This window comes from Nicotiana tabacum, chromosome 19 (assembly GCF_000715075.1).
Source record: "Nicotiana tabacum cultivar K326 chromosome 19, ASM71507v2, whole genome shotgun sequence".
Classification (NCBI taxonomy): domain Eukaryota; kingdom Viridiplantae; phylum Streptophyta; class Magnoliopsida; order Solanales; family Solanaceae; genus Nicotiana; species Nicotiana tabacum.
Window position 1 is genome coordinate 149,836,077 of NC_134098.1, and position 144,179 is coordinate 149,980,255.

Consider the following 144,179-nt stretch of genomic DNA (forward strand, 5'->3'; position numbering starts at 1 on the left):
TAGTTGATTTCGGTCAACTATTTTGGTAAATGGTCCCGGATCCATATTTTGACGGTCCCGGTGGGCCCGTATCGAATTATGGGGACCTGGGCGTATGCCCGGAATCGAATTCAGAGGTCCCTAGCTCAAGTTATGAATTTTTGATGAAAATTAAAAGTCTAAAAATTAATTATTTTTAAGAATTAATTGATGTTTGGAATTGTTAGTGTCAGGTCCGTATTCTGGTTCTGGAGCCCGGTACAGGTTCATTATGATATTTAAGACTTGTTTGTGAAGTTTGGTGAGAAACGGAGTTGATTTGACATGATTCGGACATCCAGTTGAGAAAATATAAATTTTAAAGTGTTTTTGAGAATTTCATTTGATTTGGTGCTAAAGTCGTAGTTCTAGGTATTATTTTGGAGATTTGATCATGCGAGCAAGTTCGTATGATGTTTTTAGACTTGTGTGCATGTTTGGTTTGGAGTCCCGAGGGCTCGGGTGAGTTTCGGATAGGCCACAGAATATTTTGGACTTTGGAAATCTGGTATTTTGCTGCAACAGGTGTTCTGGCATGTCCTTCTTCGCGTTCGCGAAGGTACTCTCGCGAACGCGAAGAGTAAACTGGGCAGCTGAAGAATTCTTCTTCGCGAACGCGAAGCGATGAGGGCGTTACCCTTCGCGAATGCGACAAGCCCATCACGAACGCGTAGTGTTAGGCATTGGGGAGGGGGAGTCAGCCGTTCCTTCATCGCGAACGCGGGCAATGCCTCGCGAACGCGAAGGCCAGGGGGAGTAACCATCGCGAATGCAAGCTGGGTCTCATGAACGTGTAGGCTTGGCAGCCAGTACCCTTCGCGAATGCGACACTGCTCTCGCGAACGCGATGAACACTGTCGCCCAGCACTTAACAGAATCCAAAAACGGGATTTTAGCCAAAAATTCATTTTCTCAAAAACCAAACGGTGAGAGGCGATTTTTCAAGAGCCATTTCTTCCCCAAATTGTTGGTAAGTGATTTTAAACCATTTTCTTTCAATTACCCATTACATTTCTTGAATTTTCAACCTAAAATCTAGAGTTTTAATGGTAGAATTAGGGGTTAGGGTAGAAACTAGGGATTTCGGGAATTTGGGGATTTAGACCTCTATTTGAGGTTGGATTCCAAAACCAATTATATATTCGGGCTCGGGGATGAATGGGTAAAAGGATTTTGGTCCGAACCTCGGGTTTTGACCAAGCGGGCCCGGCGTCGATTTTTTGACTTTTTGGAGGAAAAAATTGGGAAATTTAATTTATGAAATATAATTGATTCCTTTAGAAATATTTGATATTAATGAGTCATTTTTGAATAGATATGAGTGGTTTGGAGGTGAATTCCAAAGAAAAAGCTGTGATTGAGAATTAAGTGGCCTTCGGAGCAAGGTAAGTGTTGTGTCTAACTTTGGCTTGAGGAAATAGGTATTGTGTGAGTATTTGCTACATGTTTTGTTGTTGAATACAATGTATAGTTGAGGTGACGAGCATCTATACGTTGTGGTTGAATCATAGTATGCGAGTGAAATTCCATTTTTATAAATTTGTAATCTTAAATCTTGTTATCCATGCTTATTGTTATTATTGAAATGTTGGGAGACTTGTATCCGGTTCCACCAAGGTCGATAAAGTTGTGAATATTGATTCGAGCTTGAGATGTTAAATTGTGAAAGTAATCATTGATGAAATATTGATTTCTTTGTGAAACTTCTCTATATTCGTTGTTATTGATTCTGTGAATTGTGAGGAAGAGTGTAAAACACGAAGGGTGATGCCGTGCATGATTTATTTATATGGTGAGGAAGAGTGTAAAGCACGAAGGGTGATGCCGTGCATGATTTCTTTATATTGTGAGGAAGAGTGTAAAACACGAAGGGTGATGCCATGCATGATTTATTTATATGGTGAGGAAGAGTGTAAAGCACGAAGGTTGATGTCGTGCATGAATTATTTATATTGTGAGGAAGAGAGTAAAAGCACGAAGGGTGATGTCGTGCAGTCTTATTTATTATTTGGTGAGGTTGAGAGTAAAAGCACGAAGGGTGATGCCGTGCAGTTTTCCTTGCTGCCTTAATTGCTCAATTCGTTTAAGGATTTTCGGTTTAATTCTGTCTTTTCATTATTCTCACTCTTTATGTTGTATTCCCCCATTGTATGTTCCCCTCCTATTATTTCTGCGTTATTTCTTTATTTACTGTTGTTGCCACTAGCATGATTATACTGTTCAGGTTATATATGGGTGTCTTGTCCTAGTCTCGTCACTACTTCGCCGAGGTTAGGCTCGACACTTACCAGCATATGGGGTCGGTTGTTCTGATGATGCACTCTGCACTTTCTATGCAGATTTTGATACCGGCTCAGGTTGATCGAGATTTGCTATTGGTCGTATGTCCGGAGACTCAAGGTAGATCTGTCGGCGTTCACAGGCCTTGAAGTCCCCTTCTATCTTTTATGTCCTACTATTTTCTTTCATTCAGACAGTTGTATTTCTTTTAGGCTATTACTTGTAGTAAATTCTAGAATGCTCGTGAATTGTGACTCCAGATCCGGGTGGTAGTAATTAATACGATTTTATGATATTCTGCACTTATTATATTTCATCTTAATTAATTAATGTTATTTACTGAATGAAAATGAGGAATTGGTTTAACGATTTTTCTAACGTTGGCTTGCTAGCAAGTAAAATGTTAGGCGCCATCACGGTCCCGTCGGTGGGAAATTTCGGGTCGTGACATATAAGTACAAGTTAAATTACTAAATTTCTTAGTGGTCTTCCCTTTCTACTCAAATCTTTCCATTCCAAATCAATTGCCTTTCTAGACATGCAGTGCATTGCCGAATCACTCATGGCTATACGTGACATGCTAAAAGAGCAACATTGATTGCCACTTCAAGAGACAGTGAAAGGTCAAAGGGTATTCCAATAAAAATTAATATAACTTCTTTGGGATCTCACACAATGAAGAATCAGGTATTCATTCTTCCATTATCCCACTGGCCGATAGCACACGTGGCATGAAACACATGTTATGGTATTTTTACCTTATATTGGCGTATGTATCTTATTCTTTTAGGTATTTTCACCGTATATTGGAGCATGTATCTTATTCTTTTAATTATTCAACACTGTATAGATCTTGGTCTAGACATCTTCTAATGTCTAACACTTCAATAATCCTCAAATCCAACCTTTTGGAGACTCTCGCATCCGGCTTACAAAACAAGTCATAATCGAATGGTAAAATTCGTAAGTCTGACTAGTTGTCAAGACCAAACTTTACAAGTAAATTTAACCTTGCATTATCCAAGGTTCTATAAGGTCTCATCTCTTCACGATTCTTAACATAAGAGGCGATTACTCATGTGAGAGAACCAATCTCGCGACTTGTTCGACACACTTTAAAATCATCATCACATGCATACTAGATATAAGCATAAATTCAAGATTCAAATATTGATGAGCATATTATAATAATCAAGTCATTTTACAATACATAAATATGTTCATATCCTTTGCAAATCTAGAGCCATAATATGTTTCTCAAACAGGTCTCTAGATATCGCCTTTGTAAAAGGATCAGCTATCATGCTTCGCGTAAGAATATACTATAAATTTATCTTTCTACTTGCTACTATGTCTCTCACAAAGTTATACTTGATGTTAATGTATTTGGTCTTGCGATGATACTTTAGGATATTTGTGTATGCAATAGCCGCTTGACTATCACAATATAGAGTCATGGGACCCTCAGAGTTCTTTATAATATCCAAATGCTCAAAGAATCGCTTCAACCAAACAACTTCTTGTACTGCAGACGCACAAGCCACAAACTCAGCTTCCATCGTCGAAAGGGTTGTACAAGTTTGTTTCTTACTTTTCGATGAAATAGAACCACCATTAAGTAAGAAAGCATAACCGGATGTTGATTTTCTATCATTCCAGTCACCAGCCCAATCAGCATTTGTATATCCTCTCAAGTGTAAATTATTTCTACTATAATATAGTGAATAATCTGTAGTTCCTTTCAGGTATATGAAAATTCTCTTCACAGCTTTCCAATGATCTCTTCCAGGATTGGATTGATACCTGCTAACTAGAGCTACTGCATAACAGATGTCTGGGCGAGTACACATCATAGCGTACATCAAGCTCCCGACATCACTTGAATACGGAACTCGAGACATGTCTTTCTTTTTATTTTCAGTCTTTGGACACATTTCAAGGTTTAAAGTTTCACCTCTTGCTATATGAGTATCCATGGATTTGCGATATTCATGCGAAAATGCTCCAAAACTTTCTTTATAATTTCTTAAAATAGACTCAATAACTTTTTAGAATGATCTTGTTGGATCTTAACACCAAGAATATAGTCTGTCTATCCCGTATCAATCATGTCAAATGACTTTGAAAGACATGACTTGATAGTTTTTAAATACTCTAAATTATTTTCGGCCAATAAAATATCATCCACGTAAAGAGAAAGGATTACAAATATCTCATTGAACTTCTTCACATAAATGCCATGGTCTTCATTGATCATGCTCAAATCATGAGATCACTTCCTTATGAAATCTCAAATACCATTGCCTCGAAGACTGCTTCAGGCCATAAATATATCTTTTCAATTTACAAACCTTCTTTTCTTGGCGTTTAATGATGAAACCTACAGGTTATTCCATGTATATTTTCTTGTTTAGTTCTACATTGAGAAAAGCTGTCTTCACATCCATTTGGTGTAATTCCAAATCCAAACGTGTAACAATAGCCAAAAGTAAGCGAATTGAGGTAAACTTTAGAACTGGTGAAAATATTTCCTTATAATCTATTCCAACTTCTTGAGTAAAACCTTTTGCCACCAATCGTGCCTTTTATCTTTCTATTGACCCATCCGCTTTACATTTAACTATTAGTACCCATTTATTCCCAATGGCTCTACGCCCAGGCGGAAGGTCAACAAGATCCCAGACTTTGTTATTTTTCATGGACTCTAATTCTTCTTTCATTTCTTTTATTCACTCATTTTTCCCGGGGCTCGATAAAGCCTTAGTCACAAACTTTGGCTCATCTATTTCTATGTAAGATACCAAGAAAATGTAATCTTCAATCTCATAAGTACGTTTGGGTATATTTTTCCCGGTACTCTTTCGTAATTGAAATTCAGATTCGTCAAAAGGATTTCGGGATTGAGAACTCCCATTCCCACTTGGATCAAGAATAAGATCTTGATCGATATGATTATCAACTGTGACAGAAGACATTTGCTGACTATCTGAGTTCAACATTTCATAAAGAGGTTTTCCATTCTTTATCTTGCCCTTCTTTGTAAAATTATTTTCCAGAAATGTGATATCTCGTGATTCAGTCTCAGTAACACTTCCATCTTCTGTTTCACCAATGAACACAAACCCTTTGGAGTGTTCTGAATATTTTATAAAGATACATTTTTTGCCTTTTGGACCTAATTTACCAAACTTGATAAAAGAATCCTTTATATATGCAGCACAACCCTAAGGTCGTAAATCATTTAAGTTTGGTTTATGACCAGTCCAAAGCTCATAAGGAGTGTAAGAAACTGATTTAGAAAGCACTTTATTCAATATGTAGGCTGCAGTTAATAATGCATCTCCCCAAAAGGAGATAGGTAAATTTGTTTGCGCCATCATGGACCTTATCATACCCAATAATATTTTATTCCTCCTCTCTGCTACACCATTTTGCTAAGGTATGTAAGGAATAGTTAGTTGTCTGGTGATGCCCTTTTTGTTACATAATTTTTCAAATTCTTTTGATAAATGTTGACGTTCTCTATCGGTTCTTAAGGTCATAATCCTTTTGTCTAATTGATTCTCTACTTCATTCAAATATTTCTTAAAACATTCAAGTGATTCAAATTTATGAGAAATTAAATAGACATGACCAAAGTGCGTGAAGTCATCAATATACGTAATGAAATATAAAGCACCAGACCTAGCCCCCACATTCATTTGACCACATATATAATGTAAAGCTTGAAGTCAAAGGGATAAGCATTTACAGAATGGACATGTGTGGTGGCCGATCTTTGATATTGCATGGCGTCCTATATGTTCCAGAGATTCGATGAAACTTAGTCTCAATGTCTGTTCTTCTAGATTTAGATTTCAATTTGAACTTTAGTCGCAACGGTCTTAGAATTACTCTAAACAATATTTTTTTATCGTTTTGGACATTGTTATGATGGTTTTATTGTGTTAGATTGTAATCTTTCTACGTATAACTATTATGTTGACCGTTGTGTTATGGCATAGTTTTCTAGTAATAATGGTGTTGATGTTATTATATGGGCAAGATCGAATAAATAGATTGGCTAAGGAAGGATATTTAGGTTCTTTCTCTAAAATTGAAATGCCAATTTGTGAAAATTGTCTTGCCAGAAAGATTACACGTAAGCCATTTGCAAAGTGTAAGAGAGCTGATATTTCCCACATATACATGCTTTGATCCAGGTGGAACTCGACGAAACTCTATAAACGTTTCTCTATCACGGCTCACATGGTTGGTGATCCCTGAGTCTACAATCCACACAAGATAAGATTCAGTTAGTAAAACAATGCTAAAAAGCTATATAGCACTAAGAGATGCGTTTTGAAATGCTACCTTTTTCGGCTCAGTGCACTCACGAGCAAAATACCCTAGAACTTGGTAATTGTAGCACTTCATCTTGCTCTTCTCTTTTTTCTTGTAGAACCATTTTTCTTTCTTGGAATTTGGCTTGTTTCTTTTCTTGGAGGCCATCTCCGATCTCCTTAACCCTTCCGTCATTTTTTCAGTTTCTCTTACGCTTTAAGCTTGATCTCTTTGTACCACTTGATTCTGCCACAAAGGCACTAGGTACAACTTTAGCAGCACCAAGCTGCTCGTCTTCAAACTCTACATGACGGGCAACATCGGCAAAAGTTTTTATGCTGTCATTGTGGGTCAACTTAACCTTCAAATATTCCCAATCATTGGGAAGAGACCGGATCGCTGCCTGAACCTGCTGCTCATCAGAGAGAACATGACCATCATTTTTTTATTGAGCAATCATGATTGACATCACCCTTAAATGTTGCTTGACACTGTGATCATGACGCTTCTTGTACGTATCAAACTTAATTATCAGATGTCTAAGGCGAGTAACAGTTGTACCGCCATATGTCTCTCTTAAATGTGCCCACATAGTTTGAGCGGTAGGATATTTCTCACATTCATGGATGAGATCATCATCAACTGAACTTATAATAATTTCACGTGCAGTGGAATCTTTTTTTTTTCAAATATTGTAAGTTTCCAGATCCCTCCTGTGTTGGGCAGTGTTACCCTTCTTTGGGTAACTCATAACATGGTTAATACTTTCAACAGCATCTTGATCTTCGAGTACATACCACATCTTACGGCTCCAGATGTCATAATTTTCACCATTCAGTTTGTCACCCTTGTTCAAGTTAGCAATGATACTTTTCAATGCCATGTTTGTTATTAGAGACAATACTACAAGTTTAACTCATCAATATATACTTCAGTCAATTTATGTATGTGATTACACACTCAAGCAAATTAATTATAATATTAATTCTACATTTGGTATAGAATCAAAAGGTCACTACGTTTTCATTCATCATCTATATCTAAATATTTTAATTAATATTAAAATCACTTCTTAGTATGTACTTCATTTCAAGTATCAATCCATTATAAAATAAAATAATAAATAATATATGTAATTGGTGAGACAAATAATATAATTTAAATTTCTTTAAAATAAAACACATAATAACCATTTACATATTTGCAAGGACATACATATACCAACGGAATACTAACTCTTGAACGTATACGCTAAAAGGTGCATTAGGCCAAATATCATGATAAATATTAGTTAAAACTTCACCCCAAGGCTCTCGAAGAGAGTCCGCTAAAATAGCTAATGCTTTTCAATCACTAATCTCTATGTAATTAGACAATTCAACTCTTTTTAATTGAAAAATATGTACATGTTCAGGAATTAAAGCATCATGGCCCATTTTAAATTCCTTAAACTCTCTAAATTTATTATCTCCTTCCCTTCGTTCAGCCCTTCGATCCCTTAACTCATTTCGCCTCACTCTTGGGATATTCCTCGTGATTTCAGGCTCCGAGTCTGAATCATTACAGAAATATACATGCGATAACGCATCCTTCTGTGTTGTTCCCTTGCTCGACTTTGAAAACTCCCACTGGAAGTAATTCGAGCTTGTTCTCGTTCAGCCATATCTGAAATAGGAACATGAAAACAATAAGAATGGCTACTACCATTCAATATGACAACAAATGCCACAATCAACTCGTAGAAGAATATCAATCGAGGGATTATGACTAAATTAATTTTATATACTAAGAAGGCAGTGGAGTTCTTATTGTCATTACTTTAAATAAGTAACAATTCATATTCTGGTTTTCAATAACCATTCACTGTTTTAGAATCTTATCCTAAAATAAAATATTATGTATATTTTTACCTTGCCTTCATTGAGAACCAAACAACAAAAAAAATACTAAAAGGCAAGTATTTACAAAGATTCTGCCATTTTACTGTCTATATTGAACTAACTGATATTAGTTGATTATTATGTTTCTGCTTTGTCGTCAACGGACAAGAAAATATTTCAGAGTTTTGAAATATTACAATTTGGTGTTAGCCTTTTGGCATTCCTTTCATATTTCAGAAAACAACAATCAAAGAATACCGATAGAATCAAATAGACTTTATAGAAAATTATAATCAATCACTATTAGAAATTCGCTAAAAAACGACCAAAAATATCGACCAACGTTGGTCGGTTATGACAAATTACCGACCAAAATGCGACCTTTACGGTGTGGACGGTATTTTGATGGTCGGAACGGCTTACCGACCAAAGTTGGTCGGAAATTACCGACCAGCTTTGGTCGGTATATTAAAACGACCATCTGACAAGTTTAATTACTTACCGACCAACTTTGGTCGGAAACATATTTTATTAATTTAATTTTACCGACCAAAGTTGGTCGGATTATCTTTTTTTTTATTAATTATTAAAATTTAAAAAAACCGACCAACTTTGGTCGGTAATTGAAAAAATATATTTTTTAAAACTAATTAAAATTAAACATTACCGACCAACTATGGTCGGTAATCTCAACAATGCAAGTAAAATACCGACCAAAGTTGGACGGTAGTCTTGAATTCTGGGAATTCAACGTTCATTAACTGACCAACTTTGGTCGGTATTTTGGAATAATTTTTTTTTATTTATTAAAAACCGACCAACGTTGGTCGGTTTTTCTGGGATTAATTTTGGCATAAAATGCCTATTTTGGCAGCTAAACCACCTGCCAGCATACCAATACAACAATACAACAACACAAGAACAAGAACAACAACAAAAACACAACAACAATAGCACAACAACAACAACACAACAACAACAACAACAACACAACAACAACAACAACAACAACAACAACAACACAACAACAACAACAACACAACAACAACAACAACAACAACAACAACAACAACAATAACAACACAACAACAACAACCAAAACATTCAATAAATACTTTAAAACTAACAAATTAAAGTTCAATTGAACATAAAAATCCAAAACCAAGTTAAAACTAATTACAACTAGTTCAAAACTGGTTCTATTTGTCTAGTTCAAAGTATATAAAAGTCAAGGGGTATTTTGTACAACATCATCATCACCGTCTGATGAACTTTCATCTACAAGACGATATAGAGAACGGTCTTGTGGAAGACGGGAAGCACGATCACGGGGAGGACGGGAGGAACGATCACGAGCAGGGCGGGAGGAACGATCACGTGGAGGTCGACCCTCTGGAGATGACTCACGAGATCGGGGCAACGGAAAAGCTCCACTAGATAGGAGAGTTCTGATCTGAGCTTGCATGCCAAGGAATTGAGCATCTCTAAGCCTTTCTCTTTCCTTGGCCGCTTCTAGCTCTGATGTGAGCTTTGTCACTGTCTCTCCGCATAGCGGAGAGGCTCTCCCTATTAAGTTGCTCGCCTTGCGAGGAAGTCCCTATTCCTCGCATTCTACACTTATAGCGATGGAAGTTTTTAGTAGGAAGCCCGTATACCTTCCCCCATTTTGGACCGCCAACAGACTCCAACCATATTCTTTCAGCATCCTCGTCCGAAGGTTGGGTTGGCTTACCCGATTCACCAGCTGGATGACTACGGATGAATTCCTCCACGTTACTTTGGTAGCGACCCTATATTATTTTAAATTAAATCAGTATTTCAAGTTTTTTATAAAAGTAAATTATAATACTTAAATAAAATTGAAAGCTTACATATGCAGTCGAGGCCCGGTCCTCGACCCACCTATCTTGATCCCCCTCTTTCTTCTTCTTCACAACATGTGTCTCCTTGAATAGCTCATCATGACTCATTGGACGCCCATACTTCTTTTCCTGAAAATAAATTAATTTAGTTAATAAACAGAATAGATATACTTAGAAAAGTAAAATAATTTAAGCAATTACGTACCAATCTTCTTTTTATTGTCCCTAGGCTGATCGCACCTCCAGTGTGCAAGGAGCCTCCCTTCTCGGATGCGCGAGCTTTCTTTCCTTTTTTGCTCCTCTCTAAGAACTCTGCGGTAAGCCATTGCCTTTGCAAATCATTCCACAAATTCTCAAGTAACCAGCCAGGCCTTTTGTTCTTCTTTCTAGCATCCGAGAAAGCATCCGCCAATCTCTTGCGAGCTTTATGATGAAAATTTATAGCCACTTTCACGCTATAGCGGTCTTCCCATACACACTTGCTCTGTATTTCAAAAGTTAAATATTAGATGGAAACATCATAAATATAAATTATTAAACTGTTTAAAAGAACATTTATACCTTAAATTGATTGAAAATTTGCTCCTTCAGTGAGAATGGGCAATCAGTCCAAGTCGCATAAGGGCCATCATAAAGCTTTCTGATGGCATTAGTGATTATCCTCGTAGTTTTATTACCCGGCCTGAACCTGCAATTTAACAACAAAAACACATTAATATCTTAGTAAAAATGTTACAAATCAATAGACGCAAAAATAATGAATAACACTTACCCATCACCCTCAGGGACTATGATGATCCTGCCATATCGATCATAATGCACTACCTCGTCATCACCATCCGAAGCATGTGTATCAGATGCATGTGAAGACGGTGTAGGCGGGTCAGAGCTAAGGCCTCCCAGGCGAAGGCCTGCAATAGATGGAGTCAATGATGAAGATGGTTGCGATCCCTGTGACTGCGACATAGCTGGATGCGACCCAAGTGGATGTGATACCGATGGCTGTGACCCGAGTGGCTGTGACCCGAGTGGCTGTGACATGGGTGGATGCGATCCATGTGGCTGTGATATGTAGGGATGTGATCCATGTGGATGTGATGCAGATGGCTGTGAGGCAGCTGGACTGTATGTCGGACGTATAGTCCTGTGACCCTGTGATGGAAGACTGGGTGTCTGAATGAAGGTGTACGGCTCGTGATGCTGTGGCAGCTCAGTATAGCCGTGTGGTGGAGGATAAGACATAGGCATCTCTGAAAAAGGTGGACAAGAGGGAGTATTATTTTCTACCCTCCTCTTTCCCTTCCTACCCTTTTCTCGACCCCGAGAACTAGTAGGGTCATTGTTACCTTGACCCTTGCCTGCCATCTGCATAATATAATACACATTTAGATTGAAACATATAAGAAACTAGCTATAAAACGAGAGTGCTTTAAAAAACCAACTTTTTAATCCTCATCGACGTATTGTTCCTCGTCCGAGAATTCTTCGTCCTCACTTGTTTGAGCTTCATCAGTTGATTCCTCGTCCTCATTTTCTATAATTGTTACTTCATTTATATCAACTTCTTCCAATATGCGTTCAGGATGTTCCAAATCATTTTCTAACTGATCGTCCACTATTTGGTGAATATTGGAGATATCATTTTGATATGCAACATCTAACACATTCTCGACTTCCACCCTACCTACAGGCTTAGTTTTTATTACAACCCACCAATCGGACTTATTCCGCCGCAATGGATAAGGAGCATAATACACTTGCCTAACGTTATGTGCAATTATGAAAGGATCATAGCGATCATACCCCCTCGTATGATTAACCTCAATTATGTTGTATTGGTTGTGTACTCTTGTACCTCTTGTTGGATTTGGGTCAAACCACTTGCATCTAAAGAGTATCAATTTCTTATATGGCCAACCTGTATATTCTAGTTGTAATATTTCTTTGACCACACCATAATAATCAATATCTCCAACTTGGTTGCCATCACTACCTAGAACCCACACCCCGTTGTTGTTGCTATTTTTATTTTTAGAGCAATCCTCTGTATGAAACTTATAACCATTCACTACGTACTTAGACATTGTTGTGACCTGAAGCCCAGGTCCCCAAGATATATCTTTCAAAAATTGATTTACACCATTATTTGGATTATTTACCTACATAGAGTTAAAAAAAGTCATAAGTTAGCACAACTTATGAATCAATTTTTATACATTCACTACATATGTATATATATATATATATATATATATATATATATATATATATATATTTATACATTCACTACATATGTATATATATATATACACACTTACAAACTGTTTGAACCACGTATCAAATCTCGTATATACAGCATCATAGCCAAATTGACCCACGAAGTGACTGTGACATATCAAATATTTTCAGTAATTGCATCAATATGTAGTCACAGTAAATTTTACATTTTGATAACTAATAAATCAATACTTACTTGAGAAATGGTACAACTTCGGGACAATTTAGCAACACATGAAGTGTAGCTGACTTGTACTCCATATCACTCAAACTTCTCTTTCTAACATCCTTAGAACATCGGCCTGGTTGATTGAATATGGACATTGGTGGATATAATGGATCATTCACACATTCGACCGTGTGCCTATTGGGCCTATTCCTAGAACATGGCACGTTACTCTCAAAATAATAAGAACAAAAATGTGCAGTTTCCTTTGCAAGATAGGCTTCGCATATAGATCCTTCAATCTTATTCCTCTGCTTAACAAATTGTTTGCATTTGCCAATTGTCCTACATAATCTCATGTTAGCCAATAACATTCAAATAAAATAGAATAGTACATCAAACTTATAATATTACCTCTCAAAGGGATACATCCATCTGCATTGAACAGGCCCTCCAAGTCGTGCCTCGTGTACAAGGTGTATTGGAAGGTGTTCCATCATATCAAAGAAACCACATGGGAATATTTTTTCCATCTTACTAGAAATTACAGGGATGTTCTGGTCCATCCGAAGTAGGTTTTCTTCCCTTAATGTGGTAGAACAAAAGTCTTTGAAAAACAAACTAATCTCTGTGATGGGTTTCCATATTCTTTCAGGCAAACCACAAAATACAATAGGCACTAAGGTCTCCATGAAAACATGGCAGTCATGACTTTTCAAATGGCTCAACTTCCCTACCTCCATATCTACTTTTTTCCAAGATTCGACGCATAACCCTCAGGCATCTTTAATTTCGTAACCCAATCACAAATTTGTCGTCTTTCCTCCAAAGTGAATGTGTAACTTGCTTTGGGCTTGAACACCTTACCATTGTTTGCTGTCTGCAAGTATAATTCAGGCCGCCTGCAATATTCTTGTAAGTCCATTCTAGCCTTCGGGTTATCTTTTGTCTTACCTTTAACATCCATCACTGTGTTGAACAAATTATCAAAATAATTCTTCTCAATATGCATGACATCAAGGTTGTGTCGGAGAAGATTATCCTTCCAATAAGGCAACTCCCAAAATATACTCTGTTTCGTCTAATTATGATTAACACCATATCCGGGGAATCTATAAGGTGGAGCCTCAGTAACTTTACTGAAGTTCTGGACCCTCTCCCAAATTTCCTCACCTGAAAGTATCGGAGGTGGAGAATCATATTCCACTTTATTCTTTTTAAATGCATTTTTCATCCTTCTAAACTCATGATCATCAGGCAAGAATTGACGGTGACAATCAAACCATGATTGCTTTCGGCCATGTTTCAAAGTGAACGCTTTACTATTTTCCATGCAGTAAGGACAAGCTAGCTTCCCAGCAGTCATCCACCCAGACAACATTCCATACGCAGGAAAATCATTAATAGTCCACATTAAATTAGCACGCATATTAAAATTCTGCTTGGTTGATATGTCATATGTTTCAACACCATCATACCACAATTGTTTTAGCTCATCAATCAAAGGTTGCAAATATACATCAATCAAACTTTTCGGATTACGTGGATCGGGGATAATACAATTTAAGAATATATATGGACTAGTCATACACAACTCAGGTGGTAGATTATAAGGTGTAAGAAAGACAGGCCAACATGAATATGGTGTCGCAGATATAGAAAAAGGCGTGAAGCCATCGGCACACAGACCTAACCGAATGTTCCTTGGTTCACTAGCAAAATCTGGATATGTCCTATCAAAGTGCTTCCAAGCTTCTCCATCTAAAGGATGACACATAACACCAGGTGGTCTTCTATTTTCAAAATGCCATCTCATATGAGGAGCAGAACTCATCGACGCATATAACCTCTTTAACCTAGGTATAAGAGGTAAATAATGCATTGCCTTGACAGCGACCATATTCCCGCTGGAAAGCCTCTTGAAACGAGGCTTTTCGCAAAATTTACAACTGTTTAAAGTTGCATCATCTTTATAATATAACATGCAACCATCTTCACAACAATCAATTCTCATTGACGAAAGTCCTAACTTAGAAACCAATCTCTTCGCCTTATAGAAATCACCAGGTAAGTTGATATTAGGGTCAACTAGTTCACTCATAAGGTCAATGAAACAGTCCATGGCTGCTTGAGAAATATTCCAATTAGATTTGATACTTAGTAATCTAACTGCAACAGACAGCTCAGAGTGCGGACTTCCTTCACGTAGTGGACGACTAGCTTCATCTAACTGTTCATAAAAACGTTTTGCGTCATCATTAGGAGTTTGTTCAACATTTTCATTGGGCTCACCCCCAAAAGCATCCGCAACCATATCCTGAATTCTAGAATCAAGATTTGTATTCTCCACCGACCTACTACTTTCACCAACAACCATGTTATGAAATATCTCACGGCTACCATCGATCTCTCCATGATTAGTCCACACAAAGTAATTCTCTATAAACCTCTTCCTATAAAGATGAAGCTTAACTTCCTCCGATTTTTTAAACTTCATACAATCGCACCTGACACAAGGGCACCTAATTACTCCTTCACTTTGGTATGGTGGAAGTGACATTGCATGTCTAATAAAGTCATCAACCCCTTCTACAAAATCCTCCCGCAATCCCCGCCGATTAGGATAATTTCTATTGTACATCCAAGTATGATGTTCCATCTATACAAATAAAACAAGAATAAATTAATTTATTCTACAATTATAAATTAATTATATCTTTTTTAGTTAATTCAAGATAATTATTTTTTCCTAATTACACCAATTTATATCCTAAAAGTTCAATTCATATCCAAAAGGTCCAATTCATATCTTAAAAGTTCAAATCATATCCTAAAAGTTCAATTCACAAGAACAAATCCTAAAAACTAAAATTTCAATTCATATCCTACGAGTTTAAATATAAACTAACTAAACTAAAGAAATTCAACCCATACCCTAAAAGTTCGATTCACAAGAACAAATTAATTTATTCTACAATTATAAATTAATTATATCTTTTTTAGTTAATTCAAAATAATTATTTTTTTCTAATTACACCAATTTATATCCTAAAAGTTCAATTCATATCCAAAAGGTCCAATTCATATCTTAAAAGTTCAAATCATATCCTAAAAGTTCAATTCACAAGAACAAATCCTAAAAACTAAAATTTCAATTCATATCCTACGAGTTTAAACATAAACTAACTAAACTAAAGAAATTCAACCCATACCCTAAAAGTTCGATTCACAAGAACAAATTAATTTATTCTACAATTATAAATTAATTATATCTTTTTTAGTTAATTCAAGATAATTATTTTTTTCTAATTACACCAATTTATATCCTAAAAGTTCAATTCATATCCAAAAGGTCCAATTCATATCTTAAAAGTTCAAATCATATCCTAAAAGTTCAATTCACAAGAACAAATACTAAAAACTAAAATTTCAATTCATATCCTATGAGTTTAAACATAAACTAACTAAACTAAAGAAATTCAACCCATACCCTAAAAGTTCGATTCACAAGAACAAATTAATTTATTCTACAATTATAAATTAATTATATCTTTTTTAGTTAATTCAAGATAATTATTTTTTTCTAATTACACCAATTTATATCCTAAAAGTTCAATTCATATCCAAAAGGTCCAATTCATATCTTAAAAGTTCAAATCATATCCTAAAAGTTCAATTCACAAGAACAAATCCTAAAAACTAAAATTTCAATTCATATCCTACGAGTTTAAACATAAACTAACTAAACTAAAGAAATTCAACCCATACCCTAAACTAAACTAATTCATAAATAATTGACTAATTAACAAAACTAATTAGTTAATAAAATTAATTAACAAAACTAATTAAAACAAGACCTAAACCCTAATCCTCAATAAAATGTAATGTTCAAATAATTAAAACACTAATCAATTGAAACTAATTCATAACTAATTAACAAAACCTGAAAATAATAAATAAATGGGTTGTAATTCAAACCTAGAATTTGTAGGAGATGGAGAAGGAGATCGAGGGGCGGCAGTGGCAGTGGCAGAGGCGACGGCGACGGCGCGGCGACGGCTGGACGGCGAGGGGAGGCCTGGACGGTGAGGGGGAGGGGCTGGGAGAAGGAGAGAAGGGAAGGAAGAAGAGGGAAAAGTTTTAGAGAAATGGGGGTTTCCCCCGTTTTTCACTTCTCTGATTTTAGAATTACCAACCAAAGTTGGTCGGTAATTTTGGTCGGTACATTAAGTGCTGACCGTTTGACCAAAAATCGACCAACTTTGGTCGGTTTTTTTTTTAAAAAAATTAAAATCTTTAACCGACCAACGTTGGTCGGTAATTTTAAATATAAATTCTTAAATATTATAAAATATTTAAGAATAATAAAATAATTATTAAAATTTAAAAAATTGGATCCAAATTACCGACCAACGTTGATCGGTAATCCAAAATTTTCTTGTCTGACCAGCTATTGACCAATTTACCAACCAACGTTGGTCGGTATTTTGTTTAAAAAAAATGTAAATGTTTTTTTTCCCAGTTTGCGTCCAACCTGGACGGTTTTTGGTCGCATTTTTTGACCGACCAACGTTGGTCGGAAATAGTTGGTCGGTTTTTAGCAAATTTTTAGTAGTGAATGTGGGGGTCTAAACTTTAACCTACCAATATTCTCAAATTTAATGCTGAAAATTCCATCAAACCCAAGGAATTTCAGAACACCATCAAAGCAAGTTTTCTGTTGCCACTGCTATATTAGAATGGAATAAAGACAAAATCTAGTCTTGCTTTAAGGCTAAATGACGACACCTCCAATTCAGTTTTGGAACGACAATATGACTCTTTCTCAAAATATTTTCTTTACTGTAGTTTATCCATAGAAACACATAAACAACGAAATTACTTTAGGAAGTATATATAATTTGATAGTTATCAACAAAATACACAACGAATGCTCTAATGCCATTGTTAATAAAATATAGTAAGAACAGGAATTAGAATCATGTACATGTTACGCAGCGGAGTAAAATCACAATCCAGAAAGGTAGCCCCTAAGTCTAACTTTGATTCTCTTGGAAAACAAAATTTACTAAATGTCTTTCTTTTTTTTGTATGTTTTGCAAAAAGAAGAAGAGAATTTTTCTCTATTAAGGAAGAAGAAGATTAAGGAGGAAGGGAGAGTAATTCCTTTTTGTTGTTCGTTCTTACCCATCTGAAGAAGAAGAAGACTAAATCAGTTTTTTTTTTAAAGAAAAAGCAATTAACTGCTATGAGAAAACTACTCTCAACTATACCTAAACGTGTAGTAACCTCTTCAGAGAAGTTATTTTATTCATAAATTCTATCTCTCCTTAAATGGGCTGGGTCAGTCCACGTTGAGCGACCCGGTATCCGAATTCAATACCCAACAAAAAGGATCTATTTATGTTCAGAAGTATTACTTGTAATAGTATAATCCACAATACCCTTCTTGTTCGATGTCTACAATAATTTTTTTCTAGAATCATAAACTCCAGCAATCTAACATCTTTTTAGGATTTAAGTTATATACATTGTTTGTATAAATATTTTTTTATATTCTCAGTAAATTGTAATATGTGATAGCATATCATTTTTAATTAATGTTTATCAAGAAATTTAGCTATAACTACTTAATAAGTTATCTGATTGCATAAATATTTTTAAATTTCAATGTTAAAACAAGTTTATGTGCGTCTTGATTATTCCGCGTAATAGTCAAGGTGAAAATAAACCCCTTACTAACCCATAGGTTGTGAATAATTAAGAAGTCACTCTTGCTATATATACAAGAATTTAATATGAATGTTCATTAGCTAGACAAAAAGAATAAAAAGATGCTAACAAAATATAATGTGTGGGGTCCATCCCCATAAATAAAATAAAAAAAAAACAAAAATAAAGAAGGAAACATCAAATCTGATAGCAAATCATAGATTTGGAACAAAAGCAAATCGGTAAGTTAGCAACAAAAATTTGCAAACCAATCAATTTGATTGGTTGGAGTGGATTGTCATTTTGCCTATAAAAGGGAGCTCTTGGATTCTTTGTTGAAACACACAAAAATAGAAGCAACACAGTTTGCAGAGAGCATTTCTCAAGCATCGTGAGAAATAGACTGTGTGAAAAAATAGAGAGTGTGAGCAATATTGTAGTGAGGTGGGAATCTCAACAGAGGGTTATTTCTTTTGAGTGTGTAGTGGTTCCTGTAGCATTTACTCGGGACTACGGAGTGTAAAAATTTCTCATTATAGTGGATTAATTTTTTCCTCTAGGGCCCGTGATTTTTTTCCTTATTCAGAACGATTTTCCAAGTTAAAATCTTTGTGTCCTTGTTGTTCTTTTTAATCTTGTTGGTTACCGTATCTCGGTACTACGTTATTATTTTACTGTTATTACCGTAAATATTAATTTCTATGGGGGATTTATTCCTAACAACTGGTATCAGAGGACAGGTTCCGCTCGTTCACAAAAATACTGTTTACAGTCAGTAGTACTATACTCGGTGAAAAAATAAAATGTTTAGAGTAAAGTACGAAGTAGTAAAATTCAACGGAGATAGCGGTTTCTCAACATGAAAAAAGGATGAGGGATCTACTCATACCACAAGGTATTAGACAGTGACGCCAAGACGCCTGATACCATAAAAGCTGAGGATTGAGTTGACTTGGATTAAAAGGCTGCTAGTGCAATCAGGTTACACTTATCAGATGATGTGGTAAATAACATCATTGATGAAGATACTTCATGTGGTATTTGGACAAGGTTGGAAAGCCTATACATGTATAAAATACTGACAAATAAATTTTACCCGAAGAAGCAATTATATGCTTTACATATTTAAATGTGTTTAATGGATTAATCACGCAGCTTGCCAACCTCGGAGTAAATATCGAGGAAGAGGATAAAGCCATCTTACTCTTGAAATCATTGCCATCTTCGTATGATAATTTGGCAACAACCATCCTACACGACAAAACCACTATTGAGTTGAAGGACGTCACATTAGCTCTTCTACTCAATAATAAGATGAGAAAGAAACCTGAAAATCAAGGACATTCTCTCATCACAGGAGGTAGAGATAGGAGTTATCAAAGGAGTTCGAGCAACTATGGTAGATCCATAGGTTGTGGGAAGTCCAAGAACCGATCCAGACCAAAAGCCAGAAATTGCTACAATTACGATCGACCGAGTCACTTCAAAAGAGATTGCCCAAATCTAAGAAAGGGCAAAGGTGAAAGCAATAGACAGAATAATGACGACAACACAACCGCTATGGTGCAAAATAATGATAATGTTGTTCTCTTTATAAATGAGGAAGAGGAATGCATGTACTTGGCAGATCCATAGTCGGAATGGGTGGTTGACACAGCTGCATCTTACCATGCCACACCGGTAAGAGAAATTTTGTGCAGATGTAGTAGGTGATTTCGGTATTGTGAGAATGGGTAACATGAGTAACTCAAAGATTGCATGGATTAGTGATATTTGTATAAAGACAAATATCGGATGCACATAGGTTAAAAAGGACGTGCAGCATGTACCTAATTTGCGGATGAACTTAATATCGGGAATAGCTTTGACCGAGATGGATACGAGAACTATTTTGCAAATAAAAAGTGGAGACTCACCAAGGTATCATAGGTGATTGCAAAAGGAGTTGCTCGTGGCACGTTGTACAGGACAAATGCAGAAATATGCTTAGGTGAATTGAACGCGGCACAAGATGAGATTTTTGCAGATTTGTGGCACAAAAAAATGGGTCATATGAACGAGAAGGGATTGCATATTCTTGCCAGAAAATCACTCATCTCTTATGCCAAAGGTACAGCGATAAAACCTTGTGACTATTTTTTATTTGGTAAGTAGCATAGAGTCTCATTTCAGAGATCGTCTGAAAGAAAATTGAATATACTTAATTTGGTATATTCTGATGTTTGTGGTCCAATAGAAATTGAATCGACCGGCGATAACAAATATTTTATCACTTTTATTGATGATGCTTCATGAAAATTGTGGGTTTATATCTTGAAAATCAAAGATTAGGTGTTTCAACTTTTCCAAAAGTTTCATGTTCTTGTGGAAAGGGTGACAAGCCAAAAGCTAAAGTGTCTCCAAAGTGACAATGGAGGTGAGCATACTTCAAGGGAATTTGAAGAGTATTGTTCGAGCCATGGGATCAGACATGAAAAGACAGTTCCTGAAATCCCACAGCACAATAGTGTAGCTGAGAGGATTAACCGAATCATTGTTGAGAAAGTGAGAAGCATGCTCAGAATGGCTAAACTACCTAAGTCATTCTGGGGTGACGCATCCCAGAGAGGTGTCCCAGAGAGAGAGTTTGGACCAACAAAGAAGTGTCCTACTTACATCTGAAAGTGTTCGGTTGCAGAGTTTTTGCACATGTACCAAAGCAGAGAACAAAGCTAGATGATAAATCTATTCCCTGCATATTCATTAGATATGGAGATGAAGCGTTCAAGTACAGATTGTGGGATCCTGTAAAGAAGAAGGTCATCAGAAGCAGAGATGTAATCTTCCGAGAGAGTGAAGTTAGAACTGTAGATGATCAGTCAGAGAATGCCAAGAATGGTATAATTCCTAACCTTGTTATCATTCATTCTACTTCTAATAATCCCACAAGTGTAGAAAGTAGGACCAACGAGGTTGCCGAGCAGTGAGAGCAACTTGGTGAGGTTATTGAGCAGGGGGAGCAACTTGATGATGATGTCGAGCAAGTGGAGTACCCAACTCAGAAAGAAGAAGAACCTCAACCTCTGAGGAGATAAGAAAGGCTAAGGGTAGAGTCATACAGGTACCCTTCCATAGAGTTTGTCCTCATCAGTGATGAGGGGGAGCCAGAAAGTCTTAAGGAGGTATTGTCTCATCCAGAAAAGAGCCAGTGGATAAAAGCCATGTAAGATGAGATGGAATCTCTACAGAAAAATGGCATGCACAAGCTGGTTGAACTTCGAAAGGGTAAAAGAGAACTCAAATACAAATGGGTCTTTAAACTCAAGAAAGATGGAAATGGCAAGTTGGTCAGGTACAAAGCTCGATTTGTTGTAAAAAGCTTCGAACAGAAGAAAGGTATTGAATTTGATAAAAAGGCAGTCGAAGTTGCAGAAGTGTGTCGCACTCTCTACAACTGAAGCGGAGTACATTGCCGTTACTGAAGCTGGCAAGGAGATAATATGGCTGAAATGGTTCCTTCAAGAGCTTGGCTTGCATCAGAAGGAGTATGTTGTCTATTGTGACAGTCAAAGCACAATAGACTTGAGAAAGAACTCCATGTACTATGCAAGGACCAAACATATTGATGTGAGATATCACTCGATCCGAGAAAAGTAGAGAGTGAATCTCTGCAAATCCTGAAAATTTCCACAAGTGAGAATCCTGCGGATATGCTGACCAAGATGGTACCAAGGGACAAGTTCGAGTTGTACAAAGAACTTGTCGACATGCACTCAAGTTAGAAGTCCGGTGTTACCTCCTCCAGAAAAATGAGACTGGAGGGAGAGATTTGTGGGGACCATTCTCATAAATGAAAAAAAAGAAAAAGAAAAGAAAAATAAAGAAGGAGACATCAAATCTAATAGCAAATCTTGATTTGGAACAAAAGCAAATCGGCAAGTTAGCAACAACAATTTGCAAACCAATCAATTTGATTAGTTGGAGTGGACGGTCACTTTGCCTATAAAAAGGAGCTCTTGACTTCTTTGTTGAAACACTCAAAAAGAGAAGCAACACAGTTTGCAGAGAGCACTTCTCAGGCATCGTGAGAAATATACTGTGTGGGAAAAATAGAGAGTGTGAACGATATTGTAGTAAGGTGGGAATCTAAATAGAGGGTTATTTCTTTTTAGTGTGTAGTAGTTCCTAGAGTATTTACTCGGGACTACGGAGTGTAAAAATTTCTCATTATAGTGGATTATTTTGCTTCTCTCGGGCCCGTAGTTTTTTTCATTATTCAGAAGGGTTTCCCACATTAAAATATGTGTACTTGTTGTTATTTTTATTCTTGTTGATTACCGTATCTCGGTACGTTATTATTTCGATGTTATTACCGTGAATTTTATTTTCTTTCCCAACATAATGTTCACCTATGTGTCTCACTATAAATTAAAGTTGATCTCACCGTTACTCAAAGACACGCAACACAAAACTTTTTGATCCATCATAAAAATCAAACAATCTATACCTGAATCGAAGAAAATTTAGAATGACTTTCTTTTTGTCATTTCAAAAATGTTGTCCAATGTCGCCTACATCCAAGGTTTCTAACGATGATGGTGTCTGTAACATGAAATTATCTTCCTCATCAAATGAATAAAAGAAGAAATCCTCAAAGGAAGCACCTATTGTGGTTCCCTATTTTCCTACTAGTTGAAGTTATATTACTATTTGAAGTATTTCAATGTTCATAATGTTTGTTTTATATTAGTAATGACATGTTGCTAGTTATGTAGTATTTCTTTTTATTTTTCCTGTAATTTATTTTAAGTTAGGTATGTATCTTTTAAGTACTCTATAAAAGTAAAGGCAAAATAAAATTTCTTAGTTGGACCACCTTTTGTTTTGTTCTATCTCCTGTTCAGTTGGCAAATAGATGAAAGTGTTTCTTATGTGGCTTTATTATCTTTTTCCTTTTCTTTTGGGTTTTTCTTATGTGGCTTTATTATCTTTTTCATTTTCATTTGGCTTTTAATCCGACCTAAGCGTCAAAGCAGGATAAAAAAATGTTTATATCTAAGTTGTGCAATTTTGCACAACTTAGGGAACATAACTTATTGGTCAGGTCAGATCAAGGAACTTGTGGTTACAAATCTAGTATCTAATTCTAAATTCGTAAGGTTAATAAATCTCATAATTTTAATTGAATGAATTTGGTCGAAACTGAGGCTTCATACAGACCAGTACACATTGGCCTCTACACCCCCCCCCCCTTCCAAAACTTATCCTCGCCGCCTCCAACCCCTCTCCCATTTAGCCGCTTTTCATTTGCCCTTTTCAACAGCTTGTTCCAAAGGTCAAATCTTTCTTTACTACTTGGGGCTTTCACCAATCATAGCCCCAAGTTGTTTCATCTTCTTCACAAAATTTCTTGAAATTTCTGGCCTTCTTAGTTTTTGTATTCTTTTTGTTTTTATTTTGATTTGTTTTCTCCAAATACTAATAAAATAGAATCTCTACGTTGGTGAAAAGCCTCCTAAAGAAAGCGTGTCCCTTTCAAAGCATCAAAAGCTACTGAAATTGCCTTCTCATGACCCTTTAAAGCTCAAAATAAAAGGTCCCCAATTCAAACCCAAATACCCCTTTTGACACATGCACTTGCATACATATATATCCCCTCTAAAATCCACATTTTAGAGAAAAAAGTTTACACCTTTAACCGCCATTCTTTTCTTGATAGTAAAGGGTATGGCTCTTGTAAGTAGAATTCCTTCAATTTCTCCTTCTTCTGGAGCAACCCAATTGAGAAAAATCAAATCTTTTGGGCTTAAACCTGTTTCTTGCATAAACTATGTATCACAATCATCTTCCCCCTTTACTGAGAAGCATTCAATTGAGAGATACCAAAGGGACAATTGGATTTACAAGAATGAATTGGAGGAGAAATCTGGTTCTTGCCCAATTCTACCTGATCCCAGCTATGTTAGGGACTATGACATAGCTTTACAGCTACCTGAGCTGAAGAAAATGCTTCGGGTTTTGAAGGAGAAAAGGAAAAGTGAAGGAGGGGGTGATAAAAGAGGGCCTGGGAATGTGTACTTGGTTGGTACTGGACCAGGGGATCCTGAGTTGTTGACACTTAAGGCTTTGAGGGTTATTCAGAATGCTGATCTTTTGTTGTATGATAGATTAGTTTCTAATGAAGTGTTGGATTTGGTTGGTCCTGATGCTAGACTTCTTTATGTTGGTAAAACTGCTGGTTACCATAGCAGGACTCAGGTTGGTGCAATTCCTCTGTGGTTTTTGAACATTTCTGCTTATGTTTGTTTGATTTACTGAATTCTAGATTCACAGTTGAATAGATTTTGGTTAATCTTGATCCTTGGATAGAGAACTTAATCCTTGGCTTGATTCATGAATTTCCTTCAATTGGAATGATGCTTCTATTGACAATTTTGTGACAATTGGCTTTGGAATTTAGTGGGAACTTAATCATTTGGAAAATGCTGGGGATGATTAGAAAGTGAATGCATTTTTAGATAAGAACTTTAGAAAACTTTAGGTGAAAAATTGGGCTTTCCTATCATTTTCTTCCAATGCTGGAATTTTCGCAATATATAGTTCTGAAATGCAGCATTGGATTCCGATAGATCGGCTTTTATTGTAATGGTGGAAAAGATATAGCCTTTCTTCTATTCTGTGTTTTAGATGATGCCTGAAATTAGCCTAGATATGAAAATTGCTCAAATAGTTGAATTTTAGCAGTGCATTAAGCAGTGGAATGTTGATGGTTGAAAACCTATGTGCTACACCTTCTTGGCTGAATGTTAGTCTTTCCCATGTCACTACAACAACCAGCCAGATTGCATTGTGCTCATGACATATATTCATATTTGCTAGCATTGAATTTGTAAGATAACAGTTGTATTTTGCATTTTGTGTTTTGCAGGAAGAAATTCATGAGTTGCTTCTGAGTTTTGCAGAAGCTGGAGCAAATGTTGTGAGACTAAAAGGCGGTGATCCGCTGGTATGTCTCCAGCTTAGATGTTTGGTATATGCTTATACATTTGTATGTAGCTGATTCTTACAATTCCAGATTTGAAAATTGGGGGTGTTTGTTGGATTATCAGGTATTTGGACGGGGTGGAGAAGAGATGGATTTTCTTCAACAACAGGGAATTCAAGTTAAAGTAATTCCAGGTATGATAAGTTTGTGAATCCCACGAAGAACTCAAATGAGCTGTAAAACCGCAGAATGTAATTTTATCTTTCCAAGTGTCATTCAGTTGGCTGGCGTGCTAACTTAATCCCACTGAAAATATTTTTTACTTGAGAAGAGGCGTTTCAGTGTTGAGAAGTAGCAATGTGCAGAGTAGTCGGAGAAAGTATATCTTCTTCAGTATTTACTTGGGGAACAAAAGCAAGTCTCTCTATAATGATCATAGGCTTGCAATTTACCAAGTAGATCATGTCTTCTTTCTGAAAGTTTAATCTGTAATTTTAAGATTTTTCCTTTCAGATTAGATGCTGAGAGTTTTTATCTTAGCCTCTGTTGAATAGGACATTAGGCATCCTGAAAGAAATATGCATAGTCTCTCTTGAGAATCCAGTATCTATGTTAATTTGAGCAGATTTGTTTGCTAAAATGTGCTCTCTTTAGACCCATCTTCTAACATTCAGAAAGACTTGTGCAGTTATATGTTTACCAATATTATGGTCGCTGGTAGTTCCTCTGTTGATAGAAAGGATTTAATTTCCAAATAGACTTCATCTACACTTTGTAATTGCTCTATAATTTTTCTGTATAGGTAAGAGTGGGCTAGTTATGTGTAACTGGAATCTCATTCTGCCTTACACAACTTGATGTAGGCCTCATTGTGGTCATTTCATTTCAGGTATTACTGCAGCTTCTGGTATATCAGCAGAGTTGGGAATTCCATTAACCCATCGTGGTGTTGCAAATAGTGTTAGATTTCTCACCGGTCACTCAAGAAAAGGCGGAACAGACCCGCTTTTCGTTGCAGAGAATGCAGCTGACCCTGACTGTACTTTAGTTGTTTATATGGGCTTGTCAACTCTTCCTTCCCTGGCCTCAAAGCTGATACATCATGGGTTGCCAACTGACACACCAGCTGTTGCCATTGAGCGAGGGACAACACCCCAACAACGCATGGTAAGCGAACAAAGTTGCTTCTCTTTCTCTTATTCCTTCATTATTTGGGAAGGTTGTTGCTTTTGTCAGCTACCTTGGGAGAATAAATCATTTGTTATTTGATAACTGCACGCAACAAAATTGGAACAACAGGGACATTTACACGAGTAATCTTGCTTTATGAAATATTTCAACCTCTCTTCCTGAGAATGAAGATAGGCTACTTCCATTTGGTCTATTGTTTTCTTGAGGGAAGATTGCAAAAAGGTCCTCATGTCAAAAAGACATCCACTTTTCCCCTCTGAGATTTTTCTGACGTTGACCTTCCAATTGAGAGAAAAGCACTTTTAGGTGCACAGATATTACAACAGTGTAGTGCAAGGATCCTTGGTCCCTAAATGGGGCTTATTGGCGTCATTACGACCACGTTTCAAGCTTCCTTTGGTTGCCTTTTCAAAGACGATATGAAGCTTGGCCTTAGTGAGTAACCGTGAATGTTATTGTTTTTTTGGATAAATACTCAGGATAGTCTTTCCTGGTCACATTACCACCCCATTGGTTACAGAGCTCTCTGGTATTAGAAATATTGGACTCATAACCTTTGCGCTAAGACTACCACCTCTATTCTCATGTCATGCTCAGCTCCATTGGTTACTATAGTCAACATGATCGTGAAAACAGCATTTGTTTGAAGTTAAGAAATGTGCTGGAAGGTTGTTTATATAAAGTGGAGTGAAGAATAAATGAAAGACTGAGCCTTGTCTCAGATCTCTAACTTGGAGAAGCTATCTGAAATAAAGCTTTGAAGTGATTCAGATAATAGCAAATTCTGCATGTAGTGTTCATTTGTAAACAATAGGAATAAGGGTTTCCAGCCTTCTCATGCAAGGATTGGATGAGTTGTTCTTTGCTATTATACCAATGTTTCCTTTCTGCCTATTTAAGCATTCAACTTGACAGGAATATTGGATTGCGCGGCTGATTGTAGTTGCCCTTGTAATTCATTCAGGTGTTTGCAGAATTGAAGAATCTTGCTGACGACATTGCATCAAACCAGCTAGTGTCACCAACCTTGATTATCATTGGGAAGGTTGTGGCGCTTTCACCATTATGGCGACATTCTGCTGAAGAGAGTCCCATCTTGGTTGAGACTAGACCTTCAACCAACACAGTGCAATAGGGCAGCCTCGGTGAACGTATGATTCTTTGTGATCCCAAAACCTCTTCTCTTTCCTGCAGCCAAGCTGGACATTGCTGCTTGCTAAAAGATGTGCAACCCGATCAGTTCTCTTTCAGACTGAAAGTCTAGCACAGTAGAGGCGGTCTCATTTCTGGTGCTGTGGCGATATTTGGAGAAGAATCTCCAGCCAGCATGAACATCAACAGGTGGGATGTTTACTCATTCCAAAAAGCTGGCAACTCTTGCTGTATTTTCAAGAGCCAACAAGTGACTTTAAGATTTTGATCGATATCAGATTTTTTTAAGCAAATATTAATCCATAAGCACTCATAAAGGAGCACAATGTATCTATCGAATAATTGATAATTTTGTAAATTGAGTTGGAAGGATATTGTGCTTTTTGGGTTTTAGTGTATTTCTAAAAATTGATGGCCTTTTTAAAATGGTCTAAGAATACCCCTCGATATACAACTCCTCCCATCATACTTTAAAACAAAAATACCCTTATTTTGGATGGAGTGCCACGTGGCAGCACCGGATGAAATCGACCCATTTCTTTTTTTTACTCGATCTGTTTTTAAAAACCTACCATCCGACCCAATTTTCACCCAAGGCTAAACTTAGCATCTTTTGTTCTAAAGCAATTTTTCTATAAAAAATGGAAAAAAAAGATTCAACAAAATATTTTCGTTTTTTTTAAAACTAATGCACTTGTAGTCCATCGCTTTAGGATAGTCCTTTTTTTTTTCAGTTTTTACAAAAACTATACTTTAAAAAAAGTGAAAAATAATTTTTTGTAAAAACTGAAAAAAAAAAAAAACTTTCCTAAAGCAGTGGACTACAGGTGTATTAGTTTTAAAAAAACGAAAATATTTTGCAAAATCTTTTTTTTTTCCAGTTTTTACAAAAAAAAAATGCTTTAAAAAAACTGAACAAACTGAAAAATATTTTTTTAAACTGAAAAATATTAATTAAAAAGACCTATAATCATAACCATACCCATTACTCATACACGAAAAGCAATTTTCTAAAGCAATATTTTTGTAAAAACTGAAAAACAAAGATTCAAAAAAATATTTTCGTTTTGTAAAAACTGAAAAAAAAATAATATTTTTTTGTAATAACTGAAAAACAAAGATTCAAAAAAATATTTTCGTTTTGTAAAAACTAAAAAAAAAAAAAATTGTAAAAACCGAAAAAAAAAAAAGGACTTTTCTAAAGCAGTGGACTACAGGTGCATTAGTTTTAAAAAAACAAAAATATTTTATTGAATTTCTTTTCCCCATTTTTTACAAAAAAAAAAATTGCTTTAGAACAAAAGATGCTAAGTTTAGCCTTGGGTGAAAATTGGGTCGGGTGGTAGGTTTTTTAAAACGGATAGGGTAAAAAAAAGAAATGAGTCGTTTTCATTTGGTGCTGTCACGTGGCACTCCATCCAAAATAAGGGTATTTTTATTTCAAAGTATGAAGGGAGGGATATAAATAACCCAATAATACAACAAGGGTATTCTTAAACCATTTTCGAAGGTACAGAGGTATATTTGGCCCTTTGCCGTTGATTGTATCTCTTATTATTCTCTTGTTGAGCAAGACTGCCTTTTCTCGAGGTGTTTCAGCTGTCCCCATTACAGAGGAAAAATTGGTTTTTTTTGTTAGTTTGTTAAAGCCCAGACCAAAGTCCAATTGTTTAACGCGTATCAGGAGAGCAACTCTTTTTACAACAACACAATATAATCTCATTAGTGGAGTCTGGGGAGGGTAATGTATACGCTCACTACTAGAGCAACCCCTTTTGTCTAACTTATTTAGTTGTCGTTCTACAATCCTCAGGAATTAACAGTCTTTCCATAACAAATCTTACATAATTATTGAAATTCTCTCACACACAACGGCAGGACAGTAGGGAAGCACTAAACGACCTGCATATATTGCATATGAAATTTGTTAATGCTACATTAGCATCCAAAATGTTTGTACCAAAAGAGCTGCTCTCCTATTAGGAAATGTCATATACAAATGAATTTGAGCTGTATATATCTTCTTCTTTTTTTTTTTGGAGCAGTTAACCTTTTAGAAAAAAATGTATCTTAGAATTAAATATTTAAGTACATTACTAAATGGATGAACATCTTCATTTTGATACGCTCCCAACTCCTTTCTTTATTAGTATCATTTTGTTAAAGATATACAACTGGGAGCCTATCTGAACCATAACGATTATGACTTATTCTTATTTGCAATCATTTGACAATAGTATGCCAGTTCCATTTAAAAAATGGAGTAGAACATTATATTTATGTGTCAAAAGAACTTTATCTTTTATCGTGAATTATTCTGTCTACCCTCATTCCAGCTGCCATTTGGTTGTCCATTTGGAAGGATAGGACCAATAGCTTTTTTGAAAACATACAAGGCTCTATACTTATGACCGTTTGGCCATGAATTTTGCCAAAATAAATTTGGGATTTATTTGGCAAACATATGTTTGGCCATAGATTTTGCCCACATTTTAGCAAAATCTCAAATCCCAAATTCAAAATCCCAAAATCACCTCAATTGGTGATTTTGGGCCAAAACATGACCAATATATTTTTTAAAATTTTTAAATATTACCCTAAATTTTTATAGTTTGTAAATGAGCCCGCATTTATTACGACCAACTAAATATTTGATAAATATGCTCCCTTATTAGCTCAATCCTTTGTGTATCTTACTTTTGCTTCTGATTTGTAGGCTAAATGGCTTTCTTAATACTCATATCAGTTAACTTTTTCTTTTTAATTAGGAGCCATAATTCTCTAATGGGATTTCATTGTAATTAATGATTTATATAGTTCATTATAAAAATGATAATTTTATACCAAACTTATTTATGTTCAGGACTATGGTTTGTGATAATGGTACTATTGGGTATTTGTGATAGTTTTTAGAACTTGTGGGGTATAAGTCATGTTTTATGTTTTTTCAACTAAAAAGTGAAATATGTTTTGAAAAATCATGTCCAAACACATTTTCATCTTCAAAGCAAACTTCTTCCAAATCAAATTTTTCAAAACAAATTTGGGACTCTATGGCCAAACGCTAGCTTAATGTTAAGTGCAATTGTATATTTTTGCTTTGGCTTTTGGTGGAAAATATCCCCTATACTGTAAATGATAAGTTGGCCATTGTTGATTTCCTTAGTGCATTCCATGACTTGCAAGTTGTAATGGTTCATTTTTTTTTTTTTTAATATAACTTTTCCCAGCATTCACTTTTTGATGGTACTTCAATGTACATTTCACCTATCAGGAAATAAAATTATTCTGTCTCCTCTTATTCTTTTCTTGTTTATTTAAAGAAATAGGTGAAAGTACTAAGTTGTAGTAGCTAGGGCCACTAGAATTTGCTTTTCCGAATTTAAACCAAAACTGCACTTTAGCCCCATTTTAAGGCAGCTTTACCCCACACCCCACCCCATCCAAATCTATACATAATCCACGTATATTCCTACATTCACATTCCCAAGCTAATTTGTTATTAGGGGTAATATTTGAAGAAGATAAGACATTTTCCGATTGCTCAATGTTTAACATACATATTATGAAGGATTTCTGCCATTACGTTATAGAGGATTTATCAACTGGCTCAGAGAGAGATATAATTAAAATGGCATATATACCTCAAAATTTGTATGATTATATACATTAATACATATACATTGACTATGGTGGCTTACATTGATACAGTGTAAAGAATGAATGAATAAAAATGTGTTCATTTCCCTAAGCAAATAATGCAACTTTACCTTTGCTCCCCAGCTTCAAAAGAACACTATAAAGAAGAAATAGGAATTGAACTTGTATAATATGTTGCTGCAGTATCACAGAATCACCTTCCCAGTTTTGCTGCATCGGACTCATGTTACTATAAAGTTATAACCACCAACCATTCACCTCCAAATCGAGTCGAAAACTGCACCTCAAACCACCTTGTCTGCTCTTAAAAAGCATAGTGAGGCTTATCCAAAATTCTCAGGATGTTGTAAGACTGTACGATTTATCACATGTTATTCCCTCGTAAGGAGTAGTTACATCGACGAATGGTTCATAGTACCATTGCACATGCACTCTGGGACAGGGTATTTTGTCACATCCCTTCCTGCTTTCCTCAATTCTGGCTGACCTAAGGAATCTCTATGCAATTCCAGTATAATTCTGTTGAATTCTGTTTCAGAAAGAGATGAATTCAGAAAATGTCGAAGCATCTGTCTTTTGTTGGGAGTAATAGTCTTTTTGTGTCCTGCATAAGCCCTGTGACCCTATTGTAATACAAATTACAATCACTAGTTAGAGAAAAATCTCAGAACTAAATTTCCAAACTAGTGGCTCCTGAACTATAACTAGCAACTGTAGTGTAAGGGACGCGACAATACCTGAATAGCATGGCCCATGTTTCCACCATGAGATGGCATGAAAACATTGCTGTTCGCGGATACTATGTAGTCAAGAGCAGCCATAAGGGAGGCTTTCTTTGCAAATGGCTCGAGTTCCCCGGGCAGACCGCTCTAGTAATGACTATTATATTATAATCACAAATTGCAATGCTTCTTTCCCACCTAAAGGAATTCCTCCTGCCCAATATATTCTTGCACTCTTTGGTGCTCCTAGAGCTTTTAGCAACCTAACCACAGATTGTAAATTTGTTTAAGTAGACAATATTTTAGAAGTGCATAAGCAGAATAAAACTTTTATGAAGGCTAATGCTTACCTTGTGACCTCTAAGGCATTCAAGGGACAGAGACCAGCAAGTTTTCTGGTATGGTAAGTCATGTTTGAACGTGAAGTTAAGAGCTCGGGCCTTTGCTTTCGCTCATTGTTGATCATCTCATCATACTCATGGCTTAAACCAGGAAGACAACCTGTTCTCACCCACACATCCTTCTCCATTCTCAAATGAAGAGCAACATATGGTCCCTTACTCCTCATCCTCTCAGTAAGCTTGTTACCAAGTTCTAAGATTGATGGGGAAAATCTCAAAGCATGAAATGCCACCTACAAGTTCACATATTAGAATTTTGTCAAATTGACAGCTAATGCCTACAGAAACATTTAGCAGTTGTTTTGTTCCAATAATACCAAAACTATATTCTGCATCAATATTCTTGCAGTTGGTGTTGTACTTTATACTACCAAATACGACGTGAAATAAGAATACACATACCAACAATATCTGCATAATAGAACAATGAGATTTAAATTTACCTTGCAGCGAAGTTTTTGAAGATCAGAGGGAAGATCCTTAGAAAGTCTCGAGTCAAGGCCTCGCAGAAGTAGAACACCATCCCTCCTAAACTGCAGGAACATCAATTCAACAATCAAAATCAGTTCCTCTGTAATTTCCCAAAACTTAGTTTCAACTTCAATGCACTAAAGACTCTTCTTAAATAAAACAAAAAAGATGAAAACATCTACATGAATAGTAAATATCCTTATGAAAAAGTCTAAGAGTTGAATTGGTATTTGCGTTTTTGGGTTCAGGTATCTATTCAAGAGTATAGTAATTCATTCCAGCTGCCATAGAGTCAATTTCAAGACTTTGTCCAACTAGCCAACTTGAAAGATACTACTTCAATTTATTCCAAAGACCTCAACTTTGGTATTAACCAAAGAAAAAAACCAATCTTGATTTTCTCCATATATAGAAAATTCAAAAGCCATCAAGTTTTACAATCTTGATTTTGTCCAACAGCTAGGACTTACAAAAGACCATTAATCATACACTGAACCTCAACTACCAAAGTTAAAAAAGAAAACCATTAATCATTTTTCCTTCCCATTTTTAGTTTATTGCTTTCAATAATTTTAGGCAGTTGGACCAAACACCTACTAAACCAAAACAAGGAAAGTAACTTGATAGAAAATTGAATGAATCTTTATACCTTTCTGGTATAATGTGAACGAATCCATTCAGGGGAGGCATGGAGAGGAGTCCTTGACTCCTCTACTGGTCTACTCATCACGTGTGTAGATGGAAGTGATGAAACTATTCTTACATCATTTGCTAATACTTCCTTAAAATGATCCAAGTCAAATATATCAGAGAACTCACTGCAAACAAACACCAAAAAGAAACATAGAACATACGTTAAGAAATCAAAAACACCCCAGAATAGCATAAAAATCTAACTTAGACCAACCACAATGTTACTCTATGGAAATAACCAGAATTCAGAATTGCTTCAATAATTGAAGTTTCCAAATAGATGAAATAAGCTTGTCAAGTTGATAAAGTTGCCTAAATTCAGAGAATTAGGCAGGAAAATAAACATTTTCCTAACTGAATGAAACAAAAACAGACCAAAAAGATTAAAACTTTTGAGCTGGAAGCAAAGAAAAATGGTTCAAAAATGAAAAGGAACAAACCTTTCATCACCCCAAATGACATTAACTTGCAAAATGGGAACAACAAGAGCAGCACCAAGAATCCTAGCAATCACCACTGCATCTACAATCTGATTTCTTTGCTGATTCATTCCACCGGAAACCACCACCATTAAATATTTTTTCCTTCCTTTTACAATATCTACACTTGTTTTCCTATACTCTGCACTCAAATCCAAACATGGCCTATAACCCAACCCATCAGGTTGTTCCCAAAACTCACTCTTTTCATCCCCTTCTTCTTTTTTCCCCACATTTAAAGCTCCAATACTGAGCTGAGAAACTTGTTTGTCATTTGAGAATGAGCTCTTTTCTTGTAAAATCTCACATGGGTTTGGTGTAAAAGGAACTAAAGTTTCAAAATTAAACCACATCTTTAACATACCAACAAAACCAAAAGCAAAAAGAAACAAAACCCAGAATCTTGGATTATTGAGCAAAAGCTTGAGCTTTACAGAAAAAGATGGATTCTTTTTCTTGGGAGAAAGTAACAGAGACTGAAGTCCTGAAGACGAAAGTGAATTTATTATCTGAGATGGCACTGCTATGTAACATTGCTGCTTCTTCTTGTTGCTCTTTGACACTGCCATTTTTAACACAAAAACAATGAAAACAAAGCCTTTTTTCTTCCTTTATATATGTGTAAATTGTTGGTGTGTTTAATTTTAACACAAGATTTTTCTCAGAGACTTTCTTAGAAAGTTTCTGCAAATAGAAAGGAAAATAAGGGTGTAAAAGAAGAACGGCGGGAACACGAAATACGATGATTAAATGCGCGTTTGGTATTGGATGTAAAATGGTGGAAGTCAGACAAGGTGTAAGCGTAGTGTCAGATCTTTTTTCAATTTTTTCTTAGTGGGGAATTGAAGAGCTGAGGGTATTTATATAAGTGTGTGAAGTGGGGGAAGAAATTATTTATTAATGTGTTTAGTCTAACGTCTTGGTTTTTCAAATTGAGAAGCAATTATAGTTTTATTGAAATGACGATATTGCTCTTGGTCAAAAGTAGAATAAGAATTATAAATAAGAAAATCTCAGTCCATGCGTGAATTTCATTCCTTTTTTTTGAGGTGTTGAATTTCTTAAACTACTGGACTAGTATTACTCGTGAAAAACGAATAATTGTGAAGTTGTGACAACGATATGTCTTTGAGTTATTTAAGAGTTTTTTCATTTGTTGCGGAGTCCGGAACCTAAATGTGGCTTTTTGGACTTAAATGACCAAAATGAGTGGAAAAAAAAATATTGTGACCAAACTATACATAGCGCACTTTTAAAGGGCGCTATACTTTAAGTTAATTAGACTGTCAGGTATAGCGCCTTTATAAACGGCGCTATACATATTTTGTGGGCCCACCAATAACTTTTCTGCGCTTAACTGACATAACAATAATTCAAATTATACCTCAAAAAATTTGACCCCCCGGATTGGGCATTGCCTTATTTAAAGGCGGTAAGGATTTTGCAAAAATTCATTCAGAAATATTCTCAACTCGTGTTAAATTTTTCTTCTTGTTAAATTCTCAAGCATTTTGTCATAATATCTGAAGAGCGAAAAGTAAGGGTTTCATTATATTGGGGAATGAGATTGTGGTGGCGAATAACTTAGTGAGCTATAGTTTATCTCCACAGTGTCATGTTAAGTTGCCACTTACAATGGAGTACGATAGACTGGTATCGTTCTTGTGTAACAAAATGAGTGTGAGCAAACGTTCGGTGAATCTTAAAGTAACCGGAAGATATCCGTATTCTCTCACTCCGCAAGGGGTTGCTTGTTACGCTGAGTTTTAACATCGAGCATGATGAAACTTTGAGTTATTTTTTGAGGACTCCGGATTAACACCGGAATTTTCTTTTGATAAAAATGTTGGAAATGTACGTGAAACTTGAAGATGTTCGCAATAATGAGGTTGCGCAAAGCAAGGATAACCCTCAGTCATCGGGTGGTTATTCTGGAGAAGTTTTTGCCGAACAGGTTCCGGCTGAAAGAGTTTGGCCTGATTTAAACTTATCTCCACGGGTGAATGAAGAGCAAGGAAATAATTTATCTCCTACTTTACATAATCCACAAGACGAGTAATAAACTTCAATTTTCCTTTGTGTTGCGATATTTATTTTTGTTGTATTGAATTTGTATCAACACCCATATATTCCACAAGGAATACCGGCCAGGTATGAATTTTACAAGTTATGAACCCACGCCCAGTTGGAATATGCGTACTTCTGGTGTGTTGGATCATGGTGGTCCATCCGGGAGTCATCACCAACAGGATAATGTCCATCATGGGATGTCAATACATTACGACTTGTAAGTGAAGTGATATAGCTATATGTAAAGTATTTATCAATTTGAGTAGCTCATTATTTTATTGTTTGTGCAGTGAAAACGAGTAAGTTGAACCTCGTGTCCTGACTCAATTACCCGAAGATGACATATTTAATCAGGATCTGACAGATGCACCGAGTCAGGAAGAGAACAGTGATTATGACAATAATGTCGATGAGTCTGAAGATGACACACCCTTCCCTGATGAGGGTGGCGATGAGGAGGAAAAGAATGATGGACCTGATTTGACGAGGGAGCATGCTCCTCCCCCCCAACCCCATTAGACCAAGAGTGTACGAGTCCCAAGTGTCGTTTCATTTAAGAGAGATTCCCTACCTTGATCATTTGCCAAGTATGCCGGATGTGGATGCCCTCACAAGGGATACTAACGAAATTCGGACAGCAATGTGGGATGAGTCTAGACCAACGGTTCTAGCAAAGGGCATGCTTTTTCCTGATAAAACGCGCTTAAGCAGGGCGGCGAAAATATACAGCGTAAAAGAGTATCGTGAGATGACGGTATGAGAGTCAACTCCGGATGTATACAAGGTTGTTTGTCATAGATGGTTTACGAGTTTTCATTGGATACTGCGTGCGAGCAAGAAGAAAACAGGTATGTGAAAAGTGGGCAAATACATTGGCATCCACACTTGTAAAATGGACACATTCAGTGGGAATCACTTTAACTTGGATGTTGACTTGATTTCTCTTGTCTTGATTCCACACATTGAAGCATTCATAGGGTACAAGATCAAATAGTGTATTACATCCGTCCATCAGGAATATGGTTGTACCATTACCAAAATAAAAGCATTTTTCGGGCGCAAACGTGCGTTTGAAATTGTTTATGGTAACTGGGATAAGTTCATTTGCCGCTCTACCCAAGTACATGGCTGCATTGCAATACTTTAACCCCGGGACTGTTGTTGAATGGAAACTTGAGCGGAGTTCGGGAATACCATAATATATATTCAAATACGTGTTCTGGTCATTTAAACCAGCAATTGATGGTTTTATGCATTGACGTCCGGTAATATCCATAGACGGCACGCATGTCTATGAAAAGTATGATATTAAGCTATTGATCGTCGTTGCAATAGATGCTAATAGAAGTATATTTCATGTAGCTTTTGCTATTTGTGCCAATGAAAGCCAAGAGATGTGGACACTGTTTTTGAACCACTTGAAAGAGCAAGTTGTCAAACAACGTTTAGGTATTTGTCTAATATCTGATCGGCATGGTGGTATTATAAGTTCTGTAGAGAATTTGCCAGCATGGCAAGAACCGTATGCCTACCACCGTTACTGTGTGAGGCACCTGAAGGCCAATTTCCAGAAGGCATATCCCAACAAGGATTTGCATGATTTAACGTGGATGGCTGCAACAGATCACCGAGAGCATAAATTCTGGAGGCACGTGGAATCTATCAGGCAGGAAGACGAGGCAGCCTATTATTGGTTGATGCGACATAAGCCTGAAAAGTGGACTTTGCATGCGGATGGTGGCAGAAGATGGGGAATTCTGATTACAAATGTGTCAGAGTCTTTCAACGGGTTATTGAAGTCTGCACGAGGATTACCTGTCACTGCCATGGTGCGAATGTCATTCAAGTAGATGGCAGAGAGGTTTGTTGAACGGGCTGCAACTACAACGTCATTGATGGAAAAGGGGTATTGAATTTATAATTATACAATTATTAAGTATTCACATATGGGTTTCAGGCTCGATATTTGAGGCCCAGTAGCACCAAGATATCCTGAATTCTTGTATGTGTTAGTTTTATTAATTTATATATAGTTTTATTATTTTACATATTTTATTTTATATGTTTATTTGTTACTCACTTATTTTTTACTATAATAAAATTAAATAATTAATTTTAATAATTATACAAGATTTAATTATTAAATATTCATAAATGGTTTCCAGGCTCGATATCTTGAGGCCCAATAGCACCAAGATATCCGGAAAATATTGTTATTTTCTCATGTTATTTTCTTACGATCGTTGACTAGAATTGGACAGAGTTTGTGTTTGATCTATCAGCTATTTTAACGTATTTTTGGGTATAAGAGATACTTAAATGATTAATTTCAATAACTACAGGGATACTACACTAAAAGATACTACATTTTACTACGCTAAAAGGGCACTATAATACTAGTCTTTAAGCAAATAAATAATCTAAACCAGATAAAAATAACAAATACATTTAATCACAAAACATTCACGAAAATACATATACAGCAGTAAAAAGTAACTTATTAATATTTTTTTAACAAATAATAATGATTTCTTAATTTTTACATATTTTTTAGCACACTAATATCTTAGTCCGGATAAAAATAACATACTAGTTTAATCGCAAAAAAAATACAAAACAACATAGAACACGTTTAAAACAACTAATATGCATTTTTTTATACGAGTTTCGACAAAAACTAAGTCAGAATACCTTGATTTATGTTTTTTGAAAAGTTGAAGATTTGAATCCGAAACGAGCAACCCACAACGAGAGAAGGCTTAGCTAGGATGAGAGACCAATAATCTTTACTTTTTGTGGGACGGGTGGGGTCCACTCGAATTTTTTTGGGTCGTTAATGGAGGGGGGACCTGCTGGTTTGATTAAAAAATTGGGGGAGGGGGGAGAGGGGGAGGAGGGGCTTAATAAACTGTGTTATACCTGCACGTCTAATCAACTTTACATATAGTGCTTTTTAAAAGAGCGCTATATATAATTTGGTCACATTATTTTTTTCCCCAATTATTTAGGTCATTTGAATCCAAAAAGCCCATATTTAGGCTCCTGACTCCTTTTATGCGAGGCTAAGAACCAAGACAAAGTCAATCCTTATAAACTTTGACACTATTTATTTTTTTTCATTTTTGAGATTTTGGTCCGGAGGAAATGGTTCAAAAAATATACTAGTAGTATATATCTAATGAATGGATTAAGAGTGAAAAGGCCGGTAGGAAAAATGAGCTTTTATTTAGTAGAACTCTCACGGTCGTTTAGTATAACGGATAAGTATAAATAATTCTGTTATAAAAATTCGATATCGTCTTATCCCTTCCCTTGTTTAGTTACTAATCCTAGAATAAGTTATTCCAAGATTAAAAAAGGTACCGAGATAACTTATACATGTCAGATGGTGGAATAATAATTCCAGAATAAGTTATCCCAGGATAAAACAGTAAAATTGACAATCCAGGATTAGTACAACATACCAAACAGTTATAAAAAATAATATCATGATAATTAATTTCCACATAACTAATCCTGGTATAACTAATCTCAGCATAACTTGTCTTCAAGCCAAACGACCCCTTATTGTTATCAAATTCTCACTGCCCAAGAACCATCTCGCTCCCCAAAAAAGAAAATAAAATGCAAGAAATTAAAGTTTGAAAAAAAAGAAGTTACCCGAACAAAGAAACTGGACTGGAAATAGTTTATTGTTACTTGTAAACTCAGTCTTACTGAGTTACTGGTTGCCAAATAGCACTAGTTTATGCAATAATACCTAACATTAACAAATAAATGAGTAGATAAGTGTTGCACTAAACAGTTTTAGCCACAGGCAAAGCAGCTACTTTTTACTTTTGCCGTTTTATTTCCGTATTCCTTCACCTTGTCGAAATCTTGTTCTAATAATCTCGTAGAATAAATTTGAGTTAGTCGGATGAATTTTAAATAACGAATGGTTACGCAAAAAAAATCATGTTCTCTCTCTACTTTCCATTCAAAATGGCGTGAAACATGTTTGGATCTTAGAGTCCGTTTGGACATAAAATATTTTTTATTTTTTTCGAAAAATTTTCACTTTTTTTCGAAATCAGTGTTTGGCAATAAAATTATCAATTTTCACTTGAAAATTAATTTTGAAATTTTTTGAAAATTTGAAAAACTCCGAAAAACTGTATTTCAAAATTTTTCACTCAGATCACTCACAAAAATTCAAAAACAACCCAAAATTATATTCATGTCCAAACAAAACTCTACTTTTCAAATACCATTTTCACTTGAAAAAAAAAATATTTTTTTAAAATTTTATAATTCTTATGTCCAAACGCCCACTTAGAGTTTTCCAACTTCAACTATTTTAGATCGCAACGTTTGAAACCAAATGATTTTCTAATGTAATCGTCACTTAAAAAAAAAAAAGAAAGAATATACGTTTTCCATGCCATCCCTCCACCACCGCCCAACTCTCTTATTTATTATTTTTTAAATTTTTTTTTTATTGTTATTGTTATTGTTATTATTATAATTATTTATTATTATATCTAAACATATGATAAAAGAAAAAAACTAAGTCATTATCAACTATCAGGCTTAGCATAAGATTAGGACAAATATTGTTTCCTTATGCAGATTTGGACCATTCTAATTAGTCCAAGATACATTATGTAATTATCAATATGTTTATTGCTTATCTGATTACTCCCTCTAACCTAAATATTGTGCAGTACTCTTCCTATTTTGAGATGTTCTAATATTTAGTACATTTTCATTTCCATACAACTTTTATAAGAATTCAAAATCGTTAACCTATCCAACTTTTATGCTCTCTGTGATGTTTTATCAGAACAGTTACGTTGGTTAAGTGACCCCTTTTAAATCTTCAATTGGAAAGGATTTTTCGGTTAGGTGGATAATCATTTTATTAAACTAAATAATATATTTTTTTTAAAGGTTAAATTTCTTCTTGCTGATGTTTGGATTAAAATCCACCGGTGATTGTCAATCAACCCCTTCTTTGTCTATTATCAACCTATTGTCGATAATCATCCCTCTTTTTTGTGTCTACCACTTTCGTGATCGATTATCAATCTATAGTCAATAAATCGACCAGTTTCCTGGGCGATCATCAATTATTTTTTAATAAACAGTTATCTTCTTAATTGTTTATCAACCCATGATCGATAATCAATTTTTTGCTTGAGTGACAAAAGGCATTTATGTGAATGACTAAGTCGAACTAATGTCAACCTATGATTGATAATCCACGTCCTTTAATCAATGAAGGTCATATTTTAATTTCAAACATATAGGAAGAAAAACATGAAGATCTTTAATTAAATCAAAACTTGTAGAGGGATCATAGATCAAATCTTCAACCATACTTATTTCATGTTCCAATCAAATACTATAATATAAATTGAAGAAGAGCTAACGAGTAAACATACAATAAGTAAATTATTGAAGTTTCTCATTTAGGGATTAAAAAAAATAAAGTTTGATTCTTTACCAGTTGATTTAATAAAATTGTATCTCACAGGACTTTGCATGTAATTTTGAATATTTAAAGTTATGAATAAATTAATTGTCTAATTTAGCTCTAAATAAATCAATATTCGATAAGCGAAAATAATAACCAAAAATGCAAATTTAGTAATACTAGCTCTTTTTAGTTGTAATAATGTTTAAGATAAAACAAAACGGCTCACCGGGGGGGGGGGGGGGTAATATAGGACGAGCGAAAGATGTTCATAGGTTTCATCATCGGATTTCCCAAAAGGAGCGAAGTTAATAAGTTCACTTTCAAAATGTCTGCACCATATATAATGATTAATCATGATGATTTATAAGAGAGAAAAATAGTTGATCGAGTCTAAAAAAGTATCAATAGTAGGAAAGACTAACAAAACAAGCAAATCAAAACTAGGAACTCATTTGCGAGGTAACGTGTGGGGCAAGGGTTCTTGTGTTGCCTTGTGCGTGGGGGTGGGGGAGGGACATTTTTTTTTTTGGGGGTAAATTCGAATTCTCATGAAAATGTATGAAGTCATTTGGTTAGGAGGATAAGGAATTAAAGCTAATTTTATAATAGAAAATTAGCTTTAAAATAATGATAAAATTATCCAATGTGATTTATAGGTGACGAGTTCAAACCGTAAAAACAATCAATAATGATAATATTCATGCGTGAAAGATGAATGTTTTGTGCTTTTGAAATTATAGATTTTTTTTATTTTTTGGGATAATGACTATCTTAAGAGCTCGAGAAGGGATCGTGTCGTGTAATGAAGTAGCCAGCTGGGTATTAAAAATGGTGGCTAAAAAGGAACATGTGAGCTGCCTGCCGCCTTTGTTCTTTTGACAGCCTGTTATCTATTGTATGCTTCCTTTGCTTTCTTTCCTTAGGAAATCCCCTCTGCCTATGATAGGCTTAGTTCCCAATAATTTTACTGCTTCTTTTAATAATAATAATAGGAGTAACAATCAGATAGTACTAACTCGTCCACTTTCCTATGCCAGCTAGACAACTACAGTATATTACACGCTGGCATTTTGGCCACCGTGTTCGATGGTGACTTTTCAACATACTGCCACGTACCTCTGTTTGTGGGGTTCCTTTTCGCACTGAACTTTGTCTTTGTTTTGGGGTGCAGGAGATGAGGCTTTTGAGGGGCTTGAATTAGCTACAATTTCCTTCATTTTGTCCATTTGATGAAAAAGTTAACGGTAGAAATTAAAATTACAACTGGTGGAACCTCGAATTAGTTGACAGGTTCCTGTTGTCCCGTATGTGCATATAATAAGCATTCGTCTTCGTTGGTGTTTGGACATAGGGCAGAACCAAGATTTGAAAGTCAGCGATATTATTACTATCAAATAAAATTTTCGGCTGATACAACTTTGAATCTTAAGGTGTCATTCAATATACGATATTTAAGATATATACACATATATACTTATATTTTTTCTAAAATTATCGGGGATCGTACGGGCCACCTCGGAGTCCATTGAGATTTGAGAGTTGAGACCGACAATAAAGGTTTAAATAAAAGAGAAGTGGGGTTGATTTAGTGTGTTCATTATAATTCACAAATAACTCCGAAACCAATTATTAATTTCAAAGTTGGCTATGAAATATAAACTTCCCCATTCTTTCCTTACTTATTATTTGTTTTTTTAGAAACCAAAAAACCATTTGTTTTTAAATAAATTCATATACCATTTCAGAATATATAGCTAGTGTACGCTTGAAGCAAACATCAAGTTTTCAGTGGAAAAATTATATGAAGTCTTCAATTTATTGGGACATGGTTTTATGTAACATTATTATACTGCCACACATTTGGTTGGGGAGCAGATAGCGTTTTAGAACAAAGCGTCCCCTTCGACATGTTAACCATATGTTATTGTTTCTTTTTCATTTTTCATGGGACAAGGAGGGACAGTACTCTAACATTGTGTACTGTGATTCTGTAACTTACCTGGTGATTTTCTTCAACAAAGTAATTATTGAGAGAAATAATTAAGCTCCTCATTAATTTTCACTAGGGAACCATCATCTCTTTTCCTAACAAACTTATCATAATTACGGATTAATTTACAAGTAAGATTCTGACTTGACTAACCCAAAAAGGCAACAGTCCGTTTGCTTCCTTAACAACTCAACTATGAAACATTTTTACTATTTAGTTACTTACTTTTTTATTTTATGCTAGAAATTCTGATGTTTCATTTTTTCTTTGTTAATGCTTCAGTTAATTAAAACTCATTATTTTAATATTGAAAGTCAGAAGCTCTATGGCTGCTTTCATGCTCCACTAGAGACTAGAGTAGAGTCCAATAAGAAAGTGATTATAGCCATTTTTTAGTTGCGTTTACTTTCAGATAAGCACCAAAAAAAGGGAAAAAAATGATTTCATTATCACGAGGCCCCATTTTCTTCCCTTTCATGTTTCTTTTAAAGAGTATTTTTTGAAAAAATGGAAAAACAAATATGATTAGTTATGTGAATTAGGTTACAAGGAAAATGACTTCCTACTTTCTCACAATTATTTTCCACATGGTGATTGCCTTGCTAGAAGTCAATTGCAATATAATTTTGAAGTGGATTGTATTCATTGCAGATTGATTTGTGTTCAAGCAAAATAAATTTATATATTTGAGAAATTATGACTCAAAATCATGAAGATCCATTAAAGAAGCTCTCAATCTCCAATGAAATTGTGTAACGATACAGATAATGCTACCTTTTTGGGACCAAATTGCAATGGAAGTTGGAGTAAATTTCAAATATTCTTTGCGTTACTTAGTAGTTCTTTTTCTTGTACGTTTCTCTTTTAGCAAAATTTGCTTAAACTGAAAGAAAATGTAAAAGTTATTATGTAAACAACGTAAAAAGTTTTTATTTTTCCTTTTATTTCCATCATTGAAAAATTGCAATATCTTGTAAAAGTAGCAATCCAAGCTTAGGACAATTTTCTCTTTCGTTCATTTAAAATAAAACAATTTAGTTATGCCACGTGGGGTATTATATATGTGCGTTACAACATGGCCATATATTTACATGTCAATTTTATACATTGGCAGCCTATTCGCGTTTTCCTGGATCAGATTGATCATTTTACGCCTTTTTATTTTATTTTATTTTTTAATGATACATGGAAATAGTTGAGTTATTTTTCCTAATAGGAAATTAGTCTTATACCTTTGATGCATAGAATTAAAAGTTGGATTACTAGTCCTGGAATTAGCCCACAAATGTTTTACTATCTTTGTTGGCGTTTAGTTACTTTTTATTTTATTCTTACAATTGTAACTTTTCTATGAACTTTGAAGAAAATAACTAGGGAAATTATACTCTTGTTCTCAAGTTTCAACTTCTCTAAGTTATGTTAATGGAATTCAATAACTTTTCCTTATATGTGTCGATAAAAATATCTTTTACATTCTGGATTCCAATTATTAAAAATGAAGATTCCTATTCCCAAACTATTTTGGGTGTGTTTTACATGAGTAGTAGCTCAGTTGAGGGAAGCGACATCCTGCATATGTGATTAATAAAAGAGGAAATTGTTGTAAGAATATTTCTCTAGTATTTTCTTTTTCATAAGTTTCTTAATTATCCTTACTCCTTAGTGAAATCGTGCGTTGGACGTGCAATATTATTCCTTTGAAATAATATAAATTGAAAAAGTGCCCTTCGAACTAAATTTCTTTTGAGAGCTGGCAGTCACAATAATCACCAATTATTTCCTATATATTCTCTAATTCTATAAAATGGTGTTGTGGTGGCAATGTTAATATCTAGCAATACTATATTTTAGGCTTATTATTAGAAAATAACGTTTTCTTCATATAATTGGTCTAGAAGAGAATAATTTACACCCTTGTAGTTTTGTGTAGGCTTTTTTTAATCTTATAAATTATAGCTTTTGCTATCTAAATTAATCCCTTTTATCGCAACTGTATTCGTTAGCTACCAAAAGTAGCTACATTAATTAAAGTACAACCAAAATGCCTTAAGCTTGTTTATCTTAAGAAAAATTTTATGACGTATTTTTATATTTGAAAAGACGTAAAAACTTTTTTTTTACATTGGGTCGTCGAAGAAGAATTTTAACACTTAAAAGGATCAAATCAGATTCTCAACAGACGTAGAATAATTAAGGTACAAATTATTAACAAGACTGTATATTTTGTTAATAAATGCAAAAATTAGATGGCTTTACTGATAATTAGGCAACGATTATTCCAACAGCCATATACTGAAGCTATCGAATCGTAGAGGTTAGTTAAAAATTATTAGAAGAATTAGGTATGCAATCTTTTCTAGATAAGAATCCATGGAGTTGGAAGGCCAGTCAGTTCCATAATATTCCTATATGTTTTTAAAATATTACTACTATATACTAAAATAAAATATAAGTTGTAAAGTTTTCATATTTTTCTCATAAGTAGCTGGAGCCAGAACTTAGAGGCAAACGCAACTCCTTAACCACTTCAATAATATGTGGCATTTAGTGATTAATCTTCAATAATATTCTCCAAAATGATTGATACCTTATAAACCTAATTCTTTCATGCATAATCCCTTTTATGAGGTGGATGTTTGGTATGTATATGCTTCAAATTGCTGGCCAGCGACTACACCAACTCTTGCATATATGTCACTTTAATATTTTTCAACCGAGCAATTTATGAAAGATTAAGCGATAAATTTGCTTTACTAGATGATTTTTTTTATTGAAAATAGTTTTCGGGGACTAATTACACACACTTTGCGTCCAAATTTTGGTCTAATGCTTAAATATCCACTGATTGCAAATAGTATAATTACCTTTAGTTCATTTACTGTTGAAAATCTTAATGAGTTATAAATAAGGGCAAAATACAAAATTAAAATTAATTGCATTCGTTAGCCAAAACATATGTAAAATATGCATATAATAAACATATATACACAAAATATACATTATGTTGGCTGTTATTTTTCGGAGCGGGTAATAATTATACATTCCTCAACAAATAACTAGAAAATATTAATCAGGGAGGCCATTTGTGGCCTTACATTTACTTGATTTTATGTCAAATGACACAGGAAAATTACACTGAAATACTGCTTCTTTACAAAAATAAAAAATAAAAAATAAAAAAAATCCCTTTTGGTTTTGTGAAAGAGGTGTTATAGCTAAATTTTGATTCTCGGCCATTTCCTTTTTTTAATTTGCGAGGAGTTCAACAACCAGAAATTTTAATATTCAAGTTCTATTTATAAATGTGGTAGTGTTGTAATCAAGATTGGTATACTTCTGCAATATCATATAATTTTTCCTGTTTAGCTGAAGAAACTTACAACTACTGAACTATTAGAGGTGATTGGGTAAGGACTAGGTAAACAACCGTAATATTGATATTAATTTTAGTAGCAGATAGAGCAGAGTAGACGAATATATTTGTTTAACTCATTTATTTTTTGTTCATTTGAAGCTAATACAAAGAAATAATTTAGTTGGAGGTGTTTTAATCAAATATAGTTGTTAGATTTATTACGTACGAAATCTACTTACGATTGCAACTAAAATGCCTAACTAATATTTGTGTGATCAATGTCTGTTTCAAATGATTTCATTGTTTGGACTTTTAGAGAGTATGCTTTGCATTCAATGTAAGAAAATAAAAGCTTGATAAATAGTGACATTTATGATGACCTCAAAATCTTCTTCCACAATGTCAACTTAGATAACAAACAATTAAAGATGAATTTCTAGAAGAGAACGACCTAGTTCTACCTATGGAAAAGATCATGAAAGAGGCGATTAGAATGGTACTCGAATTCATTTATGATCTCGAGTTTCCAGACACATTGCACTCTCGCTCAAGTCAAGGTTTCCACTCCGTCCTAAGAGGATAAAAAAAGAGTACGGAACCTTTCACTAGTTTTTGAAATTTGATATCACGAAGTATTTTCACGACATCGGCTCATCCCAATCTTTAACAAAAGTGACCGACAATCCCAAATTCTTTTACCATGTTCAAAAAGTTTTTTCTGCCGGACAACTTGTAGAAAAACTTTAGAAAATAATGAGAGGAAATATAAATGTTTAAGGAGGTGCGAGCTTATATTACTTTTGCGGTGATTAAGATTAATTATTTGCTATGTGCTCGTTGTTTTTTAGAATTTAACAGTGATTTAATACAATAGAAATCTAAAGAGCATTAAAAAGAGCACCTCTTTAATATTTAGTGGGCTATATCCAAAACAATATACAAGAATTTTAGAAGGACAAAACATTATTTTTTTTGCTCAAAAAGTTTAGGTGCAACTAAAGATGGAGTACCTTTCAAGTTTTAATCATGGATGTTTTTAATTATATGAGGATATTTTTCTAGCTAAGCATTTGTTCCATTGGATCTTGAAACTGACATAGCATAATTTCGTACAATGAAATTTCTGTGTATTTCAAGAAAGCTAGAACAGGATAAGGTATAAATTAATAATGAACATTACTCTTGAAAATCACCAACAAAAAGAGAATCTTATGCTTGAAGAGTAATATTTCTCACTCTTTTTTTGGGGGGTCAATCAATAAATTCCAACCCTCTTAATTGTTCTGTTTAACATAAACTCAAATCAGAGAGCTTGGTGTCTATCTACATTGCCTTCTTCAGTTTCTTGAAGAAGGCCATGGGAAGTGAAAGATAAAATGCAGTTCGGTACACAAAATATCTCGTATTCACGTTGGATTCGGGGAAGGGTCGCACCTCAAAAAGTGTGATATAGACAACCTACCCTAAATAGAAGCATTAGTGGATGCTTCCACGCTCGAACTCATGACCTATAGGTCACACTGAAATAAGTTTACCGTTGTTTCAACCGTTGTTTCAAAGCTCCCTTGAGTCATTGGAAAGAAGTGAAAGATACAATATAAAATTCAAAATAAACTCCCTTCTTCGCATGATGGGTAAAAGTCAATCCTTGTGATAACTGATCAATTCCATAAGTGTTACAGATACTACTGGATTTTCAACATTGCACGTTAAAAAGTGCTGCCAAATTTACTTTTTCGAAGATTTTCCTTGAATTGATTACCTTCAAGATCCAAATAAGATAAGTTGGTAAGTAGAATAGTATTATTACCAAAAAAAGTATTATTTGTCTTTAGTTATGATTTCTAGGTTGATTTATTAAATGGATCAGCTACTGAGCCAAAAAGAAAAAAGAATTCAGTTTCTTCCTTCTTAATACACTTGCAATACAATCCACAGATTTCTGAATATATAAAGCATATTCTTTCTTAGTTTTGTGTTAATGTGACTGAGCACCACCTAAAACAACATGCATTACATATAAATGTGATTGGCTCTAGGGTAAGTGAGATTGCTGGAAATACATCATCAATCCAATCCTCTATCAGTTTTAACAAAATAATTCCAAAAAGTGCAAATACATACTATTATCGGCGATACCCCGGTATTGACAGGTAAATTCATTGGATAAAATTCACGATTTGAATCGCAGTATTAGGAATTTGAATTTTAATGATTTCCTAATCACTAGTACTTCTTAGTTGAGTCTTTCATAGTTTTATGTTAATGTAACTGATTTGCACATGGCGTTTATTGACCCAGAGAAGGCGTATGACAAGGTTCCTAGGGACGTTCTTTGGAAATGCCTGGAGGCGAAGGGTGTGCCGGTAGCTTACATTAGAGTGATAAAGGATACGTATGATGGAGCTAAGACTCGGGTTAGGACTGTGGGAGGTGACTCAGCCTTTTTCGGTGGTTATGGGGTTACACCAAGGATTTGCGCTCAGCCCGTTCTTATTTGCCCTGGCGATGGACGCCCTAACACACCATATTCAAGGGAGGTGCCATGGTGTATGTTATAAGATGATAATATAGTTCTGATCGATGAGACGCACGGTGACGTTAATGAGAGACTGGAGGTATGGAGGCAAGCCCTGGAGTCCAAAGGTTTCAAGTTAAGTAGAACTAAGATGGAATACCTGGAGTGTAAGTTCAGTGGCGTGACGGGGGAAGCGGATGTAGAAGTGAGGCTCAACTCGCCAAGAGAGAAAGTTTCAAGTACCTAGGGTCAATTATTCAGGTAAACGGGGAGTTCGACGAGGATGTCACACACCGTGTTGGGGTGGGGTAGATGAAATGAAGGTTAGCGTCTGGAATTATGTGTGACAAGAATGTGCCAATAAAATTTAAAGGTAAGTTCTATAGAGCGGTGGTTAGACTGGCTATGTTGTATGGGGCTGAGTGTTGGCCAGTCAAGAATGCATATATCCAGAAGATGAAAGTATTAGAGATAAGGATGTTGAGGTGGATGCACATGCATATGAGACTGGATAAGATTAAGAATGAAGATATTCGGGAAAGGGTGGGCGTTGCTCCCATGGACGACAAGATGGGGGAAGCGAGGTTTAGATGGTTCGGGCACGTGAGGTGGAGAAGCCCAGATGTCTCGGTTAGGAGGTATGAGCGGTTGGCTTTGGCAGGTACGAGAAGAGGTAAAAGGCAGCCTAAGAAGTATTGGGGCGAGGTGATCAGGCAGGACATGACGCGACTTCAGATTTCTGAGGACATGACTTTTGGTAAGAATGTTTGGAGGTCGAGCATTAGGGTTGTAGGTTAGGGGGTAGTCAAGCGTTTTTTCTCTTTGTACCGGTTAGTCTGATAGAATTTTGTTTAGGAATGCTAGCGGGTTATGTTGTGTGAACACTGTTTTTCTCGTTTTGCATAGTATTGGGTTATTACTCTTCCACTTATTTGTTGTCTCGTTCGATTGCTGAGTATTATTTTTTGTTTTTTTTTGTTGTTACAGATTTATTCTTTTGTTTTTTTCTGATATTATTGTCTCGTCTATTGAGCTGAGGGTCTCCCGGAAATAGCCTCCCTACCTCCTTGGGTAGGGATAAAGTGTGCGTACTCTCTACCCTTTCCAGATCATACTAGTGGAATTCTACTGGGTTGTTGTTGGTTTTGTTGTTGTGTTAATGTGGCTGATAAGTTGATCAGATAAGGGGAGAAAAAAGAGTGCACCAAAAGAGAAAGCCAAAACAGGGAATGCTAAGAAGTTAGGAAACAAAGAAAAGAAAAACCCATGTTTCTTACATGTGAGTAATGTCCCCTTCCCATGTGCATTTATGTTCTCCTTCCAATGGCCCCATTTCCTCCCTTTAGTTCTTTATCTCTGATCAGAAAATTCACAACCTCTAATATTGTTCAAGCTTATATTATTTCAGAGTCATAACTTGGAGATTGGGCCCTTCACTTTTTCACTTTTTAGGAATACCTTTTCTCTTAAAAGTTGTGTGCCTTTGGGCCTACTTTTTGTCATTTAATATATATGATTCATTTAAGACTCAAATTCCTTTGTTTTAGGCATAAATTTGATTAAAACTTAAAAAAAAGAATTTATGAAGTTCTGTTAAAAATAGTTTTTAGAGTTGAATTTATGTTTGTATATATATTTTACTTGAAAATAAGCTGAAGTATTGTGAGTGAAAGAAAAAAACTGGCCAGTTTTTTGGAACTTGAAAATTTTTCTTCAAACTTTTTTCATAAATTGATCAAATTCCTTTATTTTAAGCTAGCGCTTGGACATAAATTTGATTTAAACTTGAAAAAATATTTTTTGAAGTTGTGTTGAAAATAATTTTTGAAAGTTAACGTTGTGTTTCTATATGCATTTTACTTAAAAATAAGTTGAACTTTTGTGAGTGGAAGAAAAAATTTCATAAATCAATTTTCGGAACTTGATTTTTTTTCTTTCAAAAATTGATCAAATTCATGAACAAACAATATTTTTATTTTTAAAAAGTGAAAAATCCTATATCCAAACGGGAGCTATGCCATGTAATTTTTTTCTTTTAAATTTCTGTTTTTTTTTTCTTTTTTCTCTTAGTTAGTCAAAGGTATAAGAACAAGATGGTTGCTTTTGGGGTTCACTCAGTCAGTTCAATCCGAAGAAATAGTGACTTGGAAATCACCCGAAGTGTTCATCTTTTTTGACACAAACTGGTTGACAGCTCAATCATTTGGCAAACTTGGATTATAAATCTTTAGATTGATTTCTTTAACCAATTTGGACTTAGATTTTTTTCTGCCCATTTCAAACTGAGCCTTTTTATCCCAACTCCAGTCAGTCAGTTGGGTGGGTTGGGCTGGCGTGGAGCCCAGACGAAAAAAATCATGAAAATTAATTACTTGAACAAAAATAAAAAAAGGTAGAACATTAAACTAAATTAAAGGAACGCAAAAGAATTTTTTAACTTGTGCTTTTGTCAATTGATTGTTTGTTCATTGAAAGATCCTGATTTTCTGTTTGTACGTAGTGGATTGTGTCTCCCTATTTGATCAAAAATTTATTTGTTCAATTTTTTTTCTGATTCTGTTTATGCTAAATCATCATAGAACGTTTTCAGCAAACATTGAAAATAGGAGTTGATAATATATTGTTGAACCAAAGCGGTGAAAAAATAATAATTTTGTTAGTTCTTGCTCAAGAAATTGGATAAAGAATTACTTGTTGTAATTAGACGAATTACTTGAGTAATTGGAATAGTTTCCTTTAAAATTCTTTTTGAAGTGCCAATCAGCTGCCCGCTTAGGGCTCGACTCTAGCGTGAGTTGGATTGGTCCATTATAATAACAGGTAGCTATACCGCTATTTAAAACATATTTAACTTTTAAAAATTATTGTAATTTATTTATATGCCAAACAAAACTAATACTAATTTTTTTTGTTATAGCTTTATATAAAATATTAAACAAGAAACAAAATTAAAGATATTTTGATACGTGCGTGCCTTTCATCGTTTGAAATAGGCCTTAGCAAGAAATTCGGACTGTCTCTATTTAAGGAGGAATTTCTTCAGCCAAAGAGCAGAGCGTTTGGGATATCTCTTTAGATTGTCCTTATAATCAACATAATTAAGGCCAAATTTTTGAGTGTATCCTGAGGTCCATTCGAAATTATCCAGAAACGACCATGCAAAATAGCCCTTGACGTCCACACCTCTCCTGTGAGAAATTAATAACAACTAGTATTAGTACCCGCGTACTGTGCGGACACAAATCATGTCAAATTATGATGTAGGCTATTTGAATCATGTGTAAATAACTTTAAAATATAAACCACTCAAATAAAAATTATATAACATTAGATATTAATTATGAAGCAGGATATGAAATTATTGTTCAAATCTCGTAGTGGACAACCTATTTTTTATATATATGCAGCAACCTAACCCCTTGATTTTAGTACTTGCATTTCGTTTCGCTGTCAATATTAAAGAATACTAAATATGTCATGTTGTGATCTGTCTTGTTTGAGCACATTAGATCATATTATTTTAACGAAACTCTTACGTATCACTTTGTTTTTATCTGAAAGTCAAATATGTCTTATTCATCACATCTTTTTTTAAGCAAATGATTTTTCTTTTTGTTCTTTATAGTTATTGTATTATTTATTATTTAATATTATTATACTATCAAATATTTTTTTATTAGCTTAATAATTAAATTAATGTCTTGCTTATTATCCTTTTAATAGTCTTTAATAAATATAAATATTTTATTCTTGAAATTTGGTATATTTTTATGCTTGTATCCTCTTATTCGAAATTTTTTAATCATTTAAATTTATCAGTAATATTTTTAAATATAATTTAATTATTTAATTTATTTATTTTTAAATTAATTTAAAGTATAAGTATCCTCACACTACCTCTATTTTTTTTATACATTTTCTTCCCTACTATAAATTTTAATTAGTTTTTATATTAATGTTTTATCTATAATCAAAATAATATTATATTTTATTTTAAATTGAACTTTGAATTGGTCTAAAATATTAATACATAAGTTATTTGATTATTATGTTCCAAATGTATTGAGTTCTCTTATAATTATTTTTGTATTAAATGCAGTTAACTTTTCTTTCTTTTTTAGCTTTAAGATACAAATTTAATTTTTAATTTTCATTAGTAAATTACCTATATTAGAAATTTATTATGTATTTTTAAAATTTTTATTTTAGTCATAGAAAAATATTTTCTCAATTGTTTGAACACATTATATCTAAATATTGTAGTAATGTTTTTACTGTCATTTTATTTCTTTTCATAATATTTTCAAAAATAAAAAATTTATTAAATAAAAAAAATCTCATCTCAAATTCAAATAATTCTTATCATTCTATTTTCTAAATTGGACCGCATTTTCAAAAATAATTATGCTATACTTGCTAACTTAAACTAACTGCACTCAATTCAGATGTTAATCATAGAAAAATATTTTCTTAATTGTTTGAATACATTATATTTAAATATTGTAGAAATATTTTCACTGTCATTTTATTTCTTTACGTAAATTTTCTTTCCTTTTTAGTTTTAATATACAAATTTAATTTTTAATTTTCATTAGTAAAATCACCTATATTAGAAATTTATTTTTGTATTTTTAAAATTGTATTTTTTATTAGTTTTCTTAAATAAGACTTCAACTTTGTGATATTTATCCCTAGCTGAACATTCTCATCATAGTTTTAAGAACTTTCTAATCTCAAATTCAAATAGACTTTCCCTTTCATTTCTAATAGTAAATTTTTAATAATTTAACATAATTTTGCTATTTTTTAATCTAATATATAGTCTTGGCTTTTCATCAACTTGTAACTTTATTTAATATCATTATCAACTATTATTCTTTAATATAATATAGATAAATATATAATTATTTTAATCATAAAATAAATATTTATTTCGTTTTAAAAATATTGATCGGAAATTTAAATTATTTATATTTTAATAATATTTTTATGTATTTTATATTTTCTTTATTTTATTTTCTAAACTTATAATTTATAAATATCCTCAAATTATCTCTAATTTATTTTTATTATTCAATATTTTTAATTTTTGATTTTATCTATTAGACTTGAGTTACATGGACTCATCCATATTATGACTTTTCTTATCATAATATAAAAAACTTTCTCATCTCAAATTTAAATAATTTTTACCTTTTTTTCTATGATAAAAAATCTGAATTTATATTTTCCCCCAATTTATTCTTTATTTTTGATATTATATTATTCAATACCTAATGTTATTACATTGTTTGAATTTACTACCTATTTTTACGACACTCATTCTAATATAATATAGATAAAAATTGAAAACCATTCTCTTCTCAAATTCAAATAATATTTATCATTCTATTTTTTAAATTGGACCGCATTTTCAAAAATTAAGTTATGCTTTCAAACTTAAACTAACTGCACTCAATTCAAATACTAATCAAAGAAAAATATTTTCTTAATTATTTGAACACATTATGTCTAAATGTTGTAGTAATATTTACGTATAAAATATTTATTTGCCCGATTTATCAATATTAATATGACTTTATTATTCTTGTTATTAAAATATTTTGTACTGATTATTAATTTTTTTCTTACCTTATAAATATTTTGTATACTTTATGTAAAATCTTATTTTGCTGCTTGGATTTATTTAATTAGTAAACTCAATAAATATTTAATATCTTAAGTAAATTATAGTTTTATTTTATATTTTAACTTACTCCAAAGTATAAATAGTAATAGATTTACGTCTTTCTATTATTTTTATTTTTTTCTATTATAGTTTGTTAATTAATTTTTTACCTCCATATTTCTAGCTAATATAAAAGAAAATCTATGAGTGGATCAATATATAGATATAGATATAGATATAGATACAAATATACATATAAATATAGATATATAGATTAGATTTGTCTAATATTTATTTAGATTATGTATAAGATTCATTAAACTACTTCAATTAATTATGCTTCCATTTATAATTTTTAATTATTAATGTTATCCTAAAATTGCCAAGTGGCTTCATTTTAGCTTACCATTTGGCTTAACCACAATGCATACTACCCTTCTTTTAATATAACTAGTATTAGAACCCTCGCGATGCGCAGTAACTATTAAATGAAATTAATTATAACAAATTATTTTGTTTGTTTGAACACATTAAATCTAATTATTTCAATAAAGTTGCATAATCAAGCATTTATAAATTCAATTATATTTAATAATAACACATTTATTTATATTCGCTTCTAGTTGCAAAGTCAATCATCTTGTAATTTTAGTTAAGCAAACAATTCTTCTAAGTTCCAACCATGCGCCATGTTGTAATCAACACAACCCAATTAACCTAATTTGTTTTTCTTTTTAATTAATTAAAATCAAAGAGATTTTATTTTCTAGTCCTGTAAGAGCGTCGAGACTTTGGTAGGGACTTCCAATTTTCTTCTTTTCATGATAATATCTTTCTCTACTACTCATATGACTGCAAAGAATATGCCAAACATATAAATTATGATTAATAGCTTTCTATATAGCGGCTGGTTTACATATTTAAATAATTTCTATTTTTAAAATTTTGGAAGTCTCTTAAAAACATGCATTTTAGAGGTAATTTGTTTTGCTCTACACACATTCAAGAACCATTTAGAAGAAAATTCACTCATGCCTGGTCTTAAAATCTCTATGATATAATATGTAAAATAATATTTAGCGCTTTATTGTCTGCAACTTCAAATGGAAAAACTCTCTTCTCGTGAAACCTTCTTTAAGCAAATAATATAACACACTCGATTTTAAGTTCTTTAATTTGTGTCACCCAATCCATCATTATCGTCATCTCGCTTACATATATGGTTAAGATGTGATTTAAGATTTTTACTTTGCAAACCTATTTAAGAAATACAGTCCAACAATCCTAACCGTTTCAACATGACATAACTAAGTTTAACCGTAAAAAAGAGCCTCAAAACTATTTCAAGGAACAAAAATATATTTTGCCATAATAAACGATGTCCAGACTACAACCAATATTTCTTTTGTATAACTTATTTCCTTTGTTGGCCGACGCTAAAATGCTTTTGCTAGTTTACACAATAGTGGACTCATATGATTCAACCGACTACCAAGTATGATGTGGTTCTATATAAGAAACAGAGAATACTTCATTCCTTTTAAACACCTTCCAACAATAATGAGGATAGTTAAGTAATTATTTCACTTAAATTCATTAGATAAAATCATTAACTAGTGGAGCAAGATAGTTTTGTTTTAGATATTAGCAAAAAGAAAAGGAAAGACAAAATTATATTTGTGAAGGATAGACTTACTTAATGGCTGTGTTGAGGGCCATGAGATGGCGACGTAGGAAATCCACCCTTTGAAAGTCTTTGATTCCTTCTTGAACCATTCTTACATTGCCATCACTCATCCCTATTGATAATTAAACAAATAACATTTCAATTTCTACTAAAATAATCCGGCAAAATTAATTTAGTTAAGACAGTTGTGAAAATTAATTTCTTATCATACCGTTCTCTGTTATGTAAATCTTTGGATTGTTATACTTTTCTTTTGTGTAGACAAGAACTTCTAAAAGTCCTCTTGGGACAACAAAAAAAAAGGCCGATCCTGTCTACATCCCAAGATGAAGAGGAAAAAGAAAAAGACAAACGTAATATTATTAAACCATTAAATAAAATATATGGCAATTTCTTTATCATGAAAAAGAATGAAGACGTGCCGGTTCACCGATGAGCTCTCCATTTCTTTCCACTACAAAAGAGAGAAAACAACAAAAGATAAAAAATGTTATATAGAATTTTGTGTCTAATAAAAACCTATAAAACAATAAGATGAAAAATTAGAGGTGGAGAATCTGTATATTGGTTCACAAATTAAAGTCTTAGAGAAATTAACCTGTTTGATTTACTTGGTAATCTGTTGAGTAGCTAATGTTCTCTTTACTTGGAGTAAATATATTATCTGCTACATAAAATGATGTGTAGTAATTTAGTCCCATGAAATCACAGGATCCCTTCACTATCTCAGCTTGCTCGGTTGTGAATTTTGGTAAACGATTTCCTACGATTTTGCACATTCTTTCTGGATAATCACCATATGTTAATGGATGCATAAACCTGAAAAAAAGAACATGTAAATCAACTTTTAAACAATTAAATTAAAGATCTCTTCTATTATCACTAATATAATGCAGAAATCAAATCGACTTTATAGCTTTTGTGTCTAGTGTGATATAAAATGAGAGTATTAATTATGGAAAGTGTACTCACCATCCAATGGAGAAGTCAATGGCTCGTTGAGCTGCTTCTAAATCTTTCTTCATTTTGGAATAGGGCTCAAACCAACTAGCCACTAGTACTATTCCTATCTCCCCTTTTTGTGATGCCTGCATAATTTCTCAAAAATATTTCTTAGATTTCAAGCAGATAAAATAATTTCCAATGGTGACATTATTCTCATAGAAATGACTAGTTGCATTGTTTTTTTAAAGAATATTCATATTTCCCCCTTTTCAGTTTATACTCTTAATGAAAAGTTTTTTATATTCACAGAAATGTTATAGCATGTTAAAAATCAAATTTTCAAAAGTTTTATAGTCACACAAATATTATGATTATTGTTGAAATTGTCAAAAGTTCCACATCGGTGGATGACAATTTTGAATGGGAATTTCACCCTATAAAAGGAGGCCTAATGTTTAGGATTTAAACACACCTCTCATTTGCCTTTTTTTATCTTCTTAAGGCATTTGTATCTTCTCTCTTTAGTATTATTTCACTTGTAATTTTGGAGTGGAATAAAATATTGATTGTGTCCGAGGAAGTAGGCAAAATTGGCCGAACCTCGTAAATTCTGGTGTTCTTTTATCGTTGTCTTATATTGTCTTGTTTATTATTTAGTGGTTGTCATAATTTTTGGTATAGTAGTTGTGACTCATTCACACTATATACATTTGGCTTCCGCAACAACTGGTATCAAAGCCAAGGTACTGTCTAAGTATGCTCTGTGGTTGCAGCATAGTCTGATCTTCCACATCAGAAAAGATCTATCTTGGTAACTGAGTCAAGGTTCTGTCTGAGTATGCTCTGTGGTTGCAGCTTAGTCTGATCTTCCACACCAGAAAGAAAATAATCTTGATTTGTGTCGTCAGCTACTAAATAATATTTGTGTCAAAATGAGAGACAATAAACAAGAAGAATCTACATCAAGTGTCAATAATACGTCATCGTTGGCATCTTCGTTTATGACAAGAATTGTGTCAAATGCGAAATTTGCGGTAGAAATTTTTGACGGGTCAGGACATTTTGGGATGTGGCAAGGCGAGGTTCTAGATGTTCTTTTTCAACAAGGGCTAGATCTTGCCATTGTAAAAAAGAAGCCAGATGTTATTGGAGAAGAAGATTGAAAAATTATCAATCGTGTTGCTTGCGGTACCATTCGATCCTACCTTGCTAGAGAGCAGAAATATCCATACACAAATAAAACTTCTGCAAGTAAATTATGGAAAGCACTGGAGGATAAATTTTTGAAGAAAAATAGTCAAAATAAATTATACATGAAGAAGAGACTGTTTCGCTTCACCTATGTTCCTGGTACCACAATGAATGAACATATCACCAGTTTCAATAAGTTGGTCACAGATTTGCAAAATATGGATGCAACTTTTGATGATGGTGACTTGGCCTTGATGTTGTTGGGGTCACTTCCTAATGAGTACGAGCACCTTGAAACTACTCTACTCCATGGAAATGACGAAATTTCTCTCAGAGAAGTTTGTTCGGCTTTGTACAGCTATGAACAAAGAAAGGGAGAAAAACAGAAGGGCGGAGAAGGAGAAGCACTAATTGTGAGGGGTCGTCCTCAAAATCAAACGAGGACTAAGAAGGGAAGATCCAAGTCGAGATCTAGACCCAGCAAAGATGAATGTGTCTTTTATCGAGAAAAGGGGCACTGGAAGAAAGACTATCCGAAGTTGAAGAATAAGGCCAGACATAACAATGGAAAGGCCATTATGGATTCAAATGTAGCTGATTGTGATGATTCAGACTTCTCATTAGTTACAACAGAGTTATCAACATCATCAGACATATGGTTGATGGACTCGGCTTATAGCTATCATATATGTCCCAACAAGGACTGGTTCGTGAATTTTCAAGAAGGAGAATATGAAGTCATTCACACAGCGGATAACAGCCCTCTTACCTCATATGGCATTGGTTCAATAAGATTAAGAATCCATGATGGAATGATCAGAACATTAACAAATGTTCGATATGTACCGGGTTTGAAGAAGAATCTCATCTTTGTGGGAGCCCTAGAATCAAAAGGGTTCAAAATCATTGCAGAAAATGGAGTGATGAGAATATGCTCCGGTGCACTAGTGGTAATGAAGGCCAATCGGAAGAATAATAACATGTACCGCTATCGTGGTAGTACAGTTATTGGGACAGCGACAGTGACATCCAGTGATGACAAAGAGGCAGAAGCAACCAGGCTATGGCACATGCGCTTGGGACATGCTGGAGGGAAATCCTTGAAAGCTCTATCTGATCAAGGATTGTTAAAAGGCATAAAGACTTGCAACTTGGAGTTTTGCGAGCATTGTGTCAAAGGGAAACAGACAAGGGTTAAATTTGGTACATCGATCCATAATACTAAAGGCATTTTGGATTATGTACACTCTGATGTTTGGGGTTCTTCCAAAATACCTTCATTGGGTGGGAAGCACTATTTTGTAACCTTTGTTGATGATTTTTCCCGAAGTGTGTGGGTGTATACAATGAAGAGGAAAGATGAAGTGTTGGAATTTTTTCTCAAATGGAAGATGATGGTGGAGAATCAAACAGGCATGAGGATCAAGTGTATTCGGACAGACAATGAAGGTGAATGCAAAAATGATCATTTCAATAAGGTCGGTAAAAATGATGGCATCGTCCGACACTTCACTGTCAGACATACACCACAACAGAATGGAGTGGCAGAACGTATGAACCGGACTTTACTGGAGAAGGTACGGTATATGTTGTCCAATGCTGGCTTGGGCAAAGCATTTTGGGCTGAAGCAATTACATATGCATGTCACCTCATTAATCGTCTACCATCTGCTGCTATTGATGGCAAGACACCATTTGAAAAATGGTATGGAAAACCTGATGTAGATTATGACTCTTTGCACGTGTTTGGCTCAATTGCATACTATCATGTGAAAGAGTCAAAATTGGATCCGAGAGCAAAGAAGGCTATATTTATGGGGATTACTTCTGGAGTCAAAGGATACCGCTTATGGTGTCCAGAGACAAGGAATATTATATTCAGCATAGATGTTACCTTTGATGAATCTGCCATAACAGATAAGGTGACAGTTGAAGATGTCAAACAAACTGGTGGTGCATCAAAGCAGGTGGAGTTTGAGGGAAAATTTATTTTTTCTACACAAGAAGCAGAGGAGGAAACTCATGAAGATTACCCTCGGGAAGAAAAGCCAGTAGAGAGGGAGATTCCAACTCAGGAACCTCGACAACAACTTGAATCAATAGCAACTAGCAGGCCAAAAAGGACAATAACGAAACCTGTTCGTCTCATAGAGACGGTTGCTTGCGCAACCTCAATTGTAGCTGATGGTGTTCCTACCACTTATAAAGACGCAATCCAAAATTCAGAAGAAGATAAGTGGGGGATTGCCATGAATGAAGAAATGCAGTCTCTTCATCAGAATCATACATGGAAATTGGCCAATCTCCCGAAGGAAAAGAAAATAATTGGGTGCAAATGGGTATTTGCAAAGAAAGAAGGATTTCCTAACCAAGAAGATGTTCGCTACAAAGCAAGATTGGTGGCCAAAGGATATGCTCAGAAGGAGGGAATTGATTACAATGAAGTATTTTCTCCAGTTGTAAAACATTCCTACATTAGAATTATGTTGGCTTTGGTAGCACAGTTGGATTTGGAACTAGTTCAGATGGATGTAAAAACTGCGTTTTTACATGGAAACTTGGAGGAGGAAATCTACATGAATCAGCCAGAAGGATTCAAAGTTGTTGGAAAAGAAAATATGGTATGCAAACTTGAAAAATCATTGTACGGATTGAAACAATCTTCTAGACAATGGTACAAGCGATTTGACAAGTTTATGTTGCGGCAAGGGTACAAGAGAAGCAAATACGATCATTGTGTGTATTTGCGCAAATTTAATGATGGTTCCTTTATATATATTCTCCTATATGTTGATAACTTCCAAGAATTCAGAAGAAATTGATAAGTTCAAGATTCAACAGAAGGAGGAGTTCGAGATGAAGGATCTGGGTGAGGCAAAGAAATTTTTTGGCATGGAGATAATAAGAGATAGACGTTCAAAGAAACTCTGTTTATCTCAGAAAGAATATTTGAAGAGAGTACTACAGCGTTTTGGCATAGATAAGAAGACTAAGCCAATTAGTACGCCACTTGCTCCCCATTTTAAGCTAAGTACTACTATGTCGCCAAAGGATGAAACTGAACATGAGTATATGTCAAGGGTACCATACGCAAATGCTGTTGGTAGCTTGATATATGCAATGATTTGTACGAGACCTGACATTTCACAAGCCGTTGGAGTTATTAGCAGATATATGCATAATCCAGGAAAGGAGCATTGGCAAGCTGTGAAATTGATTCTACGGTATATTCATAGTACTGTAGATGTTGGGTTAGTTTTTGAGCAGGAAGGCAATCGGTCTGTAGTTGGATATTGTGACTCAGATTTTGCGGGTGATCTGGACAAACGAAGGTCAACTATTGGTTATGTGTTTACTTTTGTAAAGGCACCAGTTAGTTGGAAGTCTACTTTGCAGTCAACAGTTGCTTTGTCTACAACAGAGGCAGAGTACCTGGCTATTACAGAGGCTGTGAAGGAGGCAATTTGGCTTCAGGGGTTGCTAAAGGAGCTTGGTATTGAACAAAAAAATATTACAATTTTTTGTGATAGTCAAAGTGCTATTCAATTAGCGAAGAACCAAGTTTATCATGCAAGGACGAAGCACATTGATGTTCGGTATCATTTCGTACGAGAAATCATAGAAGAAGGTGGAGTCACGGTGAAGAAAATTCATACTACGGAGAACCCTGCTGATATGCTGACAAAAGTGGTGACTGCGGTCAAGTTTCAACATTGTTTGGATTTGATCAACATTGTTGAACACTAAAGATTGAAGATGAAGACACAACCAAAATTTGTTATTGAGAGAAAATTGAAGATGTAGAATTTTGCCAAGGTGGAGATTTGTTGAAATTGTCAAAAGTCCCACATCGGTGGATGATAATTTTGAATGGGAATTTCACCCTATAAAAGGAGGCCTAATGTTTAGGATTTAAACACACCTCTCATTTGCCTTTTTTTTTAATCTTCTTAAGGCATTTGTATCTTCTCTCTTTAGTATTATTTCACTTGTTATTTTGGAGTGAAATAAAATATTGATTGTGTCCGAGGAAGTAGGCAAAATTGGCCGAACCTCGTAAATTTTGATGTTCTTTTATCGTTGTCTTATATTGTCTTGTTTATTATTTAGTGATTGTCATAATTTTTGGTATAGTAGTTGTGACTCATTCACACTATATACATTTGACTTCCGCAACAATTATAAGTTTTAAAAGTTTTCATTTCTTTCATAGTTTCTGTTTCGAGTATAACTACGTCATATAAATTGAAATCAAACATAATTAATTACCTGATATTTCACTCTGTATAACTTAGCTGCTTGTGCATGAGCAAGAAGCAAGTGATGGGCAACTATGTAAGGCTCAGTGGCAGAGTTTCCAGCAATACAACCAATGGAGCATCTCAAAGGGGGGAAAATGCCTAAGTCATAACCAGTAAGGGCATAACCACTTGGCTCATTTATTGTTGTCCAAAGTTTTACTCTATCACCAAATTCTTTAAAGCACAACTCCACATAATCTCGAAAATCATAGCTACAATAATAATGTTACACACTTTACTATCTCTCTTCTTTTAGAAAAAAATTAAGAATAAAAGAAAATTTTGTTTTATAGAAGTGTTACTTACATAATTTGAGGGTTTAGAAAGCCAAGATACTCATCTTCAAGAACTTGAGGTAGATCCCAATGGAATAGGGTAACCATAGGTTGTATACCTGAATGGGTTTGTGGGAGAATTAAACGTGTTTTCGCCCCTTATTTAGTCGCAATAAGAAAAAGTTAAGAATTAAAAAATAAATGTATAGAGATAATATATTTGACCTTTAGCTAGGAGCTCATTGATAAGGTTGTTATAGAAGGCAATGCCCTCTTTGTTTACTCCTCTACAAGGCTTCCCATCTGAGACAAAGTATAAAAAAGAAGAAGATAAGATTCGTTAGTTGGGGAAATTATTTGTATAATGTCATTAATGCGAGCGATTACTACTTCCAATCTATGAGATTATTTGTTATTAAAGAATCAAATGGAGCCAATTGGTAGAAAACCATGCTGTTGCAATATTAAACAAAAAAGAATTCATATATCTAGCCACTTGACTTGTCAATTAACCAAATAATAACCACGTTTAGTTTCTAGATATTTTGTTTACTCTATCACCAAATTCGGGTTTTTGACAAAGTAGCTAGATATTTTGTTAACCAAAGGTTTACTGTTTTTGCTCATTTTCAATATTTTGAACTCGGGTTTGGCGATTTCTTGGGAGCATTTTGAGAGGTTTCTTGAATTAAGTCCCTTGTGCTTATTTTTGATCAATAATCTTGTTTCCCCATTTATTTTTCTACCTAGTTAGTGTGTATTTAAGGTGAAAATTGGGAGTTGGAGGCTAGGGATTTGAAGAGCTAGATTTGGGGTTTTGAGTGGTCATTTGAGGTCGGATTTTGATAAATTTGGTATGGTTGGACTCGTGAGTGAATGGGCTTTCGGATTTTATAATTTTTGCCCGATTTCGAGACGTGGGCCCGGGTCAACTTTTTAGGACGAACGAAATTTTTGTTAAAGTATTGATTTCATTAATTAGATGAGCCTATATTATTGTATTTATGATATGTAATTGCTTTTGGCTAGATTTGGGCCATTCAGAGCCAGATATTCGTGGGAAAGGCATTGTGACCGATTGATTGAGCTTGGTTCGAGGTAAGTGGCTTGCCTAACTTTGTGTTTGGGAAATCCCCTTAGGATTTAGTACTGTTTTGATATGTGAGCGCCGTGTACGTGAGGTGACGAGTACGTACACGAGCTAATTGTTGTAAAAACCCGATTTCTGCTAAGTAATAACCTGTTTCCTTCTTATTTGAGTTACATCAACATGTGTAGTATCCTGTTAGCTTAGAGTATCATGTCTACTTGCCTTAATCGCTTATCTGAACTCCGTGCAACATATTTAGTGAAATTTCTGCTTTTTCTTGATTTGTACTTTGTCTAAATTGTAGGATTTCGTGTTGTAGCTGTTAATTCTATTGTTTGAGCTGTATTTTTACTTTTGGGTCTACAGAACAGTATTTCGGGAGATCCCCCTTTACTTCATATTTACTTTGGGACTACCGAACGGTATTCCAGGAGATCCCATTGTACTGCATATTTACTTTGGGACTACGGAACGGTATTTCGGGAGATCTCCATGTACTACATATTTACTTTGGGACTACGAAACGGTATTCCGGGAGATCCCCTATACTACACATTTACGTTTGGGACTATGAGACGGTATCTCGGGAGATCCCCTGTTGTTATCTCTGTGTACTGAGCTGTTGTCTTCTATGATTTCATTCCTGTTAAATTTCAGTCTTTATTTTACTGCGGTATTTTATTCTACCTTGTTTTATTATATATATACCAGTAGGACCCTGACCTGACCTCGTCACTACCCGACCGAGGTTAGACTTGACACTTATTGGGTACCGATTGTGGTGTACTCATGCTACTCTCTGCATATATTTTTCGTGTGCAGATCCAGGTGCTCCTTATCACCCGCACTATTAGTGAGCCGGGACAACTTTGGAGACTTCAAGGTATATCTGTCGCGTCCGCAGACCTCAGAGTCCCGTTCTACTCTTTCCCATGTCCATTATCTTCTGTATTTTTCCTTTGTTAGACTCTGATGTATAGACACACTAGACTTTCCTTCTGTAGTTTGTGATTCACGATATTCCGGGTTTTGGAATTTCTGTGTATTTTGAATAGTTGGTTATTGTACATGCCAGGTGTCATGGTACCCAGTTATGTTGTTACTGCTACAGTTAATTATTAAATTTATATTTTCATTTTATTATTCCGCAAATATTAGGCTTACCTAGTCGTAGAGACTAGTTGCCGTCACGACGTCACATGGAGGGAAAATTGGGCCGTGACATACAACATGTTGCAATAAAGTAAATCTAACAGAGGTATTCTTACATGGTAAAACTCTTGACCAGGAGATGGAAAATCTGAAACCATTTAACCCTTCAAATTTCATCAGCTTTATGTCATCCTAAGGAACATTGAATAATAGGGTAGAATTAAAATAGAAGTTTAGCATTTAGAACCATGGATTTCCATTGGCAAAAACTTTCGTTTCCTTGGATTTTTGCTTCTTACTTTAAAATGCTTGAACTAATACCTTGTAGCGATGGTAAAAATCAAGGGCTACGTCACCGTTGCTACGGTCTGCTATCCTTTCTGCAGAAACATCAGGAAATAAAAAACAAAACTGTATAATTTATTTTTGTCGTAAATCGGATCCCTATATTTGCCAACTTAATTATTCTCACTGTGTCATTAATAAATAGACAAGAAAAAGATTTAGCAATGTTCGAAACAAGCTAAGAAAGAAACATAAAATGGATACAATGATGATCTTTGAAATTTGTTAGCTCACATCCAATTACTAAGAAATTTCACTTGGACGAACAATAAATAAATAAAACTAGAGATTTGGAAAGTTTCCCTTAACAAAGATTGCTACTAACAAATACTTGCTACTACATCTAAAGAAGTATTCTACCTTTATGATAAATACGAATTCAGGATTTAAACCTAAATGGTTCAAGCCTTCAAAATTCTTGATATTGGAAATAATGAAATATTATATTTTTAAAATTATGGATCGGATCGGAATTAAACTTTAATTTAGAGGGGAAAGGACATTAATTACCAGGATGATTGTGGGTAAAGGTATCCCAGATACTAGGACCTTTACCATCTTCATTTGCTGCTCCTTCATACTATGCAAACGTACATATATAGGCATTAGAACGAATTATATATGAAGAAAGGCATTAACAAAGATATTTAATACAAAAACCTGATAAGAAGCAGAGGCAGCTCCAAAGATGAAATCTGATGGAAAATTGCTTCTATTAAATGGAACTGAGATCTTATAACTTGGCACAGAAGAACTTGTGGGTACAAGCATCCCAATTAAGAGAAAGAAAGAGATCTGAAGCACCCCCATCACTTAATTATTAGTAGTATATGTTTCTAAGAATTCCATATTAAGTCCTTTATATATATAGATTGTGCCTAAAATATTAATTCTATTTTAATATCTCGTTTTCTTTTTAAAATTTTGACGACGTCAAAGATTGATTATATTATGATAAACCGTTCATGTGCTACAAGAATCCGTAATGCTGAGGAAGTGAAAACGGATTATTCTGTGTCCTTTTTCTGCTTTCTCTAATGAAGAATATCTATCGAAGTTGTGTTGACTAATTATGAGTAACATATTTGTAAGTGTTTGATTAAAATTAGTATCAGAAGACGGTATATGGAAACAAACCAGTTATTGTTTTGTGAATGTATCTATTTTTTTAAAACTAGTACTAGTATTTTATTTTTGGACATGAACTCAGTCTAACACATCAGCCAAAGGATAAATTAAATGGTAATAGCACTCCAGCTTTGATAAATAATCTGTTTGTGAAAAAGGACCGTCTTGCCGTCTCTCTGGAGTACAAAGGAAAGTTTCGCAGTAAATATACTGTATTGGAGTTCAAAATCTTCACAAAAAATTCATGGAGCTCCAAGAAAAAAATCATGAAGTTTGAATTTTTTTCAATTCAAACTCTATAAAAAAACTCATGAAGGAATTACTTTCTCAGATACCATCCAAAATTTTACCCATTATATTCTCTCGTATCACCATAAAATTACCCAATTATGATTTTATTTGTACATTTGAAACCATGGCGCTGAGGTACCACCCATAAAAAATTTCCTTGAATTCGAAATTGCACAAGTGGACCTCGTTGGGTTAGAAATGGTGCAACCGGAACTCTAAGGACCTGTCACGACCCAATTTAGGATCATGACTGGCACTTAGTAGCAACTTTGATAAGAATGAGCGATACTCAACATAAGTCTATAATAACAAAAGAATACTCATGATACTAAAAGAATGACTATGTAGCGATTCTAAGAGTTCAAAAAAAAGACCATAACAATAAATAAAATCTCCGCCCACGCGAACAAGTGCGAGACTCACCAAGAACTATCAACCCGTGCGCTCTAATTAACGAAATCCTCGCCCGCGTCAACTGCTGTCTCTGTAAAAAAATTAGCGGGGAATGAGTCGCTAACTCAGTGAGTAATAACACTTAACCACAACCGTTTTTATTAGGGACAAGTCAGAAAACATGCTAGTATAGTATACAGAAAATATCATAAGAATGCTCTTTCAGAAACAATAAATAATAATCAGTCTCATCATGTGTTTCCTGTGATATAAATCAATTGACAATTCGATAATAAGCTCGGTAAATACTGTGTAATATCAATATTCATGTTTGGGAGGTTTCAATGAATGGATCATGTAATCGGTATAACTGTGGACTTTTTCGCAAGAAATCAAATATAACGGTAGTCCCTACTAGAGGGAAATCAGTAACGGTATGCTAGTTCTACCTTTCCACTAGCGAGGGTTGTAACGGTAATCGGTAATTACAAGGTGCACCAGGTCTAACGAACCCGCCGTTAGCTACAGAATACTTCAAAGTCTACTCCCATTTATACTTGTCTCTGTAATCCGTATATACTAGTACGAAAATATTTTAAAACAATATTGAATATTTCGGTTCTTATCAAATCATGAAATTTCGTTTCGACAACGGTAAATCTTATCTCAAGTAACGATAAATCATATTCAGTAACAATGAGGATATTCAGAATAATGGTAATCATCTCAAATAAATATAGTTGTATCATATCAAGTAAAGAACTCGTCCCACATGCAAATTCAAAACGGTCGGTAACATGTTCATATTAAAATCATATGTAAATCATGCTAGTTGTAGAAACCTAAATTGTGATAAGATTACTACTCACAGTATTCCTGTCCAAATACCATGCTTGCCACCTCGAGCAATTCATGAGACTCCTTTCAATCAATCTATAATCGTCTCGTGTTAATTTCCTTGTGCATGCTAGCTAATTCATAACTAGATTGGAATACTAAACCCTCGGGGTTCATATTTGAAACTTAATTTGTCCAATTTTATTTACCCATGCCATGAGAAATTCAACTAAATCATAATTTAGCTTGCCCATATTATATAAAAGTCAAATTCATGGTCATGGGTTAGAGAACTACCTTTCAAAGCTTGATTCTCTATATATTTGTTTCCCTGCGTGAGGCGTTACTGAAGAAGAACCAAGAATTTCCTTGTTTCCTTTATTCTCAGATTCTTGCTGCCAAAATCCCGTTTCTCCAATCTCCCTTCAATCACGTCTCCTCTAATTGCAAGAGAAGGCTTTTGAAAGCTTCTTGAAGAGATGATCTTCATAGCTTCTGCCGAAGTTTAAATCTTTGGTTCTTCTCTTCTTTCTTCCTATTGTTCTTTTCTTTTCTTTTCTTTTTTTTTTCTTTTTTTTTTCCCCATCCTTTGTATGAGTCTGCGTTGAGTACTCCTCGTGCTCCTTCACTCGAAAGAGAGGCACAAGTCTAACATTATTTTTGTTCTCAAAAGTGGCTGGTTAAAACTTTTCCCCCAAATCTCTTTAGCTTATTTCCCTTCCCCTGATGCTATTTACGTTTATGATGGGATAAGGCCCACTTGCACTCCTTTTTTTCTTCCTTTATTGCTTTTATAGTAATTAGGTAAATGCTCTTATTTTAATAAGGGGTATTACATGACCCGTTTGGACTTAGGTTCTCAAATATTTTTTGAAAAAGGTGATTTAGGGAAAGTTTAATTTAAAATTGAAAATGTATTTGGATATGAATTTTGGGATAAATTTTGACATGTTAAAATCTCTTTTTCCCTTCCTTCTTTGAGCTAAAAAGTCCCAAATGATCATGATTTGTCCCAAAAAAAGGTCTAAAGCTATATTTGGGATTTGAAATTTTGTTTTTCAAAATCTCCCAACAACTAGATTTAATTATTTCTATAAATAAATATATATTTGAATTTAATTTTCTATTTTGACAAAAAAACTTCCGAAACTTATGGCCAAACGCCTACTAAAAAGATCTCTTTGAGTTTGAAATGGTGTAAGTGGAACCTCAGAAATTTTTTATTACATAGGAATTGTTACAAGCAGAGCTCTAGAAAATTCTCCTTGAGTTCAAAACTTATACAAATAAAATTCAGCATGGAAGACCTCCAACACACTATAAAAATTTCGAAAATCCATCACGCTATGCTAAAATTTTACATATAAGGAGTTTTTGAACTCCAATACAATGTGTTGAAGTTTCACATATAAAACTTTAAAATTACACCATATTATATTGTGCTGACTTTTTTTAATGTTTTAGATAGAAGTATTTTGTCCAAATTTTGTTATACCCAAGTTTCAATGATGACAATAGTGCAAATCTAATCTAATCTACTTGATTGCAAGAAATCAGGATGACAATGCTAAATCAAAGAGAGTTAAAGGAAATCAAGATATCAATGCTATCAAAAAGTAAACAACATCAAGTGCAATCGTTATGGGAAGTCAGTTCGTAATTCAATGTCACGACCCAAAACTCTAACATGTCGTAATGGCACCTAACCCAACCCGCTAGGTAAGCCAATTAACTACTAACTAATTTTAATAATAATTAATAAAGCAATTAAGTAAAGAAAGATATGAATCTAATACATTCCCCAAGAACTGGTAGTACAAATCATGAGCTTCTAAGAATAGAGTTTACAAAGCGGAAATGAAATAAATACATCATCTGTTTGAAATAAATATATTAACAGAGTTTTATAGATCTAAGGCTACCATGAACAAGAGGCAGCTACAACCGGGACGCAGGTACATCTTCAAATCCAGCTCCCATCGAACACAGCAACATCAGCAACCAACATCTGCACGCAAGGTGCAGAAGTGTAGTATGAGTACAACCGATCCCATGTACTCAATAAGTAACAAACCTAACCTTAGGTTGAAAGTAGTGACGAGCTAACAGAAAGATCGGGTCCAACACCAATATTTCACAATAGTTCATAACAATATAGTATACGTAACAAAAGAGTATCTCAGAAATAAAAGGCTCAGTCCGTTCACAGTTCCAGAAAAATAGGCATTTCTTTTCAAGTATCTCAGTAAAAACCCAAATTTTTTACCGAAAAAGCCAAAAATACGAGTAAGTTTGAAAACTGTAATTTTTTTTTTCCAAATATCCTGTCCACAATAAATAAGATGTTTCATTTTCTTTCTAGATAGCAAGTGTAAAATACCTCTCTATGCCCACATATTAATGTGTGTAAAATATCATGAATGGCGTGATACCGTACAACATGAGAAAAATACATCTTTATGCATGTATGTCACGTATGTATGTCAATGCAATGTATTTTAGAGATGAACTTATGTACTGACACTCTCAGAGTACTCAATCTCACTTTCTCACACATTCCACTCATTATGCCCAATCACTCGGTATTGTATATGGCCAGTCCAGCCCAGGAAAGATCCATCCCGGAATATAAACATTAACTGATCATCAGTCACTCAGTACCGAATAGGGCCAATGCAGCCCGTAGAGAAGATCCATCTCCAGGTATATAGTACTTCGGACAAGATACATGTACAGTGAAGATCCAACCCTTAATAATATCAACCACGCTCACTGGGGGTGTACAGACTCCAGAGGGGCTCCTTCAGCCCAAGCGCTATAAACCGCACAGACAACTCACGTGCTGCATGGATAACTCACGTGTTGAAGGTTCAAAATTCTTTAAATTTATTTTGGGGTATGTTTTTGAGTAATTGAAGTCCGTTTGGAATTTCGAGTTTGAGAATAGTTCCGTATAGTGATTTAAGACTTGCACGCAAAATTTTATGTCATTCCGAGTAGTTTAAGTATATTTCGGCGCATTAGAAGCTAATTGAAAAACTTGAAATTCTTAAGTTTGAATCAATTTGGTTTGAGGTGTGATTCATAGATTTGATGTTGTTTTACACGTTTCATGAGTTCGAGCGAGTCCGTTTTATGATTTCAAACTTATTGGTATATTCGGGCGGGGTCCCAGGGGCCCCGAGTGTCAACCGGACGAGGCTCGGTCCAAGTTGGAAGTTGGGAACCAAAACTGAAGCTCCCAGCTACTGTTAGAATCGCACCTGCGCTTGGCCAGCCGCAGGTGCGACAGTAGCTCGCAGGAGCAAACCTCGCAGATGCGAGTTTTTGTGCGCAGAAGCGGAAAAGGGAAGGGGGAAATCGACCGTAGATGCGGATGATTTGCACACCTGCGAACGCGTAGGTGCGAAGCTGTGTGCGCAAATGCGAGAATTGGCCAGGCAAGTGGAACTCGCACCTGCGAGGATTTTCCGCAGGTGCGTTCCAACCTCCACAGGTGCGAAAGACATGTTTGGCAGAAAGCTTAAAAGAATGGGAATTCACCATTTTTGCCCATTTTCTTCCATTCTTGGGCGATTTTGGAGCTTTTTGAGAGGAGATTTTAACTAACAACTTGGAGGTAAGTTAATTCTACCCCCTTGAGTTAAATACATAGATTATAAGTATATTATAACTAGTAAATCTTAAAAATCAAAGATTTAGATGAAAAACCTAGATTTTTATAAAAGTGAGATTTTAACCACGAAAATAGTTATGGAATTGGGTAGAAATTATATATTCAAGTTCTTGAGATTATGGGTAACGTTTTCATCCGAATATTTCCAGAATCCGAGCACGTAGGCCCGGGATGAATTTTAAGAATTTTATCATTTTGGATAGGGTACTTTATTTAATAGATGAATTTCGAATTATTGAACATATATTAATTATTTTATATAACTTTTGGATAGTTTCGGATTTTTCGGCATCGAATCGAAAATTTTATGCGATGCGATAATCGAAAAGTGGACTTTGAGATGAGGTAAGTCTCTTGTCTAATCTTGTGAGGGGAAAATTACCCCATAGGAATTAAATTGAATAATTGTTGCTAATTGCGGGGGATACGTATGCACGAGGTGACGAGAGTCCATGTGTAGCTACTATTAATGCTAAAGTCCGGGTAGTTTAGGACTCAAAGCATGAATTACTTGTGTAAATTGTATTCTTTGTTTAATTAATATTAATTGATATATATATGAATATATTGTAAATTGTTAGATAAAGATATTAAAGGATGGAAATCTCATATGATTGATTTTCAGTTTAAATCAATTAATTGTTCAAAGAAATTATTCTTCCTCCCGAATTTATCTTATAATAAATATACTCTCCTTCCGAAGGTACATAAGAAAATGTCCTCCTTTCTTGTGGAGCGGGCCGAACACCTTGGCAGGATAGATGCATCTATGGATCGTACCGCACGTCCCTCGGCAGTGTACACGACACTCTGGATCGGGCCGTACGTCCTCGACAGAAATCGTGCTTAATAATAATAATTACACGATACTTTAATAGTTATTTCAGCTTGCGAAGCTAATTGATAAATTGGAGAATCCTTGAAATTTAATGAATTATTATTCCTGCTTGTTAAGAAATTAATTGTTATTCCTGTAAATGAGATTAATTGATAAATTAGAAATTATTTGAATTGAAGGAATTTAATTAATATATTGAGAATTGTTGCATTTGAAGGAATTTGATTATTTTCGCTGATTAAATAAATTATTGTAAATTCTGTAAATCATGCTGATTTAAATATCCTAGTTGTATTTCAATTATTATTATTGACCCATAGTGAGTGTCAAAGTCGGTCATCTCGTCTCTACCACTTCGAGATTAGGCTTGATACTTACTGGGTACACGTTGTTTACGTACTCATACTACACTTGCTGCACTTTTTGTGCAGGACCTGAGGCAAGTACTAGTGGGGGACCTATCGTCTTACACCCACGTTATCCAGGGGCATAGTGGTGAGCTGCCTTTCTGAGCCGTTCTGCAGCTACTAGTGTCTCTCTTTGTATTTTTCATTCTATCTATTTTTATTTCAGACAGTATTTGAGGTTTTGTATAATCTACTAGATGCTCATACACTTGTGACACCAGGTCTTGGCACACACATTGGTGGAATTTGGTATTTTATTATTTTCTTGGCTTTAAATTTTGTCAATATATGCTTAATTTATTAAGTTGGCTTGCCTAGTTGTAGTATTGGGTGCCATCACGACCTATAGGTGAAATAGGGTTGTGACACATACTCTCAAAACCAAGTTTAAAAGTTCACAGGTTTTATTGAAGACACACTTTATGTGGTGCACATCTACATGTTCGTCACCTTTCGTGTGTGTCACCTCCAAACAATTCATATCATACCAAATTCAGGGATTCATACCCTCAGAACCAAGTTTAGAAGTGTTACTTACATCAAGCCGTGAAATTCTTATTCTGCAATGTCCTTTCCTCGTGAATTGGTCTCCAAACTCCTCGAATCTGACTATAAATAATTCGTTTAAGTCAATAAAATTCATTGGAATTAATTCCATAAGAAAATAATAATTTTCCATAAAAACCCGAAAATTAGCTCAAAAATCGCTCGTGGGGCCCACGTCTCAGAACTCAACAAAAGTTACAAAATCTGGTAGCCCATTCAACCACGAATCTAACCATACCAATTTTACCAAAATCTGACTCTAACTCGACCTTCAAATCTTCAATTTAAACCAAGAGGGGTTTCAAGCTTTCCCAACTCAATTCACCAATTAAATGATAAAAACTACCATGGATTCGGGTAATTTAACCAATATTGAGTTAAGAACACTTACCCCATTGTTTTCCTTGAAACACACCCGAAAATCGCCTCTTCTCAAGCTCCAATCTGTCAAAAACTGAAAATGGGACGAAATAGTTCCCGTACAAATTCATCCTTCGCGAACGCGACATCACCTTCTCGTTCGCGAAGCACAAAGTGCCTCTGCCTCAATGCCTTCTACACGAACGCGTTCCACCCATCGCGAACGCGATGCTTCGTTCCCCCTCACTACGCGGACATGACACCCCCTACGCGAACGCGTAGACCAATCGCATGGGGTCCTCGACTGCTTCCTCTCTTCTTCGCGAACACATAATACCTCTCGCATTCGCGATGCACACCCAGTCCACCCTTCGCGAACGGTTTCATCTCTTCGCAAACGCGAAGAGAAAATATTGCCAACCTCTCAATTCCTCTTCGCGAACGCAAGGCTCCACTCGCGAACGCGATGAAGGAAACCATATGGTGCATCAGAAAAAATCCAGCAGAGTTCCATGTCCAAAATCCAACCCGTTAACCATCCGAAACTCACCCGAGCCCCTTGGGACCTCAACCAAATATATCCACAAGTACTAAAATATCATACGAACTTAGTTGAACTCTCAAATCACCTAAAATAATGCTAAAATCATGAATTACACCCCAATTCAAGCCTAATGAACTTTGAAATTTCTAATTTCTACAAACGACTCCAGAACCTATCAAATCACGTCCGATTGACCTCAAATTTTGCACACAAGTCATAAATGACATAACGAAGCTATTCAAATTTTCAGAATCAGATTTTGACCCTGATATCCAAAAGTCAACTCCCCATCAAACTTCCAAATTCAACTTTCTATTTTAGCCATTTCAAGCCAAATTCTACTACGGGATTCCAAATAATTTTTTAGACACGCTCCTAAGTCCAAAATCACCATACAGAGCTATTGGAATCATCAAAACTCTATTCCGGTGACGTTTACTTATAAGTCAATATCCGGTCAACTATTTCAACTTAAGCTTCCACCATGAAAATTTATTCTTTCAAGCTAACTCCGAAATACCTTAAAACCAAAATCGACAATTCACACAAGTCATAAAACCTCGTAGGAAGTTATTCAAGACTTCAAATAGTTGAAAGGAGCGTAAATGCTCAAAACGACCTGTCGGGTCGTTACAATCTCCCCCACTTAAACATGCGTCTGTCCTTGAACGTGCCAAGAGTTGTTCTTAACCTTCAAATCTTTATTCCACGTTACCACGCACATACCCGGGGGGTGATCTCACGTCACCCTATTCTATATAGGCCTGACAACATAACATAACTGAAAATTATTAATTTAACCTTAGCCCAAAACATGTAACCCAATTTCTAATACTCAGAATTCTTTCCAAGATCTAAATCTTACACACCGTATAAGTATAAACAAGTTGTGTCAAGCCATATCCATAAACCCAGATATAATCACATTACATAATACACAACTCACATGCTCGCAACACCATTCTCGATCACAATCACAGTAATTACTCCAAACCAACCAAGTACAAGTATTAAAACCTCGCATTCAATAGAACCTATTAAAACCTTCGTGCACTGCCAATGATGAAAGAAACAATCAAAAACCCATAACCACTCATCAGATCAACTAACCATGGAGCTCTCTCGCCCCAATCAGAACCATAATCACTTTCTAAGTCATTTCAATATTATACTCCTGAATATACCGTAATCAAACCTGATAGTACCCATTTTAGGTCCAATGACCTTATATTATTAAATACAACTATCCTATTGACATGCCACACCAATACAACTCAATCCACAACTGCGCAACCTCGCACCCAAAATGGAAGATGTCTCAAAGTAGAGAACTGTATTGTAAGTTCAACAAGCACCGCCACAACTGTGATGCTATAAGCTCATTATATATAGTGGACCCCATACACACAAGTTTAATAATAGTAACCAGCTCTTCTAGAGCTCACATAAACATCTCTCGCACGGACAACTCACGTGCTATGGTATCAATATCTGGACCTGCACGGACAACTCACGTGCCAATAATATCGATAATATGAATATCAACAGTCTATCAATCAGGGGAGTATCATAATACCTATGAATATCTATAAATCAACACAAAAGCCCCCTTCAACCACACACCCTTCACAGGGGTTACCGAGCAACTATAACATTGATCTAAATATATAACACTAACCATTCCGTTTAGAATTTGTGATCTTCCTTTCAAGAATGAACTGCCATATCGTACCTATAAATCTAAATCCCTCACAACACACCGCTATGCTCAAATCTAAATTGTACCCGCGAACAAGTCGAAGGACATGTGCTCCTTTAACACACTCAACACTCAAATAAGTAACCCTACCTTAACACGACCAATCAATTTCATACTTCGTGTGCACTACATCCTTCAAAATAACAACTTACTCATTCCATAATTTTCATACTTTACTCGAGTCATCCCCGATCTCAACCTTTGCTAGTCATAACTAATCAACAAGTATGCCTCAGACCAAAATCACCTAATCGTGCAATCAAATCGTAGATAGCAGACTTTCCCACTTGGCCCAAGGCCATATAACAAAACATCTGATATCTCACCATACCCAGTTAATATCTAAATTGACCATGCTAAGTAATAAAAGACCAACTCAGGTCTAGTCCCCCAATAATTCCCACACACGACCTATACACCCGATACACAATTATAGTACCACACATCGGCGTAGATACATGAACAGGTGAACTAAGGACTCATATGGCATATCCATAAATAAACAAAATATGATGAAACCAGGGTCAAATAATATAGATGCCTCCCTGTGGCACACTGAGACAATACCTGTGATCACTGCATCAGAAGCAACAATATTTGGCCTGGCAGGAAAAGCATAGAATCGGCCCTGACCGCCACCTGATCGGCCTCCCCCTCTTGGGCGACCCCTAGCTGATTGAGCTCCACCCTGAGCTGAAGGAGTGGGTGGTGGAGCAACTGGTACAGAAGTAGTAGCCTGCCTGCTCTGCTGAACTGTACCTCGCGTACGGTGGGGACAATATTTCCTCACATGGCCCAACTCTCCACACTCATAGCACTCCATCTCGAAGAATGGTGGCGAGTTCTGAGGCGGACCTCGGGAACTAGAATGATTACCAGAAGGATCTGGTACATATGATCCTTGAACTGATAGTGTATGGAGCGTAATCGGGGCTGGAAGTGCACTAAGAGATGACTGACTCTGAGGAGAACTGTATGAACCATGGTTAGATGATACACTACTGTGAACTGAACGACTTGTCTGAGCGTGTCTGTAAGAACAACCCCTACTGCGGTAAAACTGACCCCCTGAAGGATCACCGATGTAATCACCTGGACCACGGGTCCTCTTAGCCTCTCTCTCTCTCTCTCTCTCTCTCTCCACGTTCCTGGCTATGAACTATCTCTATCTGCCGAGCAATGTCCACTACCTCATCAAAAGTAGCACCAGATACTGTCTCCCTGGTCATAAGTAACTGCAGCTGATATGTGAGGCCATCAATGAACCTCCTAATCCTTTCCCTATCAGTGGGAACCAACCAGACTGCGTGACGAGCCAACTCAAAAAATATCATCTTGTACTGTGTCACGGACATATCACCCTGGCAAAGCTGCTCAAACTGTCTGTACAGCTCCTCTCTGCGGGACTGAGGCACGAACCTCTCCAAAAAGACCATGAAGAACTGCTGCCAAGTAAGGGGTGCTGCGCCAATAGGCCCACGCCTCTCGTAATTCTTCCACCATCGGAGTGCAGCCCCAGAAAACTAAAAAGTAGTGAATGAGACCCCACTGGTCTCCAGAATACCCGCTGTCCGAAGCATCCGTTGACACCTATCCAGAAAATCCTGAGCATCTTCTGACTCAATACCGCTAAATGGTAGAGGTTGAAGCCTTTCAAATCTCTCAAGTCTCCTATGCTCAGCATCTGCCATAACAGGAACTATCGGGGCCTGAACAACTGCAGCCGGCTAGGCTGGTAGTGCCCCTGGTATCCGGAGTCCCTGTACTACCTAGTTTGGAGAACGGGAAACGGGGGTATGAGTACCTCCCCCGGCCTGAGAAGCAGCAGGTGCGGCCTGAGCCGAAACCACCTGAGCAAGTTGCCAATATCTGGGCCAAAGTCTCCTGAAGGTCTGGAATCTCAATGGGTACAACTGGTGCCTGAGTTGATCCTGTTGGCTCAGCTATATTCGGAATCTGCTCCTGAGCTGGAGCAACTTGTGGTACTACAGGTGGTGATCCAACTGTGGTACGAGCTACACCTCGACCTCTACCTCGGCCCCGACCTCTACCATGGCCTCGACCTCTCGCGGCCCTAACTGGTGGCACTGGTGGTTGACCGTCCGATATGGTAGTACGTGTCCTCACCATCTGTGAGAAAATAGAATAGCAGAAATTTAGTTTCCAGAATCAACAAATTTGCACGACAAAATACAAGAAAGTGAATTTTTCCTAATGGTTCTGTAGCCTCTCGAAGATAAGTACAGACGTCTCCGTACCGATCCGCAAGACTCTACTAAACCTGCTCATGACTCGTGAGACCTATGTTACCTAGGCTCTGCTACCAACTTGTCACGACCCAAAATCTCACCTGTCGTGATGGCGCCTATCTAAATACTAGGCAAGCCAAAAATCCCAATAAACCACCATTTCTTTTAAATTTGAAAATGAAATAACTAAATTCAACGGAAAAAATCTCAAAATTTAAAATATATCACTCCCAAAACCCGGTGTTACTGAGTACATGAGCATCTAAATGAATACAAAGTCTGACTGATAAACATCACTGTCTGAAATATAGAATAGTATAATAACTAAACAAGATGGGAATCAAGTCTGTGGTCGTCAAGCAGCTACCTTGATACTCTCCAACAGAAATAACTCTGAATTCTAGCAGTCGTCGTATCTGGGAGCACCTGGATCTACACAAGAGGTGCAGAGTGTAGTATGAGCACAACTAACTTAATAAGTAACAAGACTAACCTCTGGGCTGAAAGAAATGATGAGCTCCGCAGGTACAGTCCAGTAAAAATAATGGTACAGAAATGTAGGCATGCTTTCAAGTTCAACAGTTAAACTCAATACAACTGAAATAGATCAATACTGCATGATATGAGGCATATGACATCTCAGTAGAAAGACCTCATGTAAATACTGGTCATAAATTATCCGGTCACTCGGTACTGTTTATGGCCAATCCAGCCCAGGGGTGTTCCAACCCTTATATAAGTACACATCGACTGACAGTCAGTCACCTAGTACCGTATAAGGCCAATCCAGCCCTGGGATAATTTATCCCCAAATATAAATAATACTGACAAGATCCATGTCCAGATAACTCATTATAATACAAATAAGTAAGGCAAGTCCATGCCCTGGGAAAATCTATCCCATATATATATATATATATATATATATATATATATATATATATATATATATATATATATATATATATATATATATATATATATATAAGCAGTAAGTAAGGCAAGTCCATGCCCTGGGAAGTCCATCCCGAATATCGATGATCATCTATGCTCACTGGGGGTGTGTACAGACTCCGGAGGGGCTCCTTCAGCCCAAGCGTAATACAAAGCCAATATGGCCTACTGCAGGCGGGTAGTCTCGATTCGTAAAATAACAAAGCCTTTAAGGCATGCTGCAGGCGGGCAACCCCGATCCATAAAATAGTAAAGCCAATAAGGCCTTCTATAGGTGGGCAGCCCCGATCCATAAAATAGTAAAGCCAATAAAGCCTGCTGCAGGCGGGCCGCCCCGATCCATAAAATAGTAAAGCCAATAAGGCCTGCTGCAGGCGGGCAGCCCCGATCTAAAACAATAATAATGTATAAAGCCATTCTGGCCTGCTGCAGGCGGGAAGCCCCGATCCATTTAATAATAACATATATAAAGCCAAATGGCTTACTGCGTTGCGCAACTCAATCCCATAAATATCCTCACAATAGACAATTATTACTGAGTATGAAATTTATATTTTAGAACAATTAATTCAACAGTATCACGACCCTATGGGTCATAAAATATCGGCACACATCCTAAATATGATCTTTATTACTAGCCTCAACTTAATTCCTCTAACACGTGCCACATGTTCAGATAATAACATGATTCTTTAATTTTACCACTTCACGGGATTTATTCAAGACATAATTTATGTGGTGCACGTCTACATGTTTGTCACCTTTCATGTGTGTCACCTCCAAACAATTCATATCATACCAAATTCGGGGATTCATACTCTCAAAACCAAGTTTAGAAGTGTTACTTACATCAAGCCGTGAAATTCTTATTCTGCAATGTCCTTTCCTCATGAATTGGTCTCTAAACACCTCGAATCTGGCTATAAATAATTCGTTTCAGTCAATAAAATTCATTGGAATTAATTCCATAAGAAAATAATAATTTTCCATTAAAATCCAAAATTTAGTTCAAAAATCGCCCATGGGGCCCACATCTTGGAACTCGACAAAAGTTATAAAATCCAGAAGCCCATTTAACCACGAGTCTAACCATACCAATTTTACCAAAATCTGACTCCAACTCGACCCTCAAATCTTCAATTTAAAGCAAGAGGGTTTTCAAACTTTTCCAACTCAATTCACCAATTAAATGATAAAAACAACCATGGATTCGGGTAATTTAACCAATATTGAGTTAAGAATACTTACCCCGCTATTTTCCTTTAAAAACTCCTGAAAATCGCCTTTTCCCGAGCTCCAATCCATCAAAAACTGTTTCAGAACTTAAACTCACTGCCCCGACTTTTCTTTTTCGCGAACGCGGTCAGTGCCTCGCGTTCGCGAAGCACAAAATAGTTCCCATCCAAATTCCTCCTTCGCTAACGTGACATCACCCTCGTGTTCGCGAAGCACAAAATGCCTCTGCCTTAATGCCTTCTACGCAAGGCGTTCCACCCATCACGAACACGATGCTTCGTTCCCGCTCAATACGCGAACGTGACACTCCCTAGGAATTTATTATTTCAAGCTAACTCCGAAATACCTTAAAACCAAAACTGATAATTCACACAAGTCATTATACCTCATAGAAATTTATTCAAGACTTCATATAGTTTAAAGGAGTGTAACTCAAAATGATCGGTCGGGTCGTTACAAATACTCAAAATGATCGGTCGGGTCGTTACATTTAAGGATAAGCTTGGTAAAAGAAATCGAAAGATTCTGGTGATTGATCAATCAAATTGAGTCGCAAATCACTCCCTTAATCAAGGTATGCAGAAAGGAAGGGGATCATTGAATCTAGCCCATCTCTTGAGCAGGATTCAGAGGCAACCCTTGGGTCAAAACTCTTAGAATATTCTTGCCTCAATCAATGGTCAATCTGCAACGGCTAGCTCAAAATAAAGATTACAAGATCTCAAGACTCTCATATAAGAAGACTGAAATTCAGAAGGAAAAGCTACACAACTTACCAATGTTTCTATACCTTTCAAGTTCTTAGTACAAACACTTTATTCTTGAGTTTACAAGTGTCACAAAATATAGGAAGAGTTAGAAAATAAAACAAGAGTTGTGTCAAGTTTAGACAAACATTGTTTACTGAAAATCGTTGGTGGTGAACGATCCAAAACCACTATTGTTGTAACGAATTATTAAAAATCTAAGAGAACCCTTGTGACCCAAGGGAGCTGGATGTAGGTGCCATACTGGTACTGAACCAGTATAAAAATTTTGGGTCGTTACGTTTTAACTCTATGCAATTTACTTTTGTTGCAAATCAAACCTGCCGGGAAAGTTTAGCCGACTTATTCCTCTTCAAGTCGTCTAAGATTTTAATTAGGACTGACTAGAAAAGCACTATGGAACTTGCCAACTACTGGGAAATGCACTAATTTCCCGACATAGCAAGAAACAAATTGTGTTGCCCTATCAACTACTGAAGCAGGGTATTTAGCTGTTGGAAGCTGTTGCACTCAAATTCTTTGGATTATGCATCAACTTCTTGATTATGATCTAAATCTTACTTCTACTCCTATTTTTTGTGATAATACGAGTGCTATATGCCTATCAAAAAATTATGTGCATCATTATAGGGCAAAGAAAATATAAATTAAGCATCATTTTATTTGTGATCATGTTGCTAAAGGTGATATAATGTTAGAATTTATTAGTACCGAGTTTCAACTTGCTGATATTTTTACAAAACCTCTTTTGGAAGAATGTTTTTGTCAACTGCGTAGTAAGATTGGTATTCTGACTATTGCATAAAAATCTTTTGTATATTAACAAAATATTTTACTTCCTTTTTTAGTTTGCTTAATTGATGAGTTTCATTAATTTGATGTGAGTGCAATAATTACCTTCGGTGTCACTTCTGTCTGTACCCAACCTTCCTCTAACCGATGCAACCCTTCAATCTTCCAAGTGCCTAAATAAGTACACTTTTCTTCTCCCATTCTTCATCACTCCTCACCAAACTACACTACCATGGCTAAGAGAAACCTCTCATTCTCTACTGTCACAAGACGAAGCAGATGATTCCAAAAATCCCCAAAACCCTGAAGAAACCGTCGACCTTGAGCCATCGCTTGACACAGACCTTCTCAAAACTAATAATAAGAGTAGTGACTCATTAGAGGATCAAAATCTAAGCCAGAAAAATTTGGGAAGAGGCCTATGGATCAAACCCCAAAAAACCTACATGCAAGAAAGGGAAAGTGGAAAGCACTGATTTTGGGCTAGAGGATAAATTGAACTTCTACGGTCCAACTGAGAAATCGAGGTTTGAATATTATAAGTAAATATCTATGGCATATGGGTGCTCTGTAAGCCTCTCTCTCTTATGATAGATATTCATTATGATTAGGTTTCAATTTTTGATTTTCAACGCCTTTGTCCTCTATTTGATACTGTTGGAAACACTGTGTATGAAGAACCTGTGAGAATGTTCTATGAAAATTTATTTGTAAATAACAAGGATGACTTAGAGTCAATGGTCCTAGGTAGTCGTATTGTTCTTGATGCTCATCAATTTGAGAAAAGTTTTTCTGCTAAGTTCCATGGGTATGATGTTTTTGTTCAAAATTTCTGGCCAAAATATTTCGAAGTGTCCCTAGACGAAGCAAAAGCTTTTCTGTCTGAAACCCCCCTGACATTGGCCCTAAAATTCTTAAGTTTGAACATCGTGTATTAGCTCACATGATTTCTCCTACTGTTCTTCATATGACTGGGTCTTTTGGAACTTTAACCACTAGGGATATTTTTATCCTATACTATCTTGTGAACAACAAAAGACTTGACTGGTTTGTGTGGATTCGTCAGTATATGCTTGAAAGTATCAGGGACATATCTTCCTATGTTACTTATTTACCTTATGGTCTGCTTATCTCACATATTCTTGAAGTAATGAAGGTTGATATGGCACCCTTCTCTCCCAAGTATATCTCAAACACCTATGATAAGACAACATTTGCTATGATGGGCTACACTTTAAGTGAAGATGGATGGGTTAGACGTGACAAGATTGGAAGCACTCCAGTATAGGTTGATCCAACTAATGAACCACCGGAGCCTCAATCGACTGCTACCAACAACTTACAACAAATTCAACAAGGACTAGACGGGGAAAAAACCATGCCCATTGCCATGAAAGAACATGTGGACAAGACCAGGGAGGTCACTAAAGAAATAAGTACATATGTGGTTAAGCTTAGGATGGATATGGAAGCCACAAATAGGCAAGGAATCATGGCATTCAACTCCATGACAGAGAAGATGGACAAACTCACCAAAGAAGTTGAAACCTCCTATGACTCTTTCTGCACCAAAGTGATCAATAACCTGAAATACTTTATCGGGAGGAACTAAGGCCGATGTGTTTTTTTTTTGTTTGCTTTTGCCTTGGTTTGTGAGAAACATCACTATGTCCCTCAACTGAAGGCATAATATCTGCTACACTAACTGCTATGTTTATTATCTGCCATATTACATATTACTTTCGGCCTGCACCTTCTTCTTTCTTTTTTATTGATGTCAAAGGAGGAGAAACATTAGAGTAAAGTAGAGCAGCGCAACAACTTAGGGGGAGCAACAACGACATGTGACATCAAAATTTAAGTGTGTGCACAAAATCAGGGGGAGCCCTCACATAAAAGGGAAGTGTAGTCTGTTTACTCTTTTTGATTGACATCATCAATAAGGAAAAAATTGTTACACCCAAGTTTCAATGATGACAATAGTGCAAATCTAATCTAATCTACTTGATTGCGGGAAATCAGGATGGCAATGCTAAATCAAAGGGAGCCAAAGGAAATCAAGTTATCAATGCTATAAAAATGGAAACAAGATCAAGTGCAGCTGTTATGGGAAGCCAGTTCGTAATTCAAGGATAAGCTTGGTAAAAGAAATCGAAAGATTCTAGTGATTAATCTATCAAGTTGAATCGCAAATCACTCCCTTCATCAAGGAGTGCAGAAGTGAAGGAGATCATTGAATCCAGCCCATCTCTTGAGAAGGATTCACATGCAACCCTTGGGTCAAAACTCCTAAAATATTCTTGCCTCAATCAATGGTCAATCTGCAACGGCTAGCTCAAAAGGAAGATTGCAAGATCTCAAGACTCTCATATAAGAAGAGTAAAAGTCAGAAGGAAAAGCTACGCAACTTACCACTGTTTCTATACCTTTCTAATTCCTAGTACAAACAATGTATGCTTGAGTTTACAAGTGTCATAAAAGGTAGGAAGAGTTAGAAAATAAAACAAGAGTTGTCAAGTTTAGACAAACACAGTTGCTGAAAATCGTCGGTGGTGAACGATACAAAACCACTACTGTTATAACGAATTATTAAAGATCTAAGAGAACCCTTGTGACCCAAAGGAACTGGATGTAGGTACCACACCGGTACTGAACCAGTATAAAATTCCTGCGTCTTTACCTTTTAACTCTACGCAATTTACTTCTGCTGCAAATCAAACCTGCTGGGAAAGTTTAGCCGACTGATTCCTCTTCAAGTCGACTAAGATTTTAATTTGGCTAGAATTCACCCCCTCTTGTACTTTTAAATTTTATTTTACCAGAGTAGTTAAATGATGATTAGCGGGATAGAAAGTGGCTATTCCCCTAATTTACTTATTACTGTTTTTCGACATTTCTCTCTCTTCTTCCCCTCCCCACCCTCCTCCCCACCTGGTTTTTTTTTTAAGGTAATAGTTCTTCAGCATGTGCTTTCATCAAAGTTCAATTAGTGGCAAAAAATCTTTAAGATTACATTATTCTAGTTAAAACCTTTAAATACAAATGTACAAGATAATTATAATTTAACAAAAAATAATCAGATTCATGCACCATTTCCTATTAATTACAGGTTTTCCTCCTATGCCATTGATTGAATCCGAGCTTGAAACTTTTTAGTTTCAATCTACGTCCTATAATATCATTGACAACAACCCCTACAAAAAACAGAAACTACAAGTTCTCGTTCTTTCCCATAAGTTGCACAAATGAACACTTTTTTCTTTCTCTAATTCCTTGCTTCTCCATATCACTTGAGAGTTGGTACAAAATACGAATCATACTGGTACAATTTTATTTCGTCTCCTTTTATTACAAGAGCACACTCCCTTTTTCAAAAACCACCAGATAATGAATATAACACCAATTGTAAATAACCTTTTCAAAATTTGATGCAAATAACGAACAATCATGCATGATAACTTTATTTGAGAAGGAATTTCTTCATCCAAAGGGCAGAACGCTTGGGGTATCTTTTTAGGTTATTCTTGTAATCTATGAAATTGATGCCGAACCTCTGCGTGTATCCTGAGCCCCATTCAAAGTTGTCGAAAAATGACCATGCAAAGAAACCCTTAACGTTCACTCCTTCCCTGGAAAAGGAAAACAAAAATTTATATCATTCTGCCAAATTTGAAAGGAAAAAAATTAAAGGTTTATTTTTCAATGTTTTTGCTTTAAACATTTGACGAATATTCAAAATCCAGTGGTCCGACTAATCTGACTTCGTGTCTAAGGAAGTAAAGTATTTCGTATCAAAAGATTTTCTATTATTAAGATTTGAGGTGTAATCACTAATTAATAGCCTAATTAGCCTGTTTGGCCAAGCTTCTAAAATCAGCTTATTTTGAGAAGTATTTTTTTAATTAAAAGTACTTTTTTTAAAAGTACTTTTGGTAAGAAGCAGTTTATTATTTGGCTAATTAATTTGAAAAGTATTTCTGAGCAACAATTAATGTTTGGCCAATCTTATAAAAAGTGATTCTAAGTGTATTTTTCTCAAAAGCGTTTTTCAGAAAAGTGCTTTTGGGAAGAATTTACGTTTTTCTACCTTTCCAAAACTGCTTCTGCTTCTACTAAAAGCTTGCCAAACACTTCAATTTTGGAAAAAAATATTTTTTTAAAAAAGGTATTTTTGACCACGGAGAAGCTTGGCGAAACAGGTTATAACGCCTCTAACTTAGGGGTGACGAGATTCCAGCCGTCCATTGTACTCTGTGGTGAAGGTTTAAATATACAAAACCCTATTATATATGATACGAACAAAATGAAGGAGGACTCACTTAAAAGCCCTATAAAGAGCCTTAATATGGCGTTGGTAGAAATCAACCCTCTGAGCATCATTGACACCTTTTGCAACTTCATTAATATCAGACTCCCTCATTCCTGATGACAATGCCAAAACGATTTTCAAATTAGGAAGTAAGATGAAAATCAGAGACGTTTAAATACTAAAGTCTTGATCAAAATATATAAGTTCAATAAAAAATATTGCTTACCACACTCTGTGACGTAAACAGTTGGATTCTTGTAATAATTCTTTGTGTAAACGAGAAGCTTTTGAAGCCCCCTTGGAGCAACAAAAAAAATACTGACTCCAGTCTGCGGACATTAAAAATTATCCAAATTGTGAAAGAGAATGTCGAAAAAAAAAGTCAACCATTTTATTTTTCTAAATTACCTGTAGTTCAAATTAATACTATCATAATTTGCAAACACGAACCTAAAATTATCATATCTACTTTCTGACTGTCAAGTATTTAATTATTATTTGTAACAAAATTTGGAAATACACCATTAGTTGAGATTAAAGAGGTCAAACGAATTAAAAAAGAAAATGAGATGGTGTAAGCTGAAGTATCAATTGAGTGAGAACACTTACTGGATCACCAATCAACCGTCCGTTTCGTGAAGCTACAAAAACATAAAATAATTTTAGAAAATGATAAAAAGGAAGAAGAAGAAAACCACCAAAAAAAAAAAAAAAAAATCAAAAGGCTAAATTGTGAAAATTTATAAAATCAAATTTGCAGGTACAGAGAAATGATACAAATATGAAAATTCAAAAAAAAGAAAGATAAAGGTATGCTTTAATTCTAAGTGTTGAATGTATAATTCCAAAAGCTTACTCGTTTAATTGACTTGATTATCAGTTAGGGAGCTGATATTCACAGTATTTGGTGGCGTAGAAAGAGGAGCTGCGAAATTTGAGGTGTAATAATTCATTCCTAGGAAATCAAAGGAGTCTTTCACCGATTTAGATTCTTTTGGGGTGAATTTTGGTAGTCGCTTTCCAACGAGTTTCCTCATGGTTCTTGGATAATCTCCATAAGTCAATGGGTGCAAAAACCTGTCACCATAATATATTTCTCATTTTTGTTTTTATTATTTTTATATATAAACTATGAATTTAATTAAAATATTTTTTGTATTAAGTATAATGTATAGTTACATATTCTTACCATCCAAGCATAAAATCTAGAGCTCTTTTAGATGCTCTCTTATCCTCTGGTTTGTTGGAGAAAGGCTCGAACCAATGCGACACTAATACAATTCCTATTTCACCTTTTTGAGTTGGCTGTAGTTGCATGATAACCAAAGATATGACTTATTATCCATAGTATAACGGTAGAAATTTAAATGTTCAAAAAGTTAATTAAACGAAAGAAAAATATGACTTATTTTTAGTAGTTCAAGGATAAATATTAAAACTCGCCTTGTATTTTTCTCTGTATAGCTTGGCAGCAGCTCCATGAGCAAGAAGCATATTGTGTCCGACTATATAAGGCTCAGTAGCAGAGTTTCCGGCGGAGCAGTTATTGTTCCTCCACGCTGAACACCGGCCAGGCGCCAAAGAACCGCCATCGTAACCCATTGTTGAATAAATCCATGGCTCGTTCATGGTTGCCCATAGCTTAATTCTATCTCCAAAATGTTTGAAACAAATCTCCACAAAATCTCGATAATCATCTCTGTCATTATCATACGTATGACCAGTAATTAGAGGCAGATTCAAGATTTAAACTTGACGAGTCGTGTTCTTATCACATAACTTATTGCACTTTTTTTGAAATTATATACTATGATTTTAGAACATAATATCTATTGAAATTTTAGTATCTTTTCGTCATACAAAATGGGCCTTCATATCGAGACATATATAAGCACAGAAATTAGAGTATGCTTGGAGTAGACTTACACGATCTTAGGAATGAAAGATGAGTTGTATAAAAGGGATGAGCAGGTAAGAATCCTAAAGGAGGATCTAAGCAAGGTCAAGCATGAGCTAGATAGAACTTGTAAATGGAACAGGTCCTCCTATGCACTTTCATGGCTACAAGAACACCATAGTAGCAACAGAAGAGGACTTGGCTTTGGGAACCTGGCACCTAAGTGGGATCCCAAAAGCAAGTACCTCACACTTCCTGGGAACAAGATTTGCACACACGGTGGTAAAACAGGTCACTATAAAAGTGAATACACTGCAAAAGAAAAGGCAAGTCAAAAGAACACAGAATTTGTTCAAGGGAAGAATAGGCTGCCAAGTTGGGCTAAAAAGAATTCGATTCATCCTTTTGCCTATAGAAAGGAACCAAAACTAGTTTAGGTTCCTAAAACTAACCTCTGATTTCCTTTTGCAGGTCCAAGTGAAGGGGAGCAGCCAAATATGGTACATGGATAGTAGTTGCTCAAAGCTCATGACAGATGTAAGAACCAGTTCCTTTCACTTGAGGACCTTAAAGAAGGTAATGTCTCCTTTGGAAATGGGAAGAAAGGTGAGATCATAGGGGTTGGAAAAGTAGGTAAGATTGATTCTCACTCTATTGAGAATTTCTACTTGATAGATGGTCTAAAATACAGTCTAATAAGTATATTACAATTGTGTGATAGAAGTAACATGGTAGCATTCACCTCTACAAAATGCTTTGTGATTAATCTTACCACTGACAAGATAGTTTTGCAGGGAAAAACAGTGAACAACATATATGTTGTAGATCTGTCCACACTTTCAGATAATGAACTCACTTGCTTAAGTGTGTTGGATAATGATCCCCTCCTTTGGCACAAGAGACTTGGACATGCCAGTCTAAGTCAACTCAACAAACTAGTCTCCAAGGACTTAGTGATAGGGCTGCCTAACATTAAGTTCAAGGAAGATAAAGTTTGTAAGGCTTATGCAAGGGGGAAGCAGGTAAGATCTTCTTTCAAAATCAAGAAAGTGGTAAGCACCACCAGGACGATGGAGCTTGTCCATATGGATCTTTGTGGACCAATGAGAACAATGAGCAGAGGTGGTAAGAGATATGTGATGGTGCTTGTTGATGATTACTCTAGGTTTACTTGGACATTGTTTTAACATCTAAAGATGAAGCATTTGACATGTTCACTTCTTTTGTTAGAAAAACTCAGAAACAATTAGGTAATCAACTTGCATCAATTAGGTCTGATCATGGTACTGAATTTGAGAATACTAAATTTGCTGAATTTTATGATGAGCATGGCATAAATCATAATTTTTCTGCTCCTAGGACTCCACAACAAAATGTAGTAGTTGAAAGAAAGAATAGGACATTGGAAGAAATGGCTAGGACTATGCTTCTTTCTAGTAAACTGCCCCATGTGAACACTGTATGTTACATCGTAAATAGGTGCATGACTAGACCACTTGTTGAGAAAACTCCCTATGAGTTACTTAAAGGGAGAAAGCCAAGCATATCCCACCTTAGGGCATTTGGATGCAAGTGTTTTGTGCATAATAATGGTAAAGACTCCCTAGGTAAGTTTGATCCTAGAAGTGATGAGGGAGTATTCTTGGGATATTCTTCACATAGTAAAGCTTATAAGATCTATAACAAAAAAACTATGTGTGTAGAAGAAAGTGTACATGTGATTTTTGATGAAACTAACATTCTTTCTGAGAGGCAAGAATATGATGATGAAGCAATTAGGCTGGTAAGAAACTCAAATGAAACTACAGCCCAGACTCAAGTTGTACAAGAGAAAGGAACTGGTGATGAGACAGGTCCTTCCACCCAGGGCAACTTGACAGGGGGAACTGAACAAAGAGGAAGTGATCCTCAAATCTCGAGGGAACCTGTCCATGAATTTGTTCCTCAGCAACAAAATATTGAATGAACATCTAAGGGAAACCAGCTGGTTATGAAACCTTACAAGTATAAAAGTTTTCATCCCATTGAGAACATAATCACTGATCCAACCTCTGGAATCAAAACTAGATCTTTATTGAAGAATCTTTGTGCTTTTGATGCCTTTTTATCTCTTATTGAACTTAAAAATATTGTTGAAGCTTTGCAGGATACAGACAGGGTGAATGCAATGCAAGATGAACTCAACCAATAGGTCTTCAGAAATAAACTTGATGAAGATGGAACAATTACAAGGAACAAGGCAAGATTGGTGATTCAAGGATATAGTTAAGATGAAGGCATAGACTATGATAAGACTTTTGCTCCAATTGCAATATTGGAGGCAATTATTAAAGTTGAGGGCATTCGGGATGAAGTTAAGATGAGGGCATTCACGATGAAGGATTTCGGGCTAGAGTAAGTTTGTGCTTCGCGAACGCGAGGGTTCATCTGCGTTCACGAAGAAGGGATGCCTGGGCAGTATTAAAGTTTCCAAAAACGAGGGTTAGCCATTTTTATCAAAACTTGAGATAGAGAGCTCGGATTTGGACAAGATTTTGAGGAATTTTCAGAGACATCGATTGGGTAATGATTCTTAACTTGTTTTTGGTTATATCCCACTAATCTATCACTAATTTAATCTTTTAATTTCGGATTTGGGTGAAAAATTTGGGAAAAATGGGAAGAAGTTCTTCAACTAAGATTTTGGGTTTTGATTGAGATTTTGATATCGGATTTGGATAATTTTGGTACCAGTGAACTCATGAGTAAATGGGTGTTCATAGTTTTGTGACTTTTACCCGATTCCGATACGTGGGCCCAGGGAGGCTTTTTGGGGCGATTTTCGAGATTCTTGTTAAAGTCTTAATTTCATTAATTAAATTAGTCTATTATAGTTGTATTTATGGTATGAAATTGTTTTTGGCTAGATTTGGGCCATTCGGAGTCGGATAATCGAGGAAAGGGCATTCTTACTGATTAATTGAGCTTGGTTCGAGGTAAGTGGCTTGCCTAACCTTGTGTGGGGAAAATCCCCTTAGGATTTGGTACTGTTGTGATATGTGAGCGCCGTGTACGTGAGGTGACGAGTACGTACACAGGCTATTTGTTGTAAAACCCGATTTATTTTACTGAATAGTAACCTGTTTTTCCTTTAATTTGAGTTATACCATTTAAATGAGTATTAGTCTGTTTTCATTCTTAATTGAGCTATTCCAATATGTGTAGTTATTCTGTTTAGTCTAATATCGCATGTCTACGTACTTTAACTGCTTATTTGAACTCTGTGAAGCATACGTAGTTGATTTCCTGCTTTTCCTTGTTCTTTATTAGTATAACTATAGAAATCTTGCTGTTAGCTGTCGTATTTATCGGTTTAAGCTGTGTGTTTACTTTTGAGACTACGAGGCGGTTCCTCGGGAGTTCTCCCTACATATTTACTTTTGAGACTACGAGACGGTACCTCGGAAGTTCTCCCTACATATTTACTTTTGAGACTACGAGGCGGTATCTCGGAAGTTCTCCCTGCATATTTACTTTTGAGACTACGAGGCGGTTCCTCAGGAGTTCTCCCTGCACATTTACTTTTGAGACTACGAGGCAGTACCTCGGGAGTTCTTCCTGCATATTTAATTATGAGACTACGAGGAGGTACCTCGGGAGTTCTCCTTGCACATTTACTTTTGAGACTACGAGGCTGTACCTCGTGAGATCTCTTTGCTTCTTTACTTCGAGACTACGAGACGGTATCTCGGGAGATCCCCTGCTGTTTACCCCTATATTTTACTATTATTTTTGCTGTGTTTTCCTTTTGTTAAATTCCAGTCTCTTAATATACTGTTATATTCCCCTACTTTATTTATTATATACCAGTGGGCCTGACCTGACCTCTTAACTACTCGACTGAGGTTAGGCTTGACACTTATTGGGTACCGTTGTGGTGTACTCATGCTACTCTTCTGCACATGTTTATTTGTGCAGATCCAGGTACTTCTTATCAGCCCCGCTATTAGCTGAGAGTGCTTACTGCTGTACGGAGACTTCAAGGTACATTTGCCGCGTTCGCAGACCTAGGAGTCCCCCTCTATTCTCCCATATGTCAAACACTTCCTGTATTCCTTTTATTAGACTCTGGTGTATAGAGATGTTATTTTCCTTCTGTAGCTTGTGACTTACGATATTTCGAGTTTTGGGAAGATGGACTATTTATAGAGTATTGGTTATAGTACATGTCGGGCGGCATTGTTACTAGTTATTCGGTTATCTACTGTTGTTAGTTGCCAAGTTTTACTTTCGTTTTATTATTTTTCGTAATTTATTAGGCTTACCTAGTCGTAGAGACTAGGTGCCGTCACGACGTTATACGGAGGGAGTTTGGGTCATGACAAGTTGGTATCTGAGCTCTAGGTTTAAAGGTGTCATGAGTCACAAGCCGATTTATTAGAGTATCGCGGATCGGTACAGAGACATCTGTACTTATCTTCAGGAGGCTATGAAACTGTTAGGAAAAACAATACTTCTTTGATTCCTTATCGTGCGAAATTTGTTGACATCAAAAATTCTAAACTTTGTCTTCTATTCTCTCACACATGGTGAGGACACGTACAGGCGGATCTGATGACAGGCACCCGTGCTCCCTGCTAGAGCCGTGAGAGGCCGGGGCAGGGGTAGAGGCTTAGAACGTCCACGCGGTGCAGCCAGAGCACCCGTACGAGCTGCTACAGAGGATCCCCCAGTAGCTCCAGCTGGAGGGCAGGCACCTGAGGTACCTGTTGTTGCACCAGCCCTCCAGGAGACTCTAGCCCAATTTTTGAGCATGTTCAGCACCTTAGCTCAGGCTGGATTGATTCCACTTTCTCCTGCCATATCTCAGGCCGAGGGAGGAGCACAGACTCCCGTTGCCGATACTCTTGAGCAGCGGGTTCAGGTCGACCAGGTTCCAGAGATTATACCAATGCAGTCGGTAGCTCCAGCTCAGCCCGAGGTTAGGGCAGTAGCTTCTGAAGCGGAGCAGCTCAGACTTGAGAGGTACAAGAAGTACCACCCTCCTACCTTCAGTGGATTGGTGTCAGAGGATGCCTAGGGTTTTCTGGAGGAGTGTCACCGTATTCTCCGTACTATGGGTGTAGAGGAGTCGAGTGGGGTTTCTTTTACTGCATTCCAGCTTAGAGGAGCAGCCTATCAGTGGTGGCGTGCTTATGAGTTGAGTAGTCTGGCAGAGGCAGCTTCACTTACATGGACACCGTGAATCAATTAGAGAATATGGCCAATAGATTTTTTAAGGTGAACAAAATTTCCTTTTCTGATGATGAACTTCCCGAGGAGGGAGCCGGGCACAATAGGACTTTGCACCTGATTGTCAAATGTGAGGGGCATTATGTAAAGCGAGTCATGGTTGATGGAGGCTCGAGTGTAGATGTATGCCCTCTCTCTACCTTGCAAAGCATGAAGATCAATACAAACAGAATCCGACCCAGCAATATTCGCATCCAGGCTTTTGATGGCTCAGTGAGAGATACCATAGGGGAGATCAACCTCACCATGACGATTAGGCTGGTCGATTTTGAAATTGTCTTCCAAGTAGTGGACATGGAAACTTCTTATAACTTTCTTCTTGGAAGGCCATGGATTTATACGGCCCGAGCTGTGCCATCCACCTTGCATCAGATGCTCAAATTCGAGCACGACAGGAAAGAAATTATTGTTCACGGAGAAGACGAGTCATCCATTTATAAAGACCCGTTAATCCCATGTATTGAGGCCAAGGAAGGATGTGAGTCTATTATCTATCAGGCTTTCGAAGTGATTGTTGTGGACTATGTTGAGGAAGGAAAGCCCATTCTGCATCCTCGTCTCTCCGCCACATCTGTAATGGTGGATGCACTTATGATGAGACAAGGTTATGAGCCCGGAAAAGGCTTGGGGGCATCAATGCAAGGAATTTCAGAACCCATTTCTCCGTTCAGTAACGGGGGTACTTTTGGTTTAGGCTTCAGGACAACACAAGCAAACGAAGACAAAGCCAAGCACCGCAAAAAGCATGGGTGGGTCTTGCAGCAACCTATCTCTCACATTTTCTACACTCTTGTCAAGCCACGATTCAAAGAGGATCAAAATTCCACGGCGCATGCAAACATTGATGAAATTTTCAGCCAGATGTTTTCTGAAGTGAATATGATCCAGGCTGGTGAAGGCATCAGTCGTGCCGATATGCAATTAATTGTCCTAGACACCATGCTCAATAACTGGGAAGCAACTCCTCTCCCTACAAGGAAGGAGTCTTAGTAGTTGACTTTTGCAGCTTCTTTCTTTTATACTTTGGGTTACTTTCAGGGTTTTAATCCAAATATCTTAATATGATTGTTTTATTTTGATGTTAACCCTTCTATCCTTTCAAATTCAATGAAATGTAGTTCATTTTTGTATTAAGTTTTGTATCTTTTCCTTTTCCTAATTCCTGCCATTTTATTTCCATTTCAATTTTGTTAATGTCGGCTTTAATAACATGACATGCATGCGAAATTCACGCCCAGATCTCAAAAAGCTGTCTAATTTCGAAATATTGCATCAAGAGGTCGAATATGATGAAGATAAGGTTTTTGAGGAAATAAAAAGAGAGTTGGAACAATTTGAAAACAAGCCCAGGCCTAACCTCAATGAAACTGAGCCAATTAATATCGGAGGTCATGAAGAAGTCAGAGAAACAAAGATAAGCATTCACATTGAACAAAAAACTAGAGATGCCTTGATTCAACTTTTATTTGAGTACAGAGATGTGTTTGCTTGGTCTTATGATGATATGCCGGGTTTAAGCGCCGATTTAGTGGTTTATAAGCTTCCAACGTATCCTGATTTTCCACCAGTCCAACAGAAGCAACGAAAATTTAAAACGGACATGTGTGATAAAATCAAAGAGGAAATAATAAAGCAATTGAGCGTCAATGTTGTCAGAGCCGTACGATACACCACCTGGGTGGCAAAAGTTGTGTCTGTGCCGAAGAAGGACGGAAAAACCAGAGTCTATGTTGACTATAGGGACCTGAACAAAGCAAGCCCAAAGGATAATTTTTCTTTACCAAACATCCACATACTTGTAGATAATTGCTCTAATCATGAGATACAATCTTTTGTGGATTGCTATGCCGGATATCACCAGATTCTAATGGATGAGGACGATGGAGAAAAGACCATTTTTACCACTCCGTGAGGTACCTATTGTTACAAGGTCATGCCATTCGGTTTGAAGAATGCAGGGGCAACTTACATGTGGGCCATGACCACCATTTTCCACGACATGATGCACAAAGAGATTGAAGTATATGTCGATGATGTCATCATAAAATTAAACACACAGGCTGATCATGTGCGCGATTTTTAAAAAGTTCTTTGAGCGGCTTCGAAGGTATGACCTTAAGCTTAATCCATCCAAGTGTGCATTTGGGGTTCCATCTGGGAAACTCCTCGATTTTATAGTGAGCCGGAGAGACATCGAATTGGATCCATCTAAGATAAAGTTCATTCGAGATCTGCCACCCCCGAAGAACAAAAAGGAAGTCATGAGTTTGCTCGGGAGGTTGAACTACATCAGTAGGTTCATTGCTCAGCTCACAATCATGTGCGAGCCCATCTTTAAGTTGCTGGAAAAGGATGATGCTATTAAGTGGACGGATGATTGCCAAAATGCTTTTGACAGGATCAAAGATTATTTGTCACAACCCCTTGTACTGGTCCCACCTGAACCTAGTAGGCCTTTGTTTTTATATCTATCGGTGATGGATAATTCCTTTGGATGCGTTCTGGGGCAACATGATGCAACAGAAAAAAAGGAACAGGCAATATATTATTTGAGCAAGAAGTTCACCAATTATGAGGTTAAGTACACCCTTTTAGAAAGGACATGTTGTGCCTTGACTTGGGTCGCTCAGAAGTTGAGACATTATCTTTTGCCCTATACTACTTACCTCATATCCAAAATGGATCCTCTGAAGTACATCTTCCAAAAGCCAATGCTCACTGGCAGGCTCGCAAAATGGCAAATTCGGCTCACAAAGTTCGACATCGTCTATGCCACTCGCACCGCGATGAAAGCACAGGCTTTGGACGATCATTTGGCAGAGAATCCAGTTGATGATGAGTACAGGCCACTTACCACATACTTCCCAGACGAAAAGGTCAACTCAATAGAGGAAGTAGTTCCAGACTACAACTCTGTATGGAAAATGTATTTTGATGGAGCTGTCAATATCAAAGGAGTTGGGATCGGGGCAATCCTCATCTCACCTATTGGACAGTATTACCCTGCAACAGCCCGACTTTGGTTCTTCTGTACCAATAATATGGCAGAATATGAAGCCTATATCATGGGTTTGAAAACGGCCCTCGATCTGGATGTGCATGAACTATTGGTTATGGGAGATTCTGACTTGCTTATCCGGCAAGCCCAAGGCAAATGGGAGACTCGATACATCAAGCTTATTCTATACAGACAATGTGTACAAGATTTGAGCAAAAGATTCAAATCCATCGAGTTCAGGTACATTCCCAGGTTTCACAATGAGCTAGCCGATGCTTTGGCTACTTTAGCCTCGATGCTCCCTTATCCGGGAAACACTTATATCGATCCACTAGAAATCCAAGTTCGGAATCAACACGATTACTGCAATACAATTGAGAATGAACCAGATGGTGAACCATGGTATCATGACATAAAATGATTCCTGAAAACAAGAGAATACCCAGAGCATGCCAAGGGAGATCAAAAAAGAACTATAAGGCGGCTCGTCGGCGGTTTCTTCCTGAATGGGGAAATTTTGTACAAAAGGACCCCAGATTTGAACTTGTTGAGATGCGTAGATGCCACAGAAGCTGAACGGATCATGAGTGAAGTGCATTCAGGGGTATGCAGACCTCACATGAATGGATATGTTTTGGCGAAGAAGATTCTGTGGGCAGGGTATTATTGGCTTACAATGGAGCGAGATTGCTTAAGTTTTGTTCGTAAGTGTCACCAATGCCAGATTCATGGTGACCTGATTCACTCGCCACCTTTGGAGTTGCATCCCATGTCCTCTCCTTGGATTTTCATTGCTTGGGGAATGGATGTTATTGGGCCAATCGAGCCAAAGGCTTCAAATGGGCATAGATTCATTTTGGTTGCAATTGATTACTTCACCAAGTGGGTGGAGGTTGTCACTTTCAAAGCAGTCACCAAGAAAGCAATGGTAGACTTTGTTCATTCCAACATCATTTGTCGCTTTGGTATCCCAAAGACCATTATCGCTGACAATGCAGCCAATCTAAATAGTCATTTGATGAAGGAGGTATGCGAGCAATTTAAAATTATGCATCGCCATTCTACCCCTTACCGGCCAAAATCCAATTGACTCGTTGTAGCGGTGAACAAGATCATCAAGAAGATTCTTAAGAAGATGATCCAAGGTTCCAGACAATGGCATAAAAAGTTACTTTTTGCTCTTTTGGGATACCACACGACTGCTTGCACATCTGTTGGTGCAACTCCTTATCTGTTGGTATATGGAACGGAAGCTGTAATACCGGCTGAAGTCGAAATTCCCTCTCTTCGGATCATTGTGGAGTCGGAGATTGAAGATACAGAATGGGTAAAGACCCGATTAGAACAACTAATGCTGATTGATGAAAAACGGCTAGCAGCAGTGTGCTTTGGCCAGTTATACCAGCAAAGAATGGCACGCGCTTACAACAAGAAAGTGCGTCCAAGGCATTTCGAGGTAGGCCAACTCGTTTTGAAATACATCCTTCTGCACCAGGTAGAAGCTAAAGGAAAGTTCGCCCCGAACTGGCAAGGACCCTACATCATCAAGAAAGTGTTACCAAAAGGGGCCTTGCACTTGGTAGATGAAGAAGGACGGGTACCAGACATGACTATTAACGCAGATGCAGTCAAAAGATATTATGTCTGATATATACCCACTGTAGAATTTCACGCATTGATTTTCTCAGATTGAAGTGACAAAGGCTATCATTTTCTCGTTACTCCAAATAAGTGTCACCCTTTTGTTACCCCTTTTGAGATGTATTTGTCTTCCTTGTTTTCCACTTTTTGGAACCTGTGTAATTGCAAAAGCAAAAAAAAAAGGAAAAAAAATAAAAAAAAATAAAAAAAAGTCAAACAACAAATTTTCTGAGCCATTGAACTACGTCCGACCTGATTCCGAAAGGATACGTAGGCAGCCTTACCCTGGGTTCAGTCCCATCACAGCAAAAAAATCCATATTCCCAATACTCCAATACTGGGGCAGAAGTTTGTTTTATTTTACGGTTTTTTCTGTAGAAATAGTGCCAAAAGTTGTAATTCGGTTCAAGGTTCTTTTCGCCTTTTTCCTGTTAAGAACTTCTGATCGATCTTTGAGAATATTTGAAGTCTCCATGCCAGGGGCATTGGTCAACCTTTCGCATGTCGTATCTTAGGAAAAGAAAAACAAATGAGAGAGCCTTATCGGTGAAAATCCGTATGGGCACTGTAAGGCGACAGTGAGCAGAGAAATGAGAGTCTTATTGGTGAAAACCCAAATGGGCACCATAAGTTGACGATGAGTAGAGAAATGAGAGAGGTCAGTTAGCAAAAACCCGCAAAGGGCGCTACTATCCTAATGAGGGTCTTCGATACCCGGCATGAGCACAACCAAGACAGTTTCAAGATGAACATTTATGACGGATTTTGAGAATTAGACAGCTCAGACGGATCAGGCGTCTAGTCCAAAATGCATGTCATGATTCATTGAAGTCGGCACATACTTCCAGATAAGTCTCCATATTCCTTTCCCCAAAAGGGACACCTTTTGTTTAAGCACAGTTCTTTATCACCTTCAATTATTCTTCTATTTTTACCCATAATTTTTCTTTGAGTCCCTTTCGGTCTAATCTTGCATCAAAAGCAAAGCAAAGAAATGACTGCAAAACTGGCTACAGTTTCCCCGTAATATCGAGCACAATTTGGGGCATATATGGCATTGGCGAAGGCAGAATCCATCTGTGATCTCATTTGATAAGGCAAACGAAGTGTCTCAAAGAAATTGAAAAGGTCGCTTAAGCAAGACCTGCTTCATGAGAAAAGTTGATAAGCATTACGGACCAAAACTGGTACTGGTTGCAAGACAACTGAGTTTGATTTTAAAGGAAAACATTGCCTTGCCTTATGGACAAGGGTTAGCGGTACCGCGGGCATCCGAGTATGAAACAGTCAGGGGCAACGTCGGAAAACAAGGTCTCCAGAATGCAAAATAGAATATCCGAGAACATCGGTACCACATTGATAGAATCAGTTCTTCAATAGCGGAGTAGCCGTGAATTCAAATTACAATAGGGCATCAAGGCCACAAACCGACCACCACTTTGAGAACTCACAAATTTTTCTTTGGTAGCAGGAACAAAGAAGTGCAGAATGGCGATTCTCAAAGGACGAATGTCACCAAACGTAAGCTCCTTAAAATCTCCATTTTTCTTTTATTTTCAGCATGCATCACTACTGTCCATACCTCCCATTTTCGTAGCTTAACTCAGGTAGAACCGTTTCACCTAGGTGGATCCAGCTCATAGTTCCGGGTAGAAGTACTCTTTGCTCAGGGTGTTTTACGTAGCTTAACTCAGGTAAAACCATTTTGCCTAGGGGGATCCAGCTCATAGTTCCGAGTAGAAGTACTCTCCGCTCAGGGTGTTTTACGTAGCTTAACTCCAGTAGAACCATTTCGCCTAGGGGGATCCAGCTCATAGTTCCGGCTAGAAGTACTCCTCGCTCAGGGTGTTTTACGCAGCTTAACTCAGGTAGAACCTTTTCACCTAGGGGGATCCAGCTCATAGTTCCGGGTAGAAGTACTCTTCGCTCAAGATGTTTCACGTAGCTTAACTCAGGTAGAACCTTTTCACCTAGGGGGATCCAGCTCATATTTCCAGGTAGAAGCATTCTTCACTCAGGTTGTTTTCGTAGCTTAACTCGGGTAGAACTATTTCGCGTAGGGGGATATTTCCGGGTAGAAGTACTCTTCGCTTGGGCTTGTTTTACGTTAGCTTAACTCACGTAGAACCCTTTTCGCCTAGAGGGATTCAGCACTTTATCAGTAATACAGGGCACCAACCCCTGGTTATATTCCTTCTCGGTAATACAGGGTGCCAACCCCTGATTACACTCCTCTCAGTAATATAGGGTGCCAATCCCTGGTTACACTCCTTTCAATAATACAGGGTACCAACCCCTGGTTACATTCCTTCTCGATAATACATGGTGTCAACCCCTGGTTACACTCCTTTCAGTAATACAGAGTGTCAACCCCTGGTTACACTCCTTTCAGTAATACAGGGTACCAACCCTTGGTTACATTCCTCTTCAGTAATACAGGGTACCAACCACTGGTTACATTCCTTTCTATAATACAGGGTGCTAACCCCTGGTTACACTTCTTTCAGTAATACAGGGTACCAGCCCCTGGTTACATTCCTTCTCGGTAATACAGGGTGCCAACCACTGGTTACACTCCTTTCAGTAATACAAGGTACCAACCCCTGGTTACATCCCTTCCTAGTGATACAGGGTGCCAACCCCTGATTACGTTCCTTTCAGTAATGCAGGGTACCATCCTCTAATTCCATTTCCTTTGGTAACATAAGGTACTACCCCTCGTGGTTGCATATCCTCACATAGCTAGTTTATACTATTGCCTTTGTCTTCATTTCAACAAATTAGATAGTTTATAGCTTTTTTTGATAACTCACAAAAATTTTCTAGTGCCAAACTGGGGAAGAAAACTTTTGTTCGTTTTGTTAGTTTTTGATGGCTTTACATGGCCCCAACCATAGAGCACAGATTGCAGCGACTTAAAGCTTGCAGTTCCAATTCCCATCATAAGAAAGAAGTCTTTCGATCACAAGATAGTTGGAGTCAACTTTGATAATATGTCAGCAACTCGGCGTCTCCAGATTCATCTTCTCAATTTCGGATCAGGAAAGCAAGCAATTGAAATTGAGTCATAATCTTTTCTTCAAAGAGCATCAAGATCCAATCTAAAGTCAACACAAGCGAGTATGTCAAGACTCAAGATTTTGACTCCAGAAGACATATAGATAGGAATTTTGTAACTCATAACTTGAGAGGCATATGTAGTTCTCTTCTCTTTTCCTTTTGATGTAAGCAGCAAGTAATAATAACAATGATAACAATAGCAGCAACAGCAGTAGTTTTAAATCCAGTGTTTGGTAGTCCCAGCTACCAAATATTTCCAGAACTACACTGACCTGATTCCTCTAAACAAGGATATGTAGGCAACCTCAGAAGCAGGGTTCGGTCACCATTTTTCAAAAAAAAATACTTTCATTGGAGTGATATGTGAGCAAGAATTAGCCATGGCATTCACTTTTTATTGCACGAACACTTTTCATGTTCTCGAGCAAAGAGGGGCAGCTGTGAATACCTAATTTTTGTACTGTTTTAACACCTCCTAAAGTTCTTAGTGTTTTATTACTTTAATTATTTTTCCTAATTTTTGTGTCTTTTATTGCATATTTCCTATCATAAAAATACCAAAAAATAGTTTTTTCTTAATTTGTGCATTTTAGGAATTAACTAACTATTCAATTGGTGAATTAATCTAGTTAATTAATTATTTGAATAAGTTACTTAATTAATTTATTTGTTTGTGTAAATTTAGTTTAATAAGTAGGATTAAGGAAAAAATTGGGCTAAATTTGAAAGAAAAAGTGGCCAAAAGTGCAAGATAAGGGGCTACCCTTGAAAGGGTCTGAAACGACATAGTTTTGCCTCAAAACTACGTCGTTTCATTAAGTGACCCAAGATCAAATCTCACCCATTGATCACCCCTTGATCTAATGGTCCATATTTGATCTCTCAAGAGGTATTTAAAGCCTCAAAAATCTGAAAAATTTCCTCATTTCTCCCATAACTCTTTCTCTCTTCTCTCTCTCTCTCTCTTCTCTCCGCCGCCGCCGCCGGAAATCACCCACCAGCGGCGGACCACCTCCAAACACCTCCAAATTCACACCATGTAATCTCCACAACCTCCTCTTCCCATATCTCCAAACCAATTCCTTCAAACCCCCTTCAAACTCCTTGAATTTTAGATTTAGGAAACTTTAGCCGCCGCTTTTTGGCCCAAATTCTTGAAGCTCCGGCCAACACCACGTTTTAAATTTTAGTCGCCTTTTAGCATCTCCGACATCTTCTCGTGGCTCGAACAGCTTCAAGCACGCTCGTTAGGTATAACCGTCAGCTCTGTACTTAATTTCTGATTTTTATTTAGTAGTAATAGGTTAGTTCCTGATTTTAATTTTGGTTTCTAATTTTTGATTTTTTCTGTTTTGGTTGTTTCTTGTGAATTAGAGTTTCAAGTTAGGTTTATTTAATTAGTTATCTCTATTTAGTTTAGTTGTATGTTAGATTGTTATTGATTTAAACATGATCTTTAGTGTTTAGTTAAATTATTCACTTAGTTAGCCGATTATTTAGTTGTTGTTAGTCGTTGTTCGATTGTTAACGATGCTCGTTCTGGTTTGAGCATTTAGTTTGTGAATTTAGTTGTTTGTTTAGTAATTAGTTTGCACAAATCGAATTCATTCCAATCAAGTTGGTTTGAATATTTAGTTCGATTATATTTTTAGTCTCGTTTATGCTTTGTCATGCCATAGTTGTTTAAATTTGATTTGTGTTGAGCAAGTAGTTTGGTGTTGATGGTTAAAATCTGAAGTTTAAGTTATTTTATCACAAAATAGGGTAATAGTAGCATACTTTTTACTAGTAGGGTGGCTGAAATGATTTTGTTTTTCTCCTTGCTTCTGACATAATATATTTTCAGGATGTGTTTTCACCTTTTGAACATATTTTGAACAGTGTTTAGCACACAAAGTCAGTCTTTTTTTTTTTGGACAGATTTTTGGTGAACCAAAATCTATCCAAAAAGTGACTTTATTTGCCTATTTAAGGGGCTGCTCTCCCCACACTTAACGGACACTCTATCTTACATTGAGAGATCATCCTTGACACTCTAAAAAAAAGATACAACTCAAAAACTGAACATCCAAAAGTTAGCTGAAATTTGAGAGCTGTGGAGTGAGTATACAGAAAGCAAAAATTGTCCAAAAGAAAGGTTCTTAAGTCGGTTTCTTTAGTTTTTTCCTTATTAAAAGTTGCTGAATTTTCTGGTTTAGTTCGTCGGTATTTCTGGGTCATTTTCTCGAGTTGCAAGGTACTGTTTGTTGCTGTTTTCTGCTGTCATTGCTGCTGGACTTCATTTCATATCACTGTATTTTGATTCCTCTGCAACGTAGGTAAGCCTCAAACTTGTGTAATGCTGTTTTTTTTTATTAATGAACATGACATGTGTTTTTAGCATGTTCTAGTGTTGTTTAGTTAAAGAAAATAGACGAATACTGATTGGTTGTTCTCGTGGATATGTCTTATGTCTCAAACAAATTTATGTGCTAAAATGTTGGATATTTGATTCATTTTTATTTTCTTAAATTAAGTTTTGACATTGGAAAAAAATAGTTCAAAGATTCTACTTTACTGTTAGCAAGTTAAACTGATTTTTCTTTTCTTTGTAAATATTAGACTTGTAGTCGGGTTCTTTTATCTATAATGATCTGGTGCTTATTTGTGTTTTGAAGTTGAGCTTGATTATTGAGAGTGAAAAAGTATAGTTTTCCTTGGCTCAAGTTGTTACTTGGTTTCATGTACTTCATGTTTTTTCTTTAATGATTAAATAAGTATCCATAGTCATATTAAATGGCTAAAGTTTTTAGTATTAAGGCAGGTTGTCTTTTAAAAATGATACATCATCATTTTTTTAAAAATAAATAAAAAATCTAAGGTTATGTGTGTTTAGTTCATTAAGAACGTAATCCCTTAAGTTTGTGTTCAAGTTAAAAAAAAATTCATGGTGCATATGTCATTAGTTCGCTGGTTTGTTTGCTATAAATAAATAAAGTAACTAATTAAATACTTTTCTTTTGCCATGAATACTAGCATCAATTTAAGCTTCTGGAATTTTCTTCCTCGGTTGTGAAAAAGTTGAATTAGTTGAGCCGTTTGCTTGTCCCAAGTATTGTTCCAAGACCATGAGTAATTAACTCAAATACCAACAGATTCAAAAATGGGCCAGCAGCCCATGAGTCAAGAGAGTGACCTAATGCCATTACAATAGCCAAAACTCTAAAGTAGCCCGTTCTTGAAATTAATAAAAGCTGGCCCAAATTTTTTAAAATACCTTGGTTGTTTGTATAATTAATTTTCAATAAAAATATAGATTCCTTTTTTTATTTAAAATAACCTAATTACTTTTAATAATTAATTTAAACGCTAGGCAACTTACATGAGCGCTTTAATTTTTTTTCATTCACGAACTCGCTTGCGTACCGTGATTTTTAACATTCAATAAATTAATCGAATAATCTCATACCTTATCCAATAGGTTTAGTTACTTTATAATTTAATTATTTCTCATAATCGCGGATTCGCTTGCGTAGTGCGATAGTAACTTTTTAATAAATTTCAAAAAAAATTTAATTTTCTCAAATGTAGTAATTTTTTCAAAAGTCATAGCGTGCTAATAATCCTTGTCATGACTGCGGATTCACTTGTGTAGCGCGGTTACGACAAAGTTAATAAATTTTTTCTCGATCACGTATTCGCTTGCGTAGCGTGGTTATGATATCTTATTATTTAATTCATTCTTTATCAATTCTAATAAAGCAAGTATTAAAAGCAGATAGGTAAAACATGAAAATCCAATAAAACACAGTTTAATATTAATTTAAGCTAAGTTTTAAGTCAACAAAGCGATCGTGCTAGAACCATGGGACTCGGGGAATGCTTCACACCTTCTCTCCGGTCAATAGAATTCCTTATCCGAACTTTATTTTTGCAGACCAATAATAAAAGAGTCAAGCCTTTCTTCGAGTAGGGATTCAAATAAAAGGTGACTTAGAACACTAAAGATCAATTCCAAGTGGCGACTCTGAATAACAAAATAATCCCTATTTTAAAATTGTCACTTTAATTGGAAAAACTCTTTAACCCATAACAATCCATAAAAATACATATCTTTTGGGGGTAGAAAAAGGGTGTGATAAAAGGTTGCATAAATAATAAGGAGAAGGACTCCTTACTCGAAGAGAACTTTATCCAAGATAAGGGAGGAGTTAGAAGTTGAAGATAACTAGAACTCTTTCACCAAGGAAGAGTAGCATTAGAACTCTAGTTATTCCTATTCTACTAACTCTATAAATTGCAGGATGTTCTCATTCTACAGGTACGCACAAACATTGAAGTTAAACGTGAGTTGGGAGCAAAATAGCAAGGCATTTTGCAAACAATTCTTGTGTGAATCAAGTGTGCGAACCTGAAGCTACATGAACCAGATAGAAGAACCAATTCCAAGCGTCTGTCTTTTATTCTAGTTAAAATTATAGTAGGTGTTTTCAAGTTGTACCTTTCAGCTTTATCTAGAAGCAATTATATTAGGTACTCTGAGTATTCAAGTTAGAGTTAACTTGAAGTTGTCGCAACAGTTAGAGGTTGGTTGCCATAACGGGATTAGAGGTAATCCTTTGGTTTACAAAGAGTTTTGTAAATGTTGTTTTGGCTCAGTGATATAGTGAAGGTTTGGGAAAAATACTACTGAGTAGTAGGTCGTGGTTTTTCACCTTTTGAGACGGGTATTTTTCAAGTAAAAATATTTGTGTTATTTATTTTTTGCATTATTTATTCTGTAACTGTAGTATAAGGAACGCATAGAAGAACCGGGTCCTTCGATAATCTAGTGCACGCGAAAATCAGGCACCATACAAATCACCCTTCTTATGTGGTATTAAAGTATAAAACATCAAAATTGTATCAAAAAAAAATGAAACCTAAACAATGAAATAAAAAGGCCTTTTTTTTTCTAATTCAAAAGGAGGACTTTCGGTTTGAGAGGCAATAGAGAACTTGAATTTCCGTGCTACTATGATGTCCGGTCAACTGATTGCATTCACCTCTTTGATTAGTATATCTTATTTTCCGGTTCACTAAGTAAAAATAGGGAAGATGATAGTACTTATTTTCTAATATCTGGTGCACTAGATCATCTAACTTATCTTTTGTTATTAATTATTATCAAGATCATTTTTTTTTTATAAAGTGGTGGATCCTGGTAAATTATCAATGGTCTATGTGTTATTAAGAAATTGCCCATTTATTTTTTATAATCTTCTAAGTCATCTATAGTTGATTGTTTATTAGCTATTACCGGAATATTTTTCCTATAAAGTGGGAGATCCTGGTGAATCATAGATATGTATTATCTAAAAATTGCACATGCATTATTTATGATCCCTGGGTGATCCCCAGTTGATTTAGTTATTACGAGGATTATTTTTTTTATAAAGTGCGATACCCTAGTGAAATCTTATATCGCCTATGTATTATTTATGATCACCCAAGTAATTTTCGGTTGATCACTTATTAGTTATTAACAAAACGTAATTTTTATAAAGTGGGAGATCCTAGTGAAATCATATATCACTTATGTATTATCTAGAAGTTGCTCATGTATTATTTATCATCACTAGGGGTGGCAAACGAGTGGGTCGAGTCGGATATGGGCGGATCGAAACGGAAAATACAAAAACGGATAAATTATCTGACCCGACCTATATTTAATACAAAAAAAATAGATTAACCGGTGGATAATAGGGATATCCATATTATCCATATTTTCTTGAATATAATCACTCTTGGAGAGAATACTAGTCTCCTAAACTTGAGAAACCCCCAATTTGAGGCTTTGCAAATATTAAAGTTAAACACATTAGTTATCCATTTTCTAAGTGAATAATATGGTTCTTATCCATATTTGACCCATTTTTAAAAAGTTCATTATCCAACTCATTTTTAATGGATAATAAGGGTAAAAAATAATTTTTTTTTAACCATTTTGTCATCACTAATCATAACCTAAGTGATCTCCGATTAATTGCTTGTTTGTTATTACCTGAATTATTTTTTTAAAAATGAAAAATCCCGGTGAAATCATAGATTGCTTATGTATTTTCTAGAAATCGTTCATGTATTATTTAGAACTACCTAAGTGATCTCCGGTTGATAGTTATTTTTTGGCATATATACCACTAAGCTGGGTGCCTAGTAGTATTTTTTATTAATAATAATCAAAACAAAACATAATGTGTCAGGAGGTCTCACAAAATGCAAATGAGTAAAAAATAAATGAGAATTTTTTCATTCCTATACACTATTTGAAACCTTATTACGAAAAATATTCATGTTTTGGTATTTACCCGACCTAAACATATTTTAGTTATAAAATATATACAATCCACCTTAAAAGGCTTCCAATCCATTATTTGTGCCTTCAATCAAGGGATTTAGTTACACACTTTTCCTTTTTTCTCTCCTTTATCCCCTTTTACAACAAACAAGATCAGTGAGCACGACTGAGACATTTAAACTCTTCTGAACATGAAGAACATAAACATCAACAACCAAGAGTAAAAAAATCTTAACCGAATACTAACAGGAGACCATGCTTAAACCAAACAAAGAAAACCTTTAACGGAAAAAGGGCTTAGTTTTCATGCTTAAAATCATAGTGTTAATTCTGAAACCTATCTTTTGATGAAGAAAAGCATCTCTCTAGGTTGAACTTATATTTAGGGATTTAGAGAATCTAATCCCTCAGATCTCGAGTACTGTCACCCTCTCTTTCTCCCCATATCTCATCTGCTACTACTTCATGGCAAAATATAGAAATCACCACGCTTACTACTTCATGGCAAAATATACATACCCAAAATCAACCAGACTTTGACAGGAGAACTGCTTAATAATATAGAGAAGAGATATGAAAACAACAATAAACCTTTCATCTCACACCCAATATGCCAGATAAGGATTAAGATAAAGATCTTAGGGGGCATTGCTCCAGCATGTGCTACTCTTTTGGGCTAGAGGCAGAAAATGGCTAAAACATTAACAAACATGCACGGTATAAATGGGCATGGGTGGAGATTTATACAACTCACTTATAATCCATTTACCCACCTCGTCACCTATACATCCACCGAAGGTAAGAGGAAACTTTATCTGGGCAAACGTAATTTGGATATAAGCATATACTTAATTAGACTAGCACGTACAAACAGAACAAGAGATACCTATTAGTATAATTTTATAAAGCAATTGTGAGACAAGTAGATTTCTTTTGTATATTTTGTTTTTGATTTAAACATAATAATTATATATTATACAACTTATCTACAACTTTCATACATTATTTCTATCCAGTTAAATACAACTACAATATTATACAACTTAAATACAATTTTTATACAAATTTTATACAATATGTCTTTTATATATTTTGTATCTAATTTATACATAGTAAAAATAAATTTCATACATAATAATTATATATTATACTACTTAAATACGACTACAATATCATACAACTTAAATATAATTTTTATACAAATTTTATACAATATGCCTTTTGTATATTTTGTATCTGATTTATACATAGTAAAAATAAATTTCATACAACTAATTATATATTATACAACTTATCTACAACTTTCACACATCATACCACTTAACTACAATTTTTATACAAACTTTATACAATATGTCTTTTGTATATTTTGTATCTGATTTATACATAGTAAAAATAAATTTCATACAACTAATTATATATTATACAACTTATCTAAAACTTTCATACATTATTTCTACCCAATTATATACAACTACAATATCATACAACTGAAATATAATTTTTATACAATATTGTTCAACTTTCATACAATATTTAAACTTAAATATATTTTTTATACAATATTGTTCAACTTTCATACAATATTTAAATAAAATTTTTTATATAAACGATAGAATACAATTTTACTACAACTTTACTACAATTTCGTAAGTATAATGTATGTCATGTCTTCTTCTTCTTCTTCTTCTTCTTCTTCGAGTTTCAATCTGTAATTCAGCCAAAATCAAATCTAATCTTCACCAAAACACCCTAAAAATTGAGATATAAACTCCAAACAATATTCCTAATTATTTGCAACAACACCCAATCCAAACAAATAATGGTTTTTGAAAACCCAAATTCGAATTCAAAGCTTCAAAGCTTTTTAATGGCTGTCAATGGTGAACACCAATTGTGCAACACCTTCATCTCTACATTATTGGAATTTCAATAAGCATGAAATTGCTGCTCTCTTTCCCTTTGCTCTACATTACTGAAATTGGGGATTGAGAAATAGAGAGAGATGTAAAGAGAGAGAGAGAGAGAGAGAGAGAGAGAGAGAGCGCAAGAGGGAGAGAGAATAAGGATGAGAAATAATTGATTCCTAATATAAATAGATACTCATTTAATTCCTAAAGTGTATATAATTGGTAAATTTGAATATAGATGTAATTAAATTAAAACCTCAGTAGGGAGGGTAATAAAGTTTCAAATAGTGTATAGGAATGTCAAAATTCCAAAATGAAAGTACAACAATCTTATTATCAAAGTTGTGTATAGCACATTAACACTCAACTTTGATAGTACAAAAAGAACTATGAAGCATAATCCTTGAGGAGGCACGCCTGGAAATGAGTTGCTATCTAATCTTCTATAATTGCACCTCTTCACATCTGATCTGGGCATAAGCATTTGCATTCTTGAACATATGGCAAGTACAACTGGTACATAATACTGAAATCCAAGCTTGACAAGGCCAATTTTTTAGCTAAATTGACGCAACTATTTCCATCATAACTGTCCACGTCAAAGCATTATTGATGTTGTTGCAACTTTGCCATAGTATTTTGTACTTATACCTAATCATTCTCATTGCAAACCTATTGAAACTAGCTTCCTCATGTGTGATAGAGGCCTGATGTACCTGGAATTTCCTCCAAATGATGCTAAACTTACCCACAAAATGATGTAAACTCCCATGGTTCAACTTGTCCATTATGGGCAGTAGAGTATTATTGCGCGTATCACTAGACCTTGTGCTATCATGGAACCTTCCAGTATTAACTTGTATGATCTACAGGAAGTAGCAGATGCAAAGGGAATTGCATCTTATAGTATAGTACTCCCCGTCTCCACCACACTGGAGTTCTAGGTAGCTCCAATTTGTTAGGTTTATGTGAAGCCTTCTCCATACCTTGTTGTGTGTATATTTGGGTTGGCCTATGTAATAGTTGCACCAACAGGGAATGAGTATCAAATATACTAATACCACCCTAATAGTCTTGGCCAAAGCATATAACCAAGCACCCTCAAAAGTACCTGCAAAATAAGAAAATATGTTAGTGTAAAAAATCTTACTGCTCTCCTCACTATGGATTCGAGTAGGAAGTGTTGTGAGATCTCCTTCCCCTAAAGCTTGCCCATATCCTCCAAAATGCACCCTTATCATCCTCCTTACTACAAAAAAACCTCTATATCAACTTCATATCCTTGAAATTCATCATCAATTAGAATTTGTCTTGGTAGTTCTTACCCTAATGTAAGGTATTTGTAGCTTGTCATTATTCAAGATCTTCCTTCCTTGTATGTCTAGTTCCCCAAATGAGTGTACTTGTACAATGGCCTGTTGTTCCAATGTCAAGTTAGCTAGATGATCTGCTAATTTGTTGCTTCCCTCAATACATGAACAACCTAAAATACACCCCTAGACAGTAGTGTTTTAGTTTCCTCCACCTGATTGGCTATGCTCCAAGGTGGTTCCCAAATTTCCTCCAGCACTCTCTTCATGAGCAAAGAATCAGTTTCAATTATACAGAGGAAACTGCATTTGAGTTATGTATCTGACAGCTTCAAGAATAGCATGTGCTTCAGCTATGTTGTTTGTTGCATCCTCAACTGCATCTGCCTGGGCATATATAAGATCACTTATTCCATCTCGTATGCAAAATGCATATGAAGCTCCTCCATTGTCTCCTCTGCAAGCACCATTTGCATTACATTTTATCTAGCCCACAGGAAGTAGTTGCCAGAATACCTTAGTATACCTCAGTTTAGGAACATGCTGCAATAATTTATCATGTGGATATGGCCAATTTACAGTAACACCCTTGAAGTTAGTCCTTCTCACCTTTAAAAGCATCTGTATTGAGGTTGAAATCTAAAAGATCAACCTATTAATGGACACATTCTTCCCATGCTTTCCTGAGTTTCTCTTCTTCCATAAGTACCACACAATCAAACATGGCATAGCATGATACACTGCCTTCAAACTTGTGTTAACATGTCTTCTCCACCATTCATTTATGACTTGTACTAACTGTTTCCCTTCTGTTTTGATCCCTGCAGGTGCACCAAAGTAGTTCCAAATAAACCTCGCAGCTGGAGACTTCAAAAATACATGAGTCAGTGTCTCTTCTTTAGGGTTCCTACAACACCAACACCTTGAACTTCTGAAGTATCCCACCCTTAAGAACCAATCATCTAATAGGTATTTATTTAACGGTAAAATGATACAATTAAATTTATAGCGTGGTTTATAGACAAGCGAATCGATTTGATCCAAAATGATAAATAAATTAAATAAAAGACAAAACTTGGCGTTGAAATCGAGATAAAATAGCAAACAACTTGGTTCCGGGAGCAAGGCTTCCGAAGACAGCAATAAGAATATTGTTAGACAGAAAATAAAGTATTCTTTAGCTTGGAATAATGTGTAGCATAAGTTTGTAAGGTTTTTCGTGTGTTAAAATGGTTGTGAAAGTCACTATTTATAGTTATACCTAAGGAACAAAGTCTTAGGATCAAGCCTCTCTTAAATGACAATAATGGGGCCTACTGAGAATATATAACGGCAGGTAATGAATGCCAAAATTCTCTGTAACAGACGTGTATTCAATACTGAGAAATATTCTTTATTGAATGTCATCTGGTGACAAATATTCATTTGCCCTCGTTAACAATGTTCCCTTCAGGGTCTACCTGATGCCAACCAAAGTTGTTGCCCTCGGTCTTGGTTTCCACTTGCTTCATCTTTCGTCTGTCCCCGATTTCACGTGTCAATCTATCATTCGAGTATTTAATGTGAACCTCGAAGTATAGTTCTGGGCCAGTTCAAGTCCTACAATCAAAGCCTCATACTCGGCTTCATTGTTAGTCAAGAAATAGTTTTCCCGGCCTGCCGCAGGACTTCTCCTGAGGGTGTGATTAGGACTACCCCAAGCCTGGACCCTTTCACGTTGGAAGCTCCATCCGTGAACAAGGTCCAAACTCCAGATGTCATGTCCGACACTATCACCGCTTCCTTAGTGGCCAAAGGCAGCAGCCCGAGATTGAAATCGGTCACGAAATCGTCCAAAACTTGTGATTTGATCGCAGTCCTGGGTTTATATTCGATGTCAAATTCACTTATTTAGACTGCCTATTTGACCAGTTGACCTGACAATTCAGGTTTGTGAAGGACACTTCGCAGGGAAAAAGTTGTCACCACGCTATCGGGTAGCATTGAAAGTAAGGCCTAAACTTTCGAGCGGCGAGGTGTAGATAATGAGTTTTCGCTCCTGTTAAAATTTTGCTAACATAATATATAGGAGATTGCGTATATTCGTCTTCCCGAACTAGAATGGCACTTACCGCTACCTTCGAGAACGCTAAGTATATTAGCAATTGTTCACCTTCCTCCGATTTTTGATAGTAACGAAGGGCTTGATAAATACTGTTTCAAGTCTTTTAGAACATGTTGGCATTCCGGAGTCCATTCGAAGTTCTTCTTCTTCTTCAGAAGTGAGAGAAAGTGATGGCATTTTTTTGAGGACCGGAAAATAAACCTGCTTAGAGCTGCCAGTCTTCCGGTTAGCCTTTGGACTTCTTTCACGTTTGTCAGCTGGTCTGGAATGTCCTTGATGGCTTTAATCTTGTCGGGATTGACTTCGATCCCCCTTTGTGACACTAGGAAACCCAAAGATTTAACGGAGCTGACTCTGAACGCACACTTTTCGGGGTTAAGCTTCATGTTGTGCTTCCTTAGGATGTCAAAGGTTTCTTGGAGGTGTTTCAGATGATCACCTGCGTTTAAAGACTTAACCAGCATATCACCTATGTAAACTTCCATTATTTTCCCTACTTGCTTTTCGAACATTTTTTTCACAAGCCTCTAATAAGTGGCTTCGGCGTTCTTAAGCCCGAAGGGCATCACATTGTAGCAATATGTGCCAAAGTTTGTTATAAATGAAGTTTTTTCCTGATCTTTCAGGTTTATCTTGATTTGGTTGTACCCGGAATAGGCATCGAGGAAGCTTCATCAACTCGTGTCTGGCCGTCGCATCAATCATTTGATCAATGTTTGGCAATGGGAACGAGTCTTTTGGACATGCCTTATTCATATCCTTATAATATACTATGTTAGCTAGCCAGTCGGGATACTTTACCTCCCATATTGAACCGATATCGAGCAATCGAGTTACTTATTCTTTGACAAACACGTTTCTGACCTCGGCGATCGAGCGCTTCTTTCACCTTACCGGAGGGATACTAGGGTCCAAACTTAACTTGTGCACGTCCACCTCTAGCGGGATACCTGTCATATCCGTGTGCGGCCATGCATAACAATCAACATTAGTTTTAAGAAATTCTATAAATCCTGACCTGAGCTCAGGGTTTAATCCTGTCCATAAGTGGAACTTCCTCTCTAGGAACTTTTCGAACAATGCCACTTATTCGAGTTCTTCCATTGTGGATTTGGTTGCATCTGCTTCTTCCGGTACCTTGAAATACCTTGGTACCTGATAGGATTCCGACGGCACCTCCCTTTTGTCGTCTTCGTTTGGTTAGGGAGCGGGCATCGATTCCTATAATTTCTATGCCGCATGTTCCTTCCCTTTACTGCTGGAAACCGAGATCGTGTTCATGTCCCTTGATGTCGGTTGATCTCCTCTTATTTGTTTGATTCCCTCTAGAGTTGGGAATTTCAGAAGTTGGTGATATGTTGATGGCACAACCTTCATCTCATGCAGCCATGGTCTGCCAAGAATTATGTTGTAGCCCATGTCACCATCTACTACTTCAAACAAGGTAGTCTTCATGACCCCTTCGGCGTTCGTGGGCAGCAGGATCTCCCTTCGGGTTGGTACACTTGCTAGGTTGAACCCGGCGAGGAGCTTTGTGGCTGGAATGATGCTTCAGGTTAGCTTGGCTTACTCAAACACTCTCCATTGAGTGATATTGGCTGAACTTTCTGGTTCCACCAAAACACATTTAATTTTAAAATCTAGAACACTAAGAGAAATTAGTAGGGCATCGTTGTGGGGCAGAGAATTCCGTCGGCGTCCTCTTCTGTGAATGTGATGTCGTCCTTGGCGATTTCCTGGAGTCTCTAGCTATGAGTTACTGACACCTTTGTCTTTTTTGCTGCCATGAAGGTCACACCGTTGATCTCGTTTCCACCAAAAATCATGTTGATGGTTTGTCGGGGAGAGTCTTAGCCTATCTTTGAGGGTTCCGCGTTATCCCGATTGCAGCCGTTTTTGTTTTTAGCCTGGTCGCTTAAGAACTCTTTGAGATGGCCATTTTTAACAACGTCGCCACCTCATCACGCAGATATTGACAATCCCCAATCCCGTGGCTGTTAGTCCCATGATACTCACACCATAGATTAGGATCCCTCTGGCTGGGATCAGATCTCATCGGCCTCAGGAACCGTGCTTTCTTGATGTTCCTCATCGCCGATACCAACACCATTATGCTGACATTGAAATTATACTCGGACAATATGGGATAGGTGGAATCCGGGGAACCCGGTACCTCTTTATCTTGCAATGACCTGTTATTCCGGCCATGATCAGTTCTTCTATCAAGCGCAAACCTATCCGCCGATCGAAACCCTCTGTCGTGTCCTAAAAAGATCATCGATCTGTGTCAAAATCATCCTTCAACTTATCCCTATTATTTTCTCGATCCCGACCCTTAGTTGATGCCAGGAACCTGAGCTGATCATCTAACTGTGTACCTTTGTCTGAAATGATGGATACTGGAATACCATGAAGGCGTACAATCTCTATGATATAAATCTCAACCAACCTCTCGGAAGAATAAGTGGTCAACAGTGGTATAACATGAGCTGACTTGGTCAGCCGATCCACGATCACCCAAATAGCATCGAACTTTCTCAAAGTATGTGGAAGTCCAACTACAAAGTCCATGGTGATCCGCTTCCACTTCCACTCTGGGATCTCTAACCTCTTAAGTAATCCACCTGACCTCTGGTGCTCAATTTGACCTGCTGACAGTTGAGACACTTGGCCACAAACCCAACTATATCCTTCTTCATCCTCCTCCACCAGTAGTGCTGTCTCAAATCCCGGTACATCTTCGCGGAACCAGGATGAATGGAGTACCGCGAGCTATGGGCCTCCTCAAGAATCAACTCTCGAAGCCCATCTATGTTGGGCACACAGATCTGGCCCTACATCCTCATCACACCGTCATCACCAATAGTCACATCTCTAGCATCACCTCTCCGAACCTTGTCCTGAAGAACTAGAAGATGAGGATCATCATATTGGCGCTCCCTGATACGGTCATAAATAGAAGGCTGAGCAACCACACAAGCTAATACCCGACTAGGCTCTGAAATATCCAATCTCACAAACTTGTTGGATAAGGCTTGAACATCCAAGGCTAAGGGCCTCTTAGCTGCCGGAAGATATGCCAAACTCCCTAAACTCTCTTCCCGGCGACTCAAGGCGTTGGCCACTACATTAGCCTTCCCCGGGTGGTACAATATAGTGATATCATAGTCTTTAAGTAGCTCCAACCACCTCCGCTGACGCAAATTAAGGTCCTTCTGCCTGAACAAGTGCTGCAAACTCCGGTGATCAGTGTAGATCTCACAGGGAGCACAGTACAAATAATGACGCCAGATCTTCAAGGCGTAAACAATAGCTGCTAACTCAAGATCATGGAATGGATAATTCTTCTCATGCACCTTCAACAGTCTAGACGCGTAGGCAATCACCCTACCGTCCTGCATCAATATCGCTCCAAGGCCAATCCTCGAGGCATCACAATAGAGAGTGTAGGACCCCGAACCTATAGGCAATACTAATACTGGGGCTGTAGTCAAAGCTGTCTAGAGCTTCTAAAAGCTCTCCTCACACTCCTAGGTCCACCGGAATGGAGCACCCTTCTGGATCACCCTGGTCATAGGTGCTGTAATGGATGAAAATCCCTATATAAAGCGGCGGTAATACCCCGCCAAACCAAGGAAACTGCGGATCTCTATAGCTAATGATGGTCTAGGCCAACTCTGCACCGCCTCCACCTATTTCGGATCTACCTTGATACCATCACACGACACTATGTGGCCTAAGAATGCCACTGAATCAATCCAGAATTCACACTTAGAAAATTTTGCATACAACCTCTTCTCCCTCAAGGTCTGAAGCACGGTCCTCAGGTGTTGCTCATGATCCTCCCGAGACCGGGAATATACCAGGATGTCATCAATAAACACAATGATGAAGGAATCAAGATAAGGCCGGAACACACTGTGCATCAAATGCATAAAGGCTGTTGGGGCATTGGTCAGCCCAAATGACATGACAAGAAACTCATAGTGACCATATCTGGTCCAAAAAGCAGTCTTCGGGATATCCGGCACACGAATCTTCAACTGATGATAGCCTGAACGCAAGTCAATCTTGGAAAACACCCTGGAACCCTGTAACTAATCAAATAAATCATCGATGCGAGGTAAAGGATACCTTTTCTTCACTGTAACCTTGTTCAACTGCCAATAATCAATGCACATATGCATAGAACCATCCTTCTTCTTCACAAATAAGACCGGAGCACTCCAAGGTGATACACTGGGCCTGATGAAACCCGTATCAAGAAACTCTTGCAACTGCTCCTTCAACTCCTTCAACTCAGGAGGAGCCATACGATAGGGAGGAATAGAAATAGGCTGAGTGCCCGTCAACAAATCAATGCCGAAATCAATATCTCTGTCGGGCGGCATGCCCGAAAGATCAGCTGGAAACACATCTGGAAAGTCCCTCACTACTGGAACTGACTCAACTGTAGGGGTATCAATACTGACATCTCTCACATAGGCCAAATACGCATCACACCCCTTCTCAACCATTCGCTGAGCCTTAAGAAATGAAATGACCCTGCGGGGAGTATACTCTAAGGTACCTCTCCACTCTAATCTCGGCAAGCCTGGCATAGCAAGCGTCACGGTCTCAGCGTGACAATCAAGAATAGCAAAATGGGGCGACAACCAGTCCATGCCCAAGATAACATCAAAATCTACCATACTGAGTAATAACAAATTGGCTCTGGTCTCAAAACCACTAAGAGCAATCAAACACGACTGATATACACGGTCCACAACGAGAGAATCTCCCACGGGAGTAGATACATAAATAGGGGAACTCAAAGAATCCTGAGATATCCCCAAATGTGGAGAAAAATAAGAAGACACATATGAATACGTAGAGCCTGGGTCAAATAATACTGATGCATCCCTATGACAGACAAGGACAATACATATGATGACTGAATTTGAAGCAATGGCCTCTGAACGGGCTGGAAGGGCATAGTACCTGGCATGTCTTCCCCCTCTAGGCCGACCTCGACTTTTCCGACCTTCACCTCGAGCTGGCTGAGGAGGCGGGGTGGCAGTTGGGGCTGGAAGAATAATCGGAGGACCCGGTGGAGCACGTGGAGGCTGATAAGTCTGTGAACCCCTCCTTTCTCTAGGACAATCTCTAACCATGTGACGAGTGTCACCACACTAAAAACAACCCCTCAGAGGACACGACGGCTGAGATTAACTAGTACCTGGGTTGCTGGACTGGCCGGTAATAGCACCTCAAGTAGGAGGCATGCTGGATATTGGCAGTGCATAATAGGGCTCCTGAGGTCTAGGAGGAGCTGGAACACCGCTGGCTACTGGAAGAGCTGAATGAACATGGCAACTCACAAAACCCCTATTATAACGTGTTGCTGGTGCACGAGCTCCCAAATAATGACCAGTCTCTCGAGACCTCTTGGCCTCTCTCTCCTCTCTGTCCCGGGCGAACATGCCCTCCACTCTCCTGGCAATGCTCACTGTCTGCTGATAAGTGATGTCCATCTCCAACTCCCTGGCCATACTAGTCTGAAACGGACTGCATACTCTGACACAGTCCTAGCACCCTGACGTAACTGCTCAAACTCTGTGCGCCAAGCATCCATGAGGCTCTAAGTAACATACTCACACAAGAACATCTCTGAAAACTGAGTCCAAGTGAGTGAGGCTGCCTCGTCCGGACTACTCAGCTCATAGGCACGCCACCACTAATATGTTGCTCCCCTCAGCTGGAAAGTGGTAAAAGAAACCCCACTCGTCTCCACAATGCCCATAGTGCGGAGAATACCATGACACTCCTCAAGAAAACCCAGAGCATCATCTGAAGCTAGTCCGCTGAAAGTAGGTAGGTGGTACTTCTTGTACCTCTCAAGTCTGAGATGCCCTGCCTCAAAAGCAGCTACCCTGGTCTCATGCTGAACCGGAGCCACTAGGGGCATAGGAATATACTCTAGGGCCTGATCAACCTAGACCCTCTGCTCAGGAGTGCGGGCTGCGGGAATTTGTGCCCCTCCCCCGGCCTGAGATGTACCGGGAGCTATCAAAAATAGACCAGCCTGAGCCAGAGTGCTGAACATGCCCATGAACTGAGCTAAAGTCTCCTAGAGGGCTGGAGTAGCAATAGGGATCTCTGGTGCTGGCCCTCCAACTGGAGCTGCTGGGGGCTCCTGTGACGCAGCTCTCGCATATGCTCGGGTTGCACCCCGTGGTCGTCCTCTACCCTGACCCCGGCCTCTAACGGCTTTGGCAGGGGGCTCGGGTGCCTGATCGTCGGTCCTCCCGGTACGGGTCCTCACCATCTGTGAGTAAGAATAGAATAGAGTTTTAGAATTTTGATGTCAATAACTCGCACGACAAGGAAATCAAGGAATATGATTGTTCTTAACTGTTACATAGCCTCCCGAAGATAAGTACGGACGTCTCCGCACCGATCCGTGAGACTCTAATAAATCGGCTTGTGACTCGCAACTCATATGAACCTAGTGCTCTGATACAAACTTGTCACGACCCAAATCAACCCCTTGTAAGGTGTCGTGTTGGCACCTAGTCTTTACAACTAGGTAAGCCTAATATTACGAAAAATGTAAAGAAGACACAACATTTTAAAGATAAACAGCATATTGTGAATAGCCAAGAGTAGTACCTCTTGGCATATACAAAATAATTTCCTAAGAACTGGAATATCACTAAGTCACAAGATGTTATAATCTATGTAACTCTATACAAAGTCTAAAGATAATAAAAAAATATCTCTAGGCGAGGGAGTAGAACGGGACTCCGAAGATCTGTGGACGCAAGCAGAAGTACCTTGAAGTCTCCTAGAATCAGCAGCACGCACTAACCCCGAGGTTGATAGCTCGCACTTGGATCTGCACACGAAAAACATGTACAGGAAAGGGCATGAGTATACCACAATGGTACCCAGTAAGTTTCAAGCCTAACCTCGGTCAAGTAGTGACGAGGTCAGGTCAAGGCCCTACCGGAGTAAATATAATAAATTAAACAGTAAAAGATATAAGTAAAATTTATGGTAACACAGTTAAAGAAATTCTTGAAACTTTAACAATTAAGGGCTCGGCTCAGAACAAGGTAAACACAATGGGGAATCTCCCGGGATACCGTCTCGTAGTTCTGAATGAATATGCAGTACATGGGGATCTCCCGGAATATGTCTGTAGTCCCAAAGTAAATATGTAGTGCTAGTGGATCTCCCAGAATACGTCTGTAGTCCCAAAGTAAACATGCAGTGCTGGGGGATCTCCCAAAATACGTCTGTAGTCCCAAAATAAATATGCAGTCCTGGGGGATCTCCCGAAATATGTCTGTAGTCCCAATTTAAATATGCAACGCAAGATGAAATGGAAGGTATGGTATCGAGTTATACAGGTTATACTGAACACAGATAAGGAAAGTAGGGACTTAACTAAGAATGGTGCACAGAATGTCAAATAGATAGTTAAAACACGTAAGCATGCTTCTCTAATCTAAGCTAAACAATTAAACGTATTAGTGCAAATTAATAAGGGAAAACAGTTTATGATTTAGAAAGGAAAAATAGGATTTTTTCAATAATAGCATGTGTACGTACTCGTCACCTCACGTACACGGCATCTACACATCAATTAATATCTTGACGTTTTCGTCATTGTGTTTATTGATGACATTCTGGTGTACTCCCGGACTCGGGAGGATCATGAGCAGCACCTGAGGACTGTGCTTCAGACCTTGAGAGAAAAGAAGTTATATGCAAAATGTCTAAAGTGTGAGTTTTGGCTAGACTCGGTGGCATTCTTGGGCCATGTAGTATCGAGTGATGGGATCAAGGTGGATCCAAAGAAGGTGGAAGAAGTGCAGAGTTAGCCTAGACCATCATCAGCTACGGAGATCCGGAGTTTTCTTGGTTTGGCGGGGTATTACCGTTGTTTTATAGAGGGATTCTCATCTATTGCAGCACCTATGACCAGGCTGACCCAGAGGGGTGCTCCGTTCAGATGGACAGAGGAGTGTGAGGAGAGCTTTAAGAAGCTCAAGACATCTTTAACTATAGCCCAAATATTGGTATTGCCTACAGGTTCAGGATCTTATACTATATATTGTGATGCGTCGCGGATTGGTCTTGACGCAGTGTTGATGCAGGATGTTAGGGTAATTACCTACGCGTCCAGACAACTGAAGGTGCATGAAAAGAACTATCATGTCCACAACCTGGAGTTAGCAGCTATTTTTCATGCCTTGAATATTTGGCGGCACTATTTGTACGGTGTCCCTTGTGAGATTTACACCGGTCATCGGAGTTTGCATCATGTGTTCAATCAAAAGGATCTTAACTTCCATCAGCGGAGGTGGTTAGAGATACTTAAGGACTATGATATCACCATTTTGTACCATCAGGGGGAGGCCAATGTGGTGGCCGATGCTTTGAGTTGCCGGGCAGAGAATTTGGGGAGTTTAGCATATCTACCAGCAGTAAAGAGGCCATTGGCGTTGGAAGTTCAGGCCTTAGCTAGCCAGTTTGTGAGATTGGATATTTCTGAGCCGAGTCGAGTATATGCTTGTGCGGTCTCTCAGTCTTCTCTTTATAATCGTATCAGGGAGCGTCAGTATGATGACCCCTATCTGCTTGTCCTTAAGGACACGGTTCAACACGGTAATGCTAAGGAGGTCACTATTGGGGATGATGGTGCATTGAGGATGCAGGGCAGGCTATGTGTGCCCAATGTAGATGGGTTGCGTGAGTTGATTCTCCAGGAGGCTCACAGCTCGCGGCACTCCATTAATCAGGGTACTGTGAAGATGTACCAGGACTTAAGGCAGCATTACTGGTGGAGGAGGATGAAGAAGGACATAGTGGATTATGTAGCTCGGTGTCTAAATTGCCAACAAGTGAAGTATGAGCATCAGCGGGCAGGTGGGTTGCTTCAGAAGTTAGAGATTCCTGAGTGGAAATGGGAGTGAATCACTATGAATTTCGTGATTGGACTTCCACGGACCCAGCGGAAGTTTGATTCAGCTTGGGTGATTGTAGATAGGCTAACCAAGTCAGATCATTTCCTTCTTGTGATGACTATCTATTCTTCCGAGCAGCTGGCTCAAATTTATATCCGCGAGATCATCAGGCTTCATGGGGTACGCAGTTTACATCACGATTCTGGAGGGCCATACAGCATGAGTTAGGTACTCTAGTGGAGCTTAGCACATCATTGCACCCTTAGACGGACGGACAGTCCTAGCGCATTATTCAGATATTAGAGGATATGCTTTGTGCGCATGTGATAGATTTTGGAGGTTCTTGGGATCAATTCTTGCCACTTGCGGAGTTTGCCTACAACAACAGTTATCAGTCAAGCATCCAGATGGCACCGTAGGCGGTGTCGGTCTCCAGTGGGTTGGTTCGAGCCAGACAAGGCTAGATTATTGGGTACAGACTTGGTTCAGGATGCTTTGGAAAAGGTTAAGGTGATTCAGGATCGACTTCGCACATCCCAGTTTAGACAGAAGAGTTAGGCAGATCGGAAGATTCGCGATATTGCATTCATGGTTGGGGAATGGGTCTTGCTCCGGGTGTTACCTATGGAGGGTGTTATAAGGTTCGGAAAGAAGGACAAGTTGAGCCCAATGTTTATCGGGCCATTTGAGATATTGCGACATGTTAGGGGGTTTCTTATGAGCTTGCCTTGACTCCCAACCTAGCAGGAGTTCATCTGGTATTCCATGTTTCGATGCTCCGGAAGTATCACGACAATCCGTCTCATGTGTTGGATTTCAACTCAGTCCAGTTGGACAAGGATTTATCTTATGTTGAGGAGCCGATGGCTATTTTGGACAGGCAGGTTCAAAAGTTGAGGTCAAGGAACATTGCTTCCGTGAAGGTTCAGTGGAGGGGTCACCCGGTCGAGGAGGCGACTTGGGAGACCAAGCATGATATGCGCAACTGTTATACTCATCTTTTCACCATTTCAGGTATGTATCTATACTCGTTCGAGGATGAACGATTGTTTTAAGAGGGGGAGGATGTAACGACCCGGTCGGTCGTTTTGATAGTTATAGCCTCGATCCCCTGTTTACTGCTTTCCCCGTATCTTTTTCTGCTTATGTGACTTGCCGGGAGGTTATTGTTGTGGTTTCGAAGTGAATTGGGACACTTAGTCCCTAAACGGAAGCTTAAGTCTTAGGATTTTGACCGTAGTCGGGATTGTGTGAAGACGACTCTGGAATGGAGTTTCGTCGATTCTGTTAGATCCGTTGGGTGATTTTGGACTCAGGGGCGTGTCCGAATTGTGTTTTGGAGGTGTGTAGATGATTTTGGCTTGAATTGGCGAAAGTCAAATTTTTGGAGATTTTGACCGGTAGTGGAATTTTTTATATCGAGGTCGGATTCTGATTCCGGAAGTTGGAGTAGGTCTGTAATGTCAATTATGACTTATGTGCAAAATTTGAGGTCAATCAGACGTGATTTGATAGGTTTCGGCATCGGTTGTAGAAATTTAAAGTTTTAAGTTCATTAAGTTTTAATCGGAGGATGATTCATGTTTTTAGCATTGTTTGATGTGATTCGAGTGCTCGATTAAGTTCGTATGGTATTTTAGGACTGGTTGGTATGTTTGGTTGAGGTCCCGGGAGCCTCGGGTGTGTTTCGGATGCTTAACGAATTGAATTTGGACTTAGGCTAGTTGCTAAAGATTTTCTGGTTTCTGGCGTTTTCGCACCTACGGAGGGGAGACCGTAGGTGCGGGATCACACGTACGGAAGGAGGAGAACAAGTGAGGTTTTGTCAAGCTTGGTCTGTGAGCGCATGTGCAAAATGGGAGCTGCATCTGCGCATCCGCATATGCGGAGGATTGACCACATGAGCGAAAAGGGGCGGTCTGGGCAGAGTCGCAGATACGGAGGGTTATCCGCAGAAGCGGGCGCGCAGAAGCGGGTACGTAGAAGCGGGCCCTGGACCGCAGAAGCGGATCTTTAGACCTTAAGCCATCTCCTCACCTACGATGGAAATTCCGCAGGGCGACTGGTAGTCCGCAGATGCGGAATCGCTGGGGAGAAAAGGTCAATTTCGAGGGTTTGATCTCATTTTCATTTTGGAACTTTGAGAGCTCGGATTGAGGCGATAATTCAAGGATTTTTTAGAGAGAACTTTGGGGTAATGATTTTTAAATCGTTTATGGTTATATTCCACTAATCTATAGTTGATTTCATCACTTAATTAAGGAATTTGGTTGCGAAATTTGGGGAAAATGGGAGAAGTTCTTCAACTAAGTTTTTGCGTTTTGATTGGGATTTTGATATCGGGTTTGTATAATTTTGGTACGAATAAACTCATGAGTGAATGTGTGTTCATATTTTGTGACTTTTACTCGATTCCGAGATGTGGGCTCGGGGAGGCTTTTTTGGACGATTTTCTAATTTCTTGATTGAGCTTTGATTTCATTAATTAGATTAGTTTCTAATAGTTGTATTTATGGTATGTAATTGATTTTGGCTAGATTTGGGCCATTCGGAGTCGGATATTCGTGGAAAAAGCATTGTTACTGATTGATTGAGCTTGGTTCGAGGTAAGTGACTTGCCTAACCTTGTGTGGGGGAAATCCCCTTAGGATTTGGTACTATTGTGATATGTGAGCGTCGTGTACGTGAGGTGACGAGTACGTACACAAGCTATTTGTTTGAAAACCCGATTTATTTTACTAAGTAGCAACATGTTTTTCCTTTAATTTGAGTTATACCGTTTAAATGAGTATTAGTATGTTTTCATTCTTAATTGAATTATTCCAATTTGTGTAGTTATCCTGTTTAGTCTAATATCGCATGTCTACGTGCTTTAACTGCTTATTTGAACTATGTGACGCATGCCTAGTTGATTTCCTGCTTTTCCTTGTTCTTTATCAGTATAACTGTAGAAATCTTGATGTTAATTGTTGTAATTATCGGTATGAGCTGCGTGTTTACTTTTGAGACTACGAGGTGGTTACTCGGGAGTTCTCTCTGCACATTTACTTTTGAGACTACGAGGCGGTTCCTCGAAAGTTCTCCCTGCACATTTACTTTTGAGACTACGAGGCGGTACCTCGGGAGTTCTCCCTGCATATTTACTTTTGAGACTACGAGGCGGTACCTCAGGAGTTCTCCCTGTATATTTACTTTTAAGACTATGAGGCGGTACCTCGGGAGTTCTCCATGTATATTTATTTTGGTACTATGAGCCGGTATCTAGGGAGATCCCCTGCTGTTTACCCTAGTGTGTTGTATTGTTGCCTTATTGTGTTTCATTTTCTTAAATTCTAGTCTCTCATTATACTGTATATTCTCCTGTCTTATTTATTATTTACCAGTGGGGCCTGCCCTGACCTCATTATTACTCGACCGAGGTTAGGCTTGGCACTTACTATCACGACCTAAATCAACCCTCTGTAAGGTATCGTGATGGCACCTAGTCTTTACGACTAGGTAAGCCTAATACTACGAAAAATGTAAAGAAGACACAACATTTTAAAGATAAACAGCATATTGTGAATAGCCAAGAGTAGTACCACTTGGCATATACAAAATAATTTTCCAAGACCCGGAATATCACTAAGTCACAAGCTATTATAATCTATGTAGCTCTATACAAAGTATGAAGATAATAAAGAAAGTCGCGAGGGAGTAGAAGGGGACTCCGAAGATCTGCGGACGCAAGCAGAAGTACCTTGAAGTCTCCTAGAATCAGCAGCATGCACTAACCCTGAGGTTGATAGCTCGCACCTAGATCTGCACACGAAAAATATGTGCAGGAAAGGGCATGAGTACACCACAATGGTACCCAGTAAGTTCCAAGCCTAACCTCGGTCGAGTAGTGACGAGGTCAGGTCAAGGCCCTACCGGAGTAAATATAAATTATTAAACAGTAAAAGATATAAGTAAAATTTACTGTAATACAGTTAAAGAAATTCTCGAAAATTTAACAGTTAAGGGAGCCCTCGGCTCAGAACAAGGTAAACACAATGGGGAATCTCCCGGGATACCGTCCCGTAGTTCCGAATGAATATGCAGTATAGGGGGATCTCCCGGAATATGTCTGTAGTCCCAAAGTAAATATGTAGTGCTGGGGGATCTCCCGGAATACGTCCGTAGTCCCAAAGTAAACATGCAGTGTTGGGGGATCTCTCGAAATATGTCTGTAGTCCCAAAATAAATATGCAGTGTTGGGGGATCTCCCGGAATATGTCCGTAGTTCCAATTTAAATATGCAACGTAAGATGAAATGGCAGGTATGGTATCAAGTTATACAGTTTATACTGAACACGGATAAGGAAAGTAGGGACTTAACTAAGCATGGCGCACAGAATGTCAAATAGGCAGTTAAAACACGTAAGCATGCTTCTCTAATCTAAGCTAAACAATTAAACGTATTAGTGCAATTTAATAAGGGAAAACAGTTTATGATTTAGAAAGGAAAAATAGGATTTTTGCAATAATAGCCCGTGTACGTACTCGTCACCTCACATACACGACACCCACACATTAATTAATAGCAAACATCCTAAGGAGGGGAGTTCCCAACACAAGGTTAGGCAAGCCACTTACCTCGAACTGCTCAAATCAACTCGATATCACGTTCTTGCCACGCGTATCCAACTCCAAATGGCTTGAATTTATTCAAATTAATTGCATAATGTAAATATAATTACAAGTAACTAATTTAACTAATTAATTCGAAGTTAAAGCGTGAAATTAGGAAAAACGCCCAAAACGTCTCCCCGGGCCCACGTCTCGGAATGGGGTAAAAATTACAAATTATGAACACCCATTCACTCACAAGTTCACTCAAACAAAAATCATCTAAATCTGACGTCAAATTCCCATTCAAATCTCAAATTTTCAATTGGGGAACCTTTTCCCCCATTTCCAAACTTCTACCCTCAAATTCCTTAATTAGACGAGGAAAATAATAATATATTAATATATTATGATCAAAATAGAGTTAGAATTAGTTACCCAATAATTCTCCTTCAAAATCCCTCGAGAAATCGTCTCCCACCGGGCTCTAAATCTAATTTTGTATTATGAAATTTCAAACCCTCGAAATTCCCTTTTCTTCCCAGCGATATCCGCATCTGTGCTCATGGGGCCGCATCTGCGGTCCCACACCTACGGAAAAAATCATCGCAAGTGCGAAGGTCACTTATCCGGGATGGGACCGCATTTGCGGGCATTTCTCACACATGTGGTCTATACGGCGCATCTGCGCATTTCGTTAAAGCAGCTAGGCTCCGCACATGCGCCCACGCTTCGCACCTGCGCTCTATCACCAGCCCCACCATTTCGCTTCTGCACACCCACTCTGCACTTGCGCCTCTCGCACCTGCGACCTCCCTTCCGCAGGTGCAAAACACCAGAACCAGCAAAGGCACAAGATTTTTCCTAAGTCCAAATTCATTCTGTTAAGCATCTGAAACACACTCGAGGCCCCCGGGACCTCAACCAAGCATACCAACCAATCCTAAAACACCATAAGAATTTAGTCAAGCCTTCAAACCACATCGAACAACACCAAAATCATGAATAAAGCATGGATTCAAGCCTAAGAATTTAGAATTTTCCAAATTCTACAAACGACGCCGAACCACATCAAATCTGGTCCGAATGATCTCAAATTTTATACACAGGTCACAAATGACACTACGAACCTACAGACACTTTTGGAATTCCATTCCGAGCTCGATATCAAAATTTCCACTATCAGCCTAAATCGCCGAAAAACTAACTTTCGCCAATTCAAGCCTAAATCTACTACAGACCTCCAAAACATATTCCGGACGCGCTCCTAACCTCAAAATCACTCAACGGAGCTAACAAAATCGACAGAATTCCATTCCGGAAATGTCTTTACACAGTTCCGACTTCGGTCCAAACTCTAAGGCTTGAACTCACAGCTAGGGACTAAGTGTCCCAAAACTCTCTGAATTCCATAACCAATCACTCCGGCAAGTCCCAATAGCCGAAACAAACATGGGGAAAACAGTTATTTGGGGATCGGGGCTCTAATTCTCAAAACGACCGGCCGGGTCGTTACATCCTCCCCCTCTAAAAACAATCGTTCGTCCTCGAACGAGTACAAAGACATACCAGAAACTGTGAAAAGATGAGGGTACTGGCTGCGCATATCCTGCTCGGTCTCCCAAGTCGCCTCCTCAACCGCCTGACCCATCCACTGGACCTTTACTGAAGCAATATTCTTTGACTTGAGCTTTCTGACATATCTGTCCAAAATGGCTACTAGCTCCTCAACATAAGATAGATCCTTGTCCAACTGGACTGAGCTGAAATCCAATACATGAGTCGGATCACCGTGATACTTCCGGAGCATAGACACGTGGAATACCGGGTGAACTCCTGCTAGGCTGGGAGGCAAGGCAAGCTCATAAGTAACCTCCCCAACTCGCCGCAATATCTCAAAAGGACCAATGAACCTTGGGCTCAGCTTGCCCTTCTTCCCGATTCTCATGACTCCCTTCATAGGCGATACCCGAAGCAAGACCCGCTCACCAACCAAAAATGCCAAATCACGAACCTTTCGGTCCGCATAACTCTTCTGCCTCGACTTGGCTGTGCGAAGTCTCTCCTAAATCACCTTTACCTTATCCGGGGCATCCTAGACCAAATCTGTACCCAACAATCGGGCCTCGCCCGGCTTAAACCATCCCACTGGGGACCGGCACCGCCTACCATACAAAGCCTCATACGGTGCCATCTGAATGTTGGACTGGTAACTGTTGTTGTATGCAAACTCAACAAGTGGCAAGTATTGGTCCCATGACCCCCCGAACTCCATCACACAGGCACGGAGCATATCATCAAGAAGTTGAAGGGTGAAAGGTTGTGCTCAGTTCCACCCTAGTACCCAACTCCTGCTGTACGGCTCTCCAAAACTGTGATGTGAACTGTGTACCTTTGTCTGAAATAATAGATACTGGAATACCATGAAGATGGACAATCTCTCTAATATAAATGTCAGCCAACATCTCGGAAGAATAAGTGGTCAACACTGGTATAAAATGAGCTGACTTGGTCAGCCGATCCACGATCACCCAAATAGCATCGAACTTTCTCAAAGTATGCGGAAGTCCAACTACAAAGTCCATGGTGATCCGCTCACAATTCCACTCTGGGATCTCTAACCTCTTAAGTAATCCACCCGGCCTCTGGTGCTCATATTTGACCTGCTGACAGTTGAGACACTTGGCCACAAACCCAACTATATCCTTCTTCATCCTCTTCCACCAGTAGTGTTGTCTTAAATCCTGGTACATCTTCGCGGCACCTGGATGAATGGAGTACCGTGAGCTGTGGGACTCCTAGAGAATCAACTCCCGAAGCCCATCTATGTTGGGCACACAGATCCAACCATGCATCCTCATCATACTGTCATCACTAATAGTCACATCTCTGGCATCACCTCACTGAACCCTGTCCTGAAGAACTAGAAGATAAGGATCATCATATTGGCGCTCCCTGATACGGTCATAAATAGAAAGCCGAGCAACCACACAAGCTAATACCCGCCTAGGCTCTAAAATATCCAATCTCACGAACTGGCTGGCTAAGGCCTGAACATCCAAGGCTAAGGCCTCTCAGTTACGAAAGATATGCCAACCTCCCCAAACTCTCTTCCCGGCGACTCAAGCATCAGTCACTACATTAGCCTTCCCCGGGTGGTATAATATAGTGATATCATAGTCTTTAAGTAACTCCAACCACCTCTGCTGACGCAAATTAAGGTTCTTCTGCCTGAACAAGTGCTGCAAACTCCGAAGAACAATGTAGATCTCATAAAGAACACCGTACAAATAATGACGCCAGATCTTTAGGGCGTGAACAATAGCTGCAAACTCGAGATCGTGGACTGGATAATTCTTCTCATGCACCTTTAATTATCTAGGCGCGTAGGCAATCATCCTACCATCCTGCATCAATACCGCTCCAAGGCCAATCCTCGAGGCATCACAATAGACAGTGTAGGACCCCGAACATGTAGGCAATACTAATACTGGGGTTGTAGTCAAAGCTGTCTTGAGCTTCTGAAAGCTCTCCTCACACTCCTCGGTCCACCTGAACGGATCACCCTTCTGGGTCAGCCTGGTCATAGGTGTTGCAATGGATGAAAATCCCTCCATAAAGCGATGGTAATACCCCGCCAAACCAAGGAAACTGCGGATCTCTATAGCTGATGATGGTCTAGGCCAACTCTGCACTGCCTCCACCTTCTTCGGATCTACCTTGATCCCATCACAAGATGCTATGTGGCCTAAGAATGCCACTGAATCAAGCCAGAATTCACACTTAGAAAATTTTGCATACAATCTCTTCTCCCCCAAGGTCTGAAGCACTGTCCTCAGGTGTTGTTCATGATCCTCCCGAGACCGGGAATATACCAGGATGTCATCAATAAACACAATGACGAAGGAATCAAGATAAGGCCGGAACACATTATGCATCAAATGCATAAAGGCTGTTGGGGCATTGGTCAGCCCAAATGACATGACAATAAACTCATAGTGACCCATATCTGGTCCTGAAAGCAGTTTTCGGGATATCCGGCTCACGAATCTTCAACTGATGATAGCCTGAATGCAAGTCAATCTTGGAAAACACCCTGGCACCCTGTAAATAATCAAATAAATCATCAATGCAAGGTAAAGGATACCTTTTCTTCACTGTAACCTTGTTTAACTGCCGATAATCAATGCACATATGCATAGAACCATCCTTTTTCTTCACAAATAAGACCGGAGAACCCCAAGGTGATACACTGGGCCTGATGAAACCCTTATCAAGCAACTCTTGCAACTGCTCTTTCAACTCTTTCAACTCAGGAAGAGCCATACGGTAAGGAGAAATAGATATTGGTTGAGTGCCCGGCAACAAATCAATGTTGAAATCAATATCTCTATCGGGCAGCATACCCGGAAGATCAGCTGGAAACATATCAGGGAAATCCCTCACTACTGGAACTCACTCAACTGTAGGGGTATCAATACTGACATCTCTCACATAGGCCAAATACGCATCACACCCCTTCTCAACCATTCGCTGAGCCTTAAGAAATGAAATGACCCTGCGGTGAGTATACTCGAAGGCACCTCTCCACTCTAATCTTGGCAAGCCTGGCATAGCCAGCGTCACGGTCTTAGCGTGACAATCAAGAATAGCAAAATGGGGCGACAACCAGTCCATGCCCAAGACAACATCAAAATCTACCATACTGAGTAATAACAAATCGACTCTAGTCTCAAAACCACTAAGAGCAATCAAACACGACTGATATACGCGGTCCACAATGAGAGAATCTCCAACGGGAGTAGATACATAAACAGGGGAACTCAAAGAATCCTGTGATATCCCCAAATGTGGAGCAAAATAAGAAGAAACATATGAATACGTAGAGCCTGGGTCAAATAATACTGATGCATCCCTATGACAGACAAGGACGATATATGTGATGACTGAATCTGAAGCAACGGCCTCTGAACTGGCTGGAAGGGCATAGTACCTGGCCTGGCCTCCCCCTCTAGGGCGACCTCGACTTCCCCGACCTTCACCTCGAGCTGGCTGAGGAGGCGAGGTGGCAGTTGGGGCTGGAAGAATAATCGGAGGACCCGGTGGAGCATGTGGAGGCTGATAAGTCTGTGAACCCCTCCTTTCTCTAGGGCAATCTCTAACCATGTGACGAGTGTCACCACACTAAAAACAACCCCTCAGAGGACGCGACGACTGAGACTAACTAATACCTGGGTTGCTGGACTGGCTGGTAATAGCACCTCAAGTAGGAGGCATGCTGGATACTGGCAGTGCATAATAGGGCTCCTGAGGTCTAAGAGGAGCTGGAACACCGCTGGCTGCTGGAAGAGCTGAATGAACAGGGCGACTCACAAAACCCCTACCATAACGTGTTGCTGGTGCACGAGCTCCCGAATAATGACCAGTCTCTCGAGACCTCTTGGCCTCTCTCTCCTCTCTGTCCCGGGCGAACATGCCCTCCACTCTCCTGGCAATGCTCACTGTATGCTGATAAGTGATGTCCATCTCCAACTCCCTGGCCATACTAGTCTGAATACTGGGGTAGAGTCCCTCAATGAAGCGACGAACCCTCTCTCTGACTGTAGAAACCAGAGCCAGTTCATGACGAGCTAACTCACTGAAACGGACTGCATACTCTGACACAGTCCTAGCACCCTGACGCAACTGCTCAAACTCTGCGCGCCAAGCATCCATGAGGCTCTAAGTAACATACTCACACAAGAACATCTCTGAAAACTGAGTCAAAGTGAGTGAGGCTGCCTCGTCCGGACTACTCAGCTCATAGGCACGCCACCACTGATATGTTGCTCCCCTCAGCTGAAAAGTGGTGAAAGAAACCCCACTCGTCTCCACAATGCCCATAGTGCGGAGAATACCATGACACTCCTCAAGAAAACCCAGAGCATCATCTGAAGCTAGTCCGCTGAAAGTAGGTGGGTGGTACTTCTTGTACCTCTCAAGTCTGAGATGCCCTGCCTCAAAAGCAGCTACCCTGGTCTCATGCTGAACCGGAGCCACTAGGGGCATAGGAATATACTCTAGGGCCTGATCAACCTAGACCCTCTGCTCAAGAGTGCGGGCTGCGGGAATTTGTGCCCCTCCCCCGGCCTGAGATGTACCCGGAGCTATTGAAAATAGACCAGCCAGAGTGCTGAACATGCCCATAAACTGAGCTAAAGTCTCCTAGAGGGCTGGAATAGCAATAGGGATCTCCGATGCTGGCCCTCCAGCCAGAGCTCCTAGGGGATCCTCTGACGCAACTCTCGCAGGTGCTCGGGCTGCACCACATGGTCGTCCTCTACCCCGACCCCGGCCTCTAGCGGCTCTGGCAGGGGGCTCGGGTGCCTGATCGTCGGTCCTCCCGCTACGGGTCCTCACCATCTGTGAGAAAGAATAGAATAGAGTTTTAGAATTTTGATGTCAATAACTCGCACGACAAGGAAATCAAGGAATATGATTGTTCTTAACTGTTACATAGCCTCCCGAAGATAAGTACGGACGTCTCCGCACCGATCCGCGAGACTCTAATAAATCGGCTTGTGACTAGCGACTCCTATGAACCTAATGCTCTGATACTAACTTGCCACGACCCAAATCAACCCTCTGTAAAGTGTCGTGATGGCACCTAGCCTTTACGACTAGGTAAGCCTAATACTACAAAAAATGTAAAGAAGACACAACATTTTAAAGATAAACAGCATATTGTGAATAGCCAAGAGTAGTACCACTTAGCATATACAAAATAATTTTCCAAGACCCGGAATATCACTAAGCCACAAGCTGTTATAATCTATGTAGCTCTATACAAAGTCTGAAGATAATAAAGAAAGTCTCTAGGCGAGGGAGTAGTAGGGGACTCCGAAGATCTGCGGACGCAAGCAGAATTACCTTGAAGTCTCCTATAATCAGCAGCACGCACTAACCTCTAGGCTGATAGCTCGCACCTGGATCTGCACACGAAAAACATGTGCACGAAAGGGCATGAGTACACCACAATGGTACCCAGTAAGTGCCAAGCCTAACCTCGGTCGAGTAGTGACGAGGTCAGGTCAAGGACCTATCGGAGTAAATATAATAAATTAAACAGTAAAAGATATAAGTAAAATTTACGGTAACACAGTTAAAGAAATTCTCGAAAATTTAACAGTTAAGGGAGCCCTCGGCTCAGAACAAGGTAAACACAATGGGGAATATCCCGGGATACTGTCCCGTAGTTCCGAATGAATATACAATACAGGGGGATCTCCTAAAATATGTTTGTAGTCCCAAAGTAAATATGTAGTGCTGGGGGATCTTTCGGAATACGTCCGTAGTCCCAAAGTAAACATGCAGTGCTGGGGGATCTCCCGGAATACGTCCGTAGTCCCAAAATAAATATGCAGTGCTGGGGAATCTCCCGGAATACGTCCGTAGTTCTAATTTAAATATGCAACACAAGATAAAATGGCAGGTATGGTATCGAGTTATACAGTTTATACTGAACACGGATAAGAAAAGTAGGGACTTAACTAAGCATGGCGCACAGAATGTCAAATAGGCCGTTAAAACACGTAAGCATGCTTCTCTAATCTAAGCTAAATAATTAAACGTATTAGTGCAATTTAATAAGGGAAACAGTTTATGATTTAGAAAGGAAAAACGGGATTTTTGCAATAATAGCCCGTGTACGTACTCATCACCTCACATACACGGTGCCCACACATCAATTAATATGAAACATCTTAAGAAGGGAGTCCCCAACACAAGGTTAGGCAAGCCACTTACCTCGAACCGCTCAAATCAACTCGATATCACGTTCTTGCCACGAGTATCCGATTCCAAATGGTCAGAATCTATTCAAATTAATTGCATAATGTAAATATAATTACAAGTAACTAATTTAACTAATTAATTCGAAGCTAAAGCGTGAAATTATGAAAAATGCCCAAATATTCTCCTCGGGCCCACGTCTCGGAATCGGATAAAAATTACAAATTATGAACACCCATTCACTCACGAGTTCACTCGAACAAAAATCATCTAAATCCGACGTCAAATTCCCATTCAAATCTCATATTTTCAATTGGACAACCTTTTCCCTCATTTCCAAACTTCTACCCTCAAATTCCTTAATTAGACGAGGAAAACAACAATAGATTAATGTATTATGATCAAAATAGAGTTAGAATTAGTTGCCCAATAGTTCTCCATCAAAATCCCTTGAGAAATCGTCTCCCACCGAGCTCTAAATCGAATTTTGTGTTATAAAATTTCAAACCCTCGAAATTCCTTTTTCTGCTAGCGATATCCGCATCTGCGCTCGTGGGGCCGCATCTGCGGTCCCGCACCTGTGGAAAAAATCATCGCAGGTACGAAGGTCACTTATCCGGGTTGGGGCCGCATCTGCGGGCATTTCTAGCACTTGGGGTCCATACGGCGCATCTGCGCATTTCGTTAAAGTAGTCAGGCTCCGCACCTGCGGGCTCGCATGTGCGGTCAAACTTGCACAACTGCGCTCCATCACCAGCCCCACCAGTTCTGCAACTGCGCACCCCCTTCGCACATGCGGCTCTCGCACCTGCGACCTCCCTTCCGCAGGTGCGAAACACCAGAACCAACAAAGGCACCACATTTTTCCTAAGTCCAAATTCATTCTGTTAAGCATTCGAAACACACCCGAGGCCCCCGAGACCTCAACCAAACATACCAACCAATCCTAAAACACCATACGAACTTAGTCTAGCCTTCAAACCACATCGAACAACACCAAAATCATAAATTAAGCACGGATTCAAGCCTAAGAATTTAGAATTTTTCAAATTATACAAACGACGCCGAACCACATAAAATCTAGTCCGAATGACCTCAAATTTTACACACAGGTCACAAATGATACTACGAACCTACATCCACTTTCGGAATTCCATTCCGAGCTCGATATCAAAATTTCCACTATCGGCCGAAATCGCCGAAAAACTAACTTTCGCCAATTCAAACTTAAATCTACTACAGACCTCCAAAACACATTCTGGACGTGCTCCTAACCCCAAAATCACTCAACGGAGCTAACAAATTCGACGGAATTCCATTCTAGATCTGTTTTCACACAGTTCCGACTTCGGTTCAAACTCTAAGGCTTGAACTCACAACTAGGGACTAAGTGTCCCAAAACTCTCTGAATTCCATAACCAATCACTCCAGCAAGTCCCAAAAGCAGAAACAAACATGGGGAAAACAGTTATTAGGGGATCGGGGTTCTAATTCTCAAAATGACCGGCCGGGTCATTACACTTACGTGGTACCATTGTGGTGTACTCATGCTACTATTCTGCACATGTTTTCGTGTGCAGATCCAGGTTCATCATACCAACCTCGCTATTAGTTATGCATTTGTTGTTGTTCTGAAGACTTCAAGGTACATTTGCTCGCGTCCACAGACCTAGGAGTCCCCCTCTATTCTCCCCTATGTCAAACACTTCATATGTTTATTTTATCTGACTCTTGTGTATAGAGATGCTATTTTCCTTCTATAGCTTATGACTTATGATGTTTCGGATTTTGGGAAGACTCTATATTTATAGAGTATTGGTCATTGTACATGCTGAGAGACATTGTTACTAGTTATTCAGTTATCCACTGTTGTTAGTTGCCAAGTTTTACTTTCGATTTATTATTTTCCGTAATTTGTTAGGCTTACCTAGTCGTAGAGACTAAGTATCATCACGACGTTATACGGAGGGAGTTTGGGTCGTGACATAATATCTATCCAATATGAATTAAATATATAGATTATGGTAGATTTTAACATGAAAATTTGTGAAAATTATAGGTTTAGATGAATAACCCTAGGTTTTGATAAAAATGGGATTTACCCACGAAAATGGTTATGGGATTGAGTAAAAATTATATATTTGAGTTCGTGAGGTTATGGGTAACAACTTTCTTCAAATATTTCATGAATCCGAACACATGGGCCAGGGGGTAAATTTTAAGAATCTTCCAATTTGGGTTGGAGAATTACTCTAATAGCTAAATCATTAACTTATGAGCGTATATTGATTAATTTATACAATATTTGCCTAGTTTCGGGCTGTTCGACACCGAGTTGAGGCTTTAGGGTGAATTTGAGGCTGCAAAGCGAGCTTTGAGACAAGGTAAGTCTCTTGCCTAACCTTGTAAGAGGGAATTTACCCCCATATGTGCTTTAAATTGCTATTTGTTTCTAATTGTGGGGGCTACGTACGTACGAGACGACGAGAGTCCGTGCGTAGCTACTAATTATGCTTATGTATGGATAGTTTAGGACCCGAATCATGAAATATTTGTAATGCTTGCACCCTACTTGTTAATTAAAGTGCTTAAATTATATTGGAACTTGTTAGAGGAATTGTAAAAGACCGAACTTCACTCACTTGAGTTTTGGCGGGTTACTTGACCATTAATGAAAATTGTGTTTCGTTGTACATTAGCCTTGTATTAGCTCTTAAACCGGTTGTTTAGAAAGTATCCTCTCTTCTTGTGGAGCGGATCGAACGCCTCGACAGTAGATAGATGCATCTATGATTCGTTCCGCTCAATCCTCGGTAGTGTACACATTATTCTGGATCGGGCCGTACGACCTCAACATAATCGTGCGTGATAACACTCGGAGTGTAATCATATATTTGATATCCTTCCCTGGCTTGAGAGGCAAAATTGTATAAGATAGAAATTTATTTGGAACCTACCATGTGTGAAAGGATTATTTACTTTCTGCTTGTTATTGAGTTATTATTATTATTTACATAACCCATGCTCATTTAGAATTCTGTAGTTCTTTACTATTAACCCATAGTAAGTGTCGATGTCTCCCCCCTCGTCACTACGTCTTCAAGGTTAGACTTGATACTTACTGGGTACATGTTGTTTATGTACTCACGCTACACTTCTGCACTAACCGTGCGGGATCTGAGGCAGTGCATCTAGCGGTCCTACCGGTGCGCATCCCATATATCCCGAGACCTAGTGGTGATGTCACGACCCAAAATCCCACCACAGGAGTCGTGATGGCACCTAGTCTCTAAGACTAGGTAAGCCGATTTTCATTGCATTTTAAGCCATTTTTTTAATTAAATAAATAATCAAAACTAACAGCGGAAATAATTACAATATACAACCTCCCAAGACTGGTAGTACTGAGTCACGAACTCTAACTGAATACATAGAATGATCACGAGGACCGAATATACAATACTGTTTGATTACAATTTAACAGTACAATGAAATGAAAGGACTCCAAGGAACTGCGATGACCAAGCAGCTCTACCTTTAATCCTTACGATCCCACTTTAACTCTGCTCAAGTCCATTATCTTCAATACCTGGATCTGCACAAAATGTGCAGAAGTGTAGAGCGAGCACACCACATCGGTGCCCAGTAAGTATCAAGACTAACCTCAATGGAGTAAAGATGAGGTATAGTCAAGTCACTCACTAGTCTAATAACCTGTGCAATATAATATACAAAATAATAGAAAATAAATAATAATAAAGGCAAGATAAAATAACCAGTGATATGCACAACAGACAACAAGAATATCATTAATATCACTCAACAATTAATAAACACAATTATACCCAATTAAATCAAGCCCTTCAAATAAATGTCTTTCACATAGTTCTTCCAGATAACTCTCTTTCAAATATAATTTTCTCAAATAATTATTTTTCAAATATAATTCTTTCAATACATCTTTTCAAATACAATTTCCTCAAATAAATATCTTTCAAAATATAATTCTTTTATATAATACTCTCTAAGTAAAAATCCTTCCAAATAAATATTTTGAATATAATTCTTTCAATTAAAAAGTCACCATGTGACACCTCATTTCAAAATCATCAAAATACGAGTCTCAGCCCATTTTCATATTTTTCGTAAATACGGGTCTCAACCCATTTTCATATTTCCACGGCACCTCGTGCCCATAATTAAATCATCATATTTGCCCGGCACCTCGTGCCCTCATTTCATATCACAACTGCACGGACAATTCACGTGCCAAATATCATTATCATTTCATCACAGCACCTCATGTCCACATTTTATATCACAACTGCATGGACAATTCACGTGTCAATATCCCCATTTCATATCACAATTCACGGCACCTCGTACCCACATTTTATTTTATAAACCGCCTGGCAATAGCCACATGCTCCCAATTTCAACATAAATCAGATTATTATTAATTTACTAACAACAAAACAAGTTGCGCAAGGTATAAAAATAAACACAAGAAAATCACAACATCACATGAAAATTGTCAACAACACAACCCCACATCATCACATATCGTCCCTGACAATAGCCACCCTTATCGCTTATATTGCCACCTTTATCGCTCCTATAGCCACCCTTATCGCTCCGCCTAGACAATATCAATAGTCACCCTTATCGCTCCTATTGCCACCCTTATCGCTCCGCCCAGACAATATCAATAGCCAACAAACACAACAGTGAAATGCCACCTTTATAACCACATAATATCAACGGTGAAATGCCACCCTTATCTCCCCAAAATAACAACTCACACAACACAACAATTTACACGGAAAATTATCACAACAACATAACAAAAATCAATTCATATCACAATTTGCCCAATGGCCACAACCAAATTTCAAAGCTACAACCAAGTCAATTAATTTCACAACAAATAGCCAAATGCTCCACACAATGTGTACAACACCCAAGAACAATCAATAGAGATAGAAATTACTCAAAATAAAGCAAAGTCTTCATAAAAGATCAAATTTTCAATAATTATATAAACACCTCCTCTTAAGCTCATTTAATTAATTATTTGCAGAGGGAAAAATTTAAAATGAAATTAAATTCTAATAATTATCAAACCAGCAAATTCACAAAATTTCATAAATAATCAAATAACAATCACATCACTTTGTCATATAACAACAGAGTCAACAACAAGGGTTTAGGCACGACAAGTAGATGATTAAATATATGCCAACAATTATCCAATTTACTACACAATATGTTCAAGACTTTAACTCAATAAAATTTGCACATATAAACCAAGTACGTACTCGTCACCTCGCGTACATAGTTTTCAATTATCCATGTTGCACATAAGACTCAATGCCTAAGGGGAATTTCCCCACTCGAGATTAAGCAAGACACTTACCTTTTTAAAGTTAGCCCGATATTCCAAAATAGTCTTCTTGCTTGAATTGGCCTCCAGACAGCTCAAATCTATCCACATAAATTGTATAACTTCATTAAAATTCATCGGAAACAATTCCGGATAATAATACATCGACATAAAATTTTATTCCAAAAAGTCAACAAAAGTCAATGCGGGACCCGCCCCTCGGAACCCGACATAATTTTCATGAAATCTGAACACCCATTTCGATACGAGTTCAACCATACCAATTTTATCGAATTCCAATAACAACTCGACCTTCAAATCTTAAATTTTTATTTTTGGAAGATTTTGCAAAAATCTTAATTTTTCCTCCATTAAATCCGAATTAAATGATGGATTCAAAGACATAATCATGAAAATTAGTCAAAACTGGATAAGAATAACTTATCCCAAATACCCACGCAAGAATCTCTCCAAAAAGCGCCTTCTACCGAGCTCCAAATTTGATTTTGAGTTATGAACTAAAAACCCCGTTTTTGGGACTTTTAATTCTGCCCAGATAGGCCTTCTTCGCGTTCGCGATCATTGCTTCGCGTTCGCGAAGGCCAAAACCCATTGCCTCAAATCCTTCATCACATTCACGACGTCCTAGTCGCGTTCGCGAAGGCCAACTATTTTTGCCCCATCATTTCCTCTTCGCGTTCGCGATGACCAGCTGATCAACGCCTTCGTGTTCGCGAAGGCCAAATGACCCTAAGCCCCTATCTCCATTTCTTCTTCGCGTTTGCGTTGCCTGGGTTGCGTTCGCGAAGGCTTGCCCTACTCCTTCTTCGTGTTCGTGTTCGCGTTCGCGAAGGAAAAATCATCAGCCCCTCAAATTCCTCTTCGCGAACGCGGGACTCCCTTCGCGTTCGCGAATAAGGAAACCAGACTTCAGCAACAGCAATCCAAACAACTCCAATTTGGTCCGAAACCACTCTGAAACACACCTGAGCCCCTCAGGACCCCGTCCAATCATGCCAACCAGTCCCATAACATATCACGAACTCGCTAGAGGTTTCAAATCACATCAAATTATGCCAAAAATACAAATCACACCACAAATCAAACTTATGAACTTCAAAAACTTTCAACTTCTAAAACTCGTGCCGAAACCTATTAAACCAACCCGGAATGACGTCAAATTTTGCAGGCAAGTCCCAAATAACATAACGGAGTTGTTCCAATATTCGGAATCGCATTCTGACCCCGATATCAAAAAGTCAACCCCCGGTCAAACTTCCCAAAAGTTCGACTTTCGCCATTTTAAGCCTAAATTGGTTACAGACCTCAGATTCACGGTTCGGACACGCTCCTAAGTCCAAAATCACCCAACAGAGCTAACGGAACTGATAGAACTCTATTCCGGAATCGTCTTCACACAGTTCTGACTACGGTAAAAATCCTAAGACTTAAACTTCCATCGCAGGGACTAAGTGTCCCAAATCTCTCTGAATTATCCGTAAATTAAACTCGACCACACACGTGGGTTATAATACATATTGCGAGGCTGCTAGAGACCTTAACTCACTGAACGGCGCGTAAATTTTTAAAATGACAAATCGGGTCGTTACAGGTGAGCTGCTTCCTGAGCCGTTCTGCAGCCCCTAGAGTCTCTCTTTTGTATTTATATTCTGTCTACTTTATTTCGGATAATAGTTAGAGTTTTGTATATTATACTAGTTGCTCATACACTTGTGACACCATGTCTTGGCACGCACACTAATAGACTTTATGATTTTGAAGCACTTATATTACTATGATTGCCACTCAGTTGTCTTCGTTTCATTTATTGAATTTACCACTCTTTAATTCCCTATTAAATAGAATTTAATTACTTGAAAATGTATAAAAGAGTAATAACGTGGTTTAATTCACTGTTGGCCTGCCTAGCAGAAACGTTGGGCGCTATCACGGCCTATAGTAGAAATTGGGTCGTGACATAGTAGGGCATTAGTATGTAAATAATTGTTGATCATCAATGAGGGGCGACTCAATATAACTGGTGGCGTAAAACCAAAATATATTTAAAAGACCCTGAAACTTCCTTTATAAAATCTATATAATATTGAGACACAAAAAAAATTACATGACCTTGATCTAGCGGCAAGAGCGTAACTCATGATGTACGGGTTAGGCGCAGGTCATATTTTCCTTAAGTGAAAATGGTAAACGATGAGCCCATTATTCATCATTTTTTGAACCTTGCGACATTTGCCTCGGGGATTTCTTAGTTAAAAAAAATGAGACACAAAATAACTTGCTTTCTGGTGTGTGGATCAATCAAATGTGACAAAAAGAAATAGTTAATTTAGAGAATTAGAATTGAAATTAGAAAGTAAAATCGTAAGAACCATGAAAAAAGACTATACATAAAGAAAAATATAATTGATGAGAATGTAAATATATTATTTAATTTAGTGAGAGAAAAATTTATCCTTTCAACTCACACAATCCTACCTCTACCAAATTTTAAAAATTATAAAAATTTGATTTTTTTATTAAATGTTATATAAATATAAATTTTGGAGTATATATATTTCGGTGCCTAAGGCAAGGCCTTCACTTGAAATTGCACTGGCGCCCTATTTGGCCGCCCCCATTTAACATGTACCCACTTTTTAATTTTTTTTAACTTGTACCCACTTTTTTAAAAAACAAAATCAGGCTTTTTTCTCTTCTTTCTTCTTCTTCTTCTTCTTCTTCTTCTTCTTCGGGTAACAATGATTTTATATGGTGTTTGTGAACATATTTTAAGGTAGTTTATGATATTTTACAGTGATAAGCTGTTGTAGCACTTTGTTCTAAATACCAAGTGGTTACGTCCTATTTGGTTAGTATTTTTAATTCTTTCATTGTTTTGCCATTTATATATAATTTAAGTGTAGAAATTTATATAAAATAAAATATTAATGTTTTTGAAGTTCTAAATATTAAATTTTTCTACGTAATCCAAATAAGGAAGAATGTAATATATAAAATTTAATTGATTTTGTAGTCCTAAATATTAGGAAAATAATTAAATGAGTATTCCTACATATTAGGAAAATAATTAAAGGAGTATTCCTACATATTAGGAAAATAACTAAATTACTATTTTATCCAATGAAAACTCTATTTTTAAAGGGTAAAAAAGGTGAACGATATTTTGCTAAGGGCCTTCGTACTTTTAATAAAATTAGTTTTAGTATATGTGCGTTGTACATGTGTATAGTATCTATCAATTAAAAATATTTATATTTACGTTAAAATAAAATGCAATATTTGTTTAAAGGATAAAAATTATTTTTCTCATAGTAATTGTATTAAATATCTTCTGAATATGCATAGATGGTGCATTATTTTGTAATTATACATATTTTATAATATAATTTACAAATATGTTAAATTGTATCTCACCTTAAATCTCTTTATGAATACATTTTGGCTTCTACTAATTTCATCCTTATTTCTTTAAGTTTATAGTTAAATAATTTAATTCTTAATACTATAACTAAATTTTATTTTATATTCTGATTTATTTTATCGCCGATGGTCTTTTTCTGAAAAATAAT

At 37.2% G+C, this 144,179-nt stretch overlaps 3 protein-coding genes, 1 non-coding gene and 1 pseudogene across 4 annotated transcripts; 1 reads left to right on the forward strand and 4 right to left on the reverse strand.

The window, feature by feature from the left end:
• Positions 1 to 3,620: 3,620 nt before the first annotated feature.
• LOC142173784 (secreted RxLR effector protein 161-like) lies at positions 3,621 to 4,274 on the reverse strand. The gene has a single exon (XM_075239436.1). The coding sequence runs from the start codon at positions 4,272 to 4,274 to the stop codon at positions 3,621 to 3,623; it is 654 nt and encodes a 217-aa protein (XP_075095537.1).
• A 19,950-nt stretch (positions 4,275 to 24,224) lies between these two features.
• On the forward strand, positions 24,225 to 27,808 carry LOC107787724 (siroheme synthase-like). The gene is given in 5 exon segments (NM_001325442.1): positions 24,225 to 24,755; positions 25,426 to 25,503; positions 25,607 to 25,676; positions 26,372 to 26,649; positions 27,638 to 27,808. Coding segments are annotated over 5 exon segments (1,128 nt in total).
• Positions 27,809 to 31,464: 3,656 nt separating this feature from the next.
• Positions 31,465 to 35,085, reverse strand: LOC107787725 (O-fucosyltransferase 20). The gene is made up of 6 exons (XR_012703093.1): positions 34,213 to 35,085; positions 33,729 to 33,897; positions 33,052 to 33,141; positions 32,558 to 32,841; positions 32,223 to 32,470; positions 31,465 to 32,108 (listed from the first exon to the last, which is right to left on the reverse strand). It is a non-coding gene; the product is annotated as an O-fucosyltransferase 20 (transcript).
• Positions 35,086 to 52,546: 17,461 nt separating this feature from the next.
• LOC107762543 (furcatin hydrolase) lies at positions 52,547 to 67,123 on the reverse strand. Its single transcript, XM_075238890.1, has 13 exons — positions 66,960 to 67,123; positions 66,810 to 66,879; positions 66,276 to 66,334; positions 66,071 to 66,146; positions 63,938 to 64,015; positions 63,744 to 63,831; positions 63,406 to 63,649; positions 57,973 to 58,088; positions 57,599 to 57,819; positions 57,423 to 57,454; positions 57,212 to 57,314; positions 57,010 to 57,112; positions 52,547 to 52,833 (listed from the first exon to the last, which is right to left on the reverse strand). Exons 1-13 carry the CDS (start codon positions 67,107 to 67,109, stop codon positions 52,665 to 52,667), a joined length of 1,509 nt encoding a protein of 502 aa, XP_075094991.1. The 5' UTR covers positions 67,110 to 67,123; the 3' UTR covers positions 52,547 to 52,664.
• Positions 67,124 to 86,536: 19,413 nt separating this feature from the next.
• LOC142173785 (beta-glucosidase 24-like) lies at positions 86,537 to 113,299 on the reverse strand (annotated as a pseudogene).
• Between the last annotated feature and the right edge of the window lie 30,880 nt (positions 113,300 to 144,179).

Excerpts from the sequence above, each read along its gene's own strand:
- LOC107762543 (XM_075238890.1), bottom strand. The coding sequence starts at position 67,109 with ATGGGGGTGCTTCAGATCTCTTTCTTTCTCTTAATTGGGATGCTTGTA. Across the intron at positions 64,016-66,070 it reads CTGGTCAAGAGTTTTACCAT|ATGGGAAGCCTTGTAGAGGA; the intron begins GTAAGAATACCT and ends ACTTTGTCTCAG. Across the intron at positions 57,315-57,422 it reads GAGAGCTCATCGGTGAACCG|ACAGGATCGGCCTTTTTTTT; the intron begins GCACGTCTTCAT and ends CTTGGGATGTAG.
- LOC142173784 (XM_075239436.1), bottom strand. The coding sequence starts at position 4,274 with ATGGATACTCATATAGCAAGAGGTGAAACTTTAAACCTTGAAATGTGT.